This window comes from Syngnathus leptorhynchus, chromosome 18 (assembly GCF_054491065.1).
Source record: "Syngnathus leptorhynchus isolate UIUO chromosome 18, UIUO_Slep, whole genome shotgun sequence".
In the NCBI taxonomy this organism is placed as follows: Eukaryota; Metazoa; Chordata; class Actinopteri; order Syngnathiformes; family Syngnathidae; genus Syngnathus; species Syngnathus leptorhynchus.
In genome coordinates this window covers 7249472-7355000 of record NC_141212.1, presented here as the reverse complement: position 1 = coordinate 7355000, position 105529 = coordinate 7249472, and the positions used below count along the sequence as shown (strand labels likewise).

Here is a 105529-nt window from a genome sequence, read left to right as displayed (position 1 = left end):
CTTCGTGTTGATCTGTAATAAAGACACAGAAGATGATAATGGAGAGGAGATTGTGACTTATGACCGTACATTGTTTTAATCATTTTGAATGCTGTGATGCTACTTTATTCCAATGCCCATTTAATCTTTTTCCCTTAATGCTTTGTTTCCACCATCTTATAAAAATGCTCACAAGCCTCACAAAATGTTTCATCAAATCATTACAAGCGCTCATAAATATGTGACAAATCCTCTCACCATTTAAGAAAACATTGCTTTTCTTCTAGATGTCTGTAAAAACTGTGACCATGTCATCGCCAGGCATGAATATACATTCTCTGTTGTTGATGAATATCAGGTAAGTGGGGAAACAATCATGAGGTAACCATGGGTACAGTGTTATGTCCTTAGTCCTTCTCCCAGCATTCATAAAACTGAGATTGCGTTAAAGTTTTATACCCTTATCATTATATTGTAATCTGTTACTTTCTGCAATAATTTCAAAGTAAATTGTTGGTTACTAGGCTTGTTTTTGCTCACTGTCATTTGTGAACATAAATAATGTGTCACTCAGGAGTACACAATGCTTTGCATGCTGTGCGGAAAGGCAGAAGACTCCATCAGTGTGTTGCCAGATGACCCTCGACAGACTGCCTCTCTCTTCTAGAGCCCATACTCCAGATTGACACAAGACTCTTACTGGATTGGCATAAACAAGATCATAAAACTTGCGACATGCTGATGACTTCAAGGTTGCAATCATTTGGACAAACAATATACATTTTTAAGTCAAGTATTTCTGTATGTTGTTACATAACAGCTTTTATAACCATCTTGAACGTGTCTTGATCACTGCACTGTAAATAGACATTCAGGCATTCATGAATTGAGATGTCTACCTATGTACAATGCCTCATTTGAAATAAAATATTGATTTATGTACGATGTGTTATTTGTAAACTGTTTCACCCTATAGAATCAAAACTAAACAAAACTTTTGTTTGCTTGTGGATGTATTTTCATGATCAAAAGCAGCTCGGTAGAAATACAGAAATGTATACTGAGTAAAAAAAAAAAAAAGAAAAGTAAAATGACTCATGCACATTTACAATACTTTAGAATCACGTGTGCTTTATAATATGCTGATGCGGAGCTATTTGTGGTGACTACCGACTTGAGATGGCTTTGCTGATTGATATTCTATTCACTGATCATACAGCAAATGCATGGGTACCATGTTACCAATAAATAGCCCTAACCCTGTACAGTTCTCATCTCTAACGCAACTAGTGTGGAATCTTCAAAGCGGAACACAATTTGTTGACTTGTAAAGTGCTTCAATTTGAATGAATGCAATTCCAAACCGCCACACATGGTTATCATTGAACTTTTTCTTGCTACAAAAAAAGCCAAAGAAAAAGCAATAAAATACTTATCCATTGGCAATTTAGTGAGCTGATATATTTACTAATTGACTTTACCCGGGTTAAACTTTGGAGATTCCACAGTAATTTTTCATTTTTGCTAAAAATAGAGATTTATTTTAGTGTGTTCTTTTTCTTCTAGCATGACAATTTAAAGATCTAAATTTAATAAGTGTGTTCTACTAAATAGATGCACTTGCACACAGTGGTAAGGACCTCTCAATGGTTGACTTTCCTTTATACACAGGCTATATACATGGACAAAACTCACTGACATGCTACTGGCTTTAGGGTTGCAACCAGTGGGCAGAAATACATCCGGTTGGCTCCACAAATGTAGGTAACTCGGACAGATTTGTGGAGTTGGAGTATTGTTTAGCATGGCAATTTCAAATTTGGAATGAAAAAAGGGACGTGAGCGCTCACTTTGAATTTTGCACCCGTTTGCAAACATTCCTAAAGTGTTATGCACATAATGGCTTCAGCGTTTCAAGGTATTCATGGATCTATTTAAGCTAATGTAGCAAATAAATACATTTTTTTTTTACAGTCCACATTCGCTTGAGCACATACTATATTTACACATGCGATTCAGATCGGTCGTTTCTGTTAATCATTCGTTTCAGTTTCCTTGAGCCTTTACACTCCTCAATCAAACCTTTGCCTATAGAGCGGGGGACCAACGGACTCTGCCCGGACAACCTCGCTTGCAGGGGGCCGTGTCGAGGAGGAGGCGTAGACGGGGAGCGGCTGCGTCCCAGAGGCGGTGCCCTCCCGTCGCGGGGCTCCTGGCGAGACGGAGAGCAACTCAGTGAGCGCTGCAGGGTGGGGGAGCCGCAAGGGCGGGGTGGAGGTGGGCTGACGAGCAGGCCGCCGCGGTCTTTTGTCGACTGGTTCTGACTGGACAAGGAATCAGCGTCGCTGGTGCTGCTGGCGCGTACTCGCAAGCGCCGCCGCCTCGAAAGAGAGTACACATTATAATTACATTAAATGATCATCCTCAAGGAGTGCCAATTCCCTAATTTTTTCCAGGGGTTAGATAGTGTCCTACCTGTGGTCGGCACATGCGCCTCCTGACGGTTTCCCGGGAGGTGGGCGAGGCACGAGTCTGCCAGTTAGCTGCTCGGGAACAAAGGTGGCGCTCATGGGTCGTGGAATCTTACTTTTACCGCCCGATGAAGAGGACAGAGAAAGAGGGTCTTCCCCTCCGCAGTCCGACTTGGAGCCTCGTTCCGAGGAGAGACGTTCTCGCGGGAGGGTGACCTGCAGGTTTTCGCAGGAAAGCGATGGGGAAGGGGAGTGGGTGGGCGAGCTGGGGACAGGGCTGCTCCAGCGTTTTTTCCTGTCCCGGTGCCGGTTCCTGCACGGAGAGTCCGGAGGAGTGCCAGAGTCTCGTATTGGGATGCGGCTCAGTTTTGGCGAGCAAGGGGAGTCTTTGGGCCTTAAAGAGCCGAGGAGTGAACAGATCGCTTGAGCCTGCTGGTTCAGCTCTGACGAGCAGTCAGGCAGACCCGAATCGCTCTCTGGGTCTTTAGCTAGTGGAGGAGTCGAACCCTTTAGCGGGCTTGATGACGGAGCCAACTCAGTCTTCCCTCCATCTTTCAGTTGTCCGGGAGCTTCATCGGATTTGTTCGACGGAGCTTCAAGAGGTATCATCTCACTCTTTTCGAGCACGGGGGACTGCGGTGTGCCACTGGAAGACTGAAAACAACTTGGTGATTAGAGGCATGAATAAAAAGATTACAAGGCGTCTTAAAGGTTTTGTTGGTATTTCAGGGTCAGCACTAGGCTGGTTTTATTCCTATCCATCAGACAGGACGCACCAAGTGGTCCATGGCAATACGTCCTCTGAGCTCTATAATGTTACGTGTGGTGTGCCACAGGGATCGGTACTAGGACCAATTCTATTATTTATATGATTCCGCTTGGGGACATAATACATCAATATACAGGGTGGCCACAAAGTCAGCATTATTCTCTGGTCTTCCCAAGTCCAGCATCAAAAGTCTACAGTTAGTACAAAATGCTGCTGCAAGGCTGCTCTCACGGGCAAGAAAATTTGATCACATTACCCCAAAATTAGCCAACTTACATTGGCTCCCGGTTCATTTAAGATGTGACTTCAAAGTTCTTCTATTAACCTATAAATTATTGCATGGCTTAGCGCCTTCATATCTTGTCGACCTAGTTGTTCCTTATGTTCTGTCTCTTAACCTTCGTTCGCAAAACGCTAGTCTTTTTAGTGACACCATCCCCACTCCCTCCACGGCTGGGGAGGTGGTTAGGTGACACCCAAGCTGACAGTGGCTATCTAGATTCTCGTGGACCAATTCAGGATGAGGGAACTGCAGCGGATTACCCTTCTTGAAGACACTGCCAGGACAATCGAGGGCACCTCTGGCAGCTCTTTGCTTTGACCTGGACATCCACTTTTTCATGGATTTTCATATTACGTATTTTATGTGCCCTCTCTGCATCCACTGCAGCCTGGTGATCCTGAAAGGGGGATCCTTCCATCTGTGGTCCCTTCTCAAGTTTTCTCATTTTTCCCCTGGTAGGGTTTTTTTGAGTTTTTCCTTGCCCTTTTGGGAACTCAAGATCAGGGGATGCTTTGAGAATAATTGTCAATTGTTTGTCTATGTGAAGCCATTTGAGACTGCTTGTGATTTAGGGCTATACAAATAAACTTGACTTGACAAGTGGCATTATCAAGAATGGGTGTAACGCTAGTTGAAGCTGATGCGCACAAAAGTATAGAAAACATCACAGACAAAACTGCACATGCGCAAAATGCTTGATTGTGCCTACCTGATCCATGTGGGGTGGTCCCATGATGACCGAGGGCATTTGCCCCAGCATCCCTGGCAGCCTCCTGTGACCGAGTAACCATGACCCGACAGAACAGTGTGATAAAACAGGACTGACTGCTACAGCTGGGCCCTCCTGCGGCGGGTGGTTCTCGCCGTCAGCAGGATTAGGAGTGGCTGCTTTGTCCTCGCGCTGGGCTTCGACCAAAGGCTTGATGGCTACGGAATTGGCGCCTTGCTCCAGTTCCAGCACCACCCACTCCTGGGAGTCTCCTTCTTGGATCACAGGACTGAAGTTGACTGCGACAAACCCGCTGCTGACTGCGCCTTCTTCTGGGTCAGCCGTACCTGTGCCAGAATGATCGTCGGACAAAACCTTCTCCCCGATGTTTGAAAGACATGGAGGCGTTTTGCCCCGACTAAAAAAAACAAAAACAAAAAAAAAGCTGTTCAAGTTTTTTATTTTAAGTGTGTGGGAGCAATCGAAGCACTAACCAGGACTCAAGGAAGCGCTCAAGAGTAGGCTTAGGTTCGGGGGCAAGTCTTCTTTCAAATGCCAAACTCTGACTCTGACGCATCTTTCGGAGCAGCGGCATAGCCCGATCCAAGTACAGGGTCTCGGATCGTACTCGCCTCGGAGAACTCTGCGCGGAGCCAGCAGGGCTTTGGTTGCCCTGGTTCTGACTGTGTTCTTCCTCAGTCACCACCTAGAAAAAAAGATTGACGTAGCAATTAAAACATCAGAACTGTGTGGCAGGGAAGAGAATGCAGTCACTGCACAAATCTGACCTTCCTGATCACTGGCTCAACATGATTCTGGGTTTGAATGCGGTTTGTTTCATCCCATGTGCCTCTGGCAGGAAAGGACGCAGGGGGGGCAGGAGGCGGGCAGTTGTCAGCGTCACTGAAGCGCTCTCCGAGCATAAGGACATCTTCCGTGTTCTCCCTCTGCAATTCCACTGGCAGCACTGATGCATTGGCCATGCTTTTAGAAAGAGATAGAGTGAGAAGGTCACCAACGAACGACTTCATTTGCAAAGCACAGTGTAGAGCAGCACACTCCCAGAGTTGACAGGGTAGAAATTTAATGGTTTTTTTTTTTGTTTTTTTTTAAAACAGCCTACTGGTTCTACCGTTGAGGAAAAATTATGTAGGCATAACTACAGCATGACTGTGCATGTATATTTTTAGTAATGTGTACCCCATGTGAGCTGGCGTGAGGCGGGTGAGCTCCTGGCCAGTGGGTGGTGCCACCGCAGTTGCCAGCATGTCCTCCGAGTCGCATTTCTCCCAATCGTAGGGATCATTGTGCAGCACATTGTGGCTTTTCATAGCACTGTCAAACAGTGACATCAGCAGCTGTCACGGGTAGGGTTGGAAGGGGGGGGGGGGGGGGCAAACACAGGTGTCAGCATTTTGGCAGTCGGTAGACGACCAAACGTGAAAACACAGAACGTGAGCTTCTACCCAACCTCATAGTCTGGTTTAGTGTAGTAGTCCAGACTGAGGATGTGATCCAGGAATGTGCTAAACTCCAATGGTAAGTGATTAAGCATGAGGCGGTGGTCGTATGCTTCTTTTAGATTTCCTACTTGTTCCTGTTGGAAAGGAAGATACAAATACAATTGATAGTCCTCATAGCCTTTACAAAACACTCATTTTTTTCCCACAGAGATTATGTTAGTTCCTACTATTTTGGCGAGTTTATGTACTGTACATGAGATCGTGCCCATGCTGTACCTTGTCTTTAAATTTTCTCCATGGGAGCTGACCAGACATGAATTCAACCAACATGTAGAAGAGGGACCATAGATCGTCATGACGACCAATTTCCTGCAGTCAAAAAAAACAAAACCCCCCCAAAAAACACAGACTGTGAAAACAAGCAATGCATACAGCCTACCACAATTAATAGACAAGTGATATTCAAATACACTCGTCTTTGTAGAGAGACGCACGTGTTATATTATTTGGGGAATGTCGTCAACTCACACAATCAATTATAAAATAGTGATGAAATTACTGTCCTAAGAAAACCTTTCTAATCGTGTTGTGAACATTCCCTTGACCAGTTCCAACCTCCTTGGTGGAAATATTGAAAGATAATGCATGAGAGAAATTGTCTAGTCACCTTATTTTTATGAGTATTGATTGAAGCATATCGCACAGTTCCTCTGAAGCCGGCCACAGATCGAGGCTGGAAGTGAAAAGGGGATAGTTAGAGGGTTTTGTGTGTCACCGGATGAAAATACTTCAAGTCTCGGACATTTTATTTTCATAGGTGGGTTCACAAGTTTTGAGATTACTTACAGGACGAAGTTCTTGGTTGGAGGTCATGTACTGTCGGGCCAAACCAAAGTCCAGCATGTAGCAGCACCTGCAAGTACTTGCTAGTCTTCCCATTGCAAAGTTAGCCTGTGGGTGACCATAACAGAAAGCTCAAATTTGCAGTATAAAAACATATTGACTACTTTGAGTGACTGTAGTCTTACTGGTTTAATGTCACGGTGCAGGAAGCCCACTGAGTGTATGCTTTCGATGCTTTGTAAAATCTGCTTGCCGAGCCGCAGAGTCGTCGAGACTGAGAATGTACCACGGGCCCTGCTCCTCCGTAGATCTGCCAAGTTTCTCCCCTTTGGACAGTCACAACATATTGTTATTACAATTATTATTATTGACCCATTTTAAAACAAAAGTACAGTGAAATATGGACAATTTGAAAATCAACCGTTTTGTGACACTGGATGTTTATGTAATAGGACCCACCTCTCAGGCCCCAAGTGTCAGTAAATAAAAATAGACCATTTCTGCATTACGAGTCATTGGTTGATGTTAAGATCTTAATGGTAAACATGACCTATAAAATTAAAGGAACATCATAAAAAGCCTACCTGGAGTTCCATCACCACATAGTTGAAGCGCTCGTTTCGACCAGCGCTGACAAAGCGACACACATTATCTTTGCCTATCAATAAATAAATGAAAATAAGAAAATGTAATACACAGATGTGAACTATCGGTTGCATTCTTGAGTCAGTAATTAGTCAAACAGAGTAAAATAAATTAAGTCATATTGTATGATTGTATGTATAATACAATACCTTATACAGTATTGCATTTAATTATTGATCCAGATTTCACATTTCATAGAAATAAGGTACAGCTGCCAACTTACAATTTATCATGCAATTTTTCAATGATCTGCACAGTCCTAATTTTCAAGATATAATACCTGTAGTAGAGGTGAACTCTTGATTGCTTGATCAACAAAAACTTCCAAGTTTTTGTTTGCGTGGCAAATTGTCACTTACCTTGCAGTTTCCTCAACACGGCCGCCTCTGTCCTCTGTACCGGTTTGGGGTGAGTGGCAGACTCCGCCTTCATGGCAAGAGTGGCCTGGCTCACTAGGTCCAAGACCTCGTAGACCTCCCCGAAGCCACCTCCACCTATCTTTCTCACCTGCAGAGCAATTTCATATCAGGCAGGAGGTGATCACTGGTGGGGGTGACCCAAAAAGCTGTGGTTGTCAACTCTTGTATCATTGTGACTGCTTAATTTTCAGTCCTATTGCACAACTACAGTAAATAAAATTCAGAGAGAAACCCATGTGGGACATATTACCTGTCCCTGACCTACCAGTTGAGGATAACGGCAATAATAATCATTCTTAGTCTAGTGAAATCTTACCACTCTCCATCTGTCTCTGACCACATCTGCGGTTGACAGGATGTCTGTATGCTCTCCACTCATGGTGAGTGCTCTCTGCTGCAGTCACAAGCTGACATCAGTGGCACCAGCCCATCACTGCAAACAATTGATTCACTCCTTAAACCACATCGCCTGACATTGTGAGTTGTGATAGGTAAGGTTACATACTGGAAATACCTTCATGTCACCAATTCGTGTGTTTTAAAGTGGTATTTAGGAGAGGTTAATTTGATTGTGCGTGACATTCAAATCCGGAGGTAGCAGCGGTTAGCAACTAGCTTTAGCTGATTTTAACTGGTGCCCACAGCATAATGATAAAAAGATAGGGGGGTAACTAGGGATGGGACAGCTGCAAGGCAGCAAAAATTCGAGGCGGTGCTCAATGCTAACTAGCATGTTTACTCGGCTGTGGCTAAGCAGCGAGCCCCCGCTACTCCGTCCCTGCGTTACCTCGCTCGAATGCACTGGTGAGACTCCGGGAAAGAGCCTCCATGGTTCACCTCTTGACAGCAACGTCATTCATATAGTTCCTTTATCTTGCGGATGAAGGCACGGTGATGGGAGGCATTCTCGAAAACGTGAGCTAAGCTAGCCAGTTGATTTATGTCCACCACAGCCGCTGCCTACATCGGCAACGGTGACGTCATAAAAGCTCCGAATGAGCCGCAGAATCACCACGGTAACCATTAACTCCGCCCCGTGGCCAATACAACACGATCACATTGGCAAAAAATGAAATTGCCTAAAATAGCCAAGTCAAACAGTTGGTGGAATTTCAGGTTGAAGATTTATAAACGTTATATTCATGAAAACGTCTGAATTTTAGAATTTTACAGAAGCAAATTAAAGTGAAGATGTAAGTTCGATTTTCCCTACCACTGTTTTCCGGTTATTAAACACACATCTAAACCTCACTGCACACTACCAAATAAAATTGTCACAAAATGGATAAACTGAAATAATTATCTCGTCTCAGTATAAAGACAAACTTACTCAATATGAAAGCTTGGCCTGTGTTTGTAACTTCTGTCATCTCATGGGAGATTGTTGATTTTTTTCTGCTTTCAATATATGTAGCTGTCATTGATAAATGAGATCAATCGAAAGATGTATTTTTTGTTGGAAATAAGTCATTTTCCAACCAATCAATTGAAATTAGGCATTTTTACAACTGCTCACTTGATTTACGCAAAATAGATCTAAATAGCAATATTCATGACGTCCCCTTTAATTTGATTATAATTAAATAACTTGTTATTTATAAAAAGAAAAATATAAATGTGTATGAAAACATTTTTTATGAAATGTTTGATTTTATTGCTTGATTAACCAATTACTGTATTTTTAGTATTCTGCTTGCAACCGACGCGGCTTCGAGCTGAGCGGGTCAACAAAACGAGCATGCACAGATGTAGTGGTAGGCGGGGCTCAGGCAGCAGGTTGGAAAACAGGATACGCTCTGATCTGTTAGTGGGTGAGGCGCAATGCTGTGTTCGTTCCATTGTGTGTGTGTGTGTGTGTGTGTGTGTGCACCGCTTTCTGTCCGTTTGCACACTTTTGCAACTGTAAAGTTTTGTGCGTAATGTTGCGCGACTTCGGATCAACAGCGTACTTTTATTGCGCGACGTTCCGATGTACGGAAATTGCAGCCTTTCTACACGCTGTCGCGGCGCGAGACTAAAAGTCGGTCAAGCGGAGAAGAAAAGTTGCAGAAGCGTTTTCCAGGAAAAGCGCTATTTCGCGACTACATTGTGGAACATTGTAACTGCGGCGTGAATAGCCCTTTGCAGCAGTCCGTTTCGATTATTTCACCCGTGTCAACCCCCCCTTTCGCCATGTTTGCGGGCTTGGAAACTCGGGGTGAAAGTTAAGAGAGAGAGAGAGAGGGTTATGACATTTGTGGCGCACAATCCCTTCATGGATCTGCATGACTTTGATCGCCACCAAATGGATTCTTCCGGGCTGCCAATGGAAAACCAACTGTGTCATTCATAAGGTATTGCATTCTACATTGTGGCTTGTGTTGCATAATCGCCCCCTGTGCTTTCAGTGCTTCCTTATTGCTGTTGTTGTTTTTTAAACAGCCACCAAGCTCGATTGCACGTTCATCTTCATTTCCTGTATTTCTAGTTCGACTTAATAGCAGCTATGCTCTCCAAGGTCCTTGTTTCTGCTGACTGAATCAAAATGTTCATTTTAGCCCGACATAAACATGACATAATGTTTTGGTTGTTGACTTTTAAGCGTGCTTGCTCTTTGACCTTTATGCCTGGGCCTCCATTTTCCTATTTACTTTGTTTTCGTCCAGAGGTAAATAAAGTCTCCTGTTTTTAAAGGTGCTGCAACCTAAAGAGGATGTGAAGAACAGGCTTGAAACTTGAACTGAGATAATACGTTTCCTATTGGATTCATATTTCCTTCCACATGCCAGCTGTATACAAAAGGCAAGTGCAGGAAGTAAAATCACACTACGAGACCTGGACATCAAGATCTCGACATGAGTCTTCCTCCTCAAATGAGTACTGACAAGAGCAGCAAGCATCCGGTAGTGGCGACCATGAAAGAGCCCTTGCAGCATTCGGGGGAGGCTTATTACGGACTGGGTCCTTCATCTTTGGAGTCAATCCAGAGTGACTCTGCTGGCAACTCTGGTGTGTACAACCCAGAGAAAGGACCTCAGGTTCTGCCATCCTATCAGCAGGCCACCCCAGTAAAGTGGGTGCACCAGGACTCCTTACAAGCTCCCAGCTGGCCTCAGGAAGCTCCTGGGCCAGGGTGGAGCCAGAACTTTGGGCCTTATATGGGCGGCGTGAACGCCCGGGGGCAGATGGCGTTCCACAAGGTCGTCCACGACCCTCTTCAGATGGGCAGCGACAATCAGCAGGTTTACAGAGATGCCACCCGGGCTCCGGCTCAGAGCCGAGGGCTCGAGTGGGAGCAGCATGCCATGCAACAGGCCCAGCTGCAAGCATATCAGCAGAAAGGTGTGGAGCTGCAGGGTGCGGCCCACGTGTCAGCTCACAACGCGCAGGGCTCCATGCTGCAGCCCTTCCAGACTACGTTCAACAAGCAGCAGTTCCCGCAGGGATACTACTCAGTTTTCCAAGGCGGCAAGGGAATGCAGGGTTTGCCTTACGGCGAGCAGCCTAAAATGCAACAGCAACAGCTGCTTCATCACATACAGCAGCAGCAGCAGTTACAACAACAGCAGCAGCAATTGCAGAAACAGCATCAACTACAGCTGCAGCAGCAACTTCATCAGCAGCAGCAAATGCAACAGCAACAAATGCAGCATATGCAGCAACAGTACCACCACCGCCAACAACAACAACAGCAGCAACAACAACAACAACAACAGCAGCAACAACAACTGCATGAGCAACAGCAACAAATGCACAAAATGCATCAGCAGCAGCAAGCACAAAACATCCCCCAGCAAGACACACAACCTCCCGATTTCATCACCTATCAGCCTTCGGAACCCCGTCCGCCCGACACTGCGCCCAAAAAACAAGCGGCGCCGATAGTGGAGCCTCCAAAGGAAGTCAAACCTGAGCCATACCCCTCAGAACCCTCAGAGGCAACGCCGGCCACACTAAGACGCTCGCGCCGCCTTTCCAGAGACGGGCAGTCCCCATTAGCGCCGCCTTCGATCAACATGTGGCCTCAAGCCCCCAAGGAAACCTCCCAGAACGGAGTATCTGTTGCACGAACAGGGGACGCCTCGGCCACCACGGGAGGAGTCATCCAGAGCACCCGGAGGAAAAGGAGGGCGTCCAAGGAGATCAACTTGGAGACACTGGCCCAGAAGGCGTCCGAGATGCCCTCCATGCCTGAATCGCTGTCTGCTTGCAAAACTGAGGTTAAAAAAATCCTTCCATACATCAGCTCTGTTTATTCATAGTCTATTTATCTTTACAGAAACATGCTTAACTGAAGGCTCTAAAATTGAGTTTGAGTTCCATGTGATTGGCACTTTGGTTAAACACCCATTCTTACATGTTTATGAACATGTGCAAGTTTGCTCGACATGCAGTTAGTGTAACAAAAGGCAAGATGCAGTTTTTAATGAGGAAGAACTCCCAATTTCACTGTCAAACTTCCTCCAACTCTTTCAACATCACTTTCTTGGCTTTTGTTTATGCTTGACTTTTGCCGTCTCCTGTGCCCAATTCGGATAAGATTCTTCTCAGCTCACTAAACAACTATAATAGTGCTTATATTGTACACAAACTGACCACAACATTGGGTATAACATCTAAATCAGATCAGAATCAGCAATCGGTTGTACACATAATTCAGCATGATTGTTTATTGAATCGTAGCTAATTATGCTCTGAAATAGTTTGCTGCACTGCGTCCTATTATTACTATATTGAGCTTAATGAGGAAAACAAATTTACTCTGTTTAACGAAGTCTTTGTAAAGACAGGCATTTTGTATTGGGTGTCATTAGATGGTGCAAGGGTCCACTTAAACGTGTTGTCTTGTAATTGAGCCTTTATACAATGTGTGTTGACATTGCCGCTTGTGTTTTCTCACTTGCACCTTCCCCAACTCACCACAATTGCACTCACGTCGACTGGGTGCAGCCATACGATTTATGAGAGTGCAAGTCATTGTGCTGCTGCACATGAGTGTGCAGTGGCAGCTGCATGTCTGCACACCTCCACATTCCTCAGGCTCTCGCTCAGTCATTGAGAAGTCCGAGGGAGGGCCGAGCCGGGGTGGGCTGGTCCGCCGAGCTGAACAGTTGCACTCCCTTGTTGCCAAGAGCACACCAACACATTTGCTCATTTGCCAGTCACAATTCATTTGTTTATAATGTAAATAAATGTACATGTTGGAAATGAGGGACTTCTCGTTGGATTCCAAATGAGCGACTGTCATTTGTATAATACCTTTGTCTTTGTTCCATAACAGGGAGATGGTCCTCGAGGCAAACACGCCAACATGGTCCCTTTAATCATGCCTGTGTCGGTGCCGGTGCACAGGATTCTGCCACCGGGTCAGGGCGTGTCGGCACACGGACAAATGGGCCAGCCTGAGCAACCCTCTGTGACGTCTGACTGCAAACCGTCCGTCATCGTGGCTTGTCGCAGATCTCTCCGAAACTCGGTGACAGACAACTTTGAGCAGGTTCCTCCTTGAAGGATTTAAGATTCGCTTTGCTTTTGCACATTTGGAACATTCTTACTTGAATGAGTGTTGAAGTATTCATTTTGAGACCAGATCCTGACGTTCGCTTTTCTCCTTCCTCAATCTAGGATGGAGAGACTGATACCAGACTGGACGAGGAGGGAAAAAATAAACAAAAGCGCAGACCCCGACCGGAGCCTCTCATCATTCCTCCACCCAGACCTTCCACGCTGATCCCAGCGTCCGTCTACTCCAGTATCACCGCCTACCAAAGCAACCTGCGCTCTCCCATCCGCTTGCCGGACAACCCTCTCGCCTTGCCCCCCTACACGCCCCCGCCCATTCTATCTCCCGTGCGAGAAGGCTCAGGACTCTACTTTTCCACTTTCCTCACCAACTTTGCCGTGAGCAACCAAATCCTCCCGCCGCCTGCGACACCCAAGACGGCCAGCAGAAGCCTCCTGCGCTCCAGTAAGTCCTACTTGCAGAATACATGGACCTTAAACCGCTTTGTTTAATTTATTTTTATTTTTTTCAGCAAGTTCAGACATCACACCGCCGGTTCTGCCCTTGATCACAGACGCCACGCCTGTTAGCCTCGAGCCGTAAGCTGGATTTTTTACAAGTAAAGCCTTGAGGCGGCCGACACCACGCCACCATCATCTCCCCCCACTGCTTCCGTTTGTGTGCAGGCGCATCAACATCGGGCAGCAGTACCAAGCGGAAATTCCCGAGTTGCGACACCAGCCTTTGGCTGAATTGGACCCGCACAAGGCTGACTTGGTTTGGCTTCCTTTGCATGATGGCCATCTTAAACACACAGAACCTGATAGTGGTTCGTAGCTCTCCTAGAACATTGATTTTACTTGTGCTGGATTTCCATCCGCCCACTCACCAATCCTCTTCTTCCTCCTCTCCCTCCTCCTCATCTTGTGTTTTTTAGTGGAGAATCTAATGAACATGGCTTGTTCCAGTGTGCTCAGCGGAGGAGGAACCAACCAGGAGTTGGCTCTGCACTGTTTACATGAAAGCGGAGGAGATTGTATTGTCAGTACATGATTTATCAATTGTATGTACAATTATTAGAACAGAACAAAAATCTACTTTTATCCATGAATACATGGGAAATTTTTCAAAAAATGAAGGAAGATAACAATTTTAGCCCATGTTGACATAAAGTATTGTTACGATTAATGAGACAAGATTGCATTATTTTCATTCCATATCTTGGAAACAACTGCAGGATGAATTAGTGGGGCTGCATTATGCTATAAATATAAAAAATATTTTGTACTTTGTGTTTTTAATTTTCTGCATTACTATTTATGTATTTTTTAGGAGACCCTCAGACGTTTACTGCATCAGGAACCAATCTTCCATAAAGGTCATCACCTGGCTGATTATCACTACTCAGGTTAGTTGTATAACATGTATGATCAGCTGACAGTGATCCAATACATTTTAATTATGCAATAGAATTAAGGTTAGGCCTCATGAAGTAACGATACTCATGTCATACTATGTCAGCCAATGTCTTCAGGCGTTGCAACTGATTTCAAACTTTTTAGTTTCACTTCAACATTTGCAACATTTAAGCCACACCCATGACCGCCCAAATAAGGGTGGAATCCAATGTTGGAAGTAGCAAGCCAGGCCCTCATATTTTGTTTCACCACTAAACACAAGTGTCTTCATTCCTCCTTTTACATGTTGATGATACTTCCTGATGTGATTTCCTTGCAGGTTCCGATCACTGGAGTGCGGAAGAAAAGCATTACTTCAACAAAGGGATGTCTGCCTACAGCAAGGACTTCATCTTGGTGCAGAAACTGGTACGCCTCTTCACTTCTGCTCAAGCAAGATGCCGTTTTTCTCAGAATTGTTACAGAGAGTTGTCATGGGCATTTGTTTTCCATTTCAGGTGCAAACCAAGACAGTGGCTCAGTGTGTTGAGTTTTACTACTCGTACAAAAAGCAGGTGAAGATTACACGCAATGGGATTTTAACCTACGGCCCTTCAAACTCACCTACAGAGAAATACATTGAGGCTGCCGTGGACATTAAGGTAGAGATCGCTTAGCTTTGGATTTCCTATGTCATTCATCAAATATATACCAGTTATATATCAGTTTTGCAAGCAAACAAAAACATCCATGTGGGGTACAAAGTTGATCCAAACAAAATAATGTCACATGGTAATTTGTTGCTAGGCAGTGCAACATGACTATACCGGGAAGAAAGAAAATCGGCACCATCTAGTTGGGTGCTGTCACAAAATCTCATTACCCACAGGTTAAAATAATTTTGGGTAACTTTTGTAAACGATTTGAATACAAAAACAAAAGAGTCCAAACAATGTTGATGTTTTATAATGTTGATAACTGTTATGTCCTTGCATGTGGAGAAAGAAAGCTTTCTATTTTCCTTCAAATCTTATGTGCCTTTTCATTCAATTTACCTGAAGTCCCCCCCCCCATTACATCTCACAAGATTGCATAATTCCCAAGGTCAATTGCTAATTTGGAAAATATTCCAGGAATTCTTCCGTTTTAGCTTCACATGCAGTAATGGAACATCCTCCCCATTGCAAACCTGGTCAGGAACATATGAACAAACCTTGCTGCATCTTTCTTCATACGGCCCAAAATAAGACTTGAAAATGTTTTTCCCTACTTGATGATTCCTTTGGGTTCTCAGCAATCTAAACCGAGCCACCTACAAATGGACGACAAGACGAAGCTTTCTCATGAGCAGGAGAGCAATCAACAAGTGATGGTGGCTCACTCACTACAAACACACGACTATGTGAGTGCTTGGAGCAAAAGTGTGAAGCCATCGTGTGCAGTCTTCTCTTCAATAAATAACAAACCAACTTGTTCTCCAAGGCGGGTAGTGCGCTGCTGGTCAAAGAGCCAGAGAACATCATCAAGGAAGCTGCCTACACATCAGCTCCACACAAGCCTCGGAATGACTCTGCAGCAAAGAAAGCCAAGGTGCCAGTAAAGCCCACGCAAGATCCTGATGCAGTATTTCCATGCAAGAAGTGTGGCAGGTATGACCTTGTACGGCTGGATGATTGAAAAATAAAGCACTTGTGTTTTTAAGTGTACTCCATGTCCCATCTGTTGCATCAGGGTGTTCAACAAAGTGAAGAGTCGCAGCGCCCACATGAAGAGCCATGCCGAGCAAGAAAAAAAAGCTGCAGCTTTGCGCCAAAGGGCGGCGGAAGAACAAGCGGCAGCGGCGGCCGCCCAAGCTCGCAGGGACGCTTTGCTAGCGGTAGCGGCGGCAGCATCTCACAGAGGCGGGAACGGAATGGAGAGCCAGGAGGAACTGAGCTCACTGGAGGACTCATCAGAGGGGGACGAGGACAACAATGACAAGGACTGGCGCTGAGACCAAATTAAAATCTGGATTGGAAGGGACGGACGGACGAGAAGATCAACAAGAGCAGAATAAGCACATGAGAAATCTTTCAAGTCTTCCTGTGGAACTCTTGCACTCCCATCCTGGCTGATTAAAGATTGTTTGTATACATCAACCAGGCCGGCACTCCAAATTTTGACACATTTGTATCATTTTAAATATTATAAATGACTATTTTTGTCTAAATGCACTTCTGCAGTACGCTTTTGCCAATGATGCCTTTTTACAGTACTGTATATTCTTTATTTAATTAACTTTTGGTGTGGGGGGGGGGGTCAAACACCAGGCATTTATAGGATAGGGATTTTTCCTGGGTTGGTTTGTATTCATGATCTGCTCATCTGTAATATACACAGAACAAAACCAATGTTGTTTATAGTTCCTTTTAATTCAAATGAGCCCATGGCTTGTTTTCAAAACAGTTTTCTGTGTGTCAAAATGCTGCATTGAATGTTGCTGATTCTATTTTAAGTTTGGTTGTACACTTTTTTTTTTTTTTACAAATAAATAACCTTTAAAAGTTATATGTAAAAAAAAAAAGTATATGCAAAGTTTTTGCCATATTTATGCGTTTTTTAACGATTTTGGTAATGGAAAAAAATGTATTCTGTCAGATGCAATATGACTTGTGAATTATGAATTAAAAAATGTTGAGAACAAAAAAAGGTGTTAGTATTTCACATTCTGGTCACCAGATGCCAGCAAATGACGTTATTCTTCGGTGACTGCATACAGGGAACATCCAGCAACGTTTTTGTTGCGTGTCCACATGGGAGCGCTCTCTATCCTTCCATGCAGTCCCTGCCTTCATTCAGCAGATATGACAGTATTTAAAGAGGATGCCCAGTAACATAGTATATATTTGCAGTTAAGACACTATAACATTTTGAAAGTGACTCATTTGTGTGCTGACTCACTCGTGTCATGCGTTGGTGCATGCAAGTTTGAATTGAATCAGTTTGGAGCCTCTTTTTGTTTACAATATAACAAATAACTGCTTGTTGTGATGTGAGTTGAGTTCACTGCCACAATGTTTGCAGGTTATGGAGTAGAGTACAGAAGGTCACGTGCATGGATGAAATGTCAGCCCAGTGTGAGGTTGATGCAAGACTGATTGAGGGTCATCCTACGTCAGGGTCGAGGTAAGAATAATAAATGTCAAAGTTAGGATTATTTATGTTTAGATGCTCAGCGCGTGATTGTTTTCAGGATGTGACTTGTGAGCCTGAAGGATGGTGACATTCTTGTGAGTACGTCATCTATAACTCCACATCAAAACATTCAGTTTTGATCAAGTGTTGGTTGAAAATGTTGCCTTTATGAATATGAATACAACCGAAGATAATCTCTATTGGGATATATTGTGGTTCGGCTGCAGCTCACCCACGACCATAATGAGCATAAGTGGTATACAAAATGGCTGGATGGGAATGTTATGGTCTTCAATAACCACACATTTGTTTAGAGCTTTGTAAAGATGGAATTTTTGAACTAGCTGTTGTATTGGAGCTTACATTTTGACTAGCTTTGCTTTCATCCAAGTATCCTGGATGGAGAGGCCTCAATCAGTCCATGTAATGACTTTAGAGGCCATATCAGTGACAAAGCACTAAAACTCAATGTCAATGTCATCTGCACGCCCCCGTGTGACCCCTCGACCAGCGACACCTATCGCTTGATTGCTTCCGTCCATCATGTTGATGCTGAGCATTTTTAAAAAGCAGACGTCATCCTTATTTGCTGGCTAACTTAATGGAATTAAAGGCTCCACCCCACCCCCTTCGATCCGAATTTTAGCCACTGTCAGCAGCGGGTCCTCTTTCACACTTGTTCAAATAGCCCTTCTTTGATTGCATCCATCGCTGAGCTGATTGATGCTGACATGTTTTCACATTTTTGACTCTCTGTTCGATTTACCGGAACACGTACGTTTAAAAGGAGACATTGGGTTTTTTCCCCCACACAATTTTAAACAGTCTGACAAGCTTTCATTAAAAAATGCCAAAGATAAAAATAAAAACATCACACTTGCAATTGAGGAAAAAAAAATCTAAATTACAATTGAAAATAACAATTATCTCAAGCAACTTATCTCAAACAACCTTCGATCAAATAATAATTATTTTTTTTGCTATCAGACAGCAACATATACACTGTTGTGACTTCAAGCCCGCACATTTTTCAGAGTTGTACAAGACTGACAAATCAACATGATCCACTGACCTCAGTTAATTTGCATTAAGTCCATCAGCTTGTTTCTATTTGCAGGAGGATGTTTCTCTCAAAGCCCTGAGCCAACACTTTGCGGCTGCCTCTTTTTATGATCTCACCGTAATCCATCATCAGATGGGATGGATCCTGAAAGTGCCATCCGTCAAAAAAGTCATCAACATGCAGCGCCCTCTTCTCCGATGGGAAGGTGATGTAGTGCTTCAGATACCATAACACATACTTTCGCTTTTTCGCTCTCTCTTTTTCTTTTCTTTTTACTGTAAGAATCCATTTTTTTTAATCTAATTTCACCTACTCCTTTATTGACTCTCATTAAAAGGTTTTATTCATGCATCTTGTTTCCATCCAAATTTACAAGACCCCATCTTTCCTCCTTCAACTTTTGATACGTATAATATAACCAATTAACTGTGTTTTTGAATATCCACCTGCTAGGATAAAACTCATAAAAACATCCATTTCAGAAATTACGACACGCCACTCCCTTCGCAACTCGCGTCAATTTCTTTGTTTTTGACTCTCGCCTATGCCCAAATGAAGACACTGTGGCATAAATCCTCTTCAGTTATTGTACGCTTCCATCAATTGCGCCATTTTGCGCTGATGCAAAGTAATCTATATGAGAATGATTGTCTCCCAGAGAGCACACAGAAAGCTGTTAGTTGAGTTTGCTGGCAACAATTTATGCCCTGTGTGTTATTACACAAGACATTTGGCTCACATAAATACGCTGAGATGACACTATTATATAAACATCCCTTCTATTAGAACTGCTTATAAATTCTGACCTTGTCTTTATTTGTTCAGGTGAAGAGAGTATAAAGTGAGGATTGGTCCAATTGACTTTTTATTGTGTGTGTATTGTCGTTAAAGGCACTAAGAGGTTTTACTAGTGCGAAGTATTAGAAGGTACATGGTCACTATTAGGATTTTGAATGAATGCTTAAACGGCTTTCCATAATAATGCAAAGTAAGTTAGCTAAAACTTCTATCCAACTTTTAAATAAACCCATATTAATCTTCACAAATTCGAACTCATTGCGGCAACATGGGCTAAAAAAAAGAGAAAAAAGTCCAGATCAATTATTCACAAGGTCATCTCAATGACCAAACACAGTCATCGTGAGGAGGAGGAGGGGGGGGCTTGACCAGCAATGTGGTGGCCAATTAGACACAATGTCTTTGGCTCTTGGTCTCACATTGGCCATTTTAATGTCCATTAAAATAAGGCAGCACAACACTCTGTCAAGCTCATACTTGGCAATGTTATGGTTGAAGCAACCTTGAGGTGGAGGGGGAGAGTGTCGTGTCCTTACTTTGCTGCATTTATTAGCTTTAATCACTGTGATTTTTTTAGGGTGTCGTCATAGGCCAATATTATGACAGCGACATAAACCTTTCAAGAGAATCGAAATAAACCCTTATAAAAGTTTGGATTATTTACAGAGCTTCTTGTATGCACTAGTTGCCTGCAAGCGGTCATAACACCATCATCGTCCATTAAGTTAATGATTGATGATTTCCATCAGTCTGTATTGATTGTTGAAATTTCCTTAGATGAGGCGCAGTGAAGACAAATGGCCACTAGGGTAAAACTGCAAAGTGAAGTGAGATGAAAACCCACAGTGCATAAACCCATAACATAGACTGGGCTGCAGTGAAGACATTTATGAATTCAATAAAGCCATAATATTGTCATTGATTTTTAATTACAGCCATTTATTGATGTTCCCGAAGGCTGAGTGGACACAATTGCAAGGCTAGTACTTGATGATACATGCTGAGCTGTGCAAAACAAATTGTATTTTTCGGGGAAGGCTTGAATTGGTGATTGGCCATTGATTCATCAATTCAAATCAATCCAAAGGTTTTTGAGGGATGTTGTCATGCAGATGACCACGTTTCTCCTGTGACTTTCCTCTAATCTTTGGGACTCATTAGCAGGATTCTACGCCTGAGGCCCGCTCTGCCTGCCCTCTTTTACTGCCTCCATTAAATTCCTGCTCTGGCCGTTGTAGCTCTCCATGGATAGCGAGTGTTCCATCATCACAGCTAAGAGCCGCCGCAGCAGCAGGATGAGCTATGAACTAAACGTTTTTCAGCCCAGCAACTTTTCATGGTCATTTGGGGCCTGTCCAGCATCGCTCAGCTCCTCTGTCACTCATAAAGCCATTACACAAATGCGTATCTCGTCATTCGTGTAATGTGTGCGGGCCGGTGATTAACAGAGAGAGCGAGCGAGCGAGCGAGCGAGCGAGAGAGAGAGAGAGAGAGAGAGAGAGAGAGGGGGGGGGACACTGTTGAACCATTTTGCACAAGTTCATCTGATAAAGCGGTAATGTGAATTGGTTGCTGTTAATTTGTCTGGTGGAAAGTGAAACAGGAGGCCACTCACACAAGAGTTTGTATTTTGTGGTTCTGCTGGTTTGTTTGACAAACGACGCTTATCTAGTAGTGTTGGCTCGTGCGTGAACGATTCGTTCAAAAGAACGACTCTTTTCAGTGTGCGAGAGTGAACGAATCACTTCCTAAAGTGATTCGTTCTTTTTTCAGTACATATGACTTCAACCAGTAAGTGTCGGTAATGCCCATTGAAGCTGGTGCCACCTCGCCGTAAAACAAAACGAAGAAGAAAATGACCTAGCTTCCGGTTCACGAACGAGTCGTGAATTGCATTTCCCGTTCACCAACGAACGAATCTGTGAGTGAACGAATCTGTGAGTGAACGAATCTGTGAGTGAACGAATCTGTGAGTGAACGAATCTGTGAGTGAACGAATCAGTGAGTGAACGAATCAGTGAGTGAGTGATTCGCATTTCCAGTTCATCGTGAGAACGGATCAGTGAGGGAACGAATCCTGACTTTCCCGTTCGCAAAAGAGTCAATGGGTAAAACTGCCTTTACGTGCATCAACGGATCAGTCAGTGAACATGTTGCGTCTCCTTGCGTGAACTATGTAAGCAAGAATGTAGATTTACGATTTACTTATAGTAGGTTTTATATAACGTGTATGCATATATATGCCTAAATAATTTTTTTGAATTGTCTTCACTGTTTGTACTGTGTCCTCTCTGCATCCATTGCAGCCTGGTCGTCCTGGAAGAGGCATCCTCCCATCTGTGGTCTCTTCTCAAGGTTTCTCATTTCCCCGAGTTGGAGTTTTGAGTTTTTCTTTGCCCTCCTGTGAGTTTAAGATCAGGGAATATTTGAAAATTTTTGTCATTTGTCAGAGTCTCGTCAGAGTGTTGTTAGTCATCTCAATGTTGAACAGAGGCTGTGATGTACCGAAATCAAATTCCTTGTTTGGCACGCTCAAACATGGCGAATAAAAACTCTTAAGTCTTGAAATATTGTTATCCAATATATCGACTGCAGTTTCACATTAGATTGCTGGTTTGAGATGTACTTTTGTAAATTATTATTATTTTTATTATTATTTTAATAAACATTTTTCACTTGTCTAGTGTTTTATTCCTTGTTTTTATATTCGCCAAACAAAACATAAAAATCTGACATTTGGTTAACTGCTTTATATGACAATATGTATACGTGTTTTACGTTGTTATATGAGTTGGTGTCCCCAAAATTAACAAATGTCGGCATAATTTTTTTCCAACCTTTTATTCCAACACAAACATATTTGATATAATAACACCATCAACTACAAGCCAACAAATACAAGATTAAAACATCAATGTCGGGATAACGTGTGTCGGCTGGCAATGGCATAGCGGCAATGCTGTCTGTCACTCATTCGTGAATCTTCGCGAACGACCAATCAGCAGCGAGTGATAGATGGAGGAGGGCCTTTACGAGTCAGTGACGTAATTTCCCGTTCACGAACGAGTCAGTGACGCAACTTCCCGTTCACGACCAGGTGAGAGACTGTTGCCAACGGATCAGTGTAGGTGTTATATTATAGAAAGAAATGTGTTAATTACTCAAGCCAATTATTATTATATATAATAATTTGGGGGGGGGGGGGCGCTTGTAGTTGTATTGTTTGATGTGTATGGGGTGTTTCCACAGGGTGTTGTAAAAAAAAAAAAAAACGAATCGCTCTGTGTGTGTGTGTGTGTGTGTGTGTGTGTGTGTGTGTGTGTAGGGGGGGGGGGGGTACGGTTCGTTGAAAGATTCGTTTGAACGAATCTTTTGAGTGAACTGATTCTAAAGATTCAGTTCACCTAAACGGAACTAGAATTCACATCACTATAATGTAGAATGGGCACCGAAGCTAATTGAAATGCGGCAGTATTCCCATGTCATTAACGGGAGGAGTCACCCAGAGTCCAAGGTAAGGTGAACAAGGTGACTTATTGGTCTTCTCTAATGTGGACAATTCTGAATATATGACTCTTATCTAATCCCCACAGCAATGTGCTGGTCTGATATATAGATGAGTTTCCCGTCCAATCCATGGTCTTCATACTCGGTTTCCCACATGTGCAGTACCTGCAGCATATAAATCCACAAAGGCTTGGACTTGCCTGGTGGCAGTTTTATATGCTTCACTGTTTGTTGTTATGATGACATAAATTGGCAAAAAAAAAAATAAATAAATATATATATATATATATATATATATATATATGTTTTATTTTTATTTTTGCCAATTTATGTCATCATAATGGAGTGCTTGTTTCACAATAAGAACACAATGAGATACCGCATAACAATGCAAATATGAGTTGGGCAAAAGTCCATTTTGTCATATGAGAATTCCCAAGACGAGATGGATGTTCTTGTTTGGAAAAATTGTTGTTGATGAGTCATGAAAGTCTATAAAGATGTCTCTCTTAAAACAACACTAATATCTTCCTGACTGCAGCCTGACAAGCATCAAGCTGCTGCAAATCAGTCCAGCAGCAAATACAGTGTTCACAATGATTCCCCATGAAGAAAAGGCTTAAATAAAAGTTACTGATTTTTTTTGGGTGCAACCTGTTGTGAAATAAAGCACAAGTTAGCTGACAGAAACTCAATTGTACCTTTGCGCCTTTCACCTCACTGCTTTCCTTTTCCACCCTCTGAAGAGGATAAAAACTTGATTGAAGTTTATAAAAATATGACATGTCACTTGAGCCTTATTGTGAAGAAGCCCACTGTTTCATTTAATAAAATACAGCCCTGGAGGCGTGAAGTTGTAGCAGAAATACGGGTCATTAAGGCAACGCTGATATTTGTGCTGACACAGCAAGTTTGACCTTTGCAGGTAATTTACATTTGTTCTCAACCATTGCATCAGATTTAATTACGCTTAGGTCTATATGTTACAGGTGTTTAACTTTAATATTGTAGTATGCAATAATTGGTTTTTATTTATCTATCCATGCTAGTTTTGGTAGAACAGTTTATTCAAGCAGAATATAACATGAAGGGAGAGTTAATCAATACCACTGTCAGGTAGCATCACTTTCACTTCATTTTAAGTTTATGTTTTCTCCCCGAGTTGAGAAAATCATTAATGTAATCACCTTGAATGATGCGGGACACTTTAAATCAAGTTTTTGCAAGGCGTGTCTTGTTTATTTCAATATAAAATATGGCCCAGCATGCCCCCCCCCTCCCAGAAAAGCAGCTGTCCAAAACCGACTATTGCCTTGGACTGAATGTATTCTAATGTTTCTTCATGCAATTAGTGCAGTGTCATGATTAAATGTAGATTTTTGTCATTGGCCAAACTCTGGAGTCGGGACTCTGAGCGAGTGCACAAATCAATAGGAGATTACTCAGAAAAAAACCATTGAACATTAGGATCCCGCTGCATGCATCATTGCAGTTTTCTCAAGCAGAAAATGGGCTTTCAGGCCCTAGAGCAAGGTTCAGGTTGTTCCCTAGTGGGTGGAAGAGATTGTATGTTTTAGTGCTGCTGCTTTTTTTCTTCTCCCGTTAGGAAAAAAAAAATACAAGTAACTGTTGCAGGGAATACGTAGGTACATTGAATCACGTTTAATTTGTTGCGTGACCAAGCTTGACCTAAATGAATACACTTATGTTTGATATCAATATTATCTAATCAAATTAATATAAACATCATTAATTCATTTAAGCCCCCCCAAGAAAGAGAAAAAGCACAGTTTTCTGAGATATACAGAATAAAAGAGAATAAAACTGGTTTTATAAAGTGTAATTTCTCTCTCTCTCTCTCTCTCTCTCTCTCTCTCTCTCTCTCTCTCTCTCATCAAAAGATGATGATATTATTATATTAGAGATGTGCATCATCTAGTAAACGATGTTTCCAATTTGAATCAGTTACACCACCACAATTTAGTTCTCACAAATAGCAACATTGTACATGTCGATGTCCTGTAAGCTGGAGGCGTCCGTGTCCTCCCCAACGCTGCTTACACTGTTCTTGAGAGTGATGCCCCCGAGGAACGGATACACCTTCTCAGTGAACAAGTCCCTGATGTTGTAGTAAGGTAGTTCAGGGTCCTGTCTCTCAGGTTTGGTGATACACTGGCTCTCCATGGCTTGGTTCCTCTGGTAGTACTTGGAGAACTTATTAAAAATGATGGTAACGGGCAGGGCCACTACTAAAAGTCCACAGATGATACACACTGTGGCGACTATCTTCCCCGCCAGGGTCACAGGGCACGTGTCCCCAAAGCCCACCGTTGTCATGGTGATCGTGGCCCACCACCAACCGGCTGGAATGGTGCCTAAGTCGGTGTCTTCTTCCTCCTTCTCCGCAAAGTAGATAAGGGCGGAGAAGATGGAGATGCCCACGGAGAGGAACAGAAGGAGGAGGCCAACTTCGTTGTAGCTATGACGCACTGTGGCACCCAATGCTCGCAGCCCGATGGAGTGCCGAGCCAGTTTGAGGATTCGGAGGACCCTCATGAGACGGAGAACCTGTACCACTTTCCCCATGTTCTCGATGTCTTCGTTTTCCTCTGCGCTCTCCTCGTCGGCCTTCTCCAGAGCCAGGGTGGCGTAGAAGGGAAGGATGGAGGCGATGTCAATAATGTTCAAGGGGTTGCAGAGAAACTTCCAGCAGGAGGGGGCCACGATCAGCCGGATGATGAACTCGGTGGAGAAGCACACAATGCAGATCACCTCCAGAATGGCGAGGACAGGGTCCTCGATGGGCTTGTCATTGTCATCCACATGTTGAAATTCGGGCATGCTGTGGACACACATGGCGATGATGGATGTTAGCACCACGCTAAGAGACGCCAAGGCGATAATCTTCGACGCTCGGGAGTGACCCGGATCCTCCAGCCTGAGCCACAAGTAACTCCGCAACTCGGCACACCACGTGCCCTCAAACTTGGCCAGGTCCTGATCCAGCGCTGAGAGCTCAGCCAGGGACGAGCTGAAGCTGGCATGCCGGCCGTCCTCACTCCTGGCATCCCAGTCCCGGTGATGGATGTACTCCTTCCTCTCGTGGAACCAGTCGCTGCAGCAGTTGGCAAGGTGGAACTCCTGCACGCCCCAGTATTCAATCTCCTGACTGAAGGAAAACACACACACATCCTCCATCATGTGCAAGCGTCCCGTCTGGTAGAAGTTGAGCACACAGAGAAACACTCTCGGATTTCGGTCAAAGTAGTACTCCTTGTCGGTGGCGCTGTAGTCATCACACAGCTCCAGGATGGCCGTCTCGCTTTGGCAGTGCAGCAGGCGGGCGAGACGCGTATGCGGGAATTGCCGCAAGGTGTCTTCGTCCACCTCGAAGCGAAGTCCTCCCACATTGAGACGAAGCTGCTGCTCATGGTAGCCGCCTTTGTGGAGGATTTGCCCATAGCCCATGGTCCTGAGGACACGAAGAGAGTGCTGTGTTAGTGTCGAATACATTAGTTCTCTGAAGGAGAGAAATCAATACTACACACACAGACACGGCAAATGCTTGAAGCAGGGAAAAGCAGCAGGCAAGACAAACTGTCACTTCTTGGAGAGATCAACTGGATTACCAGCCGAGGCTTTGCATTCCAGAGGCAACAAGTTGAATTGAAAATATATTCATCCATCCATTTTCTGAACCGCTTTGTCCCCACGGGGGTCGCGGGCATGCTGGAGCCTATCCTAGCCATCATCGGGCAGTAGGCGGGGGACACCCTGAACTGGTTGCCAGCCAATCGCAGGGCACACAGAGACGAACAATCAGGCGCACTCGCACTCATACCTAGGGACAATTTAGAGTTTTCAATCGGCCTACCAAGCATGTTTTTGGGACGTGGGAGGAAACCGGAGTGCCCGGAGAAAACCCACGTGGACTCGGGGAGAACATGCATACTCCACACAGGGAGGGCCGGAGGTGGAATCAAACCCGCACACTTTGTTTTTTGCATGTCAACGTCATTCAACTGTGAGGGAAACTCAATTTGCATGCACGTTTCTATAAAAGCAACATGTTTTCCTTGCAGGTTCACACTCATGACAAATTCGATTAATTTTCAAGGTGACCACCTACCAGGACTGGAACGCTCACTTTCCATCAAATCAAACTTTGCAGTCACATTCTGGTCCGGTTTCTGGGCTTGGTGCCCTGAGAGCAGCAGCGGAGACTTCACAAAGGGTAGACGGAGAGGAGATGGAAGCGGGACACGGCGGTTCTTTGCTCCCTTTTACAGTGTGCAGGGAGGGGCCGGGATGGAGGGAGTGAGGGAGTGAGGGAGGAAGCGGCTTGCTGATGTGTGGATGATGTCACGGTTCATGTAACCTCATCTTGATGTTTTTATGGAGGATACATTATGGAAAATTAACTTTTTTAATGGCTTATATAAAAATAGTCATGTGTCTGGATTTCTTGCCCATTCATTGTGTCATCAAGTGTCACCAAATGATTTTTTCTGACTTTTCTGAAAATGATAATTTTGTTCCAATTTGATTATTCTATTTTCATTGTTAAAGAAGGAAAAGTTGTTTCTAAATTCAGTCTCCCATGTATGGGGCAACTGAGTGATGGGCCAGGTGAGAGTTGTTTTTTTTTTTTTAAAGTTTTCAGCATTGTTTGATTGTGCCCCAAAATTTCTGCTTAGCAACAAGTGACCATGCAGATCCTGACGCATAGTACATAGCCAATGGAAGCGAGGTTACAATCTATAAAAAAAACCCCACATCAATTCTGAATGCGGACATTTATGTGCATTTTAACAGCGACAAGTGAAGCCCACAATTGTGACGAATTACTTCAGCCAAGGCAGCCCTCCCCCGCCTTGCCAAGTGTCCTTCTGTGACACCCACTAATATTCATATTATGTTGAGGTGTCAAGCAGTTTAAGTGTCAGTCAGGCCTTCATGCGCGATGCGACATCCAAAACAGTTTTGAAATGGAAATGTACCTATAAAAATGTTTCTTGGGACATCATTGTGCCATAACATTCATGTTTTAAGGAGTTGGCCTCATCTCAAAGGGCCTAGAACGCGACTCATACGTCCAATCAGGCCTTTAGGAGCGTTGAGGTCCATCAGACTCTGATATGATTCACCTGTGTGCACCAGCCACTTCCTCTTTCTGTGTGAAAGGCTCAGAGGCCCCACCCCAAACATTCTTATAAGCTGCAAGAACAGGCTCACTGTGGTTGTCTGTTACCCTTGTTTGTGCCATGGCTGCTGTCTTTGGACTTTGGTTTGTAGCAGTTCCCTTTTTATTCTTTTTTTTTTTTTTTTTTTTTTCCCCTTCAATTTGCTCTTCTGGTTTGTGAGTCATTTTGTCTTTTCCAGGTGGCTTTGTCTCCTTTCTTTACTTGGAAATGTAGATGCCCAAAAGATGTCCTCACCAAGTAAGTTAATTGTATTACTTTTATTTTCTATTGTGCTGTTCTTCCAATTATTTTTTTTATCCTAGATATTAAAACAAAATGCCTGGGAAATATCCTGAGGGTGGATGTTAGACCACTTCCTGGACAATTTCTGGAGGTTTCTGTCGTTGTTGGTGAGTTCTGAGACATGCTGCTCCCCTCCCCTCCATTTGATATCCATTTTGTCTAAATGATTCAAGTGTCAAACTTATGATAGTCTGAGTTTACAGGGTTTGTTTTCATTTCAGGTAACTCTGCTATTAAGCTTACACAAAGTTTGGCAACACGATGTGGTTTCAGTATGTCACATAAGCAAGGAACCATCTCAATCTATGCTTCCCTTCACAACTGTTTTGCTCAAAACATGGTAGACACAATGCAGATCTCCAGCCAACATATACATGATTGTTAACAAATGTGAATTTGTCTTCTAGGGGGATGGGTACACAACAGTGATAAATCTCAGGCTTTTTTCCAACACCGTGGCTCAAGATGACGTGTACCAGGTGGCTGAAACTTGCCACTACAGCTTGGAGTCTTCCAGGGAAATCATTTGTGATCGCAACTATATGGAGGTAAGCCAGGAATGGTCACTACAGAAGTTGTTCCTCACTTATGCCATGACCTCATTTCCAGGTCTCAGTGAAAAGGACCGTTCCAAATGATTACGCCCTGCCGTACCCTACTGCTCCCGAGATGGTCAGATGAATTCTCAGTTGCATGAACATCTTTATGCATTAAAGTGCCCCCCACACATACACATTTTTTCCAGAAGCTGATTGACTCTGGATTTAGAATGTCATTGCTGGTGTTCTTCACGCCTGAGGAGAAAAAGATGACTCCACAGGAGGCCCACAACGGTGGATACGGGGTTGCCAACACTGCCACGAGACTCATTCTACGAAGTTCCAAGTCTGCGGCTGAGACGTACATACAACATGTGAGTTTAATGTGGGATTTGGACATGTGATGCTCACAAGGTGAGCTGTGAGTCATTTTCAGATGTGTTAGAAACCAGGAATTTGCAAGTGAGGCTGCATGTTCAAAAAAAAAAAAAAAAACTGTCAAACTGGGGTTTTTTCTGTTTTTTTTTTTTTGTTTTTTTTTTTTTTTTTTTGCACCAGGTTGCAGGAGTACCCATGACTGTGCTGCAAGCCTCTACTATCTTTGAAAAGAAGTGGCTGAAAAGCAAGCTTGATGCTGCAGCTGCTTGTCCGCAGCAAGAAGGTAATAGCGAGCCACTTAAAGAAAATGTGAATCTTCTGGGTGTGCTATATTGTCTATTATTAAAAATGCTGCCATCATGATTGTAACTCCTAATTTCCCCCCCCCCGCTTCTAGGAAGCATTTACTTTACGGAGAACATGATCAGCTGGATCTTACCCACACGCATCGACCCGCTCATTTCCTCCAGCCAGTTCAGACTTCTGGAGGTCCATATTGGTGTGGACGGAAGGAGGCTAGATGCCGATGAGGTGTCGGCCCGTCGGTACAACGTGACTGTGGACAACATGTACATCATGGTCCAAATTCCGATTGGGGCACCTGGCGGCTTCTTTATGGTCTGACGCAATGATACTACTTTGAAACCAATCGTGTTTTGCTAACTGGTATTTAATTTTCTTTTTTTCCAGAGTCTTGTCCAGAATGATGTGTATTTTATTTCTTATGTGGTTGAGCCTATGCTTGAGTTGCTGTGGATTGAGGGCACCACAAATGAGGACACGAGATACAAAGTGCTCCAACCAATTGTGACACCAGCAGAGCATCAACCCTTAAAAGTTCAAGACGGTGAGTCTTGTTGTCAAACTATCAAAAGCAGGATACACACGCACAGGATGGACTGAAACTTTCTTTCCAACAGAGACTATTCCAAAGAACAAGGTGTTCAAACTAATAATGGGGCCTTTGGCGGGTGATGTCGTTCTACGCAACATCACCTTCGACAATGAGGTCTTGTCTGTCTCAGACCTCATTAAACGAGGATTCAATGTGCAGGAGCGCCGCCCAAATAACAGCAGCTTAAAGTTCATTTTGCTCCAAGTTCCCTTTGCGGACCGTGTCGTCAAACAGGAGGTCAGTGAAGCACTCGTATGCCAGGAAAATGAATGAATAAATACATTTGTAATACCTCTCATATTAGATAAAAGCAGGGGTTACAGCCTACTCTCTACGCTTGCTTTTTGGCCTGGTGGTCCTGCCCAAGTTCATAGTATTTAGTCATACTGCGTCTCTGGAAGCTGAATTGGCTACAGTAGGTGAGTACATGTTAAATATTTGAATGAATATCAAAGCCAAGATAATAGAAGAGCATACAGATGTTAGCCAATTCTCCCAATAGCTATAATTGAGAATCACAGCAATCTTGTCTAAAACTCCTTTAAACATCTCTAATTTTAGTTCCAAGCTCCACTGTAGTCCAACCTTTAGCTGCTGGCAGCTGTGACTCCAAGAACTTCTACATTCTTGTGAAGTACGGAACACAAGGCCACAACTTCCAAACTCGTCTGGGTAAACGCACTTTGACCCAGAGTCTGGCTCAGGAATACAGCTTTACCAGAAATAGAACACACTTCAGTGTAGTGGTGCCATTTACATCTCCTGATGTTGTGTATGAGGTATGAATTTAAGTCTTGGGACTTCTAAGTTATCCCAACACTTGCCCATTAAATGTTCAAAACTTTCCTCTCTACTGCAGGCTATTGAGAAGTCAAACATCCGAAGCAGACTTGATGTCACGTTGATGAATCCAGAAACTGACCATAATGTCAACGACTTCACTTTGACTTGTCTCTTTCCCTCAACACTCACAGGTTAGTTTTGAATGGTGACGCTTGTTCGTAATGCTCATACAAATGTGAGACTACACATGGAGAATATTGTATCTAAGTTTATTTTACAACTTCATTGATGAGACATCACTGACCTAACCCCCCCCGCCCTCCCAAGAGTGTCTTCCCAATGGTACCATGACAGCGCTTGCCGTCAAACTAGAGTCTGTCCCCAGCCTGAACCCCAGTGAGCTGACCCTCCTTGACCCGACCTGTAGCCCTGCCTACAGTGACGACCGCTTCGCCTATTTTGTCTTCACTGGCAACACCTGCGGTACCACCCGGAAGGTAACATCCTGACTGACCCCTTACAATAGAACAGCGATCTGACTTATTTTTCCCACCTCCCTTTTAAGTTCGTTTCCCACTCTATGCTGTATGAGAATGAAATTGCCCTGCCGCACAGACCTGAAACACGTAAAACGAATGGCTCAGATGACGAACCGGAATATGAGTAAGTTTCAAAACCCCCCTATTTTATTTTTTTTAAAAAGATGTCAGTGATGACTAGTACTATACAACATTCAAATGTCCTTTACTTAAACCCCTCGTGCACATAAAGATGACTTATTAGAACCTTCTCTGTAACCTTGCATAGTGCACGACATGTAGTGTGCCAAAGTGACTATTAAAAAATTTACATGAAGTAATAAAACCAGATTATTTTTTCTACAAGTCATTGTAGCTATAAAAAGCTGAAGATCACCTCCATTTGATAGCATTTATCAGACATTTTTCACCCCATCCCACCACCAGCTTAAGGGTTTCGTGTTACTACGACATCAACACAAATCGCTCCTTGGCCTTCCACAACAAACATCGCCGGACTGATCGTGATGCTGAAAACGGAATAGATGAACTGCAAGTGGTATTGAGGCTTTCTGAGGGTATGTGACAAGTTGTTAAATTTCTAATGGGTAAAAAAATAAATCTGGTCAAATGATATTATCCTTGGGCTGTTTATAGAGAAAATAATGACTCTCTTTGGCAAGTTAAAGCCCCTGGCACGCATCATACCGGCCTATCATTAATGTTTTTGCGGTCACAATGACCTTGTCAATAAATGGTGAGCACAAAAGATGTACTAAAATAGCACTGAGCATATAGAGATATGCCAAGGCCAAACAATCTTGAACAGTTTGACATGTCACTGCAGTATTTGACCCCAATACGAGCAGAGTCTAACCATGACTTTAATACATTTATAGCATCTACACAGAAGAGAAGCAATGGATCCTACTTTATAAACATGAGCCAAATCTATAAACTGTCTCTCTGATTGTCAACATGATCCGACTCTCCGACAGATGAATCCTACAGTTCATTTTATGGCGTCACTGACTACCCCATCTCGAAGTACCTGCAAGAGCCCCTGTATTTTGAGGTGGAGCTCTTGAGATCAACCAACCTGGAACTGTCACTGGAATTGGAGACTTGCTGGGCCACAGTTGACAAGGACAAAAGATCCCAGCCCAGATGGAATCTGATTATAAAAGGGTAGAGATGAGAAACTATTCAAACTGTTACATTTGGTTGGGTTGTATTACTGTTTGAAATGATTGTCTTCTCCAGCTGTCCGAATCCAGTGGACCCAAACCAGGTGATTTTCCATCCTGTGCAGAAAAATTACAGAGTGGAGTATCCATCCCACGTAAAGCGCTTTGAGGTCCGTGTGTTTGTTTTTGCAGAAGACAAGAATAACTTGAAGAAGCAGGTAGTTTGTCCCAGTCCACTAGAATGCAAAAATTCATAATGTGGCAGACTAACTATTGAATCATTGCAGCTCTATGTCCATTGCGATGTGGTGATGTGTGATTCCCGAAATCGCCTGAGTGAAGGATGTAAGAAAAGGTCATGTTACAACCCAGACAAAAGAAATAAAGGTAGGACAAGATTTGTTTGTCATTTCCCAATGTGCCATTACTTAACCCCCCCCCCCCCCTCTTGTTTTAGTTCAAAAGAGAGCTGCTTCCAATGTGCAAGACCTCACATCAGTGTCGTCTGGATGCATCAATTTATATTGACAATAAAAGTTACTTTTAAACATGACATTGCCGTAGTGCTTTTGTATCGCACTTTGAACAGTTAATGCATTTTTTTTTTGTCACAAAGTAAAATATTAGTACAGTTGTCTGAACTGTATACAAATTTTAAGTTGTGTGAAATGGCCACTTTGAAAATTACTTAACTTAGACTCTTAATCAATTTCTGTGGGACCTTGTGTCAGTAGCTCAATAGGCTTGGGCTTTAAAAGTAGACCTCTACTTTTTAACCAACATTTATCGTATTTGATAGCCATTAGGCATCTATGTATGCATCTCAAAGTTGAATCTTAAATTATTTACTCAAACTTGGAGTGGAACAAGAAATCTGCACTAGTGAAATTGTAAAGTGCTTCTGAGACAGACTTTGTCAAAAAATAAAAGCATCCCAAGAGTGGAGCAAAAAAAGGACATAAGATCTTGTTGAATGAAGCAAGATAAGTTGTCTTTTTAGCATCAAAAGTGTCTTCAAACATTTAAAGCATAGGTGTCAAACTCTAGGCCCAGGGGCTGTATATGGTGTGCCACATTTTGTGGTCTGTCAAAAAATCAAATTCATGTCAGTATTAAAATTGCCACTTGTCGTAATACATCCATCTTTACCGCTTGTCCCCACGGGGGTTGCGGGTGTGCTGGAGCCTATCCCAGCTGTCATTGGGCAGGAGGGGGGGGGATACCCTGAACCGGTTGCCAGCCAATCGCGGGCACACAGACAAACGAGCATCCACACTCGCAAACATACCTAGGGGCAATTTGGAGTTTTCAATCAGCCTACCAAGCATGTCTTTTGAGATTTAGGAGGAGTGCCTGGAGAAAACCCATACGGGCTCGGGGAGAACATGCAAACTCCACATAGGGAGGGCCGGAGGTGCAATCGAACCCACACCCTCCTAACTGTGAGGTGGACGTGCTAACCAGTGCATCACCGAGCTGCCCCCAATAATCATCACTTTAAAAAAAACAAAAAACGATTTTCTTTGAAATGTTTAAACATTTTTTACTTGTCTCAGATTTGCAAACCAATTATTTATATTTGTTGTGTAGTCTACACTGTATATAATATGAGGCATTCATACATTTATTTGGGTTGATAGTCATAATGGCCCACCGAAGAAAACTATGACCACGATGTGGCCCATGACAAAAATGAGTTTGACACCCTTGATTCAAAGGGTGACATGATTGTGTACAAAACTGGATCAAAGGAAGTGATGGAGCGATTTCTCGAGTCCTGTTAGTTGCAAATAATCAGTACTTATAAAAAAAAAAGGGCAGAACCAGCTCTAAAGAAATTAAAGCTGGACTCCAAACACAGCACTCTGATTGCATTTGCAGAATATGAATTAGGCAGCATAATTAACCTGTTTTTTTTTTTTTCCATCTCAGGGGGTGGCCATTTTGCCATTTCCTTCTTGACTGAAATGACATCATAGTAGCTAGTTCAGAGGTCACAAATAATCACAGTCAGGTTCAGATAACTGGTGACCCTGTGATTGGGTGTTTCCTGGGATGGATAAAAATAGGTTGATGTTGCCTGTTTAATTCAGATTCCACAAACAAAACAATCAGAACACTGTTTTGACTCGTTGGGCTGCACTACCATATTACAAAGATTTTTTTTTGTTTTTTGGTTGAATGATCAAGGGAAAAAATCAACTTCACAGCTACAAAAGGCTTCAGGCAATAAAACATTCCCAATGTCTTTCAGTCCAAAGTCAATGAAATCTTGGATTTGACAAAAAAAAATGGTTAGCACAACCGTCTCACAGCTAAAAGGGTGTGGGTTCGATTCCACGTGGGGACAAACGGTATAGAAAATGGAAGGATGTCTTGCTCAGGGACATTTTGACAATCCCAGACTTGAGGATTCAATCTATCTACCTTCAAGTTGGGAGACTAATATGTTACAAATGAGCCACGCTGTGAAAATGTTTTAGTTGTCTGGTATCAATTTATTTTACCGCACAACCTTAAAGCTTACATATCCTGTTTATAAATTCTTCCGTTTTATGTTTTACTCATTCAATTGTGGTCTATATAAAGTGGAACAGTGATGCTTTTGTCTGAATTCCTCATTTTTATACTTGGTCTGAGGTGCAGTTCAGAGTAAACCATTGTGGTGGGGTCTCTTTAAATGCAAATGAGATACTTCCTTTCCGGTTGGACATATTTGTAGTTTTAAAGCCAAGGTAACGTCTGCTTGTGCTGCAAATGTTTTGATTGATTAATTTATGTCAACAGCAGAATACTTGTCCATACAACCATAAGTAACACGTGACAAAATAAATCCCCTCACAATATTTGTGAACACGTAAACAAGCACTGCATACAAGTTAACTAGTGAGCTAATGGTGACACAAGGTTTGAAAAACTAATTTATGTTATAATTATTTGATATATTTTATTTTGTGTAGCAACTTGTATATGTTTTTATCGTTACAGTTCAGTAGTTGTTGGCTCGTTGAACTCTTGTTAAATATAGAGCTGTTTACCAAACCCACGTCTTTCCTGGTACTTTAACGTTACAATATAGTTATATACTAGATCTGTGCGGCGCTATTTGACAAATAAATTTGCCCCAAAAGTGCGACTTATACCCCGGTGCGACTTGTTTTTTTTTCACTTTATTGTGCATTTTATGGCCGGTGCGACTTATACTTCGAAAATTACAGTACTCAAAAATTTAACCCACAAGTAAAAAGAGCACACAGCTCTAAAATCAGCAGAAAGACTAATGCCAAGAGGGCATAATATGAAAGTAAATAGTTCATTTTTGTCATCTCAAGGTCACTGCTTTACTGTCCATCATTTCCATGGATTGAAGGAACTGAACCATCACTGAAATCCTTCTCTATACAGAAAAGATTTCTGAAACACTCATTCTTGAACAAGCAAGACTTTGCCTACAGATGTGGGAACACTGCTTGAAAAATAAAATTTGACCAGACACTTCTTTGAGGTTCTGATGCTGGGGACATTGCATTGTGGATTGATGCATCCAACAAAACATTTTGTTGTCTCCACTTCAGCATCCAAGTTGTTTGGACTACAAAAGTCTGAGTAATAAAGATGGCAGATTTGTGAAATTGGCCACACGACCTTGCTTGGTAGTCCCACCCCAAAGGATGTGACATAAGATAAAAATACAGAATAGAAAAAGAACGGAATGGAGAAAAACAAAACAGATCAGAAAAGTTTTTCTGCACCCTTAATAGATTACACTCCTCTAGAATATTGGAGACTGCAAGTGCACAATAAAATAGAAAAGCAAAAAAAGTAGATTTTCCATAATGTCTCTAAATAACTTTAGTTACTTTCAGTGAAGATGCTGGTCCAATTTTGTGTCTTGTTCCTCATTTTAAGTAAAGCACATTTACAGTCTTCAGTATCACAGTAAAGCCAAGATACTGCAACAAGACTAAATTAGAAACTACTCAGGTGGATGCATTGCAGTTTTACACAATGCACAGGATAATCTTCCACAGAAATTTAAGCAAACTATAATTCCATTACAGTTTAACAGACAAAATGAGTCATTGCAACACAAACATTTGTTTAAGAATCTTTATTCAGAGTTAAAGAGGTGAATTGGTCCAGTTGAGATCTTCCTTTGCTGGGTTGAGTCTGCTCTTTGTGCTGAGGAAGATTATAGTAAACATGTTGTGGAATAATTTGAATGCTAAAGACTCACTTTTCATTCCTTGGATCCCATGAAATCCAGAAATGCCATCACTGCGATGTGGACATTGACCTCTGCAGACATCTTCTGATTTGTCATTTGTGTTGCATACCATTGCATTACAGTGCATGTAGATCTGAAATTGAAAGGCTACGTCAGTCTGCTTTAAATGCTTGTTTTAGATGCTTTCGAGGTACCTCATTTTTAAGAATCTCATATTCTTTGGTAAAGGTGAACATCTTGAGAGAGAAACGCTTGAGGTGGGATGGAATGTGGACAGGATCAGCCGTGACAGGATGGAAGAGTGTAACATAGCTGTCTTCTTGGTTCCCACAACTGTTTATTTAAAATAAGACATTAAATTCATGCAGAGGGGAGAAGTGTAAAGTAATTCAAAACGCCTCACGTGTTCACAATGACATCCCAACTGGGCTGAGAACTTGAGTCTTCCTGAGCAGTAGCCCAGCAGCTTTCCAAGATGAGCTCCAAGGAAGGATCATTGGAATGAGTCAGCTCTACCTCAAAGTAGACAGGCTGTCTGAGGTATTTCACTATTGGGTAATCTTCAGCTTTGTAGAAGTGGTTATAAGTGGCATCTATGAGAGGGAGAGAAAAGAAACTAATTAAAACGTGCCATTTTACCAAATACTGCATATTTCTTACCATGGGATAGCCTCATTTGCACATCAAGCTGTCCCTGTCCGATTTCAGCTGAAGGGTAAATGCTGCGGGTTTTGTAGCCGAATGCAACAGTCTGAGTGTCATTGACTAAGTAGTAGCAGTTGACAGTTTGACTGGAAGGAATACAAGGGCAAAAGAAACTCAGCTTAATTGTTTATTAAAAAAAAAGTTTGACATTTTGCCAAACAACCATGAACACTTGCCTGTATTCAGGATCAGAAGATGACGTGAAGGAAGTGCCTCTGCTGTTGTAGTAGAGGCTAATCTCATTTTGGTACAGTATGTAGTTGTCAAAGAACTGGAGACAACACAAGGTTTAAGACTTTAAATTATACAAAGTGGGGGGGGGACAAAACAAAAATCCTTACTGTTCTTGTAGTTCCACAGCTGTTAGCACTGAATGAGAAATAAGCAAAGCGGTCATCACTGAATAATGGTTTGCAGGACTTGTCCTTGAGGGTGAGCCAGCTGGGGATGAGGTTAGGAACAGACTCCACCTTAACAGCCAAAGCTGTTATGGTTCCATTGGGGTAGCACACTGAGGACACAAGGGATGTCAAATTTCAGCCAATTTATCTACAGTTCTCAGTGAAACAGTTTGCCATACTAGTGGTCGTCAAAGGGAAGGTGCAGGTCAAGTGGAGATCAGCAAGCATCCAGTTGTTGGTAGTCTCCCAAAGAAGCATGTCAAGTCTTGCTCTGACTGAATCTGAAGTTATGCGCTGTGGAAATAAAAGCAGTTAAAAAGGTAGAAGTTCCAAGTCACTTACCTTAGCTCTTACCTCAAAAACTATCTGCTTGGCAGTAAAAGGAACCACAAGGGTGATGTGGGTTTCATTCTCTTGCAGTCTGAAAGCTTGCTCCAGCTCAGGGGTTAGTGGCTTGTATCCAACCAGAGTCTCAAAGTTCTTGCCTTGACTGCCAAACTTGACTTCAACGTAGAACATACGCTGATCACAAGTGCCTCTGATAGTGGGAAGTACTTAAGAGAAAAAGAATTGCATCAACCTCATGTTATGAACGCAAAACTGTCAAAAAGGAAAATGTCTTACCAACATCCTGTAAAGAGGCAGTGACCTCCACAGGGTGAGCAAAAGGAATTGCTTCAGGCTGGATCAAGAAGCCAAAGATTACTGCGAGTGTGTATCTTGTAACCAAGGGCTCAGGATTCTGCAGATAAGGAAAGATTAATCTCATTAGATATCCCTCTAGAGAAACATTGCAAGTAGTTCACATACATGTTTGAGGACTTCAGCGACAGCAAAGGGAACTTTCAGAGCGAAGCTTTTTGTGCCACCAGGATGTCTGCGCTCTTGCACAACAAAGCCTTTCGCTCCAAATTCTTCCAGAGAGTACATGCCAGTAGCGAATGTGATGTTCTTGAGCTCCACATCATCCAGGAAGGTGCCCACATGGATGGTGAATAACCGCTCTTCTGCATTGGTCACTAGGAAAGTGTTAATTGGTAAAGATACTCAACTAAATCTCAGGCTAAAACCTTTGAAAATTGAGTCTTACAGTCAACAGCTTGAGGTGACATGGGCATAAGAGGTGTGGTGATGGGGAACAGAATTTTATATCTTGTTTCTTCATTGGATCTTTCAGCCCGCCACAGGACTTCAAGCATGGGCTCTACTGTGTAGGTGATGTGGTACTGGTAATCTGGGGCATGACTCTGCAATAATGCATAGCACTTAAGTAAGTCAGGTTAATGGACAGAGGGGGCCAGATGTAGGGCACTCCGAACCTTGTTGTAGCCATCAGGGGAACCCACAGGGACCTCAACAACGATGTGAAAGTCTGTAGCGGACAGAGCGTAGCCCCGTGCAGCCATCTGACGTCGATCCATACGCTGTCCGTTAATGCCCATATACATCTCTAGAATCTTCATGCTACCATCTAGAAGTGGAGTCACACGACGAGGGATGTGCCAAGCGATCACATCTTCCGTGAAGAGAACGCCACCTGTCAAAAAACATTTTTTTTTTTTTTTATTACACTGAAAGGCATTAATTTTCATTAAACTCACCTGTAGGGCAAGCGGCCACCATGTTCATCACAGTCACCCCTTCAGGTGTTTCATGGTAGGTGCCAACTTTGAGAATCTCCATTGGGACTCCAGCCACCTTAAAACAAAAAATGAATTTGTTACTCCAGAGTTAATTTTACATCTAAGGTTTAGTGTGCCACTTACATCTTCAGCGTAAGTTTCTGCTGTACTGTAAGGGCTTCGCACAACAAGACGGCTCATTGTGGTTATGACACTGTACCCAGCTTGTTCAGCATCACCCTTCATCATCACTACCGGCTCAGGAGTGTAGAACGTCATCTTCCAGATACCAGACTCACCGGAGGCCTATTAAAAAGATTTACTTCAATTGAAATATTAAGCACACAGCCATTTAACAATGTTTTAATCCACATACACTCGGGACAGTATTCTTCAAATACTCATCTTGACCAAGTGCAGGCATGTACTTGGACACCTAGAAGGAACAAACTCAACCATGTAAAATTTTCTATACAGTAGTTGAGCTAAGCAGAAGCCACCTACTTCCATGTAGTTTCTGTCACAAAGAATCTCTCTAGTGGCCCAACGGGTGTAGCTGCAAGTCTTCATTACATTATGGGAAACTACATTTGAGGGTCCATTGCTGTACATTCGCAGTCTGAGACCAACATTAAAGGCAGAGTCATCCTATGAACGACATGATTTGTTAGACTATAAGAAATTGGGAATCAGAAAACATGTCACTAGATATTAATTTCTTAATTGTTGGACTGTGCAAGTATTAAACCAAGATTGAATGGAGCCAATTCAACCACTATGATAAAAATACTTTATGGTCCACATAGCAGCCCATCAGTGATGTGTAGATTCTGGTGTTGCCCCACGGGTCAGACTCCATGCTGTAGCCACACTGAGCAGCCAAGGCAGGTGTTAGCACAATGTGTCGTGAACCATCTAGAAGGGTAGAGGCGATCATTGTATTCTTTTGAATAAAGCCCGATTCATCAAACCTGAGACATTTCAAAGAGTTAACTATACACACTGATGGCTTCCACTTCCAGTTGGTTTCCTACAGCCAGGGCTTTGTCCAGCGAGAGCCTCATCAGATTCCCCACACAATCAGACCTTAAACCACCTGAGGTAGAAGACTCTTATTAGACAGCGAACAGAAAAAGAATTACTAACCAAATAACTCACTTGGAGCTGTGTGACTTTTAGAGTTCAGCTTTGCTTGACTCAAGGTGATTGCCACAGCCAGCAGGCTCCATATCAGTCTTCAAGAATAAACAGATACACATGAGACACAAGAACATAGCACAAAGAAGAAAAAAAGACAAGATATACTTACACATTCAACATGTTGCAATCAGTCTGAGCACAGCCAAAATCCAACACCATCACAGGAAAATAAATGCTTGCGGAGCTTGGCACTCAAAGTCCAGCATGCCCCACCAACTCTGAAGTGAAGAAGGGGCTGACTGCTCAAGAGAGGCCTCACTACCCTTTTTATATCACTCTCAATTATGATGCACAGGTGAGCTGGATCAGTAACCAAGTCCCCACCCCAACGACAGACACGCCCACACCATACACAAACTACATTTAAAAAAAAACAACACATAGGAGTTCCACAAAATAATTTAGTTTTTGACAAAAATATGGACAAAGAGTCATTCCAAGAGTCTCACAAAATATTTCTCATTCATGTTTTAATAAGTTATGTACATAAACAACACTGGTTGGACACACATGTTCACAAACATCAATATCCTCTGTTCATTTTGTCCTGTTGGTCCAACAGAGTCCGTCGAAGGCCTACTTTGGCGTCTTCAAAGGCTTCATTGAGCTTTAAAGCTTGTTGGAAATCCTTAATAGCGTCCTCAAAAAAACCTGTAAAACATTAAGAGTAAAGGAAGTGGATGGGTTTTTAAAGGGGCGGTAACAGTGTTGAATCAGCATTTGCAAGTTATCAGAAGGGCTTGGCTTTGTAAATACATAGCACCATCTAGTGTCCTTAGGAATCCAATAATGTTGAAAACAGATGGAACATTTTAACCTGTACCTATATTCTAATTGTTATGAGTCTACATGTTAGTAGCATTTTTAATGACAAATTATGCATATCCAGGATTATAATTCACATGAATACTATTCAGTCTCAATTTATTCATTCGTTGAGGAAAATAGTTATAACAATTTAAACGCGGACCGGGAGGTACAAGTACGTACGTACTACTATAGGATATCTAAATATTTTTTTCGACGGTTTTTTAAAGCGCTGTATAGTTCCGAATGTGATTGATTTTGATGGCCGCTGTTAGAAACCAGAAGTGGTTGAAGTTCACGACGTCAAGCGTCTACTCTTACCCAGTCTATAATGTATTAGTCCTCGATTGTAGAACGCTACTTCAAACTTGTCGTCCGCCTTTATCGCTGAGGTGTAATCCTCGACCGCTTCGTCAAAATCCACTCGCAAGTACTTTATTTGGCCGCGGTTGTTGTAAGCGGTCGCCAAACGAGAAACTTCACATTCCCTGTGAAAACAAGGTGAAAGCATTACACTCGATTGCTAAGTGTCAGAAATCTCAATTAGCCTAATTAGACAACAAACAACCTGGAATGTGGGCAGGACAAAATGAACTTGTTATAAAGCTCTTCTGCTATTTTGAAATTCAGTTTTTTAAACTCTACGGTGGCATTTTGTAATATTTGTAAACACTCGTCCGCCATTGTTGCCGGATGTGACGTTGGCCAATAGCATTAATATCCGTCTTTTAGTGGGCGCGGCTAAATGCTACTAGTGCGCAATAACAATAAACTCTATCCCTAATGTGCTGAATATTAAGAGAACGCCTTCTCTCTGTGTGTATTCAGCGTTACGTAACTTCCATTCTGGTTTAATTCACCGCAAGCCGACATCAAGCCATTTCAAATGTGTGTGTGTGTGTGTGTGTGTGTGTGTGTGTGTGTGTGTGTGTGTGTGTGTGTGTGTGTGTGTGTGTGTGTGAGTGTGTGTGTGTGTGAGTGTGTGTGTGTGTGTGTGTGTGTGTATACGCGTATGTAATTGTCACAGTTTTTATTCCTTAATATGTACCCCCCGCCCCCCCCCCCCCCCCGTTTGATTTCAATTTATCAATGTTCTCCTATCCTTAATTGTTTTATAGTGTGGAGACTCCACATCATCACTGAGTGGGACTTGATGCCACTGCACTGACGTCACGCAAACAAACCATTACATGGTCAATAACAGAGGTCAGATTAGTTTCAGTCTCTCTAGAACTGGTTGTCAGGCCTTTGTTTTACAGCCATCACCTTTTCTTTCCTTCTTATTATCATTAGGGTGGCAGGTGAGTAGGAGCTCATCCCTGCTCACTCCAGACAAAATTCAGAACACACCCTAACTATACTATACAAATAACTATTCCAGTTTAGTTTAAATAGTTTTTATTGCACATTTGAGACATCCTCATCCAATTTTCACAGTGAAGCTAACAGCTGTTGGGGTAAAAGTGGTACCTCAACAATCAGGTCACCTGGAGGCCATGCGTGCGCTTCCTTTTTGTGCTTCATTTAACCCCACAGTGTGAAGCCCAAATTGTCACAGGTTGAACTTACAGTCCTGGAAGGTAATGACTGTTGCTTTTTCTGTGAAAAGGGAAATAATGTGCTAAACCAAAGATCCATATTTTCAAACGTTTTTTTATTTTTTTATTATTGTAGTTATTTTTTCTTGCTTTGTTATAGAAGCCGTCTTTAAAGTCAGTACTTTAATAGGAAACACAATGCAAACAATATTTATAATAGTGTGACAATGTTACTTTTCATTGGAAAGTTGCATTGAAATGTAAAAACATAAAATACTCTATAAAGGTACAAAAACTTTGTTTAAATTTGTAATCGGACAATGGATGTAACATAATTGTCTTCAAGACAAGTGGAATAAATCCTGATATCTACCTAATTAATGCATATTTTCTCTCATAATGAAATAGATCTGCTTTCCTTATCTTTTCCATTTGTTTCAATGAGATGTTATGTTCTGGGCTGGCTCAATTTCTACTTAAGTGAAGGATTTACTTGGAAGTCATGAAAAAGTGACGCCATATGAACTTAAAGTAAACGTTGTCCAGTGCGCAGCTGTGAAACTGACACTGCCGGTCAGTGCCTTAAATGTATCTCTGTACTGTGGTATGCAGTTGACCGACTGAGAGACTTGACACTAAGTGTTCAAGTCCAAACGCACCCATCCATCATGTGCTGTTAGTCGGTCGGTCGGTCGGTCGGCCGGTCAATCAGTCAGTCAGCCCTTTTATTCTTTACCCGATTCTATAAATAATTTACAGTTGAGCATCATAGTAATTTGCTCTAAAATTCTTGAATATTTTTTTTTTATTGGCTGAGTGTTGAAATAATACATCCATATACCTGTAAAAAAATGTCCCTCATGGGGACTGATACAGACTGTGTCAAAGATCAAAAGCACCTAAATCAATGTTTTTGTATGTGTTCGTAGTCTTCCCTTTCCTGGAATTTGTTGCCTGGAGTCTTTACGATATCTTTCTACTTCGCAGGGACGTGTCAGTCACATTTGTCTTATCCCTCCCACTGACACGGCAGCGTCGGGTTGGCCTTCCCTGTGTGTGGTAACCATGAAAGCAGGTGAGGTGGCAAACAAACATAAAGTAGCTGTCTAGTAAAAGAGGAGACACAAGTAGACTGGAGGTAAATGTTGACTCGCACACAAAGATGGTCTGTGTCCGGCAAACAAGCCAACCTGTCCCAGGGCTCACCTTTGACCCCTATATATTGCTGTCAGGTCTAAATACCATCAGACATTATTTTACACATTATAACAAAGAGGAAAAAGACAACCAGTATTCGTTTTACTTGCGAGGAGAATTACGTAGAAGGCCCAGTTACAGTCCTCCACCAATTCTGAGGCCTTTCTCTGCGTACTCCTCTTTTTAATGTTTTGGTTGCCCTGGTTACAGAGGCGTTGCTACACTAAAAGGCGGGGAGATTGTGGCTGTAGCAACGCTGATTAGCTAACGAATGTTATGTGGTGTTAGGCCACATGGCCTTGGCTGTTCCGTGATCCCAGCAGTTTTGTTGCAGTCTATCCTGCTCCTCCTCAGCCGGTTGGCTGCTGGTTGGCTGACTCGCGTGTTGAGTGTCGTTTTCGGGTGGAACAATGCAACTTTCTTACTGATTTTCACACAATACTAATATATATGCAACTACTTCAACAGATATGTCTTTTCTGTAACACTTAAAGACAAACAGTCTCAATCAACAACAATCCATAGATAAAAGCTACAGAGTTGACTTAAAGGGAAAGAAGTTCTTATGACCTAAACAGAGAACTAGTGAGATAAGAAAGGAAGGGAGTTAAAGGAATTCTCTGGAGCTAGACAGAGAGCTTTGTTGAAGCAAGGGACTGACTCCCAACTCATAAATAATGAGGCTCTTGGTCAGGCCGACCATCTAATTATTCCAACAATTGCTTAGAGCAACATTCAAGGTGCTAACAGTGCATGGTGATGAAAACATGTTGTTCTCGTCAGATCAGCGCAATATCACATATTAGCACTGATGACGAGGCGTTCAATTATGAGTAAAACATGCGCTACTCTACAGTAGATGATAATGTTTTCCGACAAGTCGTATGGGCCAGAATATTTATATCACACTCCCCAAAAAAGCTCCCACCTCTTGCTTTGAAGGATTTTCCTAAAGAAATTTACCATTAATGCTACCCAAGAAAGATATAGTGTACAATATTGTTTTTATTCATCAATTTGTGACATTAGTTTGCAAACGGTGACCATCCACCCATGACATTAATCTTCGTATGGTTTTGATTATTTAAAAAGTCTGTTCCACGAGATGTAGATTTTTTTAAGCTTGCTTTAGACTAAAATTTTGGCAAGCAACACAAAAGTCTTCTGTTGTTCAAGTTTATTCAACTTAATAGCAGTTCTGCGTCAAGTCATTCATTCTTTAAAAAGACAAAATATTCCTGATGTTCTTATCATGTTTTTTATTCAAACAAAAGACCACAGTGTATGTATCAGCTCATATCAATTGACCAGCTTTAATATATATTTAAAAATATAATAGTGTTACTGTTAGTTGCTTTTTCATGATATCTAAACAAAAATAGAACAAACCATAATACAGTATATATATATATATATATATACAAGATGCACACGTGTGCAGTTGAGGTCACATAATGTTATTGCAGATTTGACTTGTCTGTGGTGTTTTGGTAACGATGAACGGTGGGTGCAGTCGTTTAAGAGAGCAGACGTCACTGCAGATGTGATTAGTTTCTCCACGTTCCACGAATGCTTGACATCCATCCAGCAATTATGGAGCAGCATATGTGCGCCTTGCACCAGTCCATGTCTCCGACACCCCACTGTGCATGTAAAGCAAATAAATGGAAAGGGTCACACTGTGTGATGGCCGGGACGGTCTTTCACTGAGCGTCGACACTGACCCCTTTGTCGAGCGTTACACACGGCCCAGGGCCTCCTCAAGGCGTTCTATTCTCCCTGCTACATCAGCGAGTGGCCTCTAAAGTCAAGGAAAGTCTGCAAATGCTTTTATTAGTACATTAGATTGTAAAGTACATAATGTGCTGATTCTAACAAGAAGGATATGCTTGGCAGTAAGCTGCTGCATGGTAACCCGCGTCTCCTTCTGGAAAGCCAGTCTGGCTTCACACTTGCATGGATCCACAACCACCGCTGCCTTCACCTCTTCATCACAATCAAGACATTGTGTTTAGAGTCATATTCAACTGACATGTTATTAGAAGTTACCTTGCGTTTTATGATATTATCAAGTTCAGTTTACGTTTCAGGGAACATGTTTTCTGGTCGGCATTGAGGATATAACCGGTGCGGCACTTGCAGTAATACGAGGCAACGTTGTTGACACAAATGTGCTCACAGTCGTTTCCGGTGCTGCAGGGGTCCATACCTAGACCGGGATTAAAAGAAGGGCATACTAAACAAAAACATATAAGTACGATATGAACACTTTAAAAAAAAAAAAAAAGTTGAAAACTTTTTTGAGCCTCAAACTTTTTTTTAGTATTAATTCTGGAGTTCTAATCAGGTTCTAGTGCTGACATCTGCAGTCCATATTGGGGTTCAGAATTTGTTTATCTTTTAAATGTATTCTGGTTTGGAAAAGATCCCAAGTGTAGAACTCCCCCTCGTTAGACTGTAGGTGCCTCCAAGTGTGCCACTAGAACCACGGTTAATGGTAGACCAAGATCTCTGGGGTTGCCGTCTTTGTCCTACCACACAGGGTCTCCCGAAACTTGGAGGTGAGCTTCTCAATAACACCGTAGGTCTCCACGTAGAAGACGTGGTCTTCCAGAGGCAAGCTGGCCATCTGCTTCAGAGAAGCCATGTCGGCGCGGTCCACCCCGATAGCGTAGATCTCGATGCCTTGGGCGCGGGCCGTGGCGGAGATCTCCTCCACGTGGTCCTGAGGCCTCCCGTCCGTCACGATGATTGCCAATTTGGCAATGTTCCGAGAATGAGGCCGGGCTCCGGAGTCCTCGGTGAAAGCTTCCTTGACGGCCGTCTTGATGGCCAGGCCCGTCATTGTGCCGGCGGCCAGGGGCTCGATGCGAGAGATGGCTTTCTTCATGTCGGCCTTGTTGAAGTGGTCTTTAAGCAGGAACTCGATCTTGACTGTGCTGGCGTAGTTGACCACGGCCACTCTGGTGGTATCCGTGCCAACCGCCAACGTGTCAACCATAAGCGCCAGGAACGTCTTGACCTTCTCAAAATCACTGGGCCGGATGCTCCGTGAGCTGTCAATGATGAAGACCAGGTCCAAGAGGCGGCTCGCGCACTGAGACTCTGGTGACTCTGGTGATCAACATGGCAGCATTAAGGCTATCTTAGTGTTACGTGGACAGTTCTCGGCTCAGATACAAGCATTGTGGCTCAAACATGGTAAAGACCGACACATTGAGGAACACGACTGACTTTTCATCCTGTTTGAGATGCACAGAGAACATTCTGGCTTTGTGCATCGTCTCCAGAAGATTGTCAAATGATTCATTCATTTCACATTGGTCTTATCCTTTCATCCTAAATAAAAAGGATACCAGACAAAAAAAAAACATGTCACACGTTAAGATGGACTTGGAATTTTTGCTCCTCCCAGTCACATACATGTACAATCCCATTCAAACATTTGGACGTACCATCAAATTCAGCACATACATCTTTGCTCCTATTCTCCAAGCAACAACTGGTGTGGCTTTATTTATGTCATGGAAAATGTGAGGAAGTGATGCATTTGTAGTTTTGTTAGGGATCCATGCAAGTTAAAAACATACATTTATTTAATGGCGTCAAATGGTTATTTTATTTACCCCCTTAAAGATATATTTTGGGAGAGAAATTTGAATGATAAACTGCTGTTCTTCCAGTTAAGTGGCCTTCCAAAGAAGTGGTCTACCATTTTTTAACATATGTACATATTTAAAAAGATAATTTGAATATTACCATTCAATATGAGTGGCATTAACTACAAATGCAGTGAGAAATAAGCTTTGATGATTAAGCAAACCTGACTTGGTAATAGTCTACCTGTCTTCACAAGACTGGTGGTGAAGCCGCTTTGGGTACTGACCAGCACTGGAGTGGTGCTCTCCACTGGTGCCAAAGTGGTGGTCACTGCTGGCGTGGTGCTTGTGGTCGTTGTCCGAGGCACAGTCGGTGCCGTCGTTGACGTCGTGGTTAGTTGTTGGGTGGGAGGGACGGTTGAGAGATATACCAACGGTTTAGTTGCCACTGTGGCCGTGGATCTGGTCGGACACGGGACTTTTGGGTAATAATAGCCTTTGGGTATATGGTGAGGGTGGTGCACTACAGGTGGGGTAAGACCTTTGTAAACATGGGGCACCTGTAGATGCCCTTTGAATTTGTGCTGATAGGACCACATAGGGACCGAGGGTCTGTGGTAAGTCACTGGAGGAGATAAAGGAAAAGGTCGATACACTACCGGTGGAGAGATCCTTGGTGGCTGGTAGTGGTAGTGATACTCTCCTCTATACGTGTAGTCACTTCTGTGAACTACAGGGCCACCAAAGAGGAGATCATTAGTAGGTCAAAAAGAAGATTGTGTAAGTTGACATGGTCAACACCAAAGCCGCATTCCATTCAACGGTACAGTTCAGTTCGCTACAGGATTGGTTTAATCTTGATAAGATTTACGTTTTCATTGAGGCATGTGAACTGATCTGTACTGTATGGTGGAAAAGAGGCTTTAGTAACTTTCAGTGACATTAAAGTACAATGCAAAAATCTTACTCCACCACAAGCTTTGTTGTTTTAATAACGTTAGGTCATTATTACTTTGCTAATGGTGGCCTAAGACTTTTGCTGCCAAACTAAACAAAAGTGAAGAATAATCCAAAGTTTTGGTTTGTGTTTGTGTGCTGGCAGGATTACTTCATTAACAATTTATCGGTGCAGGAGTAGGACATGGAAAACAGACAATTTTTGTGAAGACCCTGTTTTTTAGTAATCCAGCTAGCACATAAAGAGCTTTAGTGGTGGTAGCAACCACTTTCTCAAAGATTAGTGGAATTAGGAACGTACGTCTGTTGTTTGCAACAAGTCAAGACTTAATACAAAACTTTGCTGACCAATCAACAGCATACATATCTAATTTTTTTTTTTTAATGTAAGAAATTGTAAAATTGGACGCTTTTCATTGGACAGCAATGAAAAGTAAATTTATTGCTGTGCACAAGACATACCGAATTGATTTAATATTATTTTTTTACTACTGGATATACAGTGTGTTCTTTATGACGATCAGTTAGAACTGCTTAAGAATGTAATCTTTCACTGAAACTACTGCACACATATTCAGATAATGCAATAATACCTATTTTACTTTCACTATAGTAATTGCATCCTGCATCACTTTCTTTAGCTGGAGAGCTGAACATACTTGCTGGGTCGAGCGTCCTTGTGGGTGGTCGTCCATTGTTTCTGCTCTGCGCAAAGCTCTGTGCATTCAGCTGGTAGGTGGCCAACACGTTGCCGAGCATTAAGGAAGTGCTGCACACAAGACCCCACAGCCAGTACTTCATCATCCTCATCCCTCTTCACAATTGGCACGGGTGGTCTCCTCTCAGGGTCCCGAAGCTCCTCTTATGAGGAGGCCCAAGGCCAACACGTCACATCACAAATACGTTTCAGTTAAGGGGCTGGGTCACATGACCTCCTGCCCTCTGTGAAGGATGGCATGCAGGGGGGTCAAACTAAAAGTGGCAAGTTGCCAAATAATATACGCAATCCAGCAAAGGGGGCCACGTCAAGGTCATACAATTAATAAAAGTCGATATTTGCATTATGTTGTTCTGTGACTATATACAGTATACGGCACACTCTGAGCTAACTGACAGGCATCGATTAGGAGTAAGGCTTTTATTTATTTTATTCCATAATGGTACTTTATTAAATGTTACAGTTTGCAACCTAACTTCAAGTAAATACAAAGGACAGCTTTGACAGGATGGATTGCCCCAAATTAGCACTGACAAATAGTCAAAAGTACTACATATGGTCTCAACTCTTTATTGAAGACAAATATAATAAAGTGGGTATCATGGAATGGAACAAAAGAAGCTTGGTTAAGTAATGGGAGGGCATGCAACAACAAATGTTTCACGACAGATGAGTTGATGTCAAGCTGGTGGCAAAGCAGCTTTCTTTCTCCCTCCCTCTTTGTTACAATGCTGGAAAACTAGCTGGCAGCAGAGTGTGATGTAAACATCTGAGCTGGTGGTAGTGAAGGTAGTGAACCACAACAAAGCTAAATAAATAACCCCCCAAAAATAGTGCTGTGGCGTGCTTGCCAAAACCTGAAATGCGACTGTTCTTAAGTCTTAAAAAGATGAACAACTAAAGAGCTACAATAAGTGATCAGTCTAAATGAGGATGATGCTGGATTGTTGATTGCATTGGATTGAAACATTAAATGAAAGTCATCTTTGCAGAGGTGGAGAGGGTTAGTGAGGGAATGTAGAAATGCATTTGGCGGCTTGTGTTGTCCACAGTGGGCTGGTTCTTAAGACAGCATGTAAGGCGGAGGAGGGTCCTTGTCGGGCATGTTTACTGCCATCTCGTAAGTGGGCAGATCCGACTGCGTGAAATACAGAAAAACAAAGGCAAGTAATGACAAGTGTAGACAAGTCAGTTCATGCATTTATTATTTTATTTGAAAAAGGTCTTGCTGACTCCTTAAATCAGAGGTGTAAATGTCAATCTCTACTTCCATATTGTTTGTTAGAAGGGTACAGAAAAGCGCATGATTGTGATTGGGCTGACCCCTGCTGGCCAAGCCTGCACATAACAAATTACACAGGAATTAAATATTATGAATAGATTTACATTTAAATATTTGTAAGTTGGAAACACAATAGTATCTGACAATGCAACACATTGGTATTCCCAAGTGTGCTCACAAACCTGGGCCTCATTCTCAAAAGAGAGGAAAACGGCAACATCCGGTTTGTTCCTGTTGTTGATGTATTTGTAGCAGTTCCACACACAGTTCATCAAATAGGCCTGCAAAAAAATAGATATTAATACATAAATGAGACTTCGATTATCGCAACTACAGTAAATACCCGTCAGATAAGGCTTAAGATGTGATCAGTGGTTCCTAAAATCTTTAAAGTCACCCTGACCCTACTGAAAAGCGCTATAGAAAAATGGATGGGCACTTTTACCTTGAGGACAATAAGGAAGGTGAACAGGATGAGCACGAAGAAAAACAGGAACCGAGAGTCCAGAGACAGGAGGTTATCCTTGTACGGGAAATCCGGCTGAGGAAATAGTGAGGGGAAAATCAATTACTTTCAAAAGGTAAATTCACATACTGTCGAGAACTAGTGGGGACAAAGACTAACCAGCTGGTCCAGGTACTCCTGTATCCGAGGCAAATAGGTGAGAGAGCTGCAGGCCACAAGGCAGCTTAACGCAAAGTCGAACATCTGGTAGCAGAAGAACGGGATGAGAAGCCCACTGCGATGCTAGAGATAAAAAAAGAGACATTAACGGAGAACAAACATTCGTCTAGTGACAATCTTCAGGTCAGGCCCACTAAAACAATTTGCACTTACTGTAATGGCACCATACAGCAACATAGCACTAATAGTGACCATCAGCAGAGAAATGGCCAATCCGGCACCGGCATTACCTGGTTAGAAAACAAGAGAGATTATTTTAGTGCATTTTTAATATGGCATTTCCCAAATTTTATTGAATGACACATAAGTTCCATTTATAAACATTTTCAAATCATTAACTATATTTCTGACTTTACCACTACATTGAGTTATTAACTACAGTGTGTTCCAGTTCAAATCCAGGTAACCTCACCACAGGAATGAAACACTGGCCTAAACAGAGAAACCCCTTTATGAAACATTCATACCGGTTTAAAGTCCAGCAATTTAACCTACCTGACATCCTGTCAGATGTTAAGTAATGGTCAATAACTGCATACTGTAAGTTGACAGAGGGAACGCTTTCCGGATGAGTTGCAGCAACCGTTAGCAGGATCCCCATCAACAAGTTGATCACCTGCGGAATAACAATTCAAATCACTGTTAGCAATTACATCAATAATCAGTAACAGCACGTAATTTTAAACGGCTGGCTGCTTGCAGGCTACTGTCGAGATGCCCTTGAGTAAGGCATTGGCCCCACAACCCCAGTGACTTTAGTGCATCCCTTTCACTCCTAATCTATCATTGCAACTCTGCATGGTGAACAGTAGAGAACACAAAATCATTATCGGTTAAGCTTCATTTTCAACTTGCTAGCTATGACGTTAAACGACCTACATCACCCGTTACCCTTCTGCGATAGCTAGGGTTGTTTTCTCAATACATTCCACATCATGTAATTAGTTTTTTTTTTTACAGCAATGTTAAAAGATAACGCTTAAATTGGAATTTTTTTTTGCTAACGTTAGCATTTACGGCTAACATGATATGCATCCTTTGTTTTGAAACATAGCCATTTTCGGAATAATTAACCAAGAATATATGTTACCACACACATGACACTAATCGTTTCGAAGGTAAGCTTTCAATCAATCTTTCGATTTTAATACGTACCATGTACCATGTTCCGAGGATGATTGTCCCCGTCCGGACATGACAACATCCGCAGCATCTGGTGCTGTACAGTTTGTCTCGACTGAGTTTAAAGTGCTGCATTTCCACCGCAGTATCAGTAGAGAGTCCCCAATATATGTATGTAAAAAAAAATATATTCTACAGTCAAGCGGGGAAAGAAAGCCTCCCCTTGACAGTTCCACTTCCACCTCTCTCTGGATGAAAACAAACACCCGGAAGTGGAAATATGTATGGCACATCAGGAAGGTCGAAATATATTGCATCGCAATCACACTACATTACGAACATTACTCGCAACGAAACTTGCAATACATAATTTATTATTTCAACAATGCGTTTAAAATTGCAAACTAATTTACCCAATAGAATGTCAGACAACTGCGATGAGTTAATATCGCACATGACCCAAATATGATGACTGTTTTAACTGCATGGCAAACATATCGTTATGGAAAAATAAGGACAGTAATGTTAAAATTAGTAAAGATTAATGCAAATTGATCCAAATGCACTCAAACAGACAAGTAGGGTGCTGTTATTATCAAAGACAGATTGTATGGAGAAATGGAAAATTTCAACTTCCGGGTGACACGGGAACGCAACACAGGCACTCCGAATGAAAGAATGAGAAGCTAAGCTTGTTTACATAGCTGACCGAGCTACAATGCTTATAAGAACAACGTTATGTTTGCCAAATATCTACCAATTAAGACGAACATAGCTTGTGAGGGAAAAGCACCGTAATACCTAATGCTCGCTGACCGTAAATTAAGGCAATATTCCTAAATGAGCTCAAGAGGCCTTTGAATCCGCGGTGTTTGGGTGAATCCGAGGATTAAGGTGATAATACCTTGCAGATCCCTTGCAACATTGTATAGCAGGCCTTTAAGGCAAGCTTGTCCGTTATACTGACGGCTGGGAGCTAACCATGTCACAATTGGGCCCCCCTCCCCGATGGCGGAATTGTCCCAGAAGAGGACAACCAGTGGCAGGTAATAGCCGATCTCCAATTACTTATTAGCCCCATCTACATTACCAAGCTTATGCTGCTCGTCACGTGGCATCGTCTACATTTGTTACAGCTGTTTGCGAAATTATACGTGTTTTCACTCTCTCAGCTACTATTGCATTTAACATCAATTAAACAAATATCGTAACAAAGATGCACTTGTCCTGTGTGTGCACGCTAGCATCACAACATGCTAACATTTGCAAGCAGTTGCGTTTGAAAAACAGGAGTTTTGAGTGATTGCTCTGAGGCACGGTAAAACCAAGCATTTTGGCCACCCGATGCTAATATTATCAATTTTGATTGATAACGTTATTGGTTGTGTTTGGGTATTTTGATAACGCCTTTTGTAAGGGTAGATGCTATTGCTACTTGCAGCATTGTCCGTCTCACGTGTCAAAACAAACCGAGTCCACGCATGCGCACAATGTGCATTACGTTGCGTTCTGTACATTATGCGTAAAAAAACTTAAAAGCCCCCAACTATTGGATGTAATTTAATGGGAATAGAATTAATCGTCCATGATTATGCGTCAATTAACTGTACGAATGTCATAAATTCTTCAAAATAAATTTTTGAACATTTTCTGTTTTCTGTGTGTACTTTAACTTTGTATTGAGATGGCCTGGTCATCATTAGGGTTGCACAGGGAGAACATGGAAACTCCACACATTACGGCTGGAGGGATTGTGCAGACATGTTTACCAGTTATCCACCATGCCCCCCTTTTTATTTGTTTTCACCAGGTAAATTCTTGCCTATGAAAACTATGCTGGGTCCCCGATATGATGACCAAGTTGCAGAGGAGAACCGATTTTACCCGAGCATGCTGTCTAACTACTTGAAGAGTCTAAATGTAAGGAACCTTTAAATCACTACTTTTTGTCACTGATATTCATAACAAACAATCAATGTTTTTTTTTGTCCCACTTTAGGTAAAAATGGGTTTGCTTGTGGATTTGACGAACACGAATCGCTTCTACGACCGCAACGACATTGAAAAGGAAGGGATCGAATACTTTAAGCTAGAGTGTAAAGGGTATGTGATGATTTGTTGCATTGTTTGTCTATATGCAACCTGGGATTGGCTGATGACCAATTCAGGGTCAGCTAGAATAGAGTCCAGCTCCTCCGCAGCCCTAATCAGGGCAACAGTTATAGAAAATGGAGTACAGTACAATGAGGTAACGGTTACTGTATTTTCCGCACTATAGGGCGCACTTAAAAGCTTATAATTTACTCCATAAGACCACAGTGCGGATCAATTGATGAATTTGTTAATCGATACTGGCACAGCACTCTGCCAAAATGTTTCAGTACATTTCAGTACGACTAGTAAATTACAAGGTCGCATCGCTTTCAGCATTACGGCAACCATGGTCAGGGGCGTCACAGAAGTAAGCTACTACTGGTTGATCGCATGACATTTAAAAAAAATAAATAAAAAATTTCTATCGGCTAGAATCCATCCCATCGCTTTTTTGACATACAGGTGAGCCTATTGGGAGGCAATCACAGTGAAGCGCACCAAGTTTGGCCGCACATACACAAACCCGGAACCAAAGCTAACAAGCTAATCAACGCATTACGCATCAACGCACGCACTCGCTTTTTTCTTTCAAAGTAAAGAAAGTTTATGACCATCAAAAATGTGTGGGGTTGCTGGACCAAGTAAGAAGCCAAACCATATCACTTTCATACGGAATGGGAGTTGGACCTTTTTTTTTACCTCATTGGCTGGGTTGACATTCTCTTTAGCACAGCTCCACCTAGTGCAGGTGTGGCCAACCCGCGGCCCGCGAGCCAAATGCGGCTCTTTGCCTGGTTTCATGCGGCTTTTTTACGTTCATATCAACATTTGTGTTTGGTTTTTTTTTCTGCGTGTTGCTTCGCTTGAGTTCAATATGGTATTTCCGTCAAACGCGCATGAGGTGAAATCTCGCAAAGGGATGGGCAAACCCATTCGAGGAAACAAATAGTGTCAATTTCACTCTCAAAATGGTGGGGAGAAAATACACAGCTAAACGAAAATATGAAGATGAACACAGGACGTTTTTAACAGAGTGGGAAAGTTTATATTTTTTTGTTGAACGCAATTGCAAGCCATTCTGCCTGATATGTCAGACGTCATTAGCGCATTTCAAAGCTTCAAATCTTCAGTGCCACTTCAGCTCACTTCATGCTAATATTGATAAGGACTTTCCAAAGAGGACTGAATTTTGCAAGCGCAAATTGGACACTTTGAAAAGTCAGGCAGAAAAACAGGTACAATTTTTCGCCAAAATTATGAAGCACTCAGAGACTGTCACGCTTGCATCACATCAACTAGCTTGGAATATTGCACGGGCTAAAAGCCATACAATGAAGGGGAGTTTGTTAAAAAATGTCTCAATGACGGTGTTGAAATCTCTCTTAGTCTCTGACTGGTTCGCCACCCCTGATCTAGTGGATGCAGAACGCAATCCTAGTCATTCCCAGTTTGGTGCAGTAGCTTCTATTCTATGCGCCTTTTAATCCTTTTAATTTAATTATAAAATAAAAATTCAGTGAAGATGCGCCTTATAGTGCAGAAAATACTTTAGCAGGTCTGCCTAACAGTATAAAGGGTTTTTGGTTCGAATCTCCACTCTGACTTTCCTGGTGATGTTTCCTTCCCCATTCCAAAAACATTGCATGTTAAGTATCGGAAGATTCCAAATTGTCTATAGGTATGAATATGACACTCATGAAAAATGTGGTAATGAAAATGCATGATTCTGTAGAATTGTACGCTTTCCGCTTCGTTTTTCCCCAGACATGGAGAATGTCCTTCTACAGAGACGACTGCTGTGTTCGTCCGACTCTGTGAACATTTCATAGAGAAGAATTCTACAGACCTAATTGGTGAGGATTGAGACGGTAGAACTTTTAGCCAATGCAAAGTTTAAAATACTCCCTGTGTGGTTCACATAGTGATTTTTATTGGAAATGTAGTCAGACAGAACAAGAGTTGTGCAGAGACAGGAAGACAAACAGACATAAAAAACAACAACAGAGCAAGAAGGCATGTGATGGAAAGCAATCCAGTGCATAAGGAGAGATTTTTCTGTCCAGTGAGCTGACGTGATCATAAACACAGTGAAAGGTTCACTTTCAGCCAATAGGGGGCTCTCTTCCTCCTTTTTGGAGCACCTTCAAATTAAACCCCACCAGATTGTTTTTAACAAACCCGTGTGCCTTGTACACAAACTGCTTCAACATAAGCTGTATGTGAGTGTGTCCAATCTTTAGTTCCCTGGTGATTATGCTTTTTTTTCTGTCCAGAACAGACAGCGCAATTTGTAAGTGTGATCTCTAGGCACTTGAGTCAGTTCATTATCATATAAAGTAGGGAGCGACGTTGCCGGGCAAACCTTTTGTGCACAGGGAGTGCAGTATAAAGACTGTCCTTTGGGATATTGTAAGTTTAAGAGGGTTTTTCAAGTTTAATATAGCTAGAAATGATGTATTGCTGAACCCCGCCTCCTTCCCAGTGGACTTCAATTTAGCTTTCAAGACCAGCTAGACTTCTCTGTTGCAAACAGTTAAAACAATCTGAGTGATAGACAACCCCCCTTACGTGCTATAGATGCCACAAGATGGCAACAAAGAACAACTTTTGTCTAAATGAAGAGTCTCAGGTCTCTTCAACATAGTTCCTTGACACCAAATTGGCACAAGATGACAAAAAGTGTTCTTTTGTCATGCTACACTTTTATTGCTTTATCCTAAAAGTGCTTTATTAATAATACTATAATTAATGTTGTTATGACTTTATTCCAGAACATTCATTGTTAATTAAGCCATTCATATTTTATTATTGTGCTGTTTCCTTGATGTTCCAAAGGTGTCCACTGTACTCATGGGTTCAATCGGACGGGCTTTTTGATATGTGCTTATCTGGTGGAGAAGATGGATTGGAGGTAAGCGGGAAAGGCCATTTATTGAACACTAGGATGCCTATGTTACCGTACTTTTCGAACTATAAGTCGCTCCGGAGTATAAGTCGCACCAGCCATAAAATGCACAATAAAGTGAAAAAAAAAAAAACATATATAAGTCGCACCGGAGTATAAGTCGCACTTTTGGGGCAATTTTTTTCGTCAAAATCCAACACCAAGAACCGACATGAACCAGCAACAACAGGCTAAACGATACGGTATGCTAACGTGACATATACACAAACAAGGAGCTGAGAACGGGCCTGACGTAACATTCCGAGTTATTCAAGTAAGTATTACATAAATAACACGTTTATCAAACCATCTGTGTCACTCCAATTCATTAAATCCATCGATCGTGCTTTATGTAAACAATGCCGCATATGCGCCGCATATGCTGACGTCGGACCCGTTGTAAGTTGCATTTCTAATTATTCCATAGACCCATATAACGATATATAAAGTATATTTCAAATAACTATCATATTACAACAATATTATCAGACCATCTGTGTCACTCCAAATCATTAAATCCATCGATCAAATTCCTCGTCCTTTATGTCAACAACGCCACGCGTGCGCCACACAGATCTAGTATATAACTATATTGTAGCATTAACAAAGTACCAGGAAAGACGTGGGTTTATATAACAACAATATTATCAAACCATCTGTGTCACTCCAAATCATTAAATCCATCGATCAAATTCCTCGTCTTTTATGTCAACAACGCCGCGCGTGCGCTGCAGAGATCTAGTATATAACTATATTGTAGCGTTAACAAAGTACCAGGAAAGACGTGGGTTTATAGAACAACAATATTATCAAACCATGTGTGTCACTCCAAATCATTAAATCCATCCATCAAATTCCTCGTCCTTTATGTCAACAACGCCGCGCGTGCGCCGCAAAGATCTAGTATATATCTATATTGTAGCGTTAACAAAGTACCAGGAAAGACGTGGGTTTATAGAACAACAATATCATCATACCATCTGTGTCACTCCTAATCATTAAATCCATCGATCAAATTCCTCGTCCTATATGTCAACAACGCCGCGCGCGCACACCGCACAGATCTCGTATATAACTATATTGTAGCGTTAACAAAGTACAAGGAAAGACATGGGTTTGGTAAACGGCTCTTTATTTAACATAAGAGTTCAACGAGCCAACAACTACTGAACTGTAACGATAAAAACATATACAAGTTGCTACACGAAATAAAATATATCAAATAACAATAACATAAATACGTTTTTCAAACCTTGTGTCACTCCAAATCATTAAATCCTTCAAACATGGGGCCCTTCGTCATCTTCGTCATCCCGTGATCGAATCCTTTGTCCTTTTTGTAAACAACAGATCTAGTATATAACTATATTGTAGCGCTAACAAAGTACCAGGAAAGACGTGGGTTTGGTAAACGGCTCTTTATTTAACAAGAGTTCAACGAGCCAACAAGTACTGAACTGTAACGATAAAAACATATACAAGTTGCTACACGAAATAAAATATATCAAATAACTATCACATAAATACGTTTTTCAAACCTTGTGTCACTCCAAATCATTAAATCCTTCAAACGTGGGGCCCTTCGTCATCTTCGTCATCCCGTGATCGAATCCTTTGTCCTTTATGTAAACAATCGCCGCGTGGCGCGGGTGACATCACTTGCAGTTCAAATTACAGTAATCCCTTGCTACATCACGGTTCGTTTATCGCGGTTTCACTACATTGCGGATTTTTTAATTTTGAAAATTTGTGAAAAAATTCACATATAAGTCGCTCCTGAGTATAAGTCGCCCCCCCCCACCCAAACTATGAAAAAAAACGCGATTTATAGTCCGAAAATTACGGTATATGCCTCCCACCAAGCCCCGCCCCTTGAAAGCATCAACCAGAAAGACACAACAATTCTTACAGTATTTTCTATGTATTCTATACATGTAATATGTCACAGTGTTCTAATATGTTTGCCATGTGTTTAACTATTGTGTTTTGGTAAATTTGAATGTACGATTGGTTCCACTCACAATCTGGTTGCAAAAGGTCTTCCGTGACAAGCATACAGTGTTTTCCAATTCTCTTTCATCAACCAGTTCTCCTCTTTCAATTGTTACCGTATGTCCGATGAGACTAAAACGTCACTATCAATCAATGCAGACACCGGCAAGCAGGCCTGTTAGCAGAGCTTATTGCTGTCATGCCAAATAATTTTTATGCCTTACATCGTGGTGGGTGGGATGGAGGAGGCAGGGGGGTCTTTAGACAGAGGTGGGGCAGGTCGACTGAGAGGACAAGAATGCTGCTGTAGAACATGTAGGCCGATTAAACCCTCCCACCACCCACTATTTCCTGTGTAATGAATATTCCCAAAGCATTAGGCTCATCCTGTGTGTTGACAGATAGATGTGACTATCAGATAAACTTCTTGCAGGCTGATTTCTCCACCCCTCCATTTGTAGCCGCCAAGTATTACCAAATAGTATAATTTACAAAGTCATCCATCAAATTCATTTATTCACATTTCTTGCCCATGTTGCTTCGGCCTCAAATGTTACACATATACATGTTTTATAATGTCAATCAAGACTGAATAGTAAACTCGTGAAGTTCAAATATACAATACAGCTCTTGTGCATTGTGCATCATCTGGTCAGTGTGCGAGTCTAAATCGATAATCCCGCCTGCGTTTACTCTTATCAGTGTGGAAGCAGCCGTTGCAGCTTTTGCCCAGGCCCGGGCCCCTGGGATCTACAAGGGTGACTACCTCAAAGAGCTTTTCCGTCGTTATGGCGATGAGGAGGATGTGCCTGCCGCCCCAGTGCTGCCTGAGTGGTGCTTTGAGGATGACGCTGGGGAAGTGGATGACGACGGCAATGCGCTTAAGCAGGAGTCCGGGCCCAGCTCGTCCGGGTCAACGCTCGGAAAGAGAAAGGAGAAACTCAAACTGGTAATAAAATACAATAACTAGCTATATTGATGATGTTTTCCAGACACTAAGAACAACTGCTTGGCACAATAAAACAATGTCTCGCATACGGTGTAGGAGGGAGTGATTTTTTTTTTTTTTCCCGCCGAGTGTAACACAGATTTCTTTCATCCATCCTCACAGGGGGCTGTATTCCTCGAAGGTGTCACGGTGAAAAGTGTCACACAGGTCACCACGCAGCCCAAACTAGGCGAGATCCAAAGAATGTGTCAAGAGATGGCCGAGTGGAACAAGTAAGTACAGTCCTTTTCTTTTGTTCTCCTCCCGTGGCTGCCCCTCCTGGGAAAAGGTGTGTGCATGCGTTTGCACACTGTATGTGGGTGTATTGTGAGAGTCTCATTTCTTTTCAGTCACCATTTTTTTCCCCCACTGATCCTGACACTTTGAAACAGGCGAGAGAGTCAGGAATAGATTTTCCTTATGACAAAAATGCAGGTGCAGCTTTTTAATGAAATGGCTGAGACAGAAAGGACAGTCAACATTCTCTCCAGGTTTCTGCTCTCTTCAATGTTATTTTACCTGTATGGATGTTATTAAACTACTGTGAAAATAAAGTTACACATTTAGTGTTTATGTCAGCCATAAACATTAGCATAAACAAAGAAGATTCTTTGTTCTCTTCACCCATTATTTTCTTGACATCTGCTGCCAGTGGCCTCAAATAAAACATGACTGACACAATGTGTTCCTTTTGCTTGCAGGTCTGGTTTTCCTGGTGCTCAGCCTGTGTCAATGGATCGACAAAACCTTTGTTTCCTCAAGCAGCGTCCCTACAAAGTTAGCTGGAAAGCTGACGGAACCCGGTGAGTCTTGACAATATAAAATTGCTTGATTTTGGAAATATCCCATTTTGAGCTGATGAAGTCTTACCTCAAACCATAAATTAATATTTGCTTGCAGAGAGGGTGTACCAAAATATTTTAATGCTTCATTTAGCTAACCATGGTTGCTGGGGTGTCTGGTAATGAATGGCAAGAAACAAATGTCTTGTTTACTGTCACGTAACTACCGTATTTTCCGGACCAAAAGGCGCACCGGATTATAAGGCGCACCTTCAATGAACGGCCCATTTGAAAACTTTGTCCATATATAAGGCGCACCGGATTATAAGGCGCATAAAATAGAAACTATACTGCAACAAGCTGCGGTTGACTAGGATTGCGGTATGCATCCACTAGCCAATAACCAATGAGCCCTCTGTAAACAATCGCGTTACTCAAACGATCCTAAAAAATGATCAGAACTGATTAAAGTTTGATATAACACCTTGGTACTGCTTACCTATGTTTCCCTTCCATATCGATCCGTAAATTTACTTGAAACATTAACAGAGCAGCCTATTTTGACATGAAATAGCCTCGTGCGTATAGCAGCTATTATCACTATAGCAACAGCCACCCGCAAACTCCCATGAGCCTCAGCAAAGTGTAAACAATCGCGTTTCTCAAACGACGGCTTATAAAATGATCGGAACGGACTAAAATTCGATCTAACACCTTGGTATTGCTTACCTATGTTTCCCTTCCATATCGATCCGTAAATTTACTCGAAACATTAACAGAGCAGCCTATTTTGACATGAAATAGCCTCGTGCATATAGCAGCTATCACTATAGCAACAGCCACCCGCAAACTCCCATGAGCATCAGCAAAGTGTAAACAATCGCGTTTCTCAAACGACGGCTTATAAAATGATCGGAACTGACTAAAGTTCGATCTAACACCTTGGTACTACTTACCTATGTTTCCCTTCCATATTGATCCGTAAATTTACTCGAAACATTAACGGAGCAGCCTATTTTGAAATGAAATAGCCTCACGGGTACAACAGCTATTCAGTGACGCCCCCTGACCACGGTTGCCGTAATGCTGGTAAGCGATGCGACCTTGTAATTTATGAGTCGTTCTAAAATGTACTGAAAATTTTGGCAGAGCACTTTGTACAACCAGTATGGATCAACAAATTCATAAATTGATCCCTATTTAAGGCGCACCGGACTATGAGGCGCACTGTCGGCTTTCGAGAACATTTTAGGTTTTTAGGTGCGCCTTATAGTCCGGAAAAAACAGTAAGTAAATTTGGTTTTGTTCTGGTTTTATGTCTCTGTTGTAAGTGCACAGAAAGTTTTTTTTTTTAGTACAATAGATATTCTGTCTTGCAGGTGAAATGTGCTGGCTGCTTGAGAATTTTTCATGACCTCAGTCGATTTCAGAATTGTATTGGTGCTTTAATTTCCAGGAAGAGAGACAGAATAGCTATGAGTGAGACTGCTAGCTACAAGTGTCAGTAAATGAAAGTTTTGGCTTTTAAAAGTCTCCACAAATTATTCTGTGTTCCTCCTCTGTGACCTGATTTTCCTCCGGCATCCTCAAAAACTAAAACAAGAATATCTCAATTAATCAGAGAGCAGCCTAACAGGCTGAATACAAAAAGAGTCAACACTTAGCAGTTGCACATAGTTATATAAAAATTCTTCACACCCCGGTAGGTTTTTGTGACATACAAAAAATGAGGCCAAGATAAATTGTGTCAAAACTTTTGTGCCTTTAATGTGACATAACCTGTGCAACTCCATTGAAAAAATAGAGTGAAATATTTTTAGGGGTAAGATAAAAATAAAAAGTGTAGATAACCTGGTTGCATAAATATGAGCCGCCTCAAATATTTGTTGCAGCACAACTTTTTTGGTTGGAGTTTACTGTATATTTGTCATAAGTGAAGGTTACTGGTCTAAATAAATGACTGGACAGGATCTCCAATATTTGTATGATGTCACAGTTTATCTATTTCCAACCACTTTGTGAAAATCTGACATAAGAGAGCAGCCTTGCACGTCGCTGCACTGGTAATGATGAGCAAAGCTCTTAGATCTCAGCCCCCCACCCCATGCTCATCTGTCAGCTGTGCCACAGGACTTGACAATGGTAAGATGACACTATGGTAGTCGGCGGCTCATTAGGGCTCAAGTGCAATGGGATCGAGGCTTGAAGATTGAAGAGGGAGGGACACCAAATCGGGTCTTATTACGAAGAATATTTTCACGAGTGGTCATATCATACATTGTCAGATGTTACTAACATTCTGTAGATAGATTGATGTGAGTAAGGTGAAAGCGTAATGAAGAGGACCACAAGGCATTAATGGTCTCCCCTCGATGTTCCTCTGAACATGACTAACTGGCCCAATTAGACAACAGAGAAAAGGCTTCTACTGACTGCATATACTATGTTTGCCTTTGTAGCAGATACTAGAGAGTCTCTGTTTGATACTCAGACTGGTCCTTTTTAAGAATTTGTTGCACTCGAGCGCCTCTGTGTCGGCGTGCATCATTATTTGTCAGAACTTTTCAAACTTGCCCCCCTCCTCCTGAGCACAGTCTGCAACTCTGCATCGTGTTTTTATCTTTTGAATGTTTTGATCGTGTTTCTACTCCCACCTCAAGCACCTTTTTCTTAAAAGTGCAACTATATATATATCTGGCTCCCAAGACACTATTGTTTCTTTACCCTCCCACGTTTTTTGTTTCTCTCTGCTGTTTCCAGAAGAAAATTAGAAAAACTGAAAATTAAAGAATTCAAGGACTTTGATTGTCATATCAACACAGATTTCCACAAATTGGCTTTTTAATTACTTGGATATAAATAGTTGATTCATTCGCATGAAAGACGACCTCCCCCTAAAATAATCTAATTTCAAGGAGGCAAAAATAGAGTGTAATACTCCTTATAAAGGCTATAATCCTTCATCCTTGGGATTATTGACAAAAATGTGAAAGTCTCCATTATGCATGTTAAATTTATTTGAGGGGCTTTTCAACTCCAGCACTTTCTATTACAATAATAACTCTCCACCTCTTGGGTCTATAGAGAAACAATCTGTAATGTTTTGCAGTGGTGCCAAGCAGAAGTATAGAGCCTTCAGAATACCCCCCCCCACCCCGTATTGACACAAGTACGCAATTTTTGTTACCTCATTAATGAAAATAAGACTCATACATCAGTCAAAGCATGATTAAATGATCATCTGTTTGGTATTTGATGCCGGGCTCATCCTTGGCGGCTTGTCAGGTTTCCTCTCTTTGAACCATCTGGTATTGATATTTATCACATCTAATCCTTTTTGTGGAAACGATAGGGAGGCACAGCAGGTACGAAAGATACATATCATCACCAGGGATGTAATTTTAAATCTATCTTTGTTTTGTGACCTTGTTTTCCCGAAGGGAGCGCATTTTGACATCCTGTTTTCTCTGTTGAATGTAAATATCTTAAATAGCCCCCTTTCCAATGTTCATGTCACAAATCCCCTCAAATTTTTAAGAAGCAAATAATTAGTCTCTATTTTGGAGTGCATTGGTTATGCTACTTAACCTTTGAAAAAAATGTTGCATCATGGTTGCTTGTTATGCTTTATGGCTAATCCTGCTTTATTACTGCTTGGGATTTGCTTTTGTTAAAGAGCAGGAGCCCGGCTTGGAATACTAATGGAATTTTTAAGAGGTGTGCAATGAAGCCACCATATTATTTAACATTTCAGAGACATTTTAAAGTCAAGTCAGGTTCACCGTGACTGTATTCTTTCCCGCATCGACTTCGCTCAAAATACTTTACAGGCTATTCAAATCTGAGGTAAATTGACAAGGAAAAGTCATTATTGCGACACTATGTACTTATTTATGCATCAGAAAAGCTGTGCGTCAAAATTAAATGCTGCTGTTTGCATCTCAGAGTCTTTTCCTTGAAGTTTCTGTTGATTTTGATTTGTTAGCCTGATATGTTTTCAGGGTCCCTTAATAAATTAAATTTTGCTCTATGCAGAGGTTTCAGTTTTGAAAAGTTATTATACACGTGTACTTATTTCTGCTGTGTGGCTGAATTTTAAATATTCTGAACAAATTTTGGGATCCTATTTAAGTCCCCATCTTGAGGCCGTGTTGGAAAGTCTGTAATGTCTTAATACAGTAATTCTCCTTTTGCTGTGTTGCAGATCAGCATGTCAGCAAAGTCTTAATGTCTTAATTGAGATTTTCCCAAATTAAAGCCCTTGTTATCCTCCAAACTGGCACTTAATCCTTAATTGAATTGCTTAAGCATCCACAAACAATGCAACATTTGGAAATATTTTTAGAGAATATCATGCTTATCCCATCCATGCAAGTATCGTATTTTCCGGACTATAAATCGCACCAGCCATAAAATGCATAATAAAGAAGAAAAACATACATATAAGTTGCACTGGAGTACAAGTCGCATTTTTGGGGGGACATTATTTGACAAAATCCAACACCAAGAACAGACATAAATAGGCAACAACAGGCTAAACGATACGGTATGCTAGCGTTACATAAACAAATGAGGAACTGAGCACGTGCCTGATGTAACATATTAACAGTTATTCAAATAACTATAACATAAATAACACGTTTATCAAACCATTCGTGTCACTTAAAATCATTAAATCCATGAAGTACAGGCGGCGCTGAGGTCAGACTCATTGTCAGTGGCGACTCCAATTATTCTACAGGCCTCCTGCGCCCTCATGCGGTTTAAAGTGAACACAACATGTGAAATGATCAACTATACTATAGTAAGTAAGTAATGTGTTAATGATCAAGTAATAATGTGTTAATAATTTCATATATGTCGCTCCTGATTATAAGTCGCATCCCCGGCCAAACTATGAAAAAAACTGCGACTTGTCGTCCGAAAAATACGGTACTCACAATCCAATCTCCTCCCAACAGGTACATGATGGTGATCAACGGAAAAGAGGAAGTTTTCATGATTGACAGAGACAATACAGTCTTCCACATAGCCAATTTAGAGTTTCCTTTCTGGAAAAATCCACGTGTCCATCTTGCAAATACTCTTTTGGATGGGGTAAGTTTTCTTTTTCATCATATTTGCTATTCTTTGTCACAATTGTATTCCACACAATGTCATTGGTGCTTCAGAAAATTCGATCAGTCTGTGTGTGTGGACTGGAACAGCATCACTAACCTTCATAACCTTACCATCCTGTCCCTGGAAGATTTGTCTAATGGAAGATTTGACAGTTTTTCTGCTACTGATTTCTTCTTCTTTCGTGCTCGATGTTGTTGTGATGTGATGCTCGGCAGTGAAATCTACGAGGTGTGACCTCACCCTACGATACCAAGCTTTAGTAGGAAACGAATTTTTGACTAATCGAGTCATCAATTAACGGTTGATAATTGGTGCTTTGGCTTGATGATGGAGCACTTGGGGCTCTGTCGGTGGTACATTTATTTAACTCTTGAAACGGCGTCATTGGCATTTATCTTTTCACATTTCTACATTTTTGTCGTGTCCCCTTAAGCCCAGGTGTGGTTGTGTGTTGAGATTGCTATAAGAACCGTTTTACTCTTGTGTATTTGTATCTGTTTATGCTTCTGGCTCTTTGTTCCAGGAGAGAGGATGTGTTTTTCCTATTTATTGTGAGCAATGTTCAAGTCCTGCTGCTTTCTCTGATAGGTTTCGTCTTCCCCCTGCAGGCATTAGTCTTTGTTTACTCTCTGTTTTTGTCTCTTTACCAACCGTACTCCAATTTCATAACTGGATGGCAACATAATGGCAGGTTCCATTGGTCACTCTAACGTATTTATCCATTGCGATGCTTCATTGAGCCAGATGTCTTCTCGCAATTGCATCATTTTACACTTTGCCAGCCACACCCACAAATCACGTCACAAAACACATATCCCATTCATTTCCCTGTCCGCTGTCAAATGAGACGCACAATGTTATTAACTAGAGGGATGGATATTACAGATCGCGCTTTACATTTCTAATCACATCTGAAGAAGCGGACACCGACACATATTGGGAAAGTATTGACACACCTCTGAGCCAGAGTTCTACTGAGAGAATTTAATCGAATAGTCTTATCTGTGCAGTGTGCTTTCCTCCAACGATATATATAATATATTTTCAAAGAACTTAATTTGTCCTTTGCCGGACCGCTGCATGCCCTATCTTGTCACTTTTTTCACCGAAATATATTGTCTGATTTAAAAGCACAAACAAACACATTAATCCTGGATATGTGCTATGAGATTATTCATGTGAGGCTCAGTTTTTGTCAGCCATGGCAAGCCTGCTACCTTTTTTTCATTGAAGTCAGCATCTTCAGGAGAAAAAAAGTTGGAAGCATTAATATTTCATGAGCTCTGAACACGTCCTGGCAAAGTCTGCAATTCCTGCAAATCCCTCCTTGGTGGTCATCACACTGTTGTGAAAGAGTTTTGAACACACACACGTCTGTCTGCTCAGAGCTTTGCATAATTGATACTTTGCGCTATTTCCGCCTCATATCCCTCTTTGGTCTGACATCACCCCAAGCACATGCGCCAACTATTTTGTCTTTTCTTTGCAGGAGATGATCATTGACAAAGTGAATGGTCAGCCCGTCCCTCGCTATCTGATATATGACATCATCAAATTCAACGTGAGTAGTCTAATAAGGATCCCTCATCTTTTCTTTGACAAAAGCCATTTTTATGCTGAGATCCCACAAAATAGCTGCATTAAAGCCATAACAAGACATAGAAGAGAGGCTCGATCTTGCCACAGCTTCACACAGTTGGCCAATTAAAGATGCAGTGACATCAGTGAAGGAAATGTCAACAATGTGGCATTTACTTACTCAGCTATCTCGTCTTGGAATATTTTGTGTCAGTGCCGTCGACACACAGATAAAACAATTTGTATTTTTTTATGGTGTATAGAATTCACAAATGATGTAAGAGTGCTATATGCTGGTGTCCTAACGCAGGAAATGAAGCAATCTGTTTGAGTTCTTAGCCGCTCAGGGCAGAGCTGTTCATTCGAATGAGCTCTGCATTATTTGAAGCAGTCTACAGTCTACCTGCTGGGTCTCAACTCCGTACCTTGTCACCCCCGCCCACACACGCACGCACGCACGCACGCACGCACGCACGCACACACACACACACACACACACACACACACACACACACACACACACGCACTCAGACTTTACATCCCTGTCGAGCCATTGTCAATTTTTGAGTCTAGGCATTTGACTTTGCAGCTTTAAGTTCATTACTTCAACTAGTCAAATACTAATTGAAACCTATGATCATGCAGCCATTAGTTTGCTCCTACTATATTTGTCACTGGCTATTCCCTCCTGAGAACATTACGGGGCTGAAAACACACCTCCCTAGCTGTAAATGAATTCATCTACCAGGCTGATCTGTATTCTGCTAACAGCAGTCAGGCAGGCACTGAAACAAATGAGCTTACAATTATTAACCTTAACCAAGCTACGGCTCCTTTCCACTTAGAAACCCTCAAAATTACCCAAAAGGAACAGAAAGTGGAGAAGGTAGCTTTGACCGTTATTTCTGTCCACTGCTCCCATCTGGCCATCGATCACCTCAGCAAGTGGCTCAATGAAGACACCGCTCTGACGGCAATGTTTTTTGTAGGATGTTTGGCAGCAGTTAGTAGCTCCACATGACTGCACCAAGCTGGCGCTAGAGCACTGTTGTTATTGATCTGAGTTTGCCATTATTAGCCTTCTTCATTACCTGCAGCAGGGTGCCCCTTGGCGCTGAGACCTCATTCTAAGTGTATTCAAAGGAACATTAATACCACCTGCTTGGTCCGTGGCGTAATGTAAAACTCAAGTCGTTTGCAACGCCAGGCCTGCCAGAGCTCTGGGATTCTTTTGATTATTGTATAATTGTGAGTGCGTGCTCTCACGCTACCTTAGGATTGTTTTGATTTCCTCCTACATTTCAGTAGAAATAAATGTTGTTTCATCTTGCTGGAATTGCTGATATACTTCACCTGTGATATTTCCCCCACACAATAAATGTACCGTAATTTTCGGACTATTAGTCGCTCCATAGTACAAGTCGCACCACCCATAAAATGCACAATAACGTGAAAAAAAACATATATAAGTCGCTCCGGAGAATAAGTCGCACTTTTGGGGCAAATGTATTTGTCAAAATCCAACACCAAAAACAGACACGAACCAGCAACAACAGGCTAAACGATACGGTATGCTAACGTGACATACACAAACGAGAGGCTGAGAACGGGCCTAACGTAACATTCAGAGTTATTCAAATGATTATTACATAAATAACACGTTTATCGAACCATCTGTGTCACTCCAAATCATAAAATACATCGATCATCGATCGTGTAAACAATGCCGCGTACGCGCGCCGTCGGACTCGTGATTTGCATGTCTAATTATTCCACAGACCCATATAACGATATATAAAGTATATTTCAAATAACTATCATATAGCAACAATATTACCAAACCATCTGTCACTCCAAATCATAAAATACATCGATCATCGATCGTGTAAACAATGCCGCGTACGCGTGGCGTCGGACTCGTGATTTGCATGTCTAATTATTCCACAGACCCATATAACGATATATAAAGTATATTTCAAATAACTATCATATAGCAACAATATTACCAAACCATCTGTCACTCCAAATCATAAAATACATCGATCATCGATCGTGTAAACAATGCCGGGTACGCGCGCCGTCGGACTCGTGATTTGCATGTCTGGCGTGATGTGTGCTCGCATGCTGTCCATCACAAGCAGAGCTTGCATCCTAAATTGCATTGCTGCCCCTACTGGTTTTTTTTTTTTTTTTTTTTTACATCACCACACTAAATTCTCTTCACCAGACCTGTGCTTTTTAAAAACTAAAAAAAAACAGCGCTTTCCCCTCCCAGTTGTTGCGTCATGGCCAATGGTGAAATTTAAATCACACTCCTTCAGTTTAGTTTGAAAATAACTATATTTCTTTTTCAGTTGTTTTTTTTTGTTTTGTTTATTTGTTTCATGAACTTGAATATTGTGCTTTAAAGTGTGAATTGCTTTATTCGTTTTTTCAGTGTATTAAAAATAATATGAGGTGATCAACTGTACTAGTAAGTAATGTGTTAATGATCAAGTAAATTTTTTTGAAAAAAATACACATATAAGTCGCTCCTGAGTATAAGTGGCCCCCCCACCCAAACTATGAAAAAAAACGCGACTTATAGTCCGAAAATTACGGTAGTCGTCATTCAGTGGAATTTATGCATTGTTTAAAATTTTAACATTTTTGTTGGTTTCAAAATAGTCATGAGTCAGTAAATATAAAATAGCATTGATTCCGGAGTTGTAGTTTTCTAAATGTAACCTAAACCTTAATTAAAGCAACTCTTGTATACTCTTGTAAAAAAAATCCAAAACCATATTAAGGTAAATTCATCTATTATTGATGGTGTATTATTGCGGTGTTGCTGACTTTAGTGTAACGTCTCTATGGTAGAACATAGACTTCAGACACAAAAAATTTCTTATCTTATATACATATATACACACACACCCACACACACACACACACACACACACACACACACACACACACACACACACACACATACATACATACATACATACATGCGCATACATACATACATACATACATACATACATACATACATACATACACACATACACACGCACACACATACACACGCACACACACACACACACGCACACACACACACACACATATACATGCATATATGCGCACACACACACACTTTTGATGGCTTGATGTAGGTTTGCGCTGACTTCAACCTTAATGGAAGTTACGTAATGCTGAAATGTATGAATACTGGTGGTAGTGTTGTTCTTATTGGTGTTGTTCACATTCTGTACCGTAAGGTTTTGTTGTGATGATTGTGGATGTTGATGGTGCATTTCAATGTATTACTGTTGCATTCAAAGTAATCTATTTTGTTTTTAAATGTTGCAAATTTAAAGCGGATTTGATGGACCGGATTTTATTGTGATTTGGGTCATTCTTATGTCTCGCAGAACCTTGCTTACTTTGTTCATTGAATTAAAGTCTTCTATCTCAAGATTGCAATGATCAATTATTTAAACTAGCAATCTTTAATCTCTGCAATATTTGAAGACCAGTCTGCTACATTTTGTGTGTAGCTCAGGCGCCTTGACTCAACCACACTTACAACTTGCACTGTCCTTATGACACTGCTGACAGATGGTGATGTGTGGGACACCCAACCAGCTTTTCCTCTGTGTTTCCGTTTTTATCGACATCCCAAATAACATGCCACACATTGTCATACATACATTTGATGAATTGTAATTTGCTGTGGAAATTAATTAATTTTCTAGTGGAATCAAAGCAGCCATCAGTTTTTTTTTGTAAACATGAGTTTGGCACACCAGACAACCCATCGAATTATAACATCTAATTCTAAATGATTATTGGCCACCCACCTCTGCTTGCACCTTCAACAAACATCGCTTTTCTTCTTCCGTCTCCAATTATGACCTCAAAAGCTCTTGAGTAGTGACCTTTTATGCAGGTACCAAGCAGAATACTAATACAAGCAACACTCTACTGTTCTGCTCTCTGTGCCTTGATATAGATGGGCAAGATATTGAGCCAAGTTCCTCGTAAATGGTCGAGTGCAGATAGTTACTTAATAGGAAGTGCAACACAAAATGAGTTTATTCAGTTGGTGATTGTCAAAAAGTCAAACTGCAAAGATGCACATGTAAGAAATGCTTCACTTTATGGGATGGAGGAACGAAAAAATATGATGTCACTCACTAGGACCTTGTCAGGAAGTGTAGTGCATCTGTTAAATTTAAATTCTGCATGAAGGAATGAAGAGAAGATGTAATGCGGTTTTGTGGCTATTGCTGGATTGGCAGCTGCATATTGAAACAACTCTAAATTATTTACAGCAGCAGGACAGGAGCATATTTAGATGGAATGACAATGATCTGGTTCAAGGGAGGTGCAAAAATGTTGTTAACAAATGCAATTTAGGATCGCCATCTGTAGCCAATACTTTTGTCCAACGCACTGTTTTTTTGGGGGGGTATGTTTAAGACATGTATTTAATGTCAAGTTAAAGTCAAGAATTTCAATATTGATTCAGCTGCTAATTCGTTTTCGTCTTTGACATACTTTGTCAAGATGTTCACATTCTTAATTTGATGTGACCCTGCATGTTTTTTTCCCTTTTTATTTCCATTTGAGATTGAAATTATCTATGTATGTTTCAGGGACAAAGCGTGGGTCAGTGTGATTTCAATATCCGGTTGCTATGCATCCAAAAAGAGATCATTACTCCACGGATGGAAAAGATGAAGACTGGCCAGATTGACAAAACGAGGGAGCCCTTCAGTGTCCGAAATAAGCCGTTCTTCGACATTCAGGCATCACGCAAGGTAAATAATCCAGGATTTTTTTTGACTACATACCCTAATTTTTGGACTATAAATCGCTTCGGAGTATAAGTCGCACCAGCCATAAAATCCACAACAAAGTGAAAAAACAACATATATAAGTCGCCCCGGAGTATAAATCGCACTTTTGGGGCATATTTATTTGTCCAAATCCAACACCAAGAACAGACATGAACGAGCAACAACAGGCTAAACGATAGGTATGCTAATGTGACATAAACACAAACGAAGAGCTGAGAACGGGCCTGACGTAACATTCAGAGTTATTATAATAACTATTACATAAATAACACGTTTACAAAACCATCTGTGTCACTCCAATTCATTAAATCAATCGATCGTCCTTTATGTAAACAATGCCGCGTACGCGCACCGTCGGACTCGTCGTGATTTGCATTTCTAATTATTCCACAGACCCATATAACGATATATAAAGTATATTTCAAATAACTATCATATTACAACAATATTATCAAACCATCTGTGTCACTCCAAATCATTAAATCCATCGATCAAATTCCTCGTCCTTTGTCAACAAAGCCGCGCGTGCGCCCTGACGTCAGCCTCGTCGTTATTCCACAGATCTAGTATATAACTATATTGTAGCGTTAACAAAGTACCAGGAAAGACGTGGGTTTGGTAAACGGGTCTTTATTTAACAAAACAAGAGTTCAACAAGGCAACAACTACTGAACTTCCAGCCACGGAGGTGGAAGAGAGCTCCGTAGAATAGGACTGGATGTGCGTAAAAGCCATGTCCGAGCCCCATCCACCGTCCCCGGACAGCCACCTGGCCGAGCGCCGGCCCCCGACTTCCATCCACGGAGGTGAAAGAAAGCTCCGTAGAGTATGACCGAGCGTGCGTAAAAGCCATGTCCGAGCCCCATTCACCGTCCCCAGACAGCCACCCGGCCGAGTGTCGGCCCCCGACTTCCATCCACAGAGGTGAAAGAGAGCTCCCATCGAGAAGGACCGGGCGTGCGTAAAAGCCATAATAGTTTTTCAAACCTTCCGTGTCACTCCAAATCATTAAATCCTTCAGACTCTTCGTCCTCCGTGTCACTTACAAACAAAGCCGCTAATAATGCTGCTGAATTTCATGCATGTCACTTGAAATTCAAATTACAGCAATTCCTTGCTACATCGCGGTTCGTTTATCGCGGGTTCCCTTTTTTCTTTTTTTCTTTTTTTTTTTTGAATTTTGAAAATTTGTGAAAAAAATTCACATATAAGTCGCTCCTCAGTATAAGTCGCCCCCCCCACCCAAACTAAGAAAAAAAACGAGACTTATAGTCCGAAAATTACGGTACTTAAATCCTCTTTTTCTTTGACTTGCAAGATTTGAGACACAGGCACTATATATGGTGGCAGTGAACTCAACTCACAAGAAGTGCTTTGTTGATAATTCTAGTCAAGAATTCTTATAAAGAAAGGCTTCAAGCTGTTTAAAATCACTCCCAGTTGATTTTTTTTGTCAAACTAATATAACTAGGAGAATTTCACGTTGTTTTTTTAAAATAATCACATATCTTAGCCTTTAGTCTGCTCGATTAGTGTTAATAATAACAAATAATAAGAAGAGAAGCACGTATATAATATTCCTTTGACCAATTTATACATGATCACAAATAGTGCAGCAGCACATTTGGACATTCCATGTAAGTACTCACAGTCATATATTCTTTATCCTCAGCAAGGAACAGAGAAAATCCGTGAGTTAATCTTTTCACCTTGTCAAGGTAATCAAGGTAACCTTGTGTAATGTTTTAAATGCAATTGGTGCTACATAAAAAATGGGCAGACAACAGAGGGCAATTTAGTTTGAAATAAATACACCACGGGGAGAGAAAAGATAAGAAAAGTAAACAAAATAGGTTTTCATCTCTCTTTGGAGTTGATGCTGTATAGTTGTATTACCCTCGAGGATTATTTCTGGGGAGAAAATAGCTAAAACCCACCAGGGTCCACAAAAGGTGAGTTAGTTGTGTTTGATGGTAGGATAAAATTGTTGGTCTTTGCGACCAAGAGATGAAAGCAGATTCTAAGCCAGCTGGCACTTGAGGCTGTGTTGCTACTCAAATTTGTTGGAAAGATATATCATTCTTCTCAAGGGTTCAGGCAAGGAGAGCAATTTCCAACAATGGAGCAGAGTAATTCTTGTACAACACCTAATTATGGTGTCAATAATAATAAACTCAAAGGCATGTCATTACATTTCTGTCAAGAATTTTGAAAAAGTCGTTGGCTTAAAGTGTACTTTTCATTAGTAGCTCTTGACTCTGTGTCATGTCAGTGATGAATACATCTAGTGAAGTGGGAGGTGTGATTATATTGGCATAATGTTTAAATTCTAATTTCCAAAGAGAGCCATAAGCGTCAGCAAGAGACAATAGCAGCCCGACAAACCGGAGGCAAAATTCAGCAGGCAATAGATTTGATTTACGGCACTGTTGCCTTCACCTGCTTCATTTGAATTATTTATAAAAAGATGTGTGCTGTCATAATTTCAGATTCTTCTTCAGAAAGCAATTAGGGTTTGTCTGCTGTATTTCCTTCTTTTATCTTGTTCATGGTTTTTGTCGAATAAATATTATTCCCATTCTAGGTCTCAGTCGGGCTGTGCCTTTGGGGAAAGTCAGAATACAGCTTTAACCCTCTCAAACACATTTGAGCCATTTTCAAAGTAGTACTTGTGGTCTAACATCAGGTCTTGGGAAGGTCAGAGCGCAATTTATTTGATGTTCTGCTGGAGCTGAGATCGATTGGAAACTTTGGTCCTGCATTTCTGCTAATACTGAGGATTTGTGGACAGGATGAGATTGTACAAGCGTCTCTTGCTGTGCCAAGACTGATTTTGAAACCTTTTGACCATTTTGACTTGTACCTCTGAATGGTTTTGTTATCTGTATTATAATATGAGGGGGGTCGCATCCCTCCCACCCTTTTAGGATGTTGATCACTGGAGCTTTTTAAACTCTTTTGTGTTTATCAGTGGCCATCTGGTTGCCATACAGCCATATCTCCGTTATATGGGATGTTAATGTCGGGGGAGCTGGTCTTTGGTTCTCATTCATAGTAGCACAATCCTCCACTTTATGATATATTTACGGCAGATTCCTGTTGGGGGGGTGGGGGGGGGGGTGGGGGGGGGAGGCAATTGAGAGTTGTGTGCTGGCCTTTGTTGCTAGGTTGATGTGTTTCATGGATGGACACTTCAAGTCCTCATTTCCCTTCCAAATGACTCCCATTTATTCCTTTTGCTTCTTCCGCTCACCCAATTATCTGACAGACACTTTTGGTATACAGTATTGCCACATTTGCACAGATGTGATATATTTTTGGGGTTTGAATAGAATTGTCAAGTGAATTGCTGCGCAGAAAATGAAAGTTAGACTGGCAAAATAATAGAAAAAGCAATTGGGAGCTAAGTAGATACCTTTCTATAAAAAAAGAGGGCATTCATTATAGGTTAAAAATGTTTTTTTTTTCTTTGGATAGTTTGTCAAATCTTTTTATGTCTGTTTGTTGCTGTTAATTGTGTAATACTCACCATCTGGTCTCGGTTGTACTTGCTTCCTGAACTGTAGCCTTGGCAAAGATTTTGATTGTCCCAAGTTTATTGTCTAGTTGTGCTAGCGGCATCACTCACATGCCATCTGTTGCAAGTAAAGTAATACAATGACCATTATGGGATTTTATGTACACAGTTCATGCCCATGTAATAAGGACCCCCCCGCTGACCAATTTGTAGAAAAATAAACACAAATTTGTTGCAGAAGTGAAACGTAGGCTGACTTCACAATAAGCAGCTGTTTGGCAAATATTCCAAAATTCTTCAAAACGATGATTAATGTGATGTTTGGTAGCTGTCTGCTGCACAAGTATGCCTTTTTTTTTTAAAATTGAATATTAAGTCTTGATTTTATCTGGCTGTATTAAGTTGTTTTCATATTGCTCATAAGGGGACTGAGCAACCTCTGTGCCCTTTTTTCATTTTAAAATGACTGGTGATTGTAGTTATACAGCAAATTCACCCAGAGGTTCTTTGTAATATTATCTGTTTTTAATAACAAATTAAAAAAAGAATGATGGTGTATTTGATTTTAATAAAGACAAAATTTGGCTTTAGGAACTTATCCATAAATTGCAATGTTAATTTGTCTTCAATAACCTGTTCATATATCACGATTAATTAAATGGGAATAACTACTCCTTCAAAACCTTTGATTATCAAATGACCCTTGTTCTGTATTGAAAGGAATCTTAAATTAAAAAATAGCACCAGAGATGCTAATTGCCTGATAAATTTCTTCTTGCGAACACAATCGTGACACATGGAAGCTTTTGACACCTTCTGTGTCGACTCATTATTTTTTCACACGTGAGTCCAAATCTTCTTTTTCTCCTGCCAAATCTGGTGATTTGTATTCGCCAAAAGACATCAATTACCCCTTTCTGGCATGTCTCATTACCTGAGTGTGATCTGTCTGCAGCTTCCTCGTGACTTCACTGACCTCACACTTGTGCTGTCAAGCCTTTTGCTAGAGGAGATGAAAAAGCAAGACCTGTGGCAAGACCTTACAGTCATATAACAAACACAGCTCTTCACGTGAATTTAATATCTGCACCCATTCACAGAAGGACATAACACAGTTAATGAAGCACAAACATAAATTATTATGCATCCACCGGGGAGAAAAGGTGAATACTCCATGTCTCATCAGCAATAGCAGTTATATTTTTGTGATTTCTATGATTGGTTTATTATTCCCATGATGCAAATTTTCCCCTTTTTTCTTCCCTGCCACAAAAATTGGTGCGCAAGACTATATGTGCTGAATTTATTCCGAAAGTATTCATCAAAGGAAATGGCTACCGACTTTTACAGACTGCATAACAGTTTTTATTTAACAAACAACTACACTGGATCTGCAGGGCCATTCACAATAAGCCCGAGAGTAGCTTCGAGCAACAACCGCCCTGTCGCTTGACTGGAATATCAATCCATCCTCGCCGCCTTTGATTCAACCCCCCACACACAAGCCACCCCTGAGCAGAAGAGGAACAGACAGCACAAGGACACGACAACACAAGGACCCGAGGAATAGAAACCACATTGTAGAAGTTGACGTGTGTGCATCTAGGGCACAGAAAATTAGCCTTTGAAATACATCCCTGTAGGGGCAGTAGAGTTTAATGCAGTGATCCCGCTTTGATTGGCTATTAAAAAATCTTGAGGAGGATTGACTAGTACTGGAGGTAAATGGCATCTAGATTGCGATCCTTTACAAAGACCCAAATAAAAAGCACGTACCGTATTTTTCGGACTATAAGTCGCTTTTTTTTCATAGTTTGGGCAGGGGGGCGATTTATACTGAGGAGCGACTTATATGTGAAATTATTTACATATTTTTACTTGAAAATTAACACATTACTTACTAGTATAGTTGATCACTTCACATGTTATTTTCACTTTAAACCGCATGAGGGTGCACTATGGCTGTGGAATAATTGGAGCCTCACTGACAATGAGTTCCATTCATTGACTTCCATAGTCAGGAGATTTAATGATTTGAAATGGTATCATCTGAAAATGGCCTTCAAAATAAAGCACCCTACCTCAAACCAAAGCACGGCTGAATAACATAAATAACATGGAGAATTCTTAACACATACTGTAAATATCGTTTTAAAACAGCTTTTATTAATTTTACAGTTTTAATAACAAGGTACAAGTGTATATTCTGTAAATATGTTTTCAGAACTGTTTTATTATTATAACGAGTTTTCTATAGCAAGGTATAACACTCTTAAATGTTTTTTTAGTGTTCTTATTATTATGATAACAATTTTTTTAATAAAAAGGTACACGTGTATGCACTGTAATTGTGTGAGCACTCCCTGCCTTCTGCTGACGATTGGGCAACATTTGTGCCATAATCCCTCAATCTAAAAGTTTGTTTACATTTTTTTTTTTAATTTGGGAAAAAAATCCGCGATGTAGTGAAACCCCGATAAACGAACCGCGATGTAGCAAGGCATTACTGTAATTTGAACTGCAACTGACGATTAGTGCGACGTCAGCAGCGCAGCGCACACGCAGCGTTGTTTACATAAAGGACGAAGGATTCGATTAATGACTTGGAGTGACTTAGATAGTTTGATAAAATTGTTGTTTATAATTATATGGGCCTGTGGAATAATTTGGACTGCAACTGACGACGAGTCGTTGTTTACATAAAGGACGAAGAATTCGATCGATGGATTTAATGATTTGGAGTGACACAGATGGTTTGTTAAAGGTGTCATTTATGTTATAGTTATTTGGATAACTGTTAATGTTACGTCAGGCCCGTTCTCAGCTCCTTGTTTGTGTTTATGTCACGTTAGCATGCCGTATCGTTTAGCCTGTTGTTGCTGGTTCATGTCTGTTCTTGGTGTTGGATTTTGTCAAATAAATTCGCCCCAAAATGTGAGTTATACTCCGGTGCGACTTATATGTTTTTTTCCTTTTATTGTGCATTTTATGGCTGATACGACTTATATTCCGGAGCGACTTTTAGTCCAAAAAACTACGGTAATTCTGTGCACCCATCCATCTTCTTCCGCTTATGCGGTGTCAGGTCGTGGGGGCAGCAGCTTTAGGAGGGACTCCCAGACTTCCCTTTCCCCAGCCACTTCATCCAGCTCATCCCGGGGAATCCCAAGGCGTTACCAGGCCACCCGAGAGACATAGTCTCTCCAGCGCATCCTGGGTCGTCCCCGGGGTCTCCTACCGGTGGGACATGCCCGGAACAACTCCCCAGGGAGGCGTCCAGGAGGCATCCTGATGAGATGCCCGAGCCACCTAATCTGGCTCCTCTTAACGTGGAGGAGCAGCGGCACTACTCCGAGTCTCTTCCGGATGACTGAGCTCCTCACCCTATCTCTAAGGGAGAGCCCGGACACCCTGCGGAGGAAACTCATTTCGGCCGCTTGTATCCTGGATCTCGTTCTTTCGGTCACGACCCATAGTTCGTGACCATAGGTGAGGGTAGGAGCATAGATTGACCGGTAAATCGAGAGCTTTGCCTTTTGGCTCAGCTCTCTCTTCACCACGACGGACCGGTACAGAGTCCGCATTACTGCCGACGCTGCACCAATCCGCCTGTTAATCTCGCGCTCTATCCTGCCCTCACTCGATACTTGAACTCCTTCACTTGGGGCAGGATCTCATCCCCGATCCGGAGAGGGCATTCCACCCTTTTCCGACCGAGGACCATGGACTCGGATTTGGAGGTGCTGACCCTCTTCCAGACCGTTTCACACTCGGCTGCGAACTGCTCCAGTGAGAGCTGGAGATTACGGCCCGTAGAAGCCAACAGCACCACGTCATCTGCAAAAAGCAGAGACGCGATGCTGAGGTCCCCAAACCGGACCCCTCAATGCCTCGTCTGCGCAGAATCGGTGACAAAGGGCAGTCTTGGCGGAGTCCAACCCTCACTGGGAACGAATCCCACTTACAGCCGAAAATGCAGACCAAACTCTGGCATCGGTGATACAGGGACCGAACCGCCCTTATCAGTTGGCTCGGTACCCGGTACTCCCGAAGCACCCACCACAGAATCTCCTGAGGGACACGGTCGAACGCCTTCTCCAAGTCCACAAAACACATGTGGACTGGTTGGGCGAACTCCCATGCACCCTCGAGGATTCTGCCGAGGCTGTAGAGCTGGTCCACTGTTCCGCGGCCAGGACAAAAGCCACACTGCTCCTCCTGAATCCGAGGTTTGACCTCCCGACGGACCCTCCTCTCCAGCACCCCTGAATAGACTTTACCAAGGAGGCTGAGGAGTGTGATTCCCCTGTAATTGGAACACACCCTCCGGTCCCTCTTCTTAAAGAGGGGAACCACCACCCCAGTCTGCCAATCCAGAGGCACCGTCCCCGATGTTCACGCAATGCTGTAGAGACGCGACAGCCATGACAGCCCCACAACATCCAGAGCCTTTAAGAACTCCGGGCGGATCTCATCCACCCCTGGGGCCCTGCCACAGAGGAGTTTTTTAACTACCTCAGTGACTTCGTCCCCAGAGATTGGACAGTCCGCCTCAGAGTCTCCAGGCCCTGCTTCCACAATGGAGTCGGTGGAATTGAGGAGGTCTTTGAAGTATTCTCCCCACCGACTCAAGACGTCCCGAGTCAAGGTCAGCAGCACACCATCTCCACTGTAAACAGTGTTGACCGTGCACTGCTTCCCCCTCCCCGCCGGATGGTGGACCAGAATTTCTTCAAAGCTGTCCGGAAGTAATTCTACATGGCCTCGCCAAACTCCTCCCACGCCCGGGTTTTTGCTTCAGCAACCGCCGAAACCACGTTCCGCTTGGCCCATCCGGTACCTGTCAGCTGCCTCCGGAGTCCCGCAGGCCAAAACAGCCCGATAGGACTCCTTCAGCTTGACGGCATCCCTTACCGCCGGTGTCCACCAGCAGGGAATGCTGCCACGACAGGCCCCAACGACCTTACGGCCATAGCTCCGGTCGGCTGCCTCAACAATGGAGGCGCGGAACATGGACCACTCGGACTCAATGTCCTCCGCCTCCCCCAGGACGTGGGAAAAGCTCTGCCGGAGGTGGGAGTTGAAGCTCTTCCTGACAGGGGACTTTGCCAGACGTTCCCAGCAGACGCTCACAGAGCGTTTGGGTCTGCCAGGTCAGACCGGCATCTTTCCCCACCATCGGAGCCAACCCACCACCAGGTGGTGATCAGTTGACAGCTCCGCCCCTCTCTTCACCCGAGTGTTCAAAACATGCAGCCGCAAATCCGATGACATGACTACAAAGTCGATCATCGAACCGCGGCCTAGGGTGTCCTGGTGCCAAGTGCACACATGGACACCCTTATGCTTGAACATGGTGTTCATTATAGAAAATCCGTTGAGCACAAAAGTCCAACAATAGAACACCGCTCGGGTTCAGATCGGTAGGGGCGTTCCTCCCAATCACGCCCTTCCAGGTCTCACTGTCACTGCCCACCTGAGCATTGAAGTCACCCAGTAGAAGGATAGAGTCCCCAGAAGGAGTGCTCTCCAGCACCTCCTCCAGGGACTCCAAGAAGGGTGGGTACTCTGAGCTGCCATTCGGTGCATAGACACAAACAACAGTCAGGACCCGTCCCCCCTCCCGAAGGCGGAGGGAGGCTACCCTCTCGTTCACCGGGGTGAACCTCAATGTACAGGCGCCCAGCCGGGGGGCATTAAGTATGCCCACACCTGCTCGACGCCTCGCACCGTGGGCAACTCCAAGGTGAAAGAGAGTCCAGCCCCTCTCGAGAGGGCTTGTGCCAGAGCCCAAACTATGTGTGGAGGCAAGTCCGACTATGTCTAGTAGGAACTTTTCTGCCTCACACACTAGCTCGGGCTCCTTTCCAGCCAGAGAGGTGACATTCCATTTCCCTAGAGCCAGCCTCTGCAGCCGGGGATTGGACCGCCAAGGTTCTCCCCGCCTTTGGCCGCTGCCCAACTCACTTTGCACTTGACCCCTTTGGCCCCTCCTACAGGTGGTCAGCCCATGGGAAGGGCGACCCACGTTTTCTGCGGGCTATGCCCGGCCGAGCCCCATGGGTGAAGGCCCGGCCACCAGGCGCTTGCCTTTGAGCCCCATCCACCTCCATGCCTAGCTCCAGAGGGGGGCCCCGGTGACCCGCATCCGGGCGAGGGAAAACTAGGTCCATTTGTATTTTTCGTCATGAGGGGTCTTCTGAGAAATCTCCACTGTTGGTAACTAGTTGGTAACTAAATTTGGAAAATTAAATGATGGAATTAGAAGTGTTACCAGAAAAGGCAAACATGACAAACAAAAAATGTGAAGTGTAAAATGAAAGATTGATTTCTTAATGGGGGCTTTGTTGTGGTTTAACCACACCTACGGCCCCCTTCTATCGTGCTCACTGCTTCTTTTTTTTCTTCCCAAAGAGCTTTAGCGTAAAAGCAGTTCCACTGCCCCCCTTCTCCACTTAATCCTTTGAAGAAGCTTGGTGTTTGAGTGGAAGTTTTGCTTTTCCTCTTCTTTCCATCCAAGTTCACCGTGTGGAGCAAAAGTGGTGGGTGGGTGTGTTAAGATGGCAAGAGAAGTGAAATGGAACCCCGAGATCTTACCGCCCACTTGCCAGTCCCGCACAAAGACGGCATTTCTTTTGAGTCTGCCTCTCTTGCCTTCTCCGTGTCAGCGTGATTGTCAAGTTTGCTGTGATCACTTGTGATTTATTCATCAGTCTCAAGAGCGCCAATGTGGCTTCTACAAATTCACAAGAGAGCAAACATAATTGAGTTGCCGTTTAAGTGTATGTGGCAGGTCACAGTCTTCATTTTCTGTAATCTAAAAATCTCTTTAAAGCATTTCTATGTAGTCACCTCCCCGCCATAGAACCTCATCTTTTGTCTTTGATGAGAAAGGACATGATTTGTCAGGAATACATTAAATCCAAATGTGGTTACATTATGCCATGATTTGTGGTTCTTGCGACTGAGGTTATTAGTTTGGCTGGCTTGATTCAGAGACAGGATGGATGATGATCCGTCTTCTCCTGCATGTTAAGTGTCTCTCTTTATCTGATGAAACCACTGATCCACGTGCTCTCGATGACTCCACGCTTCCTTGATTCAAATGTCAGCCATGTACAAGAGTGGAGGCATGCTGATTTATTTATGTTAATGTTGTCTTTTTTGTTTTGATTACATGCTTCATTATTCAGTTATTGAGTCGTTGTGAGTAAAGAAGCAATCTTTTTGAGTTTGTAGCTAGTAAAGGAGATGCCACCGGTTGATATCCTGGTTAAATATCAGGTGCCTTGCTCGAGGTGTCATCTCTCGTAGTTTTCCGTCTGCCTTAACTGATTATGATCGCCCAGAGGTTAGACATGATACCTGCTGCTGTGTGGACTAATTCATTTCTTGTTTATTGATCAAAGCAATTTCCTGGTTGTCTAAACCTTTTCTGTCATCTTGAATACATAAAAACAGAATTTCCACATTGGTGAGTATGTCATTAAAATCAACTCTAATATTATTTATACCATATTTTTCAGACTAAAAGTCGCTTCGGAGTATAAGTCGCATCAGCCACAAAATGGGGAATAAAAGGGAAAAAAAACATATATGTCGCACCGGAGTACAAGTCGCATTTTGGGGGAAATTTATTTGACAAAATCCAACACCAAGAACAGACATGAACCAGCAACAACAGGCTAAACGATACGGTATGCTAACGTGACATAAACACAAATGAGGAACTGAGAACGGGCCTGACGTAACATTATCAGTTATCCAAATAACTATAACATAAATAACACCTTTATCAAACCATTTGTGTCACTCCAAATCTAAGTATGCTAACGTGACATAAACACAAATGAGGAACTGAGAACAGGCCTGACGTAACATTATCAGTTATCCAAATAACTATAACATAAATAACACCTTTATCAAACCATTTGTGTCACTCCAAATCATTAAATCCATCGATCAAATTCTTCGTCCTTTATGCAAATAACGCCGCGTGTGCGCCGCACCGCTGACGCCAGACTCGTCCTCAGTTGCAGTTCAAATTATTCCACAGGCCCAAATAACGATATAGAAACTATCTATCAAATAACTATTATATAAAGGACAATATTATCAAACCATCTGTGTCACTCCAAATCATTAAATCCATCGATCGAATTCTTTTTGCAAACACCGCCGCGTGTGCGCCGCGCCGCTGACGTCGGATTCGTCGTCAGTTACAGTTCAAATTATTCCACAGTCCCATATAATTATAAACAACAATTTTATCAAACTATCTCTGTCACTCCAAGTCATTAAATCCATTGATCGAATCCTTTGTCCTTTATCTAAACAATGCCACGTGTGCGCTGCGCCGCTGACCTCATCAGTTGCAGTTCAAATTACAGTAATCCCTTGCTACATCGCAGTTCGTTTATCGCGGTTTCACTACATCACGGATTTTTTTTCCCAAATTAAAAAAATAAATAACATTCTAAATAAAACTTTTCAATTTAAAGTGAAAATAACATGTGAAGTGATCAACTATACTAGTAAGTAAGTAATGTGTTAATGATCAAATAAAAATTTGTGAATAATTTCACACAGAAATCGCTCCTGAGTATAAGTCGCCCCCCCACCCAAACTATGAAAAAAAACACGATTTATACTCCGAAAAATACGGTACATGTTTTGTAATAGTCTCCCCTTTTTGTTCGAGTTGTTATGCAGCATTTATTGTTTGCCCTTTAAAGGGGATTTTATCGGAAGCTGTCTCATAATGTGCAATCATATATTGGAGTGGCTGTTTCATTTCACATTACAGGCGAGACTTTTCCAAGGCATATGATACTGTTTGAGATTGATTTTCTATCCCCCTTCCAGCAGCAGTACGCTTCTCCTCATACCACTGCTGGTCGTAATACTGTTTCAGATTTCTAATTTATCCCTAACATTTGTCACACAGTGTCATCATGAACTTCATATCCTTTTTTTTTTTTCTTCCTGGCTAGTAAAACAATTGATTGGAACATTTATTTATTTTTTTCTTTCTCTCTCTCTCTGTCTGTCTGTCTGTCTGTCTGTCTGTCTGTCTGCCTGCCTGCCTGCCTGCCTGCCTGCCTGCCTGCCTGCCTGCCTGCCTGCCTGCCTGCCTGCCTGCCTGCCTGTCTGTCTGTCTGTCTGTCTATCTATCTATCTATCTATCTATCTATCTATCTATCTATCTATCTATCTATCTATCTATCTATCTATCTATCTATCTATCTATCTATCTATCTATCTATCTATCTATCTATCTATCTATCTCCCATCCCCCTCAAAGTGCCATTGTTCTTTGGGTCAGGCCGCAGTTGTAAATAAGAACTTGTTCTTAATTGTTTGCCTGGGTAAATAAAGGTTAAATAAAAATAAATAAATAAATAAATAAATAAATAAATGGTCATTTCATCACCCAAAATATTAGTTATTCAACTGTAGTTTGCAAAGTCATTTTCCTCATTCCTGTTTTCACTCTTCTGTGTTTCAGAATTTTTTTCTGGAGCTTTATAACGCTATGCTGTGTTTATGCTTCACGTTTCAGATAATGTTATTGTACAATATTATGGCTTTCCCAGAGGCTGCTAGTGTCTTCATACATAGATTCATTTTTCTCTGCTTTGCAAAAGGATTGAAATACATTCTTTGCCTTCATAAGTCATCGGTTATCTGTCAAGGTTTGTCATTTATAAAGATGAAGTGCCCATAGATCAGTTTTCTCAGAATGCTGGCTCTTTCACAAGTTCCCCAAAAAAACCTTTTGTTTCCTTTGTTGTGGAGAAGTCAGACTGATTTATCTTTTTATTGTTTTTACGTCTTAGCTCTTGGAAGGCAGTTTTACATCCCAGGTCAGCCACGAAGTTGATGGCCTCATTTTCCAGCCATGCGGGGTAAGTAAGACGCACTCGAGAGTTGGATGATAATGCGGCTGCACTAATTTTGCCTTGTTATTCTTACCATCTGTTATTATAAATAAATCAAAACAACAATTCCATCACATATTCACAGTAACACCAGCCCACAGTTTACATTTTTTGCATTTACAGTAATTAAACCTAATTCTTGGTCTCACGGCTACCTCCCTTTTTTGACCTAGGTCAGTTTCAGTTCAGTGAAAACACGTTTGTTTTGTTGCATTATTTATCAGCTCAAATGATTTTCTTTATGATCCAAGCAAGTTGCCATTTGGTTTCAGTTGCAATGATTATATCCATCATGGTGTCAAAACTAAATGAATAAAGTGTCGAGTGTGAAATCACCGCATGATATAAACACAACATTGTTCATCGCCTGTGACGTTTGTTAACATATTAATACTAAACTGTGATGGATTCCATAAATCATGATAAATTTAAAAAATGCTCAAAATAGTCCCTTGCCTATAATGACTGTGCGCAGTTTTTATCTGAAAATTAAAAAAAAAAAAATATTATTGAGTGGAAACCAAGGGCAGTGGACAGGCCACAAGATGAAACAGTTGCTATTTCTCTTGCACCGTATTGAATTTACAAACTACGCTCAATCCTAAAAAGAACAGTGGTGGGACTTTTATGCTGCCAGTTATTGATTTGAGGGCTTATTTTCACTGACGGTTCAGTGGATTTTGATTGATCAAGTCTGGCAAATAGAGGAAGCTGTTGCAAACACTACAGCTGCACCTGCTTCAAGTTTTTTTCTTTTTTTTTTGGTATCAGCAATAAATGTCAGAGTCAGCCTTTGAAAAACAGAAAAATCTAGAATTTGAGTGTAAATAGCTGGTCTAGTCCAAATCATATTGCAGCCTCGGATCGGAGGGTTTCTGCCAATGTACATTAGGAAACACAATCTTGTCTCACTCAATAAATCCCCTCATTAAAATGCATTTATTTGTCTGACCTTTTGCTTCAACACGTGGTTTATTGATTGACACGGAGGGACTAATTCATCAGATTTCCAAGTAAGCATTTGACATTTATTTGTAAATAATATTTTACAGGACAAGCAGTACAATTCAGTTGCAAAGCTTGCCCCACAACGTTTTTTTTTTCTTGTTTTTTCCCTCCCTCTGTCCTGCAAGTGAAAACTAAAGCGCTCTCTGTCTCATACTGCGCAAATATGGACTGTAAAGGATCAAATAGAGGCAAGCTATTTCAGGACTTGAAAGGGGGCAACAATTCTCTGATCTGCAGCCATTCCATAGCTTGTCACCTTCTCTGTTTGCTGCACTCTCCAGCTTCTACTATAGTCACTGCCCCCCTCCCGATGTTATCTGTCTCCACATAGTTACTTCAAGGAAAAGGGGCTATGGTTTAGTCACGCCGACAATATGGGATTTACTGTAGTTGTTGTTTTTTGTTGTTGTTTTATTCATTGTCTGTCTGACCACAAAATTGAGTCAACTATGTTAAGGTTGTTTACGTGGCACATATCCATCCACACTGACATAATGCTGCTTAGGAATTGATTTAATGGTGCAATTGTCCCTCATGCATGTGCCATCTTCTGTTTTGCACCGAGGTGCAAAATGCCCGGGAAACTAAAGCTTGTAATGGGAATTAGGTTGGATTTACATAACTGCATATGTATTCTAATCTATGCATATTCTAATTGAACAATCAACATAACAACAAATGAACAGAACAAAATTACACATGCATTTTATTACTTCTAATATGTAACACATAACACAGTGGTTAACAATTTTAAGCACTTTCCAAACCTTTTAACCAAAATAAAACGTGTCATTAAAACAGCTTTAATTTAAATTCCACCGCGATTGGTTTGAAAGAAAATCATAGACTGTCAGCTATGATGTAATAGGTGTCAGCAAAACATGCTATTTATAGGCCACATAGGGTCTATTTTCTCAGGATCTTAAAGTGTTTGTATTTGCCTGCAGTTAGTTACGATGACACATAAGATTTCCTTGGACTTCATATTGCTAGCGCCATTCCTAGCAGCAGGATCTCCTGAGAAATCCTGTCTGTTTTCCAGACATCTTTCCTCTGAGTATACTTTTGTTACCGGGCAACCTGACAGTGATAGAATCTGATCATCTCATCCCGCCTCCACCCACAGTGCCTTTACATTTCTCATTATTCCGCTGCTCATCATATCCCCCCTAAATGTCACACATGCAAATAATCAAGGATGTGAAGGCAAGGCTGCTGAAGTACATTCAAGATGTCTGAAAAGATGTTCAACTTTTGTGTTATGTTCTGATACAACTCTGCAGTTTTATGATATTGTCCACTATATATTTATTCAACCAATCATGTTGTCTTATGTTGGCAGAGGTACAAGCCCGGCAGGTGTGATGACATCTTGAAATGGAAGCCCCCAAACCTCAATTCGGTGGACTTTCGCCTCAAGATCACAAAAGTCGGAGGAGAAGGGTATGTAAGACACTAGCGTACACTATAGATCACGTTTTATGTTTTGCCTTCCATTGATCAGAAATTGAATTGTCATTAATCTTCCCTGTGTCTGTTTCTCACACTTAACCCCCACCATCTTTTTTTTCCCATCGCCTTGGGGAACAATTCCACGGCGATAGTGCGCAGAATTCCTTCGTTTTACGGTATTCTCACCGAATAGTTGCTTTTACAAAGATTTAAGTGCACAGAGCACGGCTACCCTTCACGTTTTCTCTTATTTTGTGGTCATCATTCTCTGCAAAATGAATTATTCAGGTGCACTGGTGCTTATCTTTGAGTCCCCCACCCGCCATTAAAAATACTTTCCTGTGCTGCAAAAGGCAATAATTCCCTTGCAGGTGATTAGAGGCTTTCCATGTTTCTTGTATGCATTAATAGAAATGTTGTAAATTGGAAGTGGAAAATATAATTTTGTTGTAATAACCTGAATTTGAGTTTCTACTGTGTTTACAAATTATCTGTAGTAGAATCATTCCTCTCTTCTTCCACGTTGATATTGTAGGCTGAAAAAAGTACTTTGTTTTTCCAGATTTACCAACGTTGTGCTTGCAGAAATAAGAGTACATCAATTTAATACAGAAGTAATAAAATCAGTAATAAATAATAAATAAAAGTAAGAAATAAGTAAATAAATAACATTTCAATCTCATTCTAAACATCCTTGAGGAGTAGTAAAATTTAAATAAATTCTGACAAATCAACTCTACTTTTGGATGTACATAATTATCACATGTTGGCATTTTATTAGGTTATATAGTGCGCGGAAAGTCCAGCTGTGTCTAGCCATGATTAGACAAATAATAGCTGGCGGGGGGGTTTCTTTTTTTGTTCTCTCCTGTGTGTCTGGTCACTGTGCTCCGCGCTTGGCTGTGCCACAATGTGTGAGTGCCCTCACACGGTCCCATCGCGGAAGACTTGACTGTCACGCAGCCGCCTTCTCTGAGAGCCAGGTGACCTCACTGAGCCCTGCCATTATTCATTGTCAACAGATTAGCTGCTCGTTGCGCATCAAAGTAAAATCGTGTGTCCTGAGCACAGGAGAACACAGAGCGCAATTGTTTTTGCGAGAGAGTCGTGATACTTCGCCCAAAAGAGCAATTCATTGGCAGACGCCCTCATCAGACCTGGCTCCATCTTGGACTTTCAAGTCTTTCCTCAGTTACCATCTGAGCGAAACATAGAGACAGAGTGACACACGAGGCGTTAACAGTTGTGTTTTCGTCAGCCCACACAATCAATCCTTGAGCACGTCCTGCCTTGCAGGCTTTGTCGTCATCTATACGCTGGCACAAAGGCAGGCTCTTATTTTTTTTATAGCAGGAGGAATGGATGCATGTAAGGGAAGCAAATGCAAAGCAGCCACTATTCAAACTGGAATCCAGCAAGTCCCCCAAGTTTTGCGTGAACCAATGGATAAATCCATCCAGCGACGTTTTGTCTATGGAGGCCATGACTAACAGTTACATCAATGTGCAATGTGTGTGCAGTGTTTTCAAAATGGAAAATGGATCTGGTTAACTGGCTCATAAGAGGCTTCTTGTTACCATTTGCTTGATTGTAGGGCAACTTGGGTGACATTATAGCATCTCAATCCATACTTGTGTAACGGATCCACCCTCCGCATAACCTCATCAACATTAACAACTTTGTTGTTTTTTGGGACCGTAATTTTCGGACGGTTTTTGTCATAGTTTGGGCGGGGGGGCGACTTATACGTGAATTTTTTCCCAAATTTTCAAAATTCAAAAATCCGCCATGTAATGAAACCGCGATAAACGAACCGCGATGTAGCAAGGGATTACTGTAATTTGAACTGCAAGTGACGTCACCCGTGCCGCGCAGCGGTTGTTTACATAAAGGGCAAAGGATTCGATCACGGGATGACGAAAATGACGAAGGGCCCCACGTACTACCGGCATCATTAGCGGATTTGTTTGTAAGTGACACGGAGCACGAAGAGTTTGAAGGATTTAATGATTTCGAGTGACACAGAAGGTTTGAAAAAGTATTATGGCTTTTACGCACGCCCGGTCCTTCTCGACGGGAGCTCTCTTTCACCTCCGTGGATGGAAGTCGGGGGCCGGCGCTCGGCCGGGTGGCTGTCCGGGGACGGTGGATGGGGCTCGGACATGGCTTTTACGCACGCCCGGTCCTATTTATGGAGCTCTCTTCCACCTCCGTGGCTGGAAGTTCAGTAGTTGTTGGCTCGTTGAACTCTTGTTTTGTTAAATAAAGAGTCGTTTACCAAACCCACGTCTTTCCTGGTACTTTGTTAACGCTACAATATAGTTATATACTAGAGCTCTGCAGCGCACGCGCGGCGTTGTTGACATAAAGGACGAGGAATTTGATCGATGGATTTAATGATTTGGAGTGACAGATGGTTTGATAATATTGTTTTAATATGATATTATTTGAAATATACTTTATATATTGTTATATGGGTCTGTGGAAAAATTTGAAATGCAACTTACAACGGGTCCAACGTGAGAATATGCGGCACATACGCGGCATTGTTTACATAAAGCACGATCGATGGATTTAATGAATTGGAGTGACACAGATGGTTTGATAAACGTGTTATTTATGTAATACTTACTTGAATAACTCTGAATGTTACGTCAGACCCGTTCTCAGCTCCTCGTTTGTGTATATGTCACGTTAGCATACCGTATCATTTAGCCTGTTGTTGTTGGTTCATGTCTGGTTTTGGTGTTGGATTTTAACAAATAAATTTGCCCCAAAAGTGCGACTTATACTCCGGTGCGACTTATATATGTTTTTTTTCACTTTATTGTGCGTTTTATGGCTGGTGCGACTTATACTCCGGAGCGACTTATAGTCAGAAAATTACGGTATTTAAGTTTGCCTTGGGTGTTCTCCTAATTTATTCGAGCTTGGGGTGGCTTGTTTAAAGTTTTATATACCATAAAAAGCTGCTGACCTTGCCTTTTTTCTCACCGTCATCCACGGAGTTGTTAGAGCTGCTTAGCTACTAAAAAATGAATACAAATCTGATGTTTTCAAGGTTTTAACAAAATGTTTTAATCTTGAGTGTGCTTTATTTTTTTTCTTTCACCACAAATCTATCAGACTAAAAAGCTCCCTTGTTTGATAGAGATGTCATAAAATAAGGATGGACTGCACTGCATTAAAATTGTGTATTTTACCTTTGAATGTTGAAGCTTCAAGTCCGGGCCTTGGCCTTTAGATAGTTGTGTGCTTTTCTTCAAATATTAAGTTGCTTTTTTCCCCTGCACCAGTAGCAACAGCTTAATATTCCATTCCAATCAGGATTTTAAAGGAAGTCTGATGTCATTTATTTCACTCTAACTCGAAGTAATATTATGTTCGTTGAGGTGCACTAGAATGAGCCATTCTTGTTTTTTCTGCAACAAATTTCTGATTCAGTTGTATTAATAGAGCAATGACAAGAAAGGACAGATGCATAGGTCCATTACTGCAGCAGGGCCATTTAGCTCTTTTAATGTCCGTCCTTCCTCTCCGTGTTTGCTATTATTACACAGAAGGGGGGTGGGGGGTGGACTGACGGTCTCTTATTTCTTCTCAGCCTTCGAAGGAGAGTCGCACTGTAGTTTGAGCCATCACTTATTCACAATACCCCCCCCATTTGTTTCCGCTCCATCGATGGTTAACTAAAATAAAACAGAAGCCTGCTCTTGAATCTTCGATCCTAATCGAGCTTGAGTGTCTGCAAATAACAGGCTGATGAAGGAGGGTGGTGAGAACTGGAGCAGTGTGTGATTAAGACATCTGTTGGGCTCCATCTCGAAGACAAGACACAAATACTGCACAGACACTTCCATTATACTCGCATTGATGCAAATAACACTCGCCAAGGTATAAATGAACTACGGCGATGGCTCGCAGTTTCACTTCGTACGCAATACGCGGAATCTTGTTTTCTATTCTGTACGTTTTCCTCTGATTTTATCATGGCCTCGGTCTTGGATTGTGGACGATTGTCGTTTTCTCTCTGCACCTCAAGCTGCTCACGGAGACAGAAGGGCTCACTAGGGTGCAATATCACATTCCCTGCCATTCTGTTACTCGCTGCAAAATGGAAGCAGCGTGATGATATCTTCGCACCACTCAAGATACTCATGCGCCGGATCCTTTGCGTGGTGTTAACTATGGTCCGTTTTGTCTTTGCAGGCTGCTGCCTCAGACTGTCGGCTTGCTTTATGTCGGCAACTACGATCGGCCCTTTGCAAAGATGAAGGTGAGAGAAAGTGTTGCTTTTGATTAATTCCACTGCTTTTGATGTTGTTTAATAGACACAGCATGCAGCTTATTAAACTGCCAATTTGTTGTGAAATACAACCTACAGCAGTACTTAGTTTGTTCCGTGACAAAGCTTGTAAACTTAGTTTACCCCATCAAATAATATCTTCCCATTGAAATTAATTGAAATGTCGATAATCTGTTCCAGTCCTCCCCCCCAAAAATTTTCAGACACAAATACTGTGCAAACTGCAGCATAAATGTGTTGAATGTGTGCCCTTAAAGGGCTAACCTGGTAAATTCTGTGTGTTTTCTTGTTTTTTCAGTTTAGATTTCAAAATCCTTAGCAGAGCGCATAGAGTGCCGTTTCATTATCAGATTTATAATCATGGAATCACTTGGCAAGTTGTAATTAGCTGCAGAAAGAATAAGACATTTAATTGAGCTTTATATGACAACGGCTGTATTCTTTTTCAATTAACTTGTTTGTCTTTATTACATTTTAATACGCCATTTGTTTTCCTCGTTTGTTTAACTCAACCTTCTCAACATGCCAAAACGTTAACCACTAATAAATTCCTGCCTTTACTATTTCCTTATTGAACCAGTCATTTGCTATTTTTAGGAAAATGTTTGTCATCAAATTCCTGGCGGAAAGCATTGTAGCATGCTTAATTTCCCTGAAGGCATAGATGACGTCAGTGACATTTCCTCATGATGGATTTAATTTGCCATAACATGCTCTCAATTTAAATGGATACCTTTAAACCATTAATTAAATGTTCCCATTCGTCATCTTCTGAACACTGAAACATATGATTAGGAACGTAATGCCATTTAATGTATTTAATTGGCACTAGTAATTGTAATTGAAATTAGATATCACCCTAAAAGTCTTCTCCTCGTGTTTGCCCCTACTTTACTTTTTACCTAACATAATGAACCTTTAATATTAGAATGCAATTCAGAAATGTTGTCTGTTGAATATAAACCCATTTGGTCCATGGTTCAGAGTTGAGTTATTACTCCACGCCCTGCCCGTCACTGTATGCCTGATTTCCAAGAATCTGTCCTCGGCGGCCTTTATCAGGGAGGGGAAAAAAAGCTGCCGTGCAAACTTTTTGTTGGCTTTCTGGCTCTTGTTGTTTAGAGAGGATTTTAAGTCAAGAGACACATGAATTATGCTAATTCAAGAGCAGAACATTGAAGCATGTGATTTCTTCAGACGAAATTTTTCCTCAAACAAAAGCCTCCATTCTAATAGAGGTCTTATTTTTTCATACCGGACTTCATTAACCGTACTCCTCACTCGTGGATATTCAAACGATAGAGAGAGGATCTTACGTTATGTAGACAGTCATTAACTTCCCAGTCATCTCTGTGCCTGCCTCTAATTTTAAGTTCCATCTTTTAAGCAGACCACACACGTCTAGAGTTTAATACTGTGTATGAAACATTTTGAAATACTCTAGTATTTATATTCACACGATATAATGTACCGTATTTTCCGGACTATAAGGCGCACCTGACTAAAAGGCGCACCTTCAATGAATGGCTCATTTTAAAACTTTGTCCTTATATAAGGCGCACTGGACTATAAGGTGCACCATTAATGCAACATGTCAGATTTTTAATCCAAATCAAATCATTCTCCATTTTATCTTTTTTATTTCAACTTCAGACGCAACAAATTACTTAATAATGATCCATAGTCTTTTTGATTCATGATTCATAGTCTTCAGCGGGCCACTTATGATTGATTTCATGACACAATGCTTCAGGCCAGTTTAAATTTAGGAATTTGGTCGATATATAAGGTGCACCGGACTATAAGGCGCACTGTCGGCTTTTGAGAAATTTTGAGGGTTTTAGGTGTGCCTTATAGTCCGGAAAATACGGTAATAAATGCCTTATCTCTCTTCAACATTTGGACCCTTCTGCATTTTAGCAAATGCCCCGGCTACTAGGAAGAAATATGAAATATGATAATCGTATTAGAGCTGACTTACTGCCATCTTGGTCATACTTTTGACATGCATTGCCTCGCCTATGCTAATGAGTGTTCAGAAAGTTGTGTAAATTATTATTCTTTCTAATGATTCATACTGCTCCTACTTTGGTTCTACTCCATTTCCTGTTACACATTTTCTGAAGCCCATTGGCTGCCCATTTTAACTGAATTTGATCGATATATAACCAATGAGCGCAGCAGCTCAATTAAACTTTAATAATCTGGGTGTTGGCTGACAGACCTTGTCATCAGAAATCAATATAAGAGGATCTCTTTATTCTTTCTGATGACGTTTCGAGAGTTTGACTTTGAATTTCTTGTTGAACAGCATATTTTTCATACAGGACCTGAATTATTATTGCTTGGAAATGTTCTCTGCAATAAGCAGATATTGCACATTTGCAGCACAAAGTACACTATTTGTTGTGATATTTGTTGATTCAATGGAGCAAACGAAGCAATTGCAGACATCGTTTTAGCGGGCATTGCCAATCAAAGCCCATCCAAACTTGATGAATTGCAAGCATTATGGCATCACCCACGACCCAATTAAGGGGCCAATAAGTCACTAATTGTTTGGTCATAGCATTTAAATGTAATGCAAACAATAACAAGTCACACAAGTCAAGTTTCCACTTCAATATTTGTAATAAACTTCCTCTTTGAATTTCCATGTCCAGTGAGAGCCCAATACAAATTAAATCCCGCTTCTAAACTCCCCTCTGAAATATGATTCCTCTTTTGATGATGCACACCCACTTTATGATCTGCTGTAATGCAACAGCAGCCCCCTCCCCCCCCCCCCTCCCCCAACACACACACACACAAAAAAAAATTGCCTGCCAAGCTCTCCAATGTGCTGCCATAAAAGACAGGTCTGGACAGACTAAGCACCAGGGGTTGTAGAAAAAGTGTCAGCCATGTTGGCTGTGCTAGCCGGAAAAGACTCAGGCTGTAGCCTGCCTGTACTGCCCTTCACTTGTGCCCAGCATGCTGTGCAGAGCTTTCGGAAAGCATCGTCAACCCCACAGGGCTTTGGTTCTGTTCTTCATTCAAGGGAGTCTTTCCTTATGGCTACTCCCAAGTGCTTGCTCATGTAGGGCTCAGTTTATCTTTTTATATTTAAAAAAATCACCCCTTATCACCTACTTATAAAATACACAACCTAACGCAAGCAACAGCCAAAGCTTGCTAGCTGTGAACCTTTTATTGAGCCTTGTTAATTTGTATATCCAAACCACAATTGATGGAACTTGGCTCTGTGGAGGAAGATGGAGAATGCAAGCTCCATCTTCCTCCGTCACGCTCATCCTTGCTTCCTGTGTGATATTTTTGGCGCCCCCGCTGTTAGCCCAGATGCTCCACACTCCATGAAGGACGAAGGCCTCGTGTAGAATTCTAGGTTCTGGCTAAACTCCATTGCTTTCTTGGCTGTTTTTCCTTTGCGTGACTTTTGCTGAATGTCAGTGTTCACTGCGAACCTGGACAACATGCTGTTCCATGGTCTTTGTTGGCATTGTGTTCCCTTTGTAGACTGATAGTTTTGAAGTGAGTTAGTCACCATGACAAAGATAATTATTTTAGTATGCCATCAAAAAAAAAAAAATCCACCTACAATTTTGAATGGCCATGTTTTGTCGCTGAGGGTCAGCACCTCCAAATCCAAGTCCAAGGTCCTCTGTCGGAAAAGGATGGAATGCCCTCTCCGGATCGGGGATGAGATCCTGCCCGAAGTGGAGGAGTTCAAGTATCTTGGGGTCTTGTTCGGCAGTAATGTGGACTCTGTACCGGTCCGTCGTGGTGAAGAGAGAGCTGGGCCAAAAGGCAAAGGTCTCAATTTGTCTCAGCTGGCCTGGGAACGTCTTGGGATCCCCCGGGATTAGCTGGATGAAGTGGCTGGGGAGAGGGAAGTCTGGGAGTCCCTCCTAAAGCTGCTGCCCCCGCAACCCGACCCCGGATAAGCGGAAGAAGATGGATGGATCGATGGATGTTTCGTTGCTCATATCAAATCTCTGAGTGGCACATGATGGAGAGCTCATCTGTTGTTTGTTTGTTTGTTTGTTTGTTTGTTTGTTTGTTTGTTTGTTTGTTTGTTTGTTGCATCATCCAAGCGCATTAAATAGTGCCACAACTGAGAAGTCTGTTTTGTTTGATTATGCATTAAAGATTGCCTCTTAAAAACTAAGCAAAATCCCTACATGGCAAGATGGCCTCTACAATACAATAGCTCTATTTGTGACGGAGTTCTTCAGGCAGGATGAAGAGGTATCATAAAAACACTTCTATGCTAAGCAAGCACGAGATAAGATAGTCTAAGAAAGATGAGATGTGACAGCGACGTTGACAGGGCTCTGTTTCAAGGGCTTAAAATGGATCAGCTAGTGAATGAATCATGGGAGCCATTGTGATTCGAACCTGAGGTTAAAAAAAAAAGCTAATTATGTGAAATTCTGTCCTGCATTCTCTCTGGTCTCATCAATGTACGAGTCAATGTCCCTGGCATTGCTTGAGAGTTTCGTCCTGCTCAGCCGATCGGGCAGATACCATCTCGCCTTCACACAATTGCTTCGTGTAGCCAGGCAACTGACTGGATGTTGTTTTCATGCGTCGGAGTGTTTGACCTTCATGAAGGTGGGCACATGCCTTCATGGAGGTGGTCAATGCTGTCATCATGGTTGAGAATGTGACAATACCTGTTGCGTGGTGCTTCCTTATACAGCTTTGAAAATTGAAGTCTTAAGCGGCGCAGTTTTTCTTATTTCACCAAAACACTTTTATGTGCTGTCATAGCCAGTCAGGTTTTCAAATGTAAAATTTAAAGGCTAGAATTGTGACAAAATTTAAAGGCTATAATTGAGACATTTTGAACTAGATGTGTACTCGCTTGCTGAATTGTAGCTGCCAGCCCATGAGCACTCAGTTTCTCAAAGTTGAATAGCGGTTGCCTGCGCCAATATAATATTTTATGGTAATGAGTATTTAATGTGGTTTTAACACCACTGTCATTGAGTTGGCGAATTACATTTATCACAGTCAGATGACGCCTTGTCCTCGAAGCCAGACGCAGAATGCAACGGGCTAATAGGTATAAATGGCAAGTCATAACAAGAGTATTTCAATATTGTCCTCCCTGACCTGTGAAAGTAAAAAGCAACTGTGTCGTCTGTCTTACGCGCAGATCACGAAAGAGCTCAAACTGTACGACAACAAGATCATTGAGTGCAACTTTGCCAACAATAGCTGGGTGTTCATGAGGCAGAGGATAGACAAGAGCTTCCCCAACTCCTACGACACAGCAATGGGTGAGTTATCTTGGTTCGCACTTGAAGGCTTGCTAAGTGAGCAGCTGTTCTGTAAAATAACATCTAAGAAAGCACAAAAGCTAAGTCCAAATTGTGATGTTCTGTTTTACTTATAAGATTCATTGAGTATGGAAGTCTGTCTGTGGTTTGAAAGGTCTTAATCCAATCCTCAGTAGTCTGATTGAAGTCACAATATTGTCCTTCAACATTGTTCATTTTCATTCACCTGAACAGATTCAGTATTTTCTGGTTGAATGTCAAAGCTCAGCAGTGGTCCACTGAACACACATTCACAGCCAACCCTTCTCCTTCGTCCATCCTTCATCGCTTATTCTTGCCACACTGAAAGTATCCAAGTGCTGACTTTACCGTTCTCACACATGACAGTACGTACTGATACATTGAAAGAATGACTTGATTGAAGAAGATAAGAAAGCAGGCCTTATTGAATATTATGTCTTCTGTCTGCACGGTGTGCTGATGTAAGAACTTGTAGGCAAAAGCAGCTTTTATCTTAAGAGCGATAGGGCTGCAATTCTCCCCGCTCCATCTAATAATGGGCAGGCCATTACAGCCATTACAGTAGTCATCAGCATTTGCTTAGCTGCAACCACGTTTGACATCTTTATGAACAAGTCTGTTCCTGTTCAACTAGCAGGATGTCTTTCAGCACAAATTGTAAAACACGTGCACAAGCTACAATGTCAGGAATAAGTAGTTAGCTTAAAATGATTAGCCTAGTCTATTTTGCCAGCTATTAAAAGAAAAATTCAGTTTCTAACAACCTGGCCCTTTCTATTTACACCAAAGTAGACAAAATAGATAATTGTTGTAGAATTGTTACAATAATCTTAATAGACTAAACGATACACCATCCACTACTTCATGTACAAGACTTGCCATATAAAATTTGGACTGACATTTATACCTCTTTTACTCTGTATGCCAGTAATTAGCCTTTTAGTTTTAAGCAATCCAGAATGGCATGAATGTCTTTCAAATCTCTTTCCACTCCAATGCATGTTTGATTAAAGCGAGGAACACTGCTCCTTGTATGTTTTGTGTGTGTGTGTGTGTGTGTGTGTGTGTGTGTGTGTGTGTTTGTGTGTGTGTGTGTTATTTTGTTGCGAAGTGAAACAAGTCACTTCTCCAGAAGTCAACCTCTTGTTATGCCGAAACAAAACTGGAACAAATCCCAAAGAAGAGCTTTTGATGAAGGCCAAATGGCCAAATGCTCGTCTGTCACTCATTGTAATCCTGGCTGCTGTTGGTTGTTGCCACTCCAGTTAATCTCATTCACCGCCAGCCGTTTTCAATCTTTTTGAGTGATCCGTGTCAATACAGTAGTAGAAGCCCTAAAATGTACCTAAAGAGACTAAATTCTTCTTTCACTCTCGAATATAAACGTCAACCACAGTGAATGAGTTAATAATGCCTCCCACACAGCATCAACAAGAATTTCTTCAAGCCGCTCCTTGACGGTTATTCCTCCCATCCCTTGTTTTTTTCCCCAGCGGTATGCAAAAGCATCCAGGAACCTGTCACCAAGAAAATCTTGTTGGAATACGTGGACCGTTGCCCTCAAGCAGTCCAAGCCCAAACTCGCAAACACCAAACAGACCCCGATTCTGAGCTAATGCCCCCTCCCCCTCCGAAGAGACCCAACCAGTCCATCCAATAGACTCTACTGTAGTGAACCGGGTCTGGTCGCTCTGGACTTTTCTACAACCACTGATCATCTGTATCACCAGCCACCACCTGCCTAATGGAAAATCATATTTTAAGGCATCCATATCCACTCACCAACCTGTCTGTGTGGTTACATTTAATTGACCTTGTATTATTGTTTGTAGTTTTATTTGCTGGCGTCTTGTTCAAATAAACCAACAAAAAAAAAACATGTTGATTTTGAGCCATTTGCGAAGTTGGTTGATTGCCTTTTTGTATTGGAAGAGTAAACATCATCAACAAATCTTCACAAGCTGTTGATTTGCTTTGAAATTTTACCCACGTTAAAAAAAAAAATCTGCTTTCTAGATGTCATTTTGTTTCTGCCACTGCAAGGTTTTGATTTTTCCAATGAAAAGGAGAGAGAGCACAAAATAGATCTGGCTTGGATGTGAAGACTCCAAGTTGTCCAAATGAAGGCCATCTGTAGATTTAAAGGCTACACAGATGGGCGGGAATGTAACACAGTGATGACACACACTCCACAGACAGGACAAGTGGAAAATCAATCTGCTCTCCCCAAAAAACCTACAGCAGAATCTGATTTTATTTATTTATTTATTTACCGTATTTTTCGGACTAAAAGTCGCTCCGGAATATAGGTCGCATATGCGCCGTGCTGCTGACGTCGGACTCGTAAGTTGCATTTCTAATTATTCCACAGACCCAATAAAACGATATATAAAGTATATTTCAAATAACTATTATATTACAACAATATTATCAAACCATCTGTGTCACTCCAAATCATTAAATCCATCGATTAAATTCCTCGATTAAAGTCGACTTCCAGGCATGTGGCGGCGTGGACTTCCATCCCCGGAGGTGGCATTTCCAGCCACAGAGGTGGAAGAGAGCTCCATAGAATAGGACCAGGCATGCGTAAAAGCCATGTCTGAGCCCCATCCACCATCCCCAAACAGCCACCCGGCCGAGCGCCGGCCCCCGACTTCCATCCACGGAGGTGAAAGAGAGTTCCGTAGAGTATGACCGGGCGTGCGTAAAAGCCATGTCCAAGCCCCATCCACCGTCCCCGGACAGCCACCCGGCCGAGCGCCGGCCCCCGACTTCCATCCACGGAGGTGAAAGAGAGCTCCGTCGAGTCGGACCGGGCGTGCGTAAAAGCCATAATAGTTTTTCAAACCTTCTGTGTCACTCCAAATCATTAAATCCTTCAAACTCTTTGTCCTCCGTGTCACTTACAAACAAAGCCGCTAATGATGCCGGTAGTACATGCGGCCCTTCGTCAGCTTCGTCATCCCGTGATCGAATCTTTGTCCTTTATGTAAACAACTGCCGCGCTGCTGACGTCACTTGAAATTCAAATTACAGTAATCCCTTGCTACATCGCAGTTCGTTTACCGCGGTTTCACTTTCTTTTTTTTTTATGTGAATTTTGAAAATTTGTGAAAAAATTCACATATAAGTCGCTCCTCAGTATAAATCGCCCCCCCCCCAAGCCAAACTAAGAAAAAATCCACGATTTATAGTCTGAAAATTACGGTAGTTTTTTATTTATTTACTTCTTTATTTACTTATTTACTTATTTACTTACTTATTACTTATTTAATAATAAAAATTAGCATTATTATTATTATAGATATTTTTTTATCTCAAATTGAGTTTCCTTATGTGACCCTGGATGGATGATATATTTGACCATTGGTGATTATTATAAAGAACAGGGCATTGGAATGATGTTGTATTTTTTGTGTGATGATGGATTTGAATGAAAATGAAAACAATTCTTTGAGTTTGGTATAATGGAAATGATGTCTTCACTTTTGTAAGACTGAGTCGGAAGATGATGTCACCAAGAATGCTAATCCAGCGAGACTTGTTGGAGAAGAATAAATCTGCCCAGATGAGGTGTGCCATCAAATTGATTTAGTGCGACTTCCCTTGTTGTACAGCTAACCATTTGAGACTGAATGAAGTATGTTCCATATTTCCTCACTTGCTTCAAGATGCAATTAATCAACAGTCCCCGTTTTAACATACATTTAGGGGGTCGTCTTCTTCACCTACTGATATATTCTGCTCAGTGGAAAAAAAAAAAAAGCTTGACTCTTTATTCCTTCCACCGTCCTTATCCAGATCCCCAAAGTAGCTCATGCACTGTCACCCAGAGAGCTAATTTACTTGTCAGCTCTCAACTCTGTCTTAACAAGAAGTGGGGAAGGAGGTGGCCTGATGTAGTCAATACAATTACCGAGAATATTTCTATTTGCATGTAAGGAAAAAGGATGAAGAAATAGTACTGAAATCTGCGTTTCCCGCACAGATGTTATTTTCTGGCTTTTTGGGGAGCAGAATGTGTGTTTATTTTGAGAATGAGGCTGACGCAGTTGGGTTTAGTCACGCCGTGTGCTGGATTGAGTGAATGTAAATCATTGGAGTGGAGGCTGGAACAAATCAAGTGTGCATGTGTTTTAAGGCCCTGCCTGTGGGTGCCACAGGCGACTGTTGTTGTAATAGCGGAGATGGATGAGATGCACACTCGCGAGGTGCCCCGACCCCTTCCAGGCTGCAGTTGGAAGTTAGCTGACTCTCATCAAAGCCTCTTCACCTTTTTTGCAGTAACAATGCATCACTGGGAATATCCTTAGCATTAATAACGCCAAGTGGTTTCTGCAAGTCGCTGGGAGTGCAGCAGGCGATGGCTGTGATGTGAACATGTAAACACAACCGAGTGAGCACAGGTGGCACCGCTTGACATTATGAGGCTCGGCATTCTCTCTTGGTTAGGGTGCCGCAACCCGTGAAGCAAATATTAAATCATCTTTCTTGCTGCCTAATCTACATGCTCAATGAGGTATTCATATGTTGTTGGTCAGGGGGGCAAAAGATGGTCAAGCAGTCATTTGTCATCATTGCTCAGTAAACTAGCACATTGTGTCCTTTATCAGGTGGCTTGTAATAACACGTTTCGCTGAAATGTTTGATGCGATTAATATGCTCAGATTGGAAATTTAATTGCACACATTTTTCCTGGCTTTAGTCAGGGAGTCAGGGCACCACTAATTCATTATCACATATTGCTCCTCGCAGTGCCATTTGACGGAAAAGGTGATAATGCCACTGATGTCTTCATAGAGGGGGAGGAGGTGGGGGGGGGTCAATTAGGAGGTGGTGGTTTGTGGTTTGTCTTCATCATTTGCCGCATTGTTTTCATGGATATGTTAATGCACATTTGGACTCAAAGCTTTTTACAATGATGTGACACATCGCCTATTATATTAGGTCTTGAGCCACTGAGTCCCAAACAAAGTACCATGGCGCACAACTTATAAATAAAATTTAATGGTGCTCACACACACACACACACACACACACGCACACACTCACACACACACACACACACACACATATGCTTCTGGAGAGTGTTAATTTGTTAGAAAGAGCAAAGAGAATTTATCAAATAAATATTATATATAAAGCAGGGATGTCCAAATAATGTGAAGGGGCCCGTGGGCCAATAGTTTTATCAGGACATTTTTTAACTACAAAATTTCATGCGAATACACACTGTTATAAAACAAATCTCATTGTCCCAATTGTCGTTATTTTTTTAAATGACAAAATAACCAAATGTAAGCCACTGAGGCAGATGTGAACAACTCTAAAAACAGAAATTCTTCCTTTCATTCATATCTGAAGAGTCAGATAACATTGAACAAACTGAAAGAGATACCTTAAATTCACATGAGTTTAAAATTAATTTTTCCTCATGAACATTTTAAACGGGAGTTATAAGTAATGCAAAGTTGTCTGTTATTATTAAAACTTAAAACAAGTTAATTTTACTCTTGTCATTTACAAAATCTTTCAGAAAGTAATAGTTTGTGTCATGTCTACAGGTTCATAACATCAACAGTATTAACATGGCCACTTCGTGGCTTGCTTTAGTAATATTTACTTTTGACTCACAGCCCCGAGTGAAGAATCTCTGTTGTGATGCCAGTTCAGCTTGGCTCTTCTTCACTTTATCAGCGCGGTCACTCCCTGTTAGCTTGTTGTATGTGTTAGCTTGTTTAGTCTGATAGGGTCTCTTTGGGGTGAAATCCTTAGACAAGACAACCGCCTCTTTGCAAATTAACACAATTGCCTTGATTTTCAGTGAAGAAGTATCGTAATTCCCATTTCTCTTGAAAGCGATGGCCTTCAATGTCAACTTTCCTCGTTTTCATTACAGTCGCCATGGCAGAAATGAGCGGAGAGGGGTTGGGGTGCCACCCTTTGGTAATAGGAGGAATTACAGTTTCAAGTTTCATGATTTTTTTTATTCAGTTTGACAGTGCAGGCGGGCCAAGTCGCATTTTGTAAGACCAAAGCTGCGGGCCATATGAAATCTCACCGGAAGCTGGATTTGGCCCGCGGGCCGGACTTTGGACATGCCTGATATAAAGAGTTATTTAAAAAATATATATATTACAATGTAACACAAAGTAAAAAAAAAAATTTCAATTTTTTGTCGATTTACTTTATTGTAAAGTTAAAACAAGTACCGTAATTTTCGGACTATAAGTCTCTCCGGAGTATAAGTCGCACCAGCCATAAAACGCACAATAAAGTGAAAAAAAACATATATAAGTCGCACCGGAGTATAAGTCGCACTTTTGGAGCAAATTTATTTGACAAAATCCAACACCAAGAACAGACATGAACCAGCAACAACAGGCTAAACGATACGGTACGCTAACGTGACATAAACATAAACGAGGAGCTGAGAACGGGCCTGACGTAACATTAACAGTGATTCAAATAATTATAACATAAAGAACACATGAATCAAACCATCTGTGTCACTCCAAATCATTAAATCCATAGAATTTTTCGTCCTTTGTGTAAACAACGCCGCGTGTGCGGCGCACCACTGACATCGGACTCGTCGTCAGTTGCAGTTCAAATTATTCCACAGGCCATATAACTAGATATAAAGTATATATCAAATAACAATAATATAAACAATAATTTTCTCGAACCATCCGTGTCAGTCCAAATCATTAAATCCATCAAAATCGTTGTCCACAGAGAGAGATATTTTTAATTAAGCTAAAAAGTAGTCTATTAACACAAGAAAGACATCTTCAAACGTTC

General features: G+C 41.8%; 10 protein-coding genes across 24 annotated transcripts in view; 4 read left to right on the top strand and 6 right to left on the bottom strand.

Annotated features, from left to right (window-relative positions):
* churc1 (churchill domain containing 1) overlaps positions 1 to 921 on the top strand; it is a 1288-nt gene extending 367 nt beyond the window's left edge. For both annotated transcript variants that reach the window (XM_085938416.1, XM_085938415.1), the window contains exons 2-4: positions 1 to 65; positions 267 to 337; positions 554 to 921. The exon at positions 1 to 65 is cut by the window's left edge and continues 71 nt beyond it. In XM_085938416.1, the coding sequence (XP_085794542.1) occupies positions 1 to 65; positions 267 to 337; positions 554 to 646 (229 nt within the window). In that variant the 3' untranslated portion in view covers positions 647 to 921. The remainder of the gene's footprint in view (positions 66 to 266; positions 338 to 553) is intronic.
* Positions 130 to 8587, bottom strand: ttbk2b (tau tubulin kinase 2b). 5 transcript variants are annotated; one of them, XM_085938413.1, is made up of 16 exons: positions 8369 to 8587; positions 7898 to 8014; positions 7522 to 7669; positions 7102 to 7175; positions 6703 to 6843; positions 6521 to 6625; positions 6342 to 6407; positions 5951 to 6043; positions 5683 to 5808; positions 5412 to 5569; positions 5000 to 5195; positions 4706 to 4917; positions 4559 to 4629; positions 4212 to 4486; positions 2455 to 3104; positions 130 to 2360 (listed from the first exon to the last, which is right to left on the bottom strand). In XM_085938413.1, the coding sequence occupies exons 2-16, from the start codon at positions 7958 to 7960 to the stop codon at positions 1982 to 1984; spliced, it is 2757 nt and encodes a 918-aa protein (XP_085794539.1). In that variant the 5' UTR covers positions 7961 to 8014; positions 8369 to 8587; the 3' UTR covers positions 130 to 1981. The 5 variants fall into 5 exon arrangements, with proteins under 5 accessions (XP_085794539.1, XP_085794540.1, XP_085794537.1 ...); XM_085938414.1 differs by having other exon boundaries at positions 4212 to 4483; XM_085938411.1 differs by having other exon boundaries at positions 4212 to 4629; positions 8419 to 8576.
* mideasa (mitotic deacetylase associated SANT domain protein a) lies at positions 7925 to 17135 on the top strand. Of its 3 annotated transcripts, none has more exons than XM_085938407.1 (13): positions 7925 to 8072; positions 10255 to 11780; positions 12842 to 13057; positions 13186 to 13528; positions 13596 to 13662; positions 13750 to 13892; positions 14001 to 14104; positions 14396 to 14471; positions 14801 to 14889; positions 14979 to 15122; positions 15755 to 15862; positions 15943 to 16109; positions 16192 to 17135. In XM_085938407.1, exons 2-13 carry the CDS (start codon positions 10416 to 10418, stop codon positions 16451 to 16453), a joined length of 3084 nt encoding a protein of 1027 aa, XP_085794533.1. In that variant the 5' UTR covers positions 7925 to 8072; positions 10255 to 10415; the 3' UTR covers positions 16454 to 17135. The 3 variants fall into 3 exon arrangements, with proteins under 3 accessions (XP_085794533.1, XP_085794534.1, XP_085794532.1); XM_085938408.1 differs by lacking the exon at positions 7925 to 8072 and adding an exon at positions 9348 to 9914 and having other exon boundaries at positions 12842 to 13036; XM_085938406.1 differs by lacking the exon at positions 7925 to 8072 and adding an exon at positions 9348 to 9914.
* Positions 17136 to 24564: 7429 nt separating this feature from the next.
* Positions 24565 to 27256, bottom strand: LOC147042712 (delayed-rectifier potassium channel regulatory subunit KCNS3-like). Of its 2 annotated transcripts, XM_085937702.1 has the most exons (3): positions 27132 to 27256; positions 26274 to 26474; positions 24565 to 26171 (listed from the first exon to the last, which is right to left on the bottom strand). In XM_085937702.1, the coding sequence occupies exons 2-3, from the start codon at positions 26468 to 26470 to the stop codon at positions 24983 to 24985; spliced, it is 1386 nt and encodes a 461-aa protein (XP_085793828.1). In that variant the 5' UTR covers positions 26471 to 26474; positions 27132 to 27256; the 3' UTR covers positions 24565 to 24982. The 2 variants fall into 2 exon arrangements, with proteins under 2 accessions (XP_085793828.1, XP_085793827.1); XM_085937701.1 differs by having other exon boundaries at positions 24565 to 26474.
* Positions 27257 to 28150: 894 nt separating this feature from the next.
* Positions 28151 to 33341, top strand: LOC147042711 (uncharacterized). 2 transcript variants are annotated; one of them, XM_085937700.1, is made up of 21 exons: positions 28151 to 28289; positions 28385 to 28443; positions 28509 to 28595; positions 28710 to 28828; positions 28896 to 29036; positions 29098 to 29160; positions 29237 to 29401; positions 29586 to 29688; positions 29803 to 30023; positions 30096 to 30252; positions 30326 to 30537; positions 30605 to 30719; positions 30862 to 31079; positions 31160 to 31274; positions 31411 to 31580; positions 31649 to 31746; positions 32049 to 32179; positions 32600 to 32789; positions 32865 to 33006; positions 33076 to 33175; positions 33246 to 33341. In XM_085937700.1, the coding sequence occupies exons 1-21, from the start codon at positions 28267 to 28269 to the stop codon at positions 33314 to 33316; spliced, it is 2700 nt and encodes an 899-aa protein (XP_085793826.1). In that variant the 5' UTR covers positions 28151 to 28266; the 3' UTR covers positions 33317 to 33341. The 2 variants fall into 2 exon arrangements, with proteins under 2 accessions (XP_085793826.1, XP_085793825.1); XM_085937699.1 differs by having other exon boundaries at positions 29234 to 29401.
* A 3543-nt stretch (positions 33342 to 36884) lies between these two features.
* Positions 36885 to 41203, bottom strand: zpax1 (zona pellucida protein AX 1). 2 transcript variants are annotated; one of them, XM_085937774.1, is made up of 21 exons: positions 41054 to 41203; positions 40903 to 40979; positions 40748 to 40840; positions 40535 to 40659; positions 40249 to 40392; positions 40121 to 40180; positions 39889 to 40050; positions 39724 to 39820; positions 39442 to 39659; positions 39213 to 39369; positions 38933 to 39141; positions 38747 to 38864; positions 38477 to 38676; positions 38302 to 38416; positions 38063 to 38232; positions 37898 to 37992; positions 37677 to 37807; positions 37420 to 37609; positions 37211 to 37349; positions 37026 to 37149; positions 36885 to 36970 (listed from the first exon to the last, which is right to left on the bottom strand). In XM_085937774.1, exons 1-21 carry the CDS (start codon positions 41101 to 41103, stop codon positions 36900 to 36902), a joined length of 2745 nt encoding a protein of 914 aa, XP_085793900.1. In that variant the 5' UTR covers positions 41104 to 41203; the 3' UTR covers positions 36885 to 36899. The 2 variants fall into 2 exon arrangements, with proteins under 2 accessions (XP_085793900.1, XP_085793899.1); XM_085937773.1 differs by lacking the exons at positions 40121 to 40180; positions 40249 to 40392; positions 40535 to 40659; ... (1 more) ...; positions 40903 to 40979; positions 41054 to 41203 and having other exon boundaries at positions 36885 to 36958; positions 39889 to 40064.
* Positions 41204 to 41398: 195 nt separating this feature from the next.
* On the bottom strand, positions 41399 to 42445 carry ttc32 (tetratricopeptide repeat domain 32). The gene is made up of 3 exons (XM_085937957.1): positions 42320 to 42445; positions 42073 to 42239; positions 41399 to 41595 (listed from the first exon to the last, which is right to left on the bottom strand). Exons 1-3 carry the CDS (start codon positions 42433 to 42435, stop codon positions 41468 to 41470), a joined length of 411 nt encoding a protein of 136 aa, XP_085794083.1. The 5' UTR covers positions 42436 to 42445; the 3' UTR covers positions 41399 to 41467.
* A 3630-nt stretch (positions 42446 to 46075) lies between these two features.
* LOC147042708 (uncharacterized) lies at positions 46076 to 49846 on the bottom strand. The gene is made up of 6 exons (XM_085937930.1): positions 49702 to 49846; positions 48340 to 48815; positions 47022 to 47598; positions 46570 to 46695; positions 46374 to 46472; positions 46076 to 46280 (listed from the first exon to the last, which is right to left on the bottom strand). Exons 1-6 carry the CDS (start codon positions 49844 to 49846, stop codon positions 46225 to 46227), a joined length of 1479 nt encoding a protein of 492 aa, XP_085794056.1. The 3' UTR covers positions 46076 to 46224.
* A 468-nt stretch (positions 49847 to 50314) lies between these two features.
* Positions 50315 to 54061, bottom strand: laptm4a (lysosomal protein transmembrane 4 alpha). Of its 5 annotated transcripts, none has more exons than XM_085937458.1 (8): positions 53754 to 54035; positions 52883 to 52978; positions 52223 to 52343; positions 51881 to 51957; positions 51668 to 51790; positions 51488 to 51583; positions 51225 to 51323; positions 50315 to 50898 (listed from the first exon to the last, which is right to left on the bottom strand). In XM_085937458.1, the coding sequence occupies exons 1-8, from the start codon at positions 53772 to 53774 to the stop codon at positions 50824 to 50826; spliced, it is 708 nt and encodes a 235-aa protein (XP_085793584.1). In that variant the 5' UTR covers positions 53775 to 54035; the 3' UTR covers positions 50315 to 50823. The 5 variants fall into 5 exon arrangements, with proteins under 5 accessions (XP_085793584.1, XP_085793587.1, XP_085793589.1 ...); XM_085937461.1 differs by having other exon boundaries at positions 52883 to 53097; positions 53754 to 54032; XM_085937463.1 differs by having other exon boundaries at positions 53651 to 53855.
* rngtt (RNA guanylyltransferase and 5'-phosphatase) lies at positions 53474 to 101914 on the top strand. The gene is made up of 16 exons (XM_085937457.1): positions 53474 to 53895; positions 54660 to 54769; positions 54849 to 54952; positions 56708 to 56796; positions 57779 to 57854; positions 60582 to 60828; positions 60991 to 61100; positions 61569 to 61670; positions 66611 to 66746; positions 68260 to 68331; positions 72989 to 73153; positions 86549 to 86617; positions 89001 to 89101; positions 93320 to 93386; positions 98578 to 98701; positions 100216 to 101914. The coding sequence occupies exons 1-16, from the start codon at positions 53832 to 53834 to the stop codon at positions 100380 to 100382; spliced, it is 1803 nt and encodes a 600-aa protein (XP_085793583.1). The 5' UTR covers positions 53474 to 53831; the 3' UTR covers positions 100383 to 101914.
* The last annotated feature ends 3615 nt before the right edge of the window (positions 101915 to 105529 follow it).

Excerpts from the sequence above, each read along its gene's own strand:
- ttc32 (XM_085937957.1), bottom strand. The coding sequence starts at position 42,435 with ATGGCGGACGAGTGTTTACAAATATTACAAAATGCCACCGTAGAGTTT. Across the intron at positions 42,240-42,319 it reads TTGTCCTGCCCACATTCCAG|GGAATGTGAAGTTTCTCGTT; the intron begins GTTGTTTGTTGT and ends TTGTTTTCACAG. Across the intron at positions 41,596-42,072 it reads ACTAATACATTATAGACTGG|GTTTTTTTGAGGACGCTATT; the intron begins GTAAGAGTAGAC and ends AATGTTTTACAG.
- laptm4a (XM_085937458.1), bottom strand. The coding sequence starts at position 53,774 with ATGTTGCAAGGGATCTGCAAG. Across the intron at positions 52,979-53,753 it reads TGTTGCAAGGGATCTGCAAG|CACTTTAAACTCAGTCGAGA; the intron begins GTATTATCACCT and ends GTGGAAATGCAG. Across the intron at positions 51,791-51,880 it reads TGCTGTATGGTGCCATTACA|CATCGCAGTGGGCTTCTCAT; the intron begins GTAAGTGCAAAT and ends TTTTATCTCTAG.
- mideasa (XM_085938407.1), top strand. The coding sequence starts at position 10,416 with ATGAGTCTTCCTCCTCAAATGAGTACTGACAAGAGCAGCAAGCATCCG. Across the intron at positions 14,105-14,395 it reads AAAGCGGAGGAGATTGTATT|GAGACCCTCAGACGTTTACT; the intron begins GTCAGTACATGA and ends TGTATTTTTTAG. Across the intron at positions 15,123-15,754 it reads AGGCTGCCGTGGACATTAAG|CAATCTAAACCGAGCCACCT; the intron begins GTAGAGATCGCT and ends TTGGGTTCTCAG.
- rngtt (XM_085937457.1), top strand. The coding sequence starts at position 53,832 with ATGTCACAATTGGGCCCCCCTCCCCGATGGCGGAATTGTCCCAGAAGA. Across the intron at positions 54,770-54,848 it reads ACTACTTGAAGAGTCTAAAT|GTAAAAATGGGTTTGCTTGT; the intron begins GTAAGGAACCTT and ends GTCCCACTTTAG. Across the intron at positions 89,102-93,319 it reads ACAAAAGTCGGAGGAGAAGG|GCTGCTGCCTCAGACTGTCG; the intron begins GTATGTAAGACA and ends TTGTCTTTGCAG.
- LOC147042708 (XM_085937930.1), bottom strand. The coding sequence starts at position 49,846 with ATGATGAAGTACTGGCTGTGGGGTCTTGTGTGCAGCACTTCCTTAATG. Across the intron at positions 46,696-47,021 it reads GTTTCGGGAGACCCTGTGTG|GTATGGACCCCTGCAGCACC; the intron begins GTAGGACAAAGA and ends ATCCCGGTCTAG. Across the intron at positions 46,281-46,373 it reads GCAGCAGCTTACTGCCAAGC|TCGCTGATGTAGCAGGGAGA; the intron begins ATATCCTTCTTG and ends TTTAGAGGCCAC.
- LOC147042711 (XM_085937699.1), top strand. The coding sequence starts at position 28,267 with ATGGCTGCTGTCTTTGGACTTTG. Across the intron at positions 32,180-32,599 it reads GGTATTGAGGCTTTCTGAGG|ATGAATCCTACAGTTCATTT; the intron begins GTATGTGACAAG and ends ACTCTCCGACAG. Across the intron at positions 32,790-32,864 it reads TGGAATCTGATTATAAAAGG|CTGTCCGAATCCAGTGGACC; the intron begins GTAGAGATGAGA and ends TGTCTTCTCCAG.
- LOC147042712 (XM_085937701.1), bottom strand. The coding sequence starts at position 26,470 with ATGGGCTATGGGCAAATCCTCCACAAAGGCGGCTACCATGAGCAGCAG.
- ttbk2b (XM_085938409.1), bottom strand. The coding sequence starts at position 7,960 with ATGAGTGGAGAGCATACAGACATCCTGTCAACCGCAGATGTGGTCAGA. Across the intron at positions 6,844-7,101 it reads ATGTGGTGATGGAACTCCAG|GGGAGAAACTTGGCAGATCT; the intron begins GTAGGCTTTTTA and ends GACTGTCCAAAG. Across the intron at positions 6,408-6,520 it reads CCAACCAAGAACTTCGTCCT|CCTCGATCTGTGGCCGGCTT; the intron begins GTAAGTAATCTC and ends TTTCACTTCCAG.
- zpax1 (XM_085937774.1), bottom strand. The coding sequence starts at position 41,103 with ATGGTGTTGGATTTTGGCTGTGCTCAGACTGATTGCAACATGTTGAAT. Across the intron at positions 40,980-41,053 it reads GATTGCAACATGTTGAATGT|ACTGATATGGAGCCTGCTGG; the intron begins GTAAGTATATCT and ends TTATTCTTGAAG. Across the intron at positions 36,971-37,025 it reads TGGGATCCAAGGAATGAAAA|CACAAAGAGCAGACTCAACC; the intron begins GTGAGTCTTTAG and ends AATCTTCCTCAG.